The 118,697-nt window shown below is 48.7% G+C and overlaps 4 protein-coding genes, 1 long non-coding RNA gene and 1 other non-coding gene across 29 annotated transcripts; 3 read left to right on the top strand and 3 right to left on the bottom strand.

Annotated features, from left to right (window-relative positions):
• Positions 1-7,948: 7,948 nt before the first annotated feature.
• Positions 7,949-8,089, bottom strand: LOC142818534 (U4 spliceosomal RNA). Its single transcript, XR_012896041.1, has one exon. It is a non-coding gene; the product is annotated as a U4 spliceosomal RNA (small nuclear RNA).
• A 6,522-nt stretch (positions 8,090-14,611) lies between these two features.
• SIRT4 (sirtuin 4) lies at positions 14,612-27,959 on the top strand. 5 transcript variants are annotated; one of them, XM_075898112.1, is made up of 5 exons: positions 14,612-14,715; positions 18,342-18,847; positions 20,173-20,467; positions 24,585-24,781; positions 27,124-27,959. In XM_075898112.1, the coding sequence occupies exons 2-4, from the start codon at positions 18,342-18,344 to the stop codon at positions 24,735-24,737; spliced, it is 954 nt and encodes a 317-aa protein (XP_075754227.1). In that variant the 5' UTR covers positions 14,612-14,715; the 3' UTR covers positions 24,738-24,781; positions 27,124-27,959. The 5 variants fall into 5 exon arrangements, with proteins under 5 accessions (XP_075754227.1, XP_075754226.1, XP_075754225.1 ...); XM_075898111.1 differs by having other exon boundaries at positions 14,663-14,820; XM_075898110.1 differs by lacking the exon at positions 14,612-14,715 and adding an exon at positions 17,793-17,872.
• Positions 27,960-28,812: 853 nt separating this feature from the next.
• Positions 28,813-55,673, bottom strand: LOC112546813 (uncharacterized). Of its 5 annotated transcripts, none has more exons than XM_075898115.1 (7): positions 48,660-48,815; positions 46,739-46,971; positions 43,796-43,919; positions 31,611-31,777; positions 30,210-30,283; positions 29,733-29,834; positions 28,813-29,040 (listed from the first exon to the last, which is right to left on the bottom strand). In XM_075898115.1, exons 2-7 carry the CDS (start codon positions 46,958-46,960, stop codon positions 28,872-28,874), a joined length of 858 nt encoding a protein of 285 aa, XP_075754230.1. In that variant the 5' UTR covers positions 46,961-46,971; positions 48,660-48,815; the 3' UTR covers positions 28,813-28,871. The 5 variants fall into 5 exon arrangements, 4 of the variants coding, with proteins under 4 accessions (XP_075754230.1, XP_075754232.1, XP_075754231.1 ...); XM_075898117.1 differs by lacking the exon at positions 48,660-48,815 and adding an exon at positions 45,626-45,675 and having other exon boundaries at positions 46,739-46,851; XM_075898116.1 differs by lacking the exon at positions 46,739-46,971 and having other exon boundaries at positions 48,660-48,813.
• Positions 33,612-40,616, top strand: LOC102459410 (hydroxysteroid 11-beta-dehydrogenase 1-like protein B). Its single transcript, XM_006129068.4, has 6 exons — positions 33,612-33,770; positions 36,218-36,348; positions 36,747-36,858; positions 37,851-38,039; positions 39,035-39,178; positions 40,343-40,616. The coding sequence occupies exons 1-6, from the start codon at positions 33,659-33,661 to the stop codon at positions 40,555-40,557; spliced, it is 903 nt and encodes a 300-aa protein (XP_006129130.3). The 5' UTR covers positions 33,612-33,658; the 3' UTR covers positions 40,558-40,616.
• A 1,583-nt stretch (positions 55,674-57,256) lies between the features above and the next one.
• On the top strand, positions 57,257-59,203 carry LOC142818467 (uncharacterized). The gene is made up of 3 exons (XR_012895945.1): positions 57,257-57,564; positions 57,655-57,798; positions 58,346-59,203. It is a non-coding gene; the product is annotated as an uncharacterized LOC142818467 (long non-coding RNA).
• A 10,369-nt stretch (positions 59,204-69,572) lies between these two features.
• MSI1 (musashi RNA binding protein 1) lies at positions 69,573-109,749 on the bottom strand. Of its 16 annotated transcripts, none has more exons than XM_075898095.1 (15): positions 109,582-109,746; positions 108,637-108,677; positions 108,269-108,350; positions 108,057-108,141; positions 102,706-102,747; positions 100,508-100,600; positions 85,883-85,931; positions 81,191-81,273; positions 80,305-80,422; positions 79,086-79,166; positions 77,732-77,788; positions 74,240-74,308; positions 73,962-74,134; positions 72,884-72,949; positions 69,573-71,840 (listed from the first exon to the last, which is right to left on the bottom strand). In XM_075898095.1, the coding sequence occupies exons 1-14, from the start codon at positions 109,659-109,661 to the stop codon at positions 72,908-72,910; spliced, it is 1,095 nt and encodes a 364-aa protein (XP_075754210.1). In that variant the 5' UTR covers positions 109,662-109,746; the 3' UTR covers positions 69,573-71,840; positions 72,884-72,907. The 16 variants fall into 16 exon arrangements, with proteins under 16 accessions (XP_075754210.1, XP_075754217.1, XP_075754211.1 ...); XM_075898102.1 differs by lacking the exon at positions 109,582-109,746 and adding an exon at positions 109,394-109,414; XM_075898096.1 differs by lacking the exon at positions 109,582-109,746 and adding an exon at positions 109,063-109,253.
• Positions 109,750-118,697: the final 8,948 nt, after the last annotated feature.

The raw sequence follows: 118,697 nt of genomic DNA, 5'->3' as shown, positions 1-118,697 counted from the left end.
TGTGCCACAGGCTGGTTGGGGGGGGGAGGCTGTGCCACAGGCTGGTTCGGGGGGTGGGGGGGAGGCTGTGCCACAGGCTGGTTCGGGGGGGGGGGGGGAGGCTGTGCCACAGGCTGGTTCGGGGGGGGGGGGAGGCTGTGCCACAGGCTGGTTCGGGGGGGGGGGGAGGCTGTGCCACAGGCTGGTTCGGGGGGGGGGAGGCTGTGCCACAGGCTGGTTCGGGGGGGGGGGGAGGCTGTGCCACAGGCTGGTTCGGGGGGGGGGGAGGCTGTGCCACAGGCTGGTTCGGGGGGGGGGGAGGCTGTGCCACAGGCTGGTTCGGGGGGTGGGGGGGAGGCTGTGCCACAGGCTGGTTCGGGTGGGGGGGAGGCTGTGCCACAGGCTGGTTCGGGGGGGGGGGGAGGCTGTGCCACAGGCTGGTTTGGAGGGGGTGGGGGGAGGCTGTGCCACAGGCTGGTTCGGGGGGTGGGGGGGAGGCTGTGCCACAGGCTGGTTCGGGGGGTGGGGGGGAGGCTGTGCCACAGGCTGGTTCGGGGGGGGGGGGGAGGCTGTGCCACAGGCTGGTTCGGGTGGGGGGGAGGCTGTGCCACAGGCTGGTTCGGGTGGGGGGGAGGCTGTGCCACAGGCTGGTTCGGGTGGGGGGGAGGCTGTGCCACAGGCTGGTTCGGGGGGGGGGAGGCTGTGCCACAGGCTGGTTCGGGGGGTGGGGGGGAGGCTGTGCCACAGGCTGGTTCGGGGGGGGGGGGGAGGCTGTGCCACAGGCTGGTTCGGGGGGGGGGGGAGGCTGTGCCACAGGCTGGTTCGGGGGGGGGGGGGAGGCTGTGCCACAGGCTGGTTCGGGTGGGGGGGAGGCTGTGCCACAGGCTGGTTCGGGGGGGGGGGAGGCTGTGCCACAGGCTGGTTCGGGGGGTGGGGGGGAGGCTGTGCCACAGGTTGGTTCGGGGGGGGGAGGCTGTGCCACAGGCTGGTTCGGGGGGTGGGGGGGAGGCTGTGCCACAGGCTGGTTCGGGGGGGGGAGGCTGTGCCACAGGCTGGTTTGGGGGGGGGGAGGCTGTGCCACAGGCTGGTTCGGGGGGGGGGGAGGCTGTGCCACAGGCTGGATCGGGGGGTGGGGGGGAGGCTGTGCCACAGGCTGGTTCGGGGGGTGGGGGGGAGGCTGTGCCACAGGCTGGTTCGGGGGGGGGGGGGGAGGCTGTGCCACAGGCTGGTTCGGGTGGGGGGGAGGCTGTGCCACAGGCTGGTTCGGGTGGGGGGGAGGCTGTGCCACAGGCTGGTTCGGGGGGGGGGAGGCTGTGCCACAGGCTGGTTCGGGGGGTGGGGGGGAGGCTGTGCCACAGGCTGGTTCGGGGGGGGGGGGAGGCTGTGCCACAGGCTGGTTCGGGGGGGGGGGAGGCTGTGCCACAGGCTGGTTCGGGGGGGGGGGGAGGCTGTGCCACAGGCTGGTTCGGGTGGGGGGGAGGCTGTGCCACAGGCTGGTTCGGGGGGGGGGGGGGGAGGCTGTGCCACAGGCTGGTTCGGGGGGGGGGGGAGGCTGTGCCACAGGCTGGTTCGGTTGGGGGGGAGGCTGTGCCACAGGCTGGTTCGGGGGGTGGGGGGGAGGCTGTGCCACAGGCTGGTTCGGGGGGGGGGGAGGCTGTGCCACAGGCTGGTTCGGGGGGGGGGGGGAGGCTGTGCCACAGGCTGGTTCGGGGGGTGGGGAGGCTGTGCCACAGGCTGGTTCGGGGGGGGGGGGGGAGGCTGTGCCACAGGCTGGTTCGGTTGGGGGGGAGGCTGTGCCACAGGCTGGTTCGGGGGGGGGGGGAGGCTGTGCCACAGGCTGGTTCGGGGGGTGGGGGGAGGCTGTGCCACAGGCTGGTTCGGGGGGTGGGGGGGAGGCTGTGCCACAGGCTGGTTCGGGGGGGGGGGAGGCTGTGCCACAGGCTGGTTCGGGGGGGGGAGGCTGTGCCACAGGCTGGTTCGGGGGGGGGAGGCTGTGCCACAGGCTGGTTGGGGGGGGGGGAGGCTCTGCCACAGGCTGGTTCGGGGGGGGGGGAGGCTGTGCCACAGGCTGGTTCGGGGGGGGGAGGCTGTGCCACAGGCTGGTTCGGGGGGGGAGGGGGGAGGCTGTGCCACAGGCTGGTTCGGGGGGGGGGGAGGCTGTGCCACAGGCTGGTTCGGGGGGGGGGAGAGGCTGTGCCACAGGCTGGTTCGGGGGGGGAGGCTGTGCCACAGGCTGGTTCGGGGGGGGGGGAGGCTGTGCCACAGGCTGGTTTGGGGGGGGGGAGGCTGTGCCACAGGCTGGTTCGGGGGGTGGGGGGGAGGCTGTGCCACAGGCTGGTTCGGGGGGTGGGGGGGAGGCTGTGCCACAGGCTGGTTCGGGGGGGGGGGAGGCTGTGCCACAGGTTGGTTCGGGGGGGGGAGGCTGTGCCACAGGCTGGTTCGGGGGGTGGGGGGGAGGCTGTGCCACAGGCTGGTTCGGGGGGGGAGGCTGTGCCACAGGCTGGTTTGGGGGGGGGGAGGCTGTGCCACAGGCTGGTTCGGGGGGTGGGGGGGAGGCTGTGCCACAGGCTGGTTCGGGGGGTGGGGGGGAGGCTGTGCCACAGGCTGGTTCGGGGGGGGGGGAGGCTGTGCCACAGGCTGGTTGGGGGGGGGAGGCTCTGCCACAGGCTGGTTCGGGGGGGGGGAGGCTGTGCCACAGGCTGGTTCGGGGGGGGGGGAGGCTGTGCCACAGGCTGGTTCGGGGGGGGAGGCTGTGCCACAGGCTGGTTCGGGGGGGGGGGAGGCTGTGCCACAGGCTGGTTCGGGGGGGGGGGAGGCTGTGCCACAGGCTGGTTCGGAGGGGGTGGGGGGAGGCTGTGCCACAGGCTGGTTCGGAGGGGGGGGGGAGGCTGTGCCACAGGCTGGTTCGGAGGGGGTGGGGGGAGGCTGTGCCACAGGCTGGTTCGGGGGGGGGAGGCTGTGCCACAGGCTGGTTCGGGGGGGGGAGGCTGTGCCACAGGCTGGTTCGGGGGGGGGGAGGTTGTGCCACAGGCTGGTTCGGGGGGGGGGAGGCTGTGCCACAGGCTGGTTTGGAGGGGGTGGGGGGAGGCTGTGCCACAGGCTGGTTCGGGGGGTGGGGGGGAGGCTGTGCCACAGGCTGGTTCGGGGGGGGGAGGCTGTGCCACAGGCTGGTTCGGAGGGGGTGGGGGGAGGCTGTGCCACAGGCTGGTTCGGGGGGGGGGGAGGCTGTGCCACAGGCTGGTTCGGGGGGGGGGAGGCTGTGCCACAGGCTGGTTTGGAGGGGGTGGGGGGAGGCTGTGCCACAGGCTGGTTCGGGGGGGGAGGCTGTGCCACAGGCTGGTTCGGGGGGGGGAGGCTGTGCCACAGGCTGGTTCGGGGGGGGGGGGGAGGCTGTGCCACAGGCTGGTTTGGAGGGGGGGAGGCTGTGCCACAGGCTGGTTCGGGGGGGGGGGGAGGCTGTGCCACAGGCTGGTTCGGGGGGTGGGGGGGAGGCTGTGCCACAGGCTGGTTCGGGGGGAGGGGGAGGCTGTGCCACAGGCTGGTTCGGGGGGGGGGGGGAGGCTGTGCCACAGGCTGGTTCGGGGGGGGGAGGCTGTGCCACAGGCTGGTTCGGGGGGGGGGGGGAGGCTGTGCCACAGGCTGGTTTGGAGGGGGTGGGGGGAAGGCTGTGCCACAGGCTGGTTCGGGGGGGGGAGGCTGTGCCACAGGCTGGTTCGGGGGGTGGGGGGGAGGCTGTGCCACAGGTTGGTTCGGGGGGGGGAGGCTGTGCCACAGGCTGGTTCGGGGTGGGGGGAGGCTGTGCCACAGGCTGGTTCGGGGGGTGGGGGGGAGGCTGTGCCACAGGCTGGTTCGGAGGGGGTGGGGGGAGGCTGTGCCACAGGCTGGTTCGGGGGAGGAGGGGGGAGGCTGTGCCACAGGCTGGTTCGGGGGGGGGGGGGAGAGGCTGTGCCACAGGCTGGTTCGGGGGGGGAGGGGGGAGGCTGTGCCACAGGCTGGTTCGGGGGGGGGAGGGGGGAGGCTGTGCCATAGGCTGGTTCGGGGGGGTGGGAGGCTGTGCCACAGGCTGGTTTGGGGGAGGAGGGGGAGGCTGTGCCACAGGCTGGTTCGGGGGGGAGAGGGGGGAGGCTGTGCCATAGGCTGGTTCGGGGGGGTGGGAGGCTGTGCCACAGGCTGGTTTGGGGGAGGAGGGGGAGGCTGTGCCACAGGCTGGTGCTACAGTGTTTATGACATAGGATAGTGCCATCTGGCGGTGGGCCTGGGAACTCCATCTCCCATCTTGAAGAGATTATAAACACAAGTGTACATATATGTCTAGCCTACCTTTATACATCCAAGCAGTAAGCTGTGTCAGTCTGGTTTCCCCAAACAGCTCCCCAACTACTTCACTCTTGAGTGAGGAAGGGAATCTCTGATAATTCAGATACATGTGCTTTGTTCTTGTCAGTTATCAGGCCTTGGCTCTGCTTATCCAAACCAGTTCAGTAGACTCAGATGGAGTTTAAGCCATATTCTGCAGAACCATTGGCTCTGCCATTGTCCCATAAAGGTCCTTGATTATTTACTGTGGATGGCTCAGCTCTGCCATTGTTTCCTCTAATCTTATTGTGCTCCAGATGACAGGATGATTAAAAATGGTCACTAGTGCTGGTGAGTGATTTCCTGAAAATTGGCAGTGTAGAAAAGGCCAAAGTGATAGGGAACTCAGACCACATGTCCTGTGCAGCACTTTTCCTAAAGACTCACTAAATGTCCAGTAATCTAGTGGGCACATGTGTGCTTGCAAGTTTTTTGTAAAGAAAACACAGAGACATTGCAGTTGACTACTAACAATCTCCCGGGTTTTATGTTTTCTCTCTCCAAACACAGGCACACCCAGTTTCCTGGCTAACACAGTCTGGTAGACATCATTATTTCCCCTTCTAAGAAGTATCACCATTAGGTCAAGGGACACTTCACTATCCTCTCCCTGCTCCTGGCAGAGATTTTAGAATAATCAGCAGCTTCCAGAAACTTCATCCCAAGTTTATGCTGCATCCCCCATAGGCTGAGAAAGGACATAATGAGCTTAGAGAAAGTGCTCTATGGTTATCATTGTGATGCCATTATGATTAGTATATAAAGCGTATACATTTGTCCTTTGCTATGAAGTCTCATGGGTTTGAGTTAAGAAACTCCCACTATAAAACAGACATTTAAAATACCATGTGCATGTAATCTGACTATGTGACTATTTGCTCAAGTTCTACTCCATGGCTACGTCTAGACTGGCATGATTTTCTGGAAGTGCTTTTAATGGAAAAGTTTTCCATTAAAAGCATTTTTGGAACAGAGCATCTAGATTGGCACGGATGCTTTTCCGCAAAAAAGCCCCGATCGCCATTTTCGCTATTGGGGCTTTTTTGCGGAAAACAAATCTGAGCTGTCTACACTGGCCCTTTTGCGCAAAAGTTTTGCGCAAAAGGACTCTTGCTTGAACGGGAGCAGCATAGTATTTCCGGAAAAGCACTGACGATCTTACATGAGATCGTCAGTGCTTTTCCGGAAATTCAAGCAGCCAGTGTAGACAGCTGGCAAGTTTTTCCGCAAAAGCAAATGATTTTGCGGAAAAACTTGCCAGTCTAGACACAGCCCATTTGTATTGACACCTGGTCTTTTTCCTTTGTTTGTTTGTTTTATTTCTAAAGTCACCCAGGGGCATAGAATAGCCAAACAATTCATGAAAATAGCCATCTACAGTAAAGAGAGCTGCATCTTTCCTGCATTATGCACATGAAGGTAAGAATTTGTTACGTTCTTAGTTGGAAACAGTGAGAATTGACTCCATATCCAAAATAATAGTATGATAGTAATTATTGTTGTTGATAAAGATTATATCATGAATCACTTAATGAAGAATTAGGCCATGTGTGCTGGAAAGACCATAGCATGTATTTAGAGCTCCAGATAGGCAAGAAGAAGGCAACACCACAGTATAGCTTTAAAGGTCAATTCTAACTAATTTACATTCAGTGTCACTGTATTAAAATCTCTGGCTGTGTCTAGACTGGCAAGTTTTTCCGCAAAAGCAGCTGCTTTTGCGGAAAAACTTGCCAGCTGTCTACACTGGCCACTTTAATTTCTGCAAGAACACTGACTTCCTACTGTCTGAAATCAGTGCTTCTTGCAGAAATACTATGCTGCTCCCATTCGGGCAAAAGCTTTTGCGCAAAAGGGCCAGTATAGACAGCTCAGATTTGTTTTGCGCAAAATATCTCCTTTCGCGAAAATGGCGATCGGGGTTTTTTTGCACAAAAGCGCATCTAGATTGGCACGGATGCTTTTCCGCAAAAAGTGTTTTTGCGGAAAAGCATCCTGCCAATCTAAACGTGCTTTTCTAAAAATGCTTTTAACGGAAAAGATTTCCGTTAAAAGCATTTTCGGAAAAATCATGTCAGTGTAGACGTAGCCTCAGTGTTCTTGCACAAATACTCCTGGACAGTGTAGATTCCAGTGTAGATTTCATGCAAGCGCTGCTGCTTGGCTAGTATGGACAGGCATCAAGAGCTGCTGCTTTGCCAGTCTACATTTTGTGCAAAAGCTGCTGCTTTGCCAGCAGGTGCTTTTGCAGAAAAACTTGCCAGATGTCTACACTGGCCACTTGAATTTCCGCAAGAACGCTGACTTCCTACTGTCTGAAATCAGTGCTTCTTGCAGAAATACTATGCTGCTCCCTATGCTGCTCCCGTTTGGGCACAAAGCTTTTGTGCAAAAGCGCCAGTGTAGACAGCTCAGATTTGTTTTGCACAAAAAAGCCCCATTCGTGAAAATGGTGATTGGGGCTTTTTTGCGCAAAAGCGCATCTAGGTTTGCAAGTGGGGCTTTTTTACGCAAAAGCACGTCTAGAGCAAAAATGGTGATTGGGGCTTTTTTGCTTAAAAGCATGTCTAGATTGGCAATTGGGGCTTTTTTTGTGCAAAAGTGCAGCTAGATTGGCACGAACACTTTTCCGCAAAAAGTGGTTTTGTGGAAAAGCAGAACACTTTTCCGCAAAAAGTGCTTTTGCGGAAAAGCAGAAAAGCATCCATGCCAATCTAAACACTTTTTTCTGCAAATGGGAAAACTTGTGCCAATCTAGACACTCTTTTCCCTCAAATGTGAAAATTATGCCAGTCTGGAAAATTATGTAGCCCAGAGGCTGTGTCTACACTGGGCCACTTATTCTGGAAAATCAGCCGCTTTTCCAGAATAAGCTGCAAGCTGTCTACACTGGCCCTTGAATTTCCGGAAAAGCAACGATGCTCTACTGTACAAAATCGGCCGTTATTCCGGAAAAACTATTCTGCTCCCGCTCGGGCATAAGTCCTTATTCCGGAACACTGTTCCGGAAAAGGGCCAGTGTAGACAGCCCAGTAGTCTGTTCTGGAAAAAAGCCCCGATCGCGAAAATGGCGATCGGGGCTCTTTTCCGGAAAAGCGCGTCTACATTGGCCACAGACGCTTTTCCGGAAAAAGGCGATCGGGGCTCTTTTCCGGAAAAGCGCGTCTACATTGGCCACAGACGCTTTTCCGGAAAAAGGGCTTTTCCAGAAAAGCAACCTGCCAATGTAGACCTCCTTTTCCGGAAAAACTGAAAACGGAATAGTATTCCGTTTTTAGTATTCTGTTTTAAGCATTTCCGGAAATTCATGCCAGTGTAGACATAGCCCAGATGTTTGTCTTTTTTTCTTTTTACTTCCTTTAATTTTCAGGACATATAGACATTGCAATAGGCTACAGCAACAAAACAGATTTCTTTCAAAACAATATTGGATGTTAGCTTAATTTAGTTAAAATAGAAAACAACAGGTAAGAATAAAAACATCACTTGCAAATTTAACAGGGCATTTCATAACCCCACTTGGGAAAGTATAATCTACAACAAAAAATTTGTAATTTACAGCATAAGCACTCTTCCAAAAGTTTTTTTTCTATTATTATACTACAATGTTCAGTCTCCGTAGAGACTGTCAAAAATTGCCAATGCCGACTATATTTCAAGTCGTCATGGCGGGGTATTGGGAAAAGTTTTCAATTAGCAATAATCGCGCCTCGGATTAACCTCATTGGCTACGATACTGCCACTGCGCAAAGCTAACTAGAACTTCTCCGGCGCCGTAACCCTTTGCCAGGCCACGGTCTCTTCGCTTAGGGAGAAGTCCGATAGCCCGTGACGGAAAGCCGGGTACGAAGTACCCTGAGGGGCACTGCCCCGAGCACCTCGGCAGCCCAGCCAAATCGAGCAGGCTAGCGGGGTTCGCCGCTTTTCCGCCGCTCAAAACTGTCAGATCGCCGCAAAGGCCTTTGGGAGTCGATATGCAAATGTAGAACTTACGTCACCAGGCTGGAGACTTGCGAAGGCGCGTTGAGCAGCGCTGAGCCCGCTGCCGGGGGCGCAGAAAATGGCGGAGGCAGGAGCCGGGATGAGCCGCTTGGTGGCCGGACAGCTCGTGGGGCCGGGCCTCGCTCCGTCCTGCTGGGAGACACGAGGCTGGGGGGCTGTTACCCGGGCCGGGGATGCGGGACTGGGGAGGGGGCTGTTACCCGGGCCGGGGATGCGGGACTGGGGGGGGGCTGTTACCCGGGCCGGGGATGCGGGACTGGGGGGGGGCTGTTACCCGGGCCGGAGATGCGGGACTGGGGAGGGGGCTGTTACCCGGGCCGGGGATGCGGGACTGGGGGGGGGCTGTTACCCGGGCCGGGGATGCGGGACTGGGGGGGGGCTGTTACCCGGGCCGGGGATGCGGGACTGGGGGGGGCTGTTACCCGGGCCGGGGATGCGGGACTGGGGGGGGGGCTGTTACCCGGGCCGGGGATGCGGGGTTGGGGGGGGGGCTGTTACCCGGGCCGGGGATGCGGGGTTGGGGGGGGGCTGTTACCCGGGCCGGGGATGCGGGACTGGGGGGGGGGGCTGTTACCCGGGCTGGGGATGCGGGACTGGGGGGGGGCTGTTACCCGGGCCGGGGATGCGGGACTGGGGGGGGGCTGTTACCCGGGCCGGAGATGCGGGACTGGGGAGGGGGCTGTTACCCGGGCCGGGGATGCGGGACTGGGGGGGGGGCTGTTACCCGGGCCGGGGATGCGGGACTGGGGGGGGGCTGTTACCCGGGCCGGAGATGCGGGACTGGGGGGGGGGGGCTGTTACCCGGGCCGGGGATGCGGGACTGGGGGGGGGGGCTGTTACCCGGGCCGGGGATGCGGGACTGGGGGGGGGCTGTTACCCGGGCCGGAGATGCGGGACTGGGGGGGGGGCTGTTACCCGGGCCGGGGATGCGGGACTGGGGGGGGGGGCTGTTACCCGGGCCGGGGATGCGGGACTGGGGGGGGGGGCTGTTACCCGGGCCGGGGATGCGGGACTGGGGGGGGGCTGTTACCCGGGCCGGAGATGCGGGACTGGGGGGGGGCTGTTACCCGGGCCGGGGATGCGGGACTGGGGGGGGGCTGTTACCCGGGCCGGGGATGCGGGACTGGGGGGGGGGGCTGTTACCCGGGCCGGGGATGCGGGACTGGGGAGGGGCTGTTACCCGGGCCGGGGATGCGGGACTGGGGAGGGGCTGTTACCCGGGCCGGGGATGCGGGACTGGGGGGGGGCTGTTACCCGGGCCGGGGATGCGGGACTGGGGGGGGGCTGTTACCCGGGCCGGGGATGCGGGACTGGGGGGGGGCTGTTACCCGGGCCGGGGATGCGGGACTGGGGGGGGGGGCTGTTACCCGGGCCGGGGATGCGGGACTGGGGGGGGGGGCTGTTACCCGGGCCGGGGATGCGGGACTGGGGAGGGGCTGTTACCCGGGCCGGGGATGCGGGGTTGGGGGGGGGGCTGTTACCCGGGCCGGGGATGCGGGGTTGGGGGGGGGCTGTTACCCGGGCCGGGGATGCGGGACTGGGGGGGGGGGCTGTTACCCGGGCCGGGGATGCGGGACTGGGGAGGGGCTGTTACCCGGGCCGGGGATGCGGGACTGGGGGGGGGCTGTTACCCGGGCCGGGGATGCGGGACTGGGGGGGGGCTGTTACCCGGGCCGGGGATGCGGGACTGGGGGGGGGCTGTTACCCGGGCCGGGGATGCGGGACTGGGGAGGGGCTGTTACCCGGGCCGGGGATGCGGGGTTGGGGGGGGGCTGTTACCCGGGCCGGGGATGCGGGACTGGGGGGGGGCTGTTACCCGGGCCGGGGATGCGGGACTGGGGGGGGGCTGTTACCCGGGCCGGGGATGCGGGACTGGGGGGGGGCTGTTACCCGGGCCGGGGATGCGGGACTGGGGAGGGGCTGTTACCCGGGCCGGGGATGCGGGACTGGGGAGGGGCTGTTACCCGGGCCGGGGATGCGGGACTGGGGAGGGGCTGTTACCCGGGCCGGGGATGCGGGACTGGGGGGGGGCTGTTACCCGGGCCGGGGATGCGGGACTGGGGGGGGGCTGTTACCCGGGCCGGGGATGCGGGACTGGGGAGGGGCTGTTACCCGGGCCGGGGATGCGGGACTGGGGGGGGGCTGTTACCCGGGCCGGGGATGCGGGACTGGGGGGGGGATGCGGGACTGGAGGGGGGCTGTTACCCGGGCCGGGGATGCGGGACTGGGGAGGGGCTGTTACCCGGGCCGGGGATGCGGGACTGGGGAGGGGCTGTTACCCGGGCCGGGGATGCGGGACTGGGGGGGGGCTGTTACCCGGGCCAGGGATGCGGGACTGGGGGGGGGCTGTTACCCGAGCCGGGGATGCGGGGTTGGGGAGGGGCTGTTACCCGGGCCGGGGATGTGGGGTTCGGGGGGCTGTTACCCAGGCTGGGGATGCGGGGTTGGGGGGACTGTTACCCAGGCACCGATTCCCCATGCGGGGAGTGGATGGCTGCCCCGGGGGCACAGCACCAGCAGTCTGCCGGGGCCAGCCTGAGAAGAGGATCTGGAGCGAAATGCCCAGTACAGCCCCTGCGGCCGCCTCACTTGGGATGGGCAGGACTTGTCCCAAAGAGCAGCAAAAACAGCAGCGCCAAAGCTCACCAGCTACGGAGCGCGAGCGTCATCTAGTGCTGGCTGCAGGTAGAAAAGCCCATCTGCCACCTCACTGCAGTCTGGGGTTATAACAAGCAACTCTGCCTGACATGGACTGCCCAAAACTGCCTACGCCATTGCAAACCCACATGGTTGGGTATGGGGAACAGTTTCTTCCCAGCACTAATTACAGCTCAGAATTATTGCATTGATCATCATACTACCAGCCTGCGAAGCTAACCTAGGCTCCCCACATTTATCTGCCACTGAAATCTCATCTCTCTTCCAGTTTACAGGCGATTTCACTAGCACACTTCAATGCCATGAAAGCTTTTCTCCCTCATCTTAATGTAAACCCACCTTGATTACAATTAAATCACAAGATACTGCACACGCTTTCACTTTTCCTAGTTTTATTACCCATTCAAAGACAAGAAGAGATACTGAAGCATTCTGGGGTTTTGATGCTACTTAATTAATTGTATTGACACTATTACATGCTGAAGGGAAAAAAGCTTAGCCTATTAAGCTAGTCTACACTCCAGCACTATTTAAATAGTTCTGCATCTTTTGAGTGAGCCCATTAAAATCACGGGGAGCTGAAATTATTTGAGACTAATGGGCAGAAGTCACAGTCTAGAAGTGAATGGCAGTTGATGGTGACGGAGTGCCAGCAGGCAGTGGAGAGATGCCGTGATGGCACAAAGAGTGGCCAGCAGGATGGTGTTAGAGGTGTAATGAGTGGCCAGCGGGGTGGCAGCAGAGAGCAGGCAGAGGGTGAGTGACCAGCAAAGTGAGTAAGATGTTTCTTTACCGGCCCCCACTCAGGATGGGAGATGAAATCTGTGGTTGCATCTCTGAATTCTGGGTCTGCCCTGACCAAGGGCAGCAACTGTGAGTAGGGTACAGAGAAGGGCGAGTGGGGAATGTGAAGGGAATATTTACATTTCTGGAGTCAAGAACCTGAAAGGAAAAGGACACTGCCCTTCTTTTTACTAAACGTTTCTATTCTACACTCAGGCTATGTCTACATTGCAAGCTTTTTGCACAAGAAGGCTATGTCTACACTGGTGTGATCTTGCACCAGAGATATGCAAATGAGGCTACGCATGGAATATCGACGAGCCTCATTTGCATATCTAATGAGCCACCATTTTTGCAGAAGAGGCGCTTGCGCCAGAAGGAGCTGTCTACACTGTCCCTTCTTGTGCAAGAAAAACCCTCTTGCGCAACGCCACTAAGCTGATTATTTTCAGGAATAACAGCATTGCACAAGAGGGTTTTTCTTGCGCAAGAAGGAGCAGTGTAGACAGCTCCTTCTGGCACAAGAGCCTCTTCTGCAAAAATGGTGGCTCATTAGATATCCAAATGAGGCTTGGAAATATTCCACGCTTAACCTCATTTGCATATCTCTGGCACAAGATCGCGCCAGTGTAGACATAGCCAAACTGTTTTACGCAAGAGTTCTTATGCAAAAGGTCATCCACAAGAGCACATCCACGCTTCCATGTGCTTTTGCGCAAGAGATGTGCAGTGTGGATGCTCTCTTGCGCAAGAAACCCCTGTTGCCTAACTATACTGCCTTCTTGTGGAAGAGCTCTTGCACAAGAGAGCTTATTCCTCATGGGGAGAGGAATAACTCTTGTGCAAGAAACCCTGCTTTCTGATGCTGTACTGTAAATTTACTTGTGCAAGAACGTGCGTGCAGTGTAGACGCTCTGCAAGTTTTTGCGCAACAGCAGAAGCCTGCAGTGTAGACCTAGCCTCAGACTCTGTACTTGTGAGTTGGGAAGCATTGCCTCTCAGAGGTGCCAGGGGTGGTGTCTGAATTTCTCATATTACTGGGTTGAGCCTCCTGCCAGCTCTGTGATAGATGTATAGAGAGGAACCCCTAGATATTGAACCTGGCCCTGGTGGCTCCTGCTGGTTTCACCTGATTGCCCTTATGTGTTCAGGGGTCAGTCATACTCTCTGAAGCAAGTGAACACAGGATTCACTTTAGGAATTAGGCTAATCTGCACTTCCCCGCTGTGGAGAATAAGCAGCCCCAAAGTGCACAAAGCACCAGGAAAGGAACATGGTATTGGAAGAACTCAGACGACATCACCCAATTTTGAGACAAAGGCCAGTGTTCATTCCTGCCCTCTCAAACCAAAAACAACATAAAAAAACCACATGGAAAATTCAGAGAGCCCATAGAAAAAGAAAATAACACAAGGATGGTACATAAGAATTTTCCTCCTCATTTACTTTCTAACTGGAGTAAAAAAACCTCTGCAGAAACAACCAAATATTATTTAAAGTTCTTAAGGTACAGCACTGGGAAAAGTTTTTAACTAGCAATAACCACACCATTCTTGAACACACAGTGGCTACGTCTAGACTGGCATGATTTTCCGCAAATACTTTTAATGGAAAAGTTTTCCATTAAAAGCATTTGCGGAAAAGAGCGTCTAGATTGGCACAGACGCTTTTCTGCAAAAGCACTTTTTGCGGAAAAGCGTCTGTGCCAATCTAGACATGGTTTTGAGCAAGAAGGCCCCGATCGCCATTTTTGCCATCGGGCCTTTTTTGCGCAAAACAGTTTTCAGCTGTCTACACTGGACCTTTTGCGCAAAAGCATTTCCGGAAAAGGGCTTTTGCCCGAATGGGAGCAGCATAGTATTTGCGCAAGACGCTCTGATTTCAAACAGTAGAAAGTCAGTGCTTTTGCGCAAAATCAAGCGGCCAGTGTAGACAGCTGGAAAGTTTTTCCGCAAAAGCAGCCACTTTTGCGGAAAAACTTGCCAGTCTAGACACAGCAGCTGCGTCTAGACTGGCAAGTTTTTCCGCAAAAGCAGGAAACTTGCCAGCTGTCTACACTGGCCACTTGAATTTCCGCAAGAACACTGACGATCTCATGTAAGATTGTCAGTGTTCTTGCGGAAATACTATGCTGCTCCCGTTCAAGCAAAAGCCCTCTTGTGCAAATGCTTTTGCGCAAGAGGGCCAGTGTAGACAGCTGAAAACTGTTTTGAGCAAAAAAGCCCAGATCGTGAAAATGGCGATCGGGGCTTTCTTGTGTAAAAGCGCGTCTAGATTGGCACGGACGCTTTTCCACAAAAAGTGCTTTTGCGGAAAAGCGTCAGTGCCAATCTAGATGCACTTTTCCACAAATGCTTTTAATGGAAAAACTTTTCCATTAAAAGCATTTGCGGAAAATCATGCCAGTCTAGACGCAGCCAGCCAGTCTGTCTATCTGACTCTCACTCATTTGCTAACCACCCAGGTGTACAGCGTGGGGTGAACCCGACTGACTGCAGGGCATCATGGGCTTGATTAAGCTAATTAACCCATCACCCAATTTGCATTACCAACTTTCTGTCTCTTGATAGTTTCTCACATGACATGTTTCTGCAACTTTTCCCAAAGTATCTCTGCTGTCTATACAGTGCTAAATTCATTCATTGAAAAAATAATGTCAATGTTGAGGTGCTAAATTAACTGCAATAAGCTAAGTACTGCTTGACTCTGTCTTTAGTAACTTTTTTTCAGCGAGAAAGGATTATGTGACTGCAATCCCTGGTGTTTTGAAATTTTGCTCTTTCTTTCTGTGCTCACTTTCCCAACAGACATTCTTTGAATTATGGGATTTGTAGTTTTCCTTTTAGCTTTGTTTTTTTTAACTACATTTCCCAGAGGTCTCTGTTTCTGCAGCCTTTTTGTCTTCGCTGAAGGTCAGGTACTACCATACCATGAGAGGTGAAAATGCAAATAATTATAGACTTTATCTTGCTGATTTAACAAGGGATTTATTTTTTTCTTTTATTTTTCTTTTTTTTATATGCCTGTTTTATACAAACGGAGGTATGGCTAATCTGTGTGCTATACAGATCTTAGAATGGGGGGTTATCTTCAGATACTGCCCCTTTCCTGTTGTAATGTTGATCTATTTCTGTAGTGGATTAGAGACGTTTTTGTGAAATGTTAGTATTTTTTTGCAACTTTAACAGGGGGAACAAAGAACTGTACATTTAGGACTTGGCAGGAGAGTGAAATGGAAAATGATTTTTAATTATCTTGTGGACCAGAAAGCATTGAGTTTAAGAATATTTTTTCAGATGTATTTGTTTTCGTCATTAAATATTTCTCTAACTTTTGCCTTCGCCCTCCCCCTCCGGTATTTCATGTCACAAAATCTTTCTCTTTTCATCTTTCACCACATTTCTGCAAGGTATTTCCCTTCCTCTTGGTTCTTGCTACTTACTGTCATTTTCCATCTCTACCACTGCAAGCTCCCTGCCTCTCTTCTTGCTCTCGTCCAGTCTGACCAAAATGCTGCTTCGTGAACCAGTGTGGTTTCCTTATTGCTCTCCATGTCAGTCCCTCATAAAGATGATGTTAGTGGCTCGATTCTCTTCAGCTCTATTGATTTTAGGCACCTAAAATATTTGAGGATATGGGCTTGAGCACTGTGTCACTCAGGAGAGCTTCTCCTGTTGGTTTAGCTACTACTTCTTGGGGAGGTGGATTAACTACACTGAAGGGAGAGCTCTCTCCCATTGGCTTAGAGTGCAGCTGTGCAGTGATGTGCCCTTCGTCTGTTTTCAAAAGTGGTTTCTCTAGTTAGGAAGAGATTTCCAAAGGGGTATTGGGATTGCTCAGCCGAGCCCCTACATGGCCCATTGCCTTGTGGAATTTTCAGCCCTGAGCTTAGGCAGCTGTGTTGCCCACGCTCCCTAGATTAGAGGTTGGAGATTGTTAAACACTGTGACGCAGTGGCGGTTGTATTCGCTCTGCTTGCATTGTGATGCTGCATGGGATTCCTGCTGTTGTAACCTGTGTGCGTGCCTCAGTTTCCCTAGGCATTGCACTAGAACCTAGTGGGGGATGGGAATGGTGGGTGTGGCTCTCACTGAGGGGGAGGCTGCCTCATCTTAGCATGTACACAACAGTTCATGCTGGCCAGTAACCTGCACCTGGGTGCGGAGAGCATCTAGGTGACCTTTTGCTTAGGAGGGGAAGAAGGGTGGCAGAGGGGGAGAGGTAGGTGCCCAAGCCTGAGTGGGGCAATGCTTTAATACCTTGAAAAATATGGGCCAAACTCTTCAGATATGGGTGCCTAAGTGGTCAGATTTTCAGTGATGTTGGGCAGCTGCAGTTTCCATTGGCTGTCACTAGTGCTCTGCAACTAGGGTAGCCAGATGATTGAAACAAAAATACCGATACCTCCCCCCAGCAAAAAAAATAACATTGGGAAAAAGTTCTGTTGAAGGGGAAAAAAGGGGGGGGGAGAGAGACCAAAGGTGTTGAGGGAAAAAAAAAAAGGACTCCAAGACTTATTAAGCAAAATAAAATAAAATAAAACAGCATTAAATCAGCATGTCCCCTTTAAGAGTGAGTGCAGGGATAGGAACAGGGGAGTCGTTGAGCACTAAGACCCAGGGGAAATGCTTCCCCTTGGTCTGCAGCCATTTTGTGCCAGTAGCCTTGCAGAACCAGGTAAGCATGGGGGCGGGGGCAGCGGGTGTTGGAAGTGAGGGGGGGCGCTGATTGTTTGTAGGGTTGCCAGGTGCCTGGCATTTTCGCCTCCTGGCTGGGGAAAAAATCAGAAAATACTGGACATTTTAGGTGTCCGGTATTCTCTGAATTTTTTTACCAAACAGGAGGCGAAAATACCAGACTGTCTGGGTGAATACTAGACACCTGGCAACCCTATACCGCTACTACCTTTACAAATCAGGCTTTTCGTTTTCAGCTCCCAGACTGGCTCGAGCTGATATATTAGGGCTACATCTACACTGGCATGGTTTTCCGAAAATGCTTTTAACAGAAAAGTTTTCAGTTAAAAGCATTTTCGGAAAAGCACGTCTAGATTGGCAGGATGCTTTTCTGCAAAAGCACTTTTTGCGGAAAAGCGTTCATGGCCAATCTAGATGCGATTTTCTGCAAAAAAGCTCCCATCGCCATTTTCGCCATCGGGGCTTTTTTGCGGAAAACACTATTGTGCTGTCTACACTGGCCCTTTTGCGCAAAAGTCTTTTGCCCAAACGGGAGCAGCATAGTATTTCCGGAAAAGCACTGACAATCTTACATGAGATCATCAGTGCTTTTCTGGAAATTCAAGTGGCCAGTGTAGACAACTGGCAAGCTTTTCCACAAAATCATCTGCTTTTGCGGAAAAACTTGCCAGTCTAGACACAGCCTAGGTGTTTAGTGAGAATTACAAATTCTCTTCCTGTTTTCTCTCCTCTTGTCTGCAAAGATCTCCAGGTAGTTCATTCCCTCCATTGTTGTTTTTTTTAATCACTTTATACACAGGAAAATTAGAGAGTGAACAAAAAAAATCTCCTGAAAATAGGGTGAACAAATATCTCTCCTTATGCTTTCCTTCCCTTTGACTCTTTTCCAAGCCAATTGATAAAGCAATCAGTGCTTCTCCTATCCACCAATCAGTTCTCCTACCAATTTGTATTGCTCTCTCTCCAAAATCCATTCTCCCCTCCCCCTGTCATTTAATACTGCTCCCCTCTCTTTGTGGGCCACTCTGCTGCCTCCTCTTTGCTCCTCAACTGCTTTCATCTCCCAGCTACTCCTCCTTAGCTGGGTCCCTCTGTTCCTGACTCCCTCCAAACCCTGGTAAGAGAGCAGCAGCTCAGAGGCACACAAAACCCTGCTTCCCTGCCATTAGAGAAGCCACAGAGATAGTCCCCATTCCTGCCTCCTCTTCTTGCTCGTTCTGAGGGGGGTGGTGCCCAATATGGCAGCTGGCTTGGGAGGCAGCCTTGATTGCAAACTCACCCACCAATTCCAGACCCTGTAACAGCCAGAGGCCCCACCCTCTACTTCCCCAAAGGGTGGGATGCTGAAGGAATCTCTGCCAGCAGGACCTCGGTCCTGGAAGCAGGGAGACAACAGGGTGAGTCATCCGTGCCTTCCCTTCATCAAAGGCCAACACGAGGAGGGGGCGCCATCTGTGGGGAGGGGTTCTCCAAATTTGCCCACTTGCAAGGGGGAACTGCCTGTCAGCCGAGGAGTAAGTATGAGACCTGTGACTAGGGCACAGGGCTGGGAGTCAGAAATTCTGGCCTTTATTCCCATCTCTGCCACTGACTGGCTGCATGACCATGGGAAAGTCACTTCACCTCTCCATGCCTCGGTTTCCCTAGCTTGAAAAGATGGCTGATAATGCTTTTCTAACAGAAGCTATTTAATAATTTAACATGTCCAAAGTGATTTGGGATTGTTGACTAGAAGGCAGAAGAGAAGGAGGAAGTATAATTATCTGCATCATGAATTTCTCACAGTAGTCCGCAAAAACGGAGCTTTGTAGTTAAGGAATACCTCTGTGTTTTAAACTGCCATCTCTTTATCTTTTTGGATCCTAGATGAGCACATACTATGTTCTGAAGGTGCCAGAAGGTTGCAGAGTCCTCAGGCTCTATCATTACAGATCTCATTCTACGGCCATGGCCTCTCCAAACCTGGCTTTTGTGCCAGCCAGCCTGCCTCCAGCTGCTGTGGAGGTGGAAGCACTTCAGCGTTTCGTGTCTCATTCCCAGAGGCTGTTGGTAATGACTGGTGCCGGAATCTCCACGGAATCAGGGATCCCAGACTACCGCTCCGAAGGGGTAGGGCTTTACGCCAGGACAGACAGGCGACCTATCCAGCATGCTGAGTTTGTTCGCAGTGCCAGTGCCCGCCAGCGATACTGGGCAAGGAACTTTGTAGGCTGGACCCAGTTCTCCTCTCACCAGCCTAATGCAGCACACCTGGCCCTAAGAAACTGGGAAAAGCTGGGAAAGCTGCACTGGCTGGTGACCCAGAATGTGGATGCGCTGCATACGAAGGCCGGGAGTCAGCGGATGACGGAATTGCATGGCTGCACACACAGGTACTCCACGGGGTTAGGGAAAAGATGGTGCCATCACATGGGTGGGAGGGTGGCTTATGGGTGGGAAGTGGCATTATGGGGGGCACAAAGGAGGCTGTAAGGATGTCAGGTTACTACATGGGTGGGACAACACAAAGGTGCTGCTTGCCTGTGGGGGAGGTGAGGACCGAATTGCCATGCTATGGCAGGAGGGTGGCTAATCCACAGATGCCGGTAGGGGTAGAACGTCTTATGACCGGGTGCTCCCGTGTTTCACACACCTTTGGTGCGGCTCTATGTGGCTCCTTTCCCTTTCAGTTTGTTATAATTAGGGTCTTCTCCTTTTTTGCCTCATCTAGACTCCTCTGAGCAAGGGCATGAAGGGGAACAGGGACCCTAAGTATGTGGGGAAGGTTAAAAAGGCTGAAATCAGTGTCTTGTGTTGGAAGCACAAAAGGTGGGCTTGTTTAGAGAGAAAGGGCATATTCTACATATACAGCATCACTGCAGTGCAGCCACTTCAAGGGAGGGGAGTTGCATTCTGCACTGTAGATGGACATGGAGGGGGAATTTTCGCCCAGGCCATTTGCTAAATGATACCAAGGCACTTTAATGTCTGCATGGAGCAGATGGGACCACAGCATTTGAAGGCCCTGTAGGAAAGAGCTGCTCACACAGCAAACAGCATGGCAGCTAGCTTATATCTGCCTTGGAAGAATGCTGCGCTGAGCTAACTCTGCTGGAAGCTGGGTAATGGTTAACAGGGGTCCAGGAGCTGCCACCCCTATCTGTGGCCCACCGTGTGTGAGCTGGCAGCCCTGAACGGTGCCGGCAGAGCTGGCAGCCCTGCAAGGGCCTGGGAGCCAGAAGCCCCACAGGCTAGGAGGTATTTCAGCTGGATTAGAGCGGTCCCCAACCCAGGATCCCACTTAATTGTTTACTGGTTAAACCTAATCTTAAACTGGTCAATTGGTTCAGTGGGGATTTTACACTCTTAGTGCAGACCCCTTGGGATATCTTAGATATACTTTGTGGACCCCCAGGATTGCCCCAGCCACAGGTTGAAAACAGCTGCTTCAGGTCACCTAGTTTTTAGCACCCATTTGCGCTGTTTCCTTCAGGGGGATAGCTAAACACAGATCATTTAAGCACATGTTTCTATCATTCTTCTGGTCTTAGAAGGCCAAACCTGCTCCACGTGGCGTGATTAGATAACATTCTCTGACCTGTATTATGTAGAAGGGTAGATTAGATGATCACAAATGATCCCTCTGACCTTAAAATCTTTGCATCAATGAATCCCAGTGGAGAAGGGGCTCTTTGAAAGACCATGAATTGTGTTTCAGGGTTCTCTGCCTCGGCTGTGGAGAGCAAACCCCCCGCTCTGAGCTTCAGAAGCACTTTGAAGCGCTGAATCCCACCTGGAGAGCTGAAGCACATGGTATGGCACCTGATGGGGATGTCTTCCTCACAGATGAGCAGGTGCGTAATTTCCGTGTCCCAGCTTGCAGCAGATGTGGTGGGATCCTGAAGCCAGATGTGACGTTCTTTGGAGATACAGTGAGCCGAGAGAAAGTGGATTTTGTGCACCGGCGCCTGGCTGAAGCAGATTCCATGCTGGTGGCAGGATCCTCTTTGCAGGTAACTGCTCATCTTCCCTGCCTGTATTCATATATTTCAAGGCTACTGTCTCTGCAGTGGTGCCTGTGGCCGCCAGCTCTCTTATCTGAATCCAGTCTCCAGGGCTTCTTAGTATTTTGTTCAACTCTCTTTATAATCTGGCTTCACAGCCATTTAGGTGGGGTATCTATAATGTGCTTCCTTTTCTCTCCACTGCCAGTCTGCTGCGCCATTTGCCAGATACTGCACTGATGTGCTTCTGCTATCCCAGCTGTATAGCCCTATTATCTGTCTGACTTTTTGATTTGCTCTTCAAAGATCTTAGACCCACCTTTTCTTGCCCAACCCTTTTGTCTTTAGCACCGTAGTAAGCCCAATGTGAAATATCAGGAAGTTATAGGACCCTTAAGTGCTGCAAAATCCCTCTTCACCCCTTCAGGTTTTTCTTTGAGTTTTCTAACATAGTCCTCTCATAGCCTAGTGTTATGGGAATGGCAACCTGAGCTAACTTTGTTTCTAATGTGGAGAGGCTTATACCTTCCCAGACTGGCAGGAAGCAGATTCGCATTGAGCATGCTGTGAACATAAGAACATAAGAACGGCCGTACTGGGTCAGACCAAAGGTCCATCTAGCCCAGTATCCTGTCTACCGACAGTGGCCAACACCAGGTACCCCAGAGAGGGTTGACCGAAGACAATGATTAAGCGATTTGTCTCCTGCCATCCCTCTCCAGCCTCTGACAAACAGAGGCCAAGGACACCATTTTATCCCCTGGCTAATAGCCTTTTATGGACCTAACCTCCATGAATTTATCCAGCTTCTCTTTAAACTCTATTATACTCCTAGCCTTCACAGCCTCCTCTGGCAAGGAGTTCCACAGGTTGACAACACGCTGTGTGAAGAAGAACTTCCTTTTATTAGTTTTAAACCTGCTACCCATTAATTTCATTTGGTGTCCTCTAGTTCTTCTATTATGGGAACTAATAAATAACTTTTCTTTATCAGCCCTCTCCACACCACTCATGATTTTATATACCTCTATCATATCCCCCCTCAGTCTCCTCTTTTCTAAACTGAAAAGTCCCAGTCTCTTTAGCCTCTCCTCATATGGGACCCGTTCCAAACCCCTAATCATTTTAGTTGCCCTTTTCTGAACCCTTTCCAAGGCCAAAATATCTTTTTTGAGGTGAGGAGACCACATCTGTACACAGTATTCAAGATGTGGGCGTACCATAGTTTTATACAGGGGCAGTAAGATGTTCTGTGTCTTATTTTCTATCCCTTTCCTAATAATTCCGAGCATCCTATTTGCCTTTTTGACCGCCGCTGCACACTGTGTGGAAGTTTTCAGAGAACTGTCCATGATAACTCCAAGATCTCTTTCCTGATTTGTCGTAGCCAAATTAGCCCCCATCATACTGTACGTATAGTTGGGGTTATTTTTCCCGATGTGCATTACTTTACACTTATCCACATTAAATTTCATTTGCCATTTTGTTGCCCAATCACTGAGTTTGGTGAGATCTTCTTGGAGTCCCTCACAGTCTGCTTCTGTCTTGACTATCCTAAACAGTTTGGTATCATCTGCAAACTTTACTACGTCACTGCTTACCCCTTTCTCCAGATCATTTATGAATAAGTTGAAAAGGATTGGTTCCAGGACTGACCCTTGGGGGACATCACTAGTTACCCCTCTCCAATCTGAAAATTTACCATTTATTCCTACCCTTTGTTTCCTGTCTTTTAGCCAGTTCTCAATCCAAGAAAGGACCTTCCATCTTATCCCATGGCCATGTAATTTACACAAGAGCCTTTGGTGAGGGACCTTGTCAAAGGCTTTCTGAAAATCCAACTATACTATATCTACTGGATCCCCCTTGTCCGCATGTTTGTTAACCCCTTCAAAGAACTCTAATAGATTAGTAAGACAGGATTTCCCTTTACAGAAACCATGTTGACTTTTGTCCAACAAATTATGTTCTTCTACATGCTTCACAATTTTATTCTTTACTATTGTTTCGACTAATTTGCCCGGTACTGACGTTAGACTTACCGGTCTGTAATTGCCAGGATCGCCTCTAGAGCCCTTTTTAAATATTGGTGTCACGTTGGCTACCTTCCAGTCATTAGGTATGGAAGCCGATTTAAAGGATAGGTTACAAACTACAGATAATAGCTCAGCAATTTCCCCTTTAAGTTCTTTTAGAACCCTTGGATGAATGCCATCCGGTCCCGGAGATTTGTTAACATTAAGTTTTTCTATTTGTTCCAAAACCTCCTCTAATGACACTTCAATCCGGGACAGTTCCTCAGATTCATCACCCACAAAGGACGGTGCAGATTCAGGAATCTCCCCAACATCCTCAGCCGTGAAGACTGAAGCAAAGAAATCATTTAGTTTCTCCGCAATGGCTTTATCATCCTTGATTGCTCCTTTTATAGCTCGATCATCTAGGGGACCCACAGGTGTTTTAGCAGGCTTCCTGCTTCTAATGTACTTAAAAAACATTTTGTTATTTCTTTTTGAGTTTTTGGCTAGCTGTTCCTCAAAATCTTTTTTTTGCTTTTCTTATTACATTTTTACACTTGATTTGACAGTGTTTATGTTCCTTTCTATTTATCTCACTAGGACTGGACTTCCAATTCTTAAAAGATACCTTTTTGTCCCTCACTGCTTCTTTTACATGGTGGTTAAGCCACGGTGACTCTTTTTTAGGTCTCTTGCTATGTTTTTTAATTTGAGGTATACATTTAAGTTGGGCCTCTATTATGGTGTCTTTAAAAAGTTTCCATGCAGCCTTCAGGGATTTGGCTCTAGTCACTGTGCCTTTTAATTTCTGTTTAACAAACCTCCTCATTTTTGTGTAATTCCCCTTTTTGAAATTAAATGCCAGGGTGCTGGACTGCTGAGGTGTTCTTCCCACCACAGAAATGTTGAATGTTATTATATTATGGTCACTATTCCCAAGCGGTCCTGTAACGGTTATATCCTGGACCTGATCCTGCGCTCCACTCAGGACTAAATCGAGAATTGCCTCTCCCCTTGTGGGTTCCTGCACTAACTGCTCCAAGAAGCAGTCATTTAAGCCATTGAGAAATTTTATCTCTGCTTCTCTTCCTGAGGTGACATGTATCCAGTCAATATGGGGGTAATTAAAATCCTGTGCCTGAAAAGAAGAGTGTTGCAAGTTAATTCCCCTGGGAACACATCTGGGAGACAGTTAGTATAAAAGCTACTTTACAGACTAAAGAAACACTGTAAAATGCTAACATATGTCTCAAGTGAAATTAGTTCAAGGGCGGATATAAGTGGGGCTATGTCTACACTATGAGGTTTTTCCAGGATACCAAAAAACTCCACCGCATCCAGGAACATGTCTGCTCTTACATTTTTTTTTTTTTTTTTTTTTTTGCGGAAGAGCAGACGCGCTCTTTTGGAAGCCTTGTCTTCCTTCCATGAGGAAGAAAAGCTCTTCCGAAAGAGGAGGTTATTCCAAAATTTGGCCCAGTGTAAAACGGACCAAATTTCAGAAAAGCCTCTTCCGAAAAAGCTATCAGAAAAAGGTATGCAAATTGCAAAGCGCAATTTGCGTACCTTTTTCCGATAGATCAGTGTAGTCTAGCCATAGCCTGGGTAAGGCCAAGGCTGTTGAGTTCCAAAATCCTCACCTCAGTAAGAGAACACCAGGGGCCAACTATTGCTTGAGCCTGAAGTGAAGTCATAATCTTGTCTCTGGAAGCAATCAAGCTATGGGGTGTTTATCCCCATACTTTACCGGCAGGATCAAAGGGGGAGAGCAGATAGGCCATGAAGGTGGAAGCACATAAGCAAGACCCTATAACTAGCTAAGACAAGGAAAGTCACAAAAACAGTAAAGGGGAATATTTTCCACAATATTGAAAATCCCCATTTAGGAGTTAGCAGCTGCTCCTATCCTCTGCAGGTTTGAAGAAAGGCTCTAGAGCTTGAATGAAGAGCAGTTTGTACAGCATTCTTCTGTGTAGTCTGTATCTGCAAATACCCCAGAGGAAACAGTCATGTCCCACCTTTGGGCAATGGCCTCCGCAGACTGGAACTTTCTGTAGCTCTTCTTCTGGCCAGGCTCCTCAGCACTTTGTCCCTTCGAATCCCTGCAGGTGTACTCTGGTTACAGGTTTGCACTTGCTGCTCATGAAAAGAAGCTGCCAATTGTGATCATTAATATTGGGCCCACAAGATCAGATCATTTTGCATCCATGAAAGTGAATTCTCGGTGTGGGGAGCTGCTGCCTTTAATTGTCCCACGGTGACCCAACTGCTAGTGTCAGTGAGCTAGGCACTGCACCCATCCAAGGTAAGTACCCTGTTCATAGTGAGTCAACTCCCCAGCCTTACCTGTGACATGCTGAAATGTGATTGTCAGTCACACCCACTGAGCAGTAGCAGGTGTTTGTACACCATCAAATGCTGAGCACATCTGGCTGGATAGGGACTGAGATCAGCTGACCAAAAAGCCATCCCAGAAACAGGTGGTTAAACACTGGAATAAATTGCCCAGGGAGGTTGTGGATATTTAAGAGCAGTTTAGATAGAGTCTATCGGAATGATCTAGACCTTTGGTCACCAACTGGTCGATCACGATCAACCAGTCGATCACGAGGGCTCGACCAGTCAATCGCGAGGCGTTCGCCCCCCCCCCCACTCCCGAGAAGCCCCACTACTTACCTCCAGCGAAAATGGAGGTAGTGCCTGCTTCTTGCAGGGTAGATGGCTGTGTGCCACTTCCAGGGGTTCCAGAAGTGTGCTGGCTGCTCCCCTCCCTCAGGTCTGTGGCGTACCAGAACTTGCGGGGCGGGGGGCTTCCCTCCTCTGCGGGAAGGGGAGTTGGCCCCAGAGGAGGCATGCCTAGGGGCTTCCCTGCACCGCGGAAGGGGGGAGTTGGCCCTGGAGGAGGCATGCGTGGGGGCTTCCCTCCTCTGTGGGTGGAGGGAGTCCTGGGAGGAGGCTGGTGCAGGGCACTCCCTGCCCTCACTGGCACCCTGTCCCCTGCTGCAGAACCCTACCTCCACCCCAGCACTCTGTCCCCTGCCCCAGCACACACTAGCATCTTTCCCCAGTACCATGTCCCCAGTTCCCACCAGCATAGTCGGGGCCACATTAGTGAGGCTTGGGGGGGTTTTGGGAGGAGGTTTTGGGTTTTTTTGCATCTTTCTTGTGTCCCCAACTGACTTTTCTGTGGGTCAGTGACCCCCTGACTCAAAACAGGGTCCCTGCACTTCTCATAAATAAAGACAGTGCAGAAACTTTTTGTGTTTGACATAGTATTTTATTTAAAAATGAAGCCTGGCCAACAAACCCCCAATTGGGGCCAAGCCGCCATCTGGTCACAGCATCATAACACTGCTGCACACGCACACCCCAGACCCTAAATCTGAGCCTATCATACACTGGAACCCCCTGTCCTGAGCCCCTCACATACCCCAACCCAAATTCCTGCACCCTCACAGCGACAAGCCTGTGGCTTGCTTAGTACCTCAGCTCTCCATCTGACCCCAACACTCCCCAGCCTGGAGCCCCCTCCCGAGCCAGCGTCCTCTTCTCTACCTCCTCCTGCATCCAAATTCCCTCCCAGAGCTAGCAGCTCTCACCCCTTCCCACACCCAAATCCCTCTTTCCCACACCAGAGCCCACACATCCTGTCTCAACTCAGTGAGGGTACGGCTAGACTGCAGGAGTTTTTCCAGGATTCCAGAGAGATCCTGGAAAAACTCTTCTGCATCCAGGGATGCATTTTTTCTTCTGCGTTTTTTAGTGGAAGAGCAAACATGCTCTTTCGGTAACCCACAAGGAATAAGGGGGCTTCCAAAAGAAGGGGTTTTTCTAACATTTGGTCCAGTCTAGACAGGCCAAATGTTGGAAAAACCTCTTCCTACATAAAAATTGGAAAAAAAAGTATCAGTGTAGAGAGTGTAAGGGCTGGGGATAGCAAGTGATGGAGAGGAGGAGAACAGAGAGGGCAGGGCTTCAGGGAAAGGATGGGGCAGTAGATGGGGCTGTAGATCTTTGCTTGAGATTTAAAAAGTGATCTTGGATGTAAAAAGGTTGGAGACCACTGGTCTAGACAGTGCTTGGTCCTGCTTTGAGGGCAGGGGACTGGACTCGATGACCTCTCAAGGTCCTTCTCAGTTCTAATGTTCTATGAGTCTCTATAACTGGTCATGTGGTTGCAGCTCTGATCAATACAACCCTGATGGGACAGGCAACTTTAACTTAAATAAAGGTGCTGAGCACCCTTAACTCTTATGGACTTTTGTGGGTTTGAGAATGGTTCCAAAAATGTTAATCTTCCCCAGGAGTGGGATCAGGGGAATGTTCAGATTTTTACTCTTTAGTTTTTTGGTTTCTTTGGGTTGCAATCAGATTGTTACTTGACCAAGGCAGTTTGCAGCTGCTTTGTGAAGGCTTCCTGCTGGGTCAGATTGGCTGATCAGCACTTTGGTGAAATTTTGTGTCAGGACGTTAAAAAAATTGACTTTCCAATGCCAATTTTGCACTGTAATTTTTAATGCAAAGTTTAAATTATATGGATAATTCCTTGCAGGACTGGGCATTGATTTTTCAAGTATTAAGTTCTATTTAGGTGCTGTGGTAATTAATAATCAGTATAAAGCCATTGCTTTCCCCTTCCATTGCCAGGTACTTATTGACCCATCATCTCTTAAGAGCGGCTGTTTCAACCCAGGAAGGTAACAAAGATGAGATCTAAGGATGCTTCTTCTGGTGAGACCAGCAGAGGGCAGCAAGCCATCATCTGTTCCAGTTAGAGCCGCTTCCTGTACTGAGCCATGGTCTCCATTTACCTGGAAGCCAAGGGGTGGGAAGTATCTGGTATGAGATTCTCTCTGCTCTCCTTACAATGTACTGTGCCTCTGCTTTGCCTTCATTGCAAGGTGCTGGGACAGGTTGATGAGACTTTTGTACTTCCAAACCAAGGCACTTTTCTTACAGCTGGCAGCAGAAGAAAAGTTGGGGAATGGGAGCTTGGAGGAGAGGCTAGACAAATTGGAAGGGATGGGGAGGGGAAGGAACGAAAGAGGATTTTAGCATCTGGAGAGTCTAATGTCACAAGCAGGTAAGTGGGAACAGCATAGGACAGGCCAATGAAACAAGAATTCTGCTCTTCCAGACCTGGAAAGAACCTGTATTGGGGGGAAAAAGTTTTCAACAGAGAAGCTGAACAAGGGCACCTACTAAATACAGCTGTTTTCTAGAGAAAGATTTATTTGAGGGGCAGGTTATCAGCTGAAAATGTCCCCTCCTAGCAGGGAGAAGGCTGAGCAACTGGGCCACAGAGAGGTCCTGTACAGTTTGGCAGCCCATAATTGATACTTTTTCTATTTTTTTTTTTTTAATCATTGAGAAATTGACCGAGTTTCACTAAATCAGTGTGACCAGAGCTGCTTCTGACTAAACTAATGCCTTCTCTGGAATGCACAGTTGGGTGTAATTAAATTAAGAAATTGTTTACAAGATTTATGTGACTGCTTTGGAATTTCTTTCCTACCTATAAATCAGTCAAGTTCATGCCTGGGTCAGATTACTTTTTCCATTTCAGAAATTCAAGCTGAAATTATTAGCATTAGATGAAGCAAAAGAGTAATTAAATGACACCGAACTTGCTGTCTAAACAGACTACCCTAAAGTATTCCTGTCCTTCATTTTGTCCCACCATTAAGAAAAGTTCCACTTCTTTTAAGCAACCAGTTTCTGTTGGGCCTTTAAGACACTTTTCACTATTTAGAGAGTGATTGAGAGGCAGAAGTGAGTACTGGGTGAACATTGGGCCTTTGAGTCGACCTGCTCGCTATAATAAGCCCCTTCAGTGTTGTTCTGAGTCCTTACGATTCCATTCTGGAGGCAGATTCAAATGCTCCAGCCCCACTTGCAAGAGCAGAGTTTCCTACAGTGACCTTCCAAAGAGAATAAAAAGAAATGGAGAGGGCCAAGACTGGGGTGCTCACTTGCAGAAAGGGCACTGCCTCTCTAAGCAGCAAAGCCGGGAGGGTTGGTCATGTGTCTCAGAACCTTTCCCTGCTCATTCACTTGTTCATATCCAGACCAGGACAGCTGTGACTAATAAGGTAGGGGAGTCCCTGGAACCCATGCCATCAGAAGTGAGGTCACTTAATAACCTCCTGCCCACTGCTCTACCTAAAGGGGAACACCTTTGCAGTGAATCATGTAAGCAGTGATGTTTATATGTACCTTGCCTGCTCTGGCCTATTAGAATTGCCCCACCTGACAATTGTCCTTCCTAAGCAATCAATCAGCTAGTCCCTTCGTATCATCCCCAAGACTCCTACACAGCAGAGTCCTCACCCACAATCAAGGAGCTTCCATGAAACTTTTATTCGCGTAGCAGCTTTCCATACAGGAAGAGACAATTATGCCCCCTTTGGAGAGGAACTGGGGCCAGGTTTCTCATTATCCATGTCATCTTCTGAGCTGCCTTGAAACTTGGACAGCATGGGTGTGTCAAAAACAGACGGTGTGGATTTCATGTCGGAAGGGCATGCCTTTTGGAGAGAAGGTTTGAGATTGTTCCCAAGAGGCCTAAAACGAGAAATGATTTCCAGTGAGGATCACCAGGAGAAGTAATGTGATTGGTAGATAACGCCTGGAACCTATTCCTATTTGTTCGGTACAAGTAGCTGAGCATTGGTGAAAAGGGTCACAGCACTCCTCAGACATAACTGATAAATTAGGCGAAGCCACAATCCTCTAATGATTTACATGATATACATACAAAGGACAATATGGTATGAAATGAATTCCCCATGGTCAGAACCTGCCTGCCAAGTGTATTATGGTGACCAAATGCACTACAGCACTTAACATTACCTCTTCTCCCACTCCCATGTAAGGATCTGATCATTGCTGAGTCAGTCCTGTAAACAGCATTGCTTCATTTGTTAGCACTTGAATGTAATGGATTGGAACCTTTCCCTTCCTAAGGAGGTTCTTGTCCATAATAAGGCTGAAATGATGGGATTCCTTTCTGCTGAACATGATCCAACACAGCTGAAGGGGAAGCTTTACTATCATTGACTTCAGAGCAAGTCAGAGCCCTTATATGTAACCAAATTCCCCTTTCCATCCCCCAAAAGAAGACCCTACAGTGAGCCAAAAGGCCCTTCCCCAAGAGCCATATTCTCATCCCTTTGTCTATGTACTACCATGCTACATAGAAAGAGAAAAGAGATCAGAATCTGGTCCTGGTATAGCTGGTAACTAGTGAGACCTACCTTGAGAAATTGGTGTACCTCAGCTTATTGATGTGGTTACCAGCTTGAAGGGAGGTGTGAAAGCCACCAGGGTTCAGCACTATAGGATGCAGATCAACCATGCTGTTGGAAGACAAGGCAGTTAGACAGAGAACTAACACCACTGCAAAACTGCATGGTGCCCTGTTGTTCACCCTAGTCCTCTGAGGCCCAGGGGAACCTGAGAGGTGAGATGAAGCAGTCCTATAGCACCAGACAAAAGGGAAGTGTTCCCTGTATCACGCTGACCAGGCTGTAGAAGGAATAACATTACATGGGCTGGAAAGCCTCTAGGGTGTGACCACCCTACACCGGACAAGTGCTCTGCTTCCCTCCAGCTCCATCACACGTTCACTTTCCCCCACCCCATCACCTATAGGAAAGTGGGGACGTGCTTCTTCTCTTCCTTGCTTTCTCACACTTCCCTAGCCAGTACTGACCCTCCCCAATGCCTCAAACCTTTTTGGGTTCATTGTTGACACGCCAGACCAAAGGTGCTTCAGGTCAGTGTTTGAAACTGTTGTTCTGTCCATCTATTGGAAATTAAAGTACTTGTTAGGCAGCAATACAAGCAGGGTTTCTTCACAAGCAAGCTAGCTAACCAACCCCGCACTCGGTGCTGCTGCTGGGAAAGGCTAAAGCCGGGATGGAGATGCTGAAGCCTCCAAGAATGAGCATTCCTACCCCATTCTTTACAGGGCTCCTGCTGGGGGGCTGGAGTTGGAGTAGCTGTGAGCTCCCCCAGAGCCAGGGCTCCTGCCCCTAGCAGAAGCTAGGCTGGGGTAGCTACTGAGAGAGGACTTCTTCTATTGGGAGAACCTTGTTTCCTGCTCCGGTCAGAGGCTCTTGTATTAATGCCCGTGGTCAGTATTTACTCCACACTATAGAGGCCTGCAGCCTGAGACAGGTGCAGCACGTGGCTATAGTGAGGGTAGCAGTGGAGACCCCAAGCAGCCTGGAGCAGTGGTTCTCAAACTTTTTTATACTGAGGACTGGCAAACTCATTCAAAAAGTGTTAGTGGACTGGCACTGAAATATTTGCATACTCAATGTGGTGATTAATGTATTTGCATATTTGCATCTTCATTCTGGCAATTTTAAAGAGGTCACATGTTATTTTCAAGTGCATCTATACACACACAATACATGTCATTGTAACCAAGATTGTGGCTGTAAGTCACTGCCACGGGTGGCAGGAAAGCAGGTAAAACAGCAGTGTGAAGTTTCTGGGTCTAAAGCCGAAATGATGGGCACAATTAGCCACTCAGCTCTTTGTAACTCAAGATTATCCCCAATGACTATACTTTGATGAGTGACATCAAAGAGGAAGATGAGGGTTCAGGATAGTTGTGTTGTGTTTTGAGATGAGAGGCTCAAAGGGCCATGTTTTCAATCTATGCGGCCTTATTCAGTTACTTGAGGCCGCCTGTTGCCCTTCCCCTCTTATATGTGGCTACTTCAGGGGCTCAGGGCTTCCCTCACCCCCTGCCGTGTGCGGCTCCTTCTGGGGCCAGCTGGGCTGCATATCAATCACCGGTCTTGGAGCTGGGGCCACAGAGAGCTGCCCCAGTAAGGACAGCCTTACTGTAGCTCCAGCTGTAGCACACCCAGCTACCAGCCACCACACTCACCCTGTTGCGCCATGCAGTGCAGAAGGGAATTCCCTTGGAACCCTAGGGGGCGGGACTAAAATGCTGGGGACGTGGCCTGGCAACATAAGGTGATTTGTCAAGCAGGGATTCGCAGTCCACTGACCAGTGGTTGGGAACTGCTGGCTTGGAGGACTTGCATGGTTTGAGGATACATCCTAAGGACCCCAAGGTCCTTAGGAACACAGTAGTGGAAGATCCAAATACAAACCTGTTTGCTCATCAGTTCAGGAAAAGGTCCAAAGACCCTGGGCATGGTGAACATGGGAGGAACAGTGGAGCCAGAAGCTCTGGTATGGGAGGGACAGAATCCTCCCTCTGGAGCTTGCTTCTTTCCAGTCATTTGCCTTGGACATCGCATTTTCACAGCCTTTGCCGCTATGAGAAAAGAAAACAAAAGTACACCTCCAGAGTCTTTCAGACCAGCAACTTTCACTGCCCAGAAAAGCAGGCAGGATGCACTGTAGTTGTTCCGTTCTTGTGATACCATATATTTAAATATCAACCTTAGAGGGAGAATGGATGACTTGGTAATAGGCAATGGAGCCTCAGTCAGCTATTCTAATACTGCCCAGGTCAGTTATGATAGAACGTTACCAGTGCTTGCTGGCTGCTTGTGGCTCACAGGAAATAAACGCAAAGGGTCCCAGTCAAATTCCTAGAGGTTGAGCAGCCACATCACAACTGGCCACTCATGGGCCATCTCAGCAGAGAAGTCATGGAGACTGAATTTTTCCGCCCTGGGCAGTTGTCCTTCCAGGCTAGTGAGGAGAAATGTTAGTGGGACAGTGAATCTAGGGAAAGAGGACTTTGTCCTCCAGGCCTGTCAATTTAGCACCTTTCACCAGTAATAAATTCAGAGAGGACATTCTCCTTAAAGCACCTGATTGCTCCCTGCCTAAAGACATTCTCCTTCTGAAAGGGAGCAAAACCCTGGTATGCTGGACATTCCCAGTGAATACCTGTAGTAAAAACAGTTTTGATTTGTTGGATTTCAGTCTAATGCAGTGACGTTCCTGTTGGTCATTAAAATCCAAAAGGGACCCATTGATCTTGTTTATCCACCCGTCCTGCCTGCATCTTGGCTGTGGCAGGGTCCTTTCTCTTTGGCAGAAATCCCAGGCTGTGTGCATACGCACACACATGCACGTTCATATGCCCCCATACTCTGTAACCTATGGATCTTGAGTTTCTACAAATGTAGGAAATAATGACTGGTCTAGAGAAGTATTGTAGCTGTGTTGGTCTGAGGATATTAAAAGAAGAGATCTGTAAACTCAAAAGAACCTCTCTCTTACAAAAACAAGTTGATCCAACATAAGATATTGCCTCTCCCAACTTTGTGTCTGTAATATCCTGGTACCAACACTAGTGCAACTACACAAAAAACTGAAACATGGCTACAATATATTTGTGCATCATTATAGGTTGTTATAGTCTAGAGGGCAAGATTTTCATAAAGCCAGAGGCAAATATACACATCTACTATTTCTGTGATGACTAGCAAGACACACAATTAGCTCTTGGCATGTGTAGATACCCAAAATGCAAGTAAAACCTCAGTAGCTACCTGAGCATTTTTTGCTAACAACTCTGAAAATTAGACCCAATGCATTTTAAAATAGTAACACACTTTATATGAGTAGCTATGGCACCAGCTAGGGGAATATTTGTTTGATCTTGCCAACTGATTAGTTGGGAAGAGTAAACAGAAGAAATATCTATTTTTGTTTAAAAAAAAAAAGCCAGGACAGCCAGAAGACAGCTTAAAGAGGGAACCGTTTGGCTGAAACTGGACCTTCTTCTCTGTCTCGCTCTAGTCTCTCCCCAGATCCCTCAAAATTCTCATATTGACAAGGGGCTGTAAGAGGACATTCCAGTGGCTATTAGCCATCTGCAGCAGTTTTCTGGGTGTGCTCATTCCACAACAAAGGTGAGCCACTGTCCCCTCCAATAGGTGACAATTAACATCATCCATATTGTTCAAGTCAGCTGAGCTAATGCAGCTCAGAAGAGATGGCACCATTGGTGATGCACGGTGCAAGAGGGGAACAGAGTCAAACAAGTAAATCTAGTGCATACACAGCCTAGACAAACTGGTGGCAGGAGGGAGGTGAGGCAATGCTCCAATGCGAGGCTGGTGAGACATCAGACAGTGGAGCCAGAAGCTCTGGCACGGGAGACATAGGCTGAAATCAGACCATGACCCTCACTCCTTTATCATTTGAACATGATGCAACCTGCAGGGATTAATGATTGATGCCAGAATTTAGGCACAGAGGTGGTACAATGGCTGCAATCAAGCTTTTCCTCTCGCTCTTTGTTGGCCTGTGTGCTTATTATTTCTACAGCGAGGAAACCTTATCTCCAGGTAAGGAAAGCCGGAGAGCTCCCTGGGAATTCACACCCAGAGCCATCCATCCGTAGTACAAATTGAGATGGCTGTCCCAGATCCTGCACTTTTGGGGGCCCAATGGTGGCCGCCCCACCTGTCCTATGGACAGGAACCAGGAGATTATGGGGGCTAGGTGCAGGCCCAGAGCATTCTGCTTTCTGCCGCTGCAAAGAAGGGGATGCAGGAGCAGTGGGTTGAGACAGAGCAGCACAGCCTGGGACAGGGTGGAGCAGGTTGCTAGGTCACTCCAGCTTCCACCGCCCACGTAGTGAATGGCGGGAGGGAGGGGGACATGACCCCTGCTGCCAGTGCACCAGGCCCCCCGTAATACCCAGGCCAAGCTGCTTGGGGAAGAACACAAGGGAATGGGGGTTGAGGAAGAGGGGGTTGCCTTGAACTCCTTGCCAGGGCACTGGGAGAGTTGCCCCAGACCCTACACCCTCCCCATAATGGCCCAGTTCACACCTCAGGCATAGAGGAGGTCTAGGAATAAACTAACCAGATCCTTTGCTGACTGCCAAAACTCAGCTGAAATCAGGACAGAAATTAATCTCTTTTTGTGGCCCTCTCACAAAAGATTATCTTAATTTGGTGATTACTATCAGCAGCCAACGCATTTGAAAATACTTCCCAAAACTAAGCTAGATCTATGACGATGATCTATTTAAGATGCATAAGGGAAGCTGGAGCTGAAAAACAAGAGGTGAACAGAAAGAAGATCCAATGTAAAAAGGGATAGCGAAGTAGGGAGTGTTTGGCTCCATCTCCACTGCACGGGCAAAGAGTTTAGACAAGGCAAAATGATGACAGAAAATGTACCCACCAATGACCTAAAGAAGCCAGATATTTTACTAAGGACATGCTATCACAATGGAAGATTATGGCTGCACTGATGATTTCCTCCAGGGATGGACATAGGGGGAACACTGATTCTGAGTAACAAAAAGACAGACCAGGGCTTGGGATAACCTTGTTTCAAAGGCCACAGAACCCGAATATTAGGAAAAGGAGAAAATACCTCTTTCTAAAAGGAGCCATTGAGAGAACCAACTTTCTGGTGCTTGCCATAAGCTCCCTCTGGCAACTGAAAACTACCGTAGGAGCAATGTGTTTGGGGAACATGCTTTCTGTAATAGTGGGCAAGGCCACATTTGCAGAGAGCTGCACTAGCTATTGGTACACCAAGAGCAATGTTGGAATTCCCATCGCTTGGGATATTTAAAGCAAATCTAATAAATGCTCCATATCCTGTACTGGCAGGGAGAGGGACGGGGTGACTTAATGGGTCCTTTCTCCCTGACTTGTCCAATTACACATAAGTCCATATCACAAGTGGTTTTTGCTCCAAAAGGTCAGGCTGAGCAAAGATGTAATGACTCCACAAGTGTACAAACAAGATAGTGCCAGCAGTCAGACCTTCACAGACTAATAGTACTCCTGGGCTATGTCTACACTGGCGGGTTCTTGTGCAACAATGGCTGTTCTTGTGCAAGAATCTGCAGAGTGTCCACATGGCCCGCCTACTCTTGCACAAGAAGATTTACAGTACAGCGTGGTAAGAGAGGGCTCCTTGCGCAGGAGCTACACTCTTTTCTAATAGGTGTAAGCTCTCTTGCGCATGAGCTCTTGTGCAAGAGGGCAGTGTGGACATGTGGCAGGGGTTTCTTGCGCAAGAAAACTCTATGGCTACGTCTACACTGGCATGATTTTCCAGAAATGCTTATAACGGAAAAGTTTTCTGTTATAAGCATTTTCAGAAAAAGCGCGTCTAGATTGGCAGGATGCTTTTCCGGAAAAGCACTTTTTGCGTGCCAATGTAGATGTGCTTTTCCGCAAAAAAGCCCCGATCGTCATTTTCGCGATCAGGGCTTTTTTGCAGAAAAGAAATCTGTGCTGTCTACACTGGCCCTTTTCTGGAACAGTTTTCCGGAAAAGGACTTTTGCCCGAACGGGAGCAGCATAGTTTTTCTAGAAAAGCACTGATGATTTTACATTAGATTGTCAGTGCTTTTCCAGAAATTCAAGCGGCCAGTGTAGACAGCTGGCAAGTTATTCTGGAAAAGCGGCTGATTTTCCGGAATAAGTGGCCAGTGTAGACACAGCCTTCAGCTAAAATGGCCATCAGAGATTTCTTGTGCAAGAGAGCGTCCACACTGCCATGGATGCTCTTGCACAAAGCACATCTCACACATGGCAGTGTGGACATGTTCTTGCACAAAACTTCTTGCGCAAGAAGCCGCTAGTGTAGACATAGCCCTGGGGTATCACTACCTCCATTTTACAAATGAAAAGACAGGTCCTCTTCAATGGCATGTATTTCTGGGATTGAGAAAATCAGTCTTGCAATCCTTGGGCTCCCAGATGGCCAGGGTTTTAGGGAGCCAATGGAGCAATTTCCTGCTAACAACCTTTTAAACCTGCAGAAATGGTGCAAGGGAAGCGTGTGCTGGTGACTGGTTCAAGCACTGGGATTGGGGAACAAATAGCCTATGAGTTTGCACGAATGGGAGCCCACCTGCTCCTCACTGCCAGGAGGGAGAAGCAGCTCAAAGAGGTAAGACTCCTAAGGAAAGCATCCTACAGAAAGTGGAGAAGTGGGACATTTAGGCTTCTCTTATACCCCACTCTCCAATCTCACACAGAAGGATGCAAGGGTGGCCAAACCCCCTGGCCTCAAGAGAAGTCATGTTCACACCTGAGTCCAGGCCTTGACATGGCTTTGAGCATGCTGCTGCAAATCATTGCTTCTTTGCGCTTCAGCCCAATGTGATTCTTCAGCAGCATTCAGTTTCTTCTGTTTTGCATTAGCCTGAGCTCATGCCCCATCCATTAACTTGGAGAGAACTGGAGCAAATAGCTGTACACTCTACTCTGTGCTATGAAACAGCTACAATGCGGAAGCCTGCTGCAGTGTCAGGTTCTTTGCTGAAAGCTTTTCTCTTTCCTCTTCAGGTGGCACAGAAGTGTCTGGAACTGGGGGCAAGTTCTGCTAGATATGTGGTGTCCGACATGAACAACTTGATTTCAGCCCAGAATGTCATTGAAGAAGCCAGAAACAAACTGGGTAAAACTTGCATCTCTTCCCTCCTTGTATTTGTACTCCTGGGACAGGGAAGGAGCTATTCTCCTGGGCTACCCACTCCAATTGCTTGTGCTGCCATTCTCTGAAACAGGGTACTCCATTATTTTGCTAACAGGAAAAAGCCTAACCTTCCTAGGGGTTAGCCCAGCCATGTGGATTCCCAGACACTGATTCCTATACGGTTGGTGGAGATCTCTTTTTAACAGCTAGTTACTTTGCTGGGCTTCCACACAATGAGAACTTCTCCATGCACCAGTTGGGAAATCCCAACACTAAACCTCATTGGTAGCAGGGCAGCTTCACTGGGAAGTTGAACAGCCATTAATGTTATGCCATCACCAATGTTGAGGCCCTCTGTGGAAAAGGTGGCTTGCTTTAATCAACAGCTATTGTTTCATCCCAAGCTGCTTGTGCTCTGTGTCAGATGGAATAAGCCCCATCTCTCAGAATGGAGTACTTAACTAAGCTCTGAGTAGCTGCAGGCAAGTTACACAGTGAAAGATGGGTCAGACGAATGCGGCAAAGGCTGAATTGTGAGTGAGGCAGGCATCCAGCAGTTTGCATATAGGAAGAAAAAGCAGAGCCTGACAGCACATGCCTAAGATGGCTCTGCTGGCATATGCCATCACAAGCATTAGGAGGAAGTTATGGGAATAGTTAATGTGCATCCGACTCTGGGGAACAAAGGTGGGAGTTAGCTTGGGACCAAAGCTGACAATATCAGAGTCCAGTTCTCTTTTAAATCTGTGGGAGTTCAGCTATTGATTTCAGTGGCAGCAAGTCCAGCTTCAGCTAAGAAATTTTTTTGATGAAATGTGTGTGGATTCCAGGGCAGATCCCCTGATACTGGTGGGACTCTGATTCGGAACGACTAATCTTGTGAAGGGGAGAGTTCAGACAGTGTACCACATCCACCCTGATCCAAGAACAGATGCCCATACTTGACCTGAATCTGTATTCCCCTTATCTTTCAGGGGGTCTCAACTACCTGGTTTTGAACCATGTTGGGGGAAGCGGCGGGTTTCGCTTATTCCAAGGAGACATGGCAACTGTGACCAGTTCTATGACTGTCAACTTCTTGAGCTATGTCCAGCTGACAGTTTCTGCAATGACCATGCTGCAGGAGTCTCAGGGCAGCATCATTGTCATATCCTCCATGAGTGGTAAGGAAGGCTGCTCCTCTCGGTAACCAATGAACTCATCCAACCTGCCTGCTCTAAGTCAAACCAATCTCAGAAATAACAATGCTGGTGGCCCCCTCCACAGAAAACACCGCTAGTTACAACCACAGCCAATCTCTTCCTGCCAGTTACAAGGGGGTTTTGTTCCAGAGAAGTTTTGTTAATGCTTTGGTGGCCAAGGATGAGTAATTACACTTCTCCTCCAAATCTGTCTTCCAAAATGCTCTCTACAAACTGTTCACTGGGGTTACATCTACACTGCAGGAATTTGTCGGCAGAGGCAATACAAATGAAACATTCATTAGCATTTCTCGCGCTCTCATTTGCATAGTCTCTTCCGATCCTTTTTGCAGAAGAGGTTTTTGCACAAAAACAAGCAGTGTAGATGGGGCCATTTTGCGCAAGATCCCTTCTGCCTCAGAAAAACAGGTATACAGGATCTTGTGCAAAAGGGGTTTTGCCCCATCTCCGCTGCATTTTTTTTCCGCAAAAACATCTTCCGCAGATAGGATCAGAAGAGACTATGCAAATGAGAACACGAGAAATGCTAATGAGCACTTCATTTGCATTGCCTCTGCCGACAAATTCCTGCAGTGTAGACATAGCCTGGGATCATTCACCCATCACTGAAATGCAGCTTTCCTGAAGGTTTAGTCTGAGAACTGACTCCATGCAGTGAAGAGAGCCACCTACCAAATAATCAACTCTACAGGTGTCCACGGGAGGTCTCCTCCCATGTACTGACATGCCCTGACACTGTTTAGCTTGTGCAGGGTTATCCCATCTAATAGAAGATATGTTTGGTTTCCGAGGTTGTCAGTTATGCAACAGAAAAATCATCTGAACTGTATCATTGGACCTACAGGAGAAACTCCAGTTTGTCCTCTGACAGCTCCACTGACCTAAAACCATTCCCTCAGCGAATCGTTTCCTGAGGGGAATTTCTCAGCCATGTCTATTGCTTTGATTCTTTTCAGGTCGCATAGGAACCCCATTCACCCTTTCATACTCTGCTGCCAAGTTTGCTCTGGAAGGTTTCTACAGTTCGCTACGCAGGGAGCTGCATCTTCAGCAGATCAATCTCTCTGTCACAATTGCTGTGCTGGGATACATTGACACAGGTAAAACAGAGCTGCTACTCTCTCCTGGGCAGACCTAATCATTAGGCTGCAACACGCAGTGCAGAAGGGGTAAGCATAATCCAGATGCATGTTGGTTAATGTAAAGTAAAGCACATTGGAAAAAATAATCCCAACTACACAAACAATTCGATGAGAACTAATTTAACTACAACTACTCAAGAGGGAGATCTTAGAGTCATTGTGGATTGTTCTCTGAAAACATCCACTCAATGTGCAGCAGCAATCAAAAAAGCAACAGAATGTTAGGAATCATTACAAAAGGGCTAGAGAATAAGAGAGAGAACATTTTATTGCCTCTATATAAAACCATGTTATGCCCACATCTTGAATACTGCAAACAGATGTGGTCACCTCATCTCAAAAAAGTTATATTGGCATTGGAAAAGGTTCAGAAAAGAGCAACAAAAATGATTAGGGGTTTGGAACGGATCACATATGATGAGAAAAAGATTAAAAAGACTTGAACTTTTCATCTTAGAAAAGAGGAGACTAAGGGGGGATATGATAGAGGTCTATAAAAGCATGACTGGTGCAGAAAAAGTGAATAATGAAACGTTATTTACCTATTCTCACAATATAAGAACTAGGGGTCACCAAATAAATTAATAGGCAGCAGGTTTAAAACAAACAAAAGGAAGTTTTTCTTCACTCAGTGCACAACCTGTGGAACTCCTTGCCAGAGGATGTTGTGAAGATTAGGTCTTTAACAGGATTCAAAAAAAAGCTGGATAGGTTCATGGAAGTTAGGTCCGTCAATGGCTATTTTCCAGGATGGGTAGGAATGGTAGCCTCTGTTTGTCTGGAAATGGATGACAAGAGAGGAATCACATGATGATTACCTGTTGTGTTGCTATCCTCTGGGGCATCTAGTATTGGCCACTATCGGCAGACAGGATACTGGACAATATGGCCGGTCTTATGTTCCTATGTTCTTTGATGTTGAAAGAGAATATCAGGGGAATAAGGGGAAGTCGGGAGATTTATTACATGATGATGATATTATGAGCTATAGAAAAAGTTTGGGAGTTGATTCCTGCAGTTCAAACAGTTTATGCTCCCCAGTGTACCCAGATGCACCCTATTTAATCTGGGAGAAGAGAAGGAAGGAGATACTTCATGTGATAATTGTTCTGTTTATCTCAGACAATGCTGTGAAAATCGTCGGTGATAAAATCACCATGAAAGCAAATCCCAAAGAAGAGTGTGCACAGGTAGTGGTGCGGGCCGGTGTGCTGCGACATCGAGAGGTCATATATCCTTACTGGAGCCAAAAGCCTTTGCTGCTGCTGAAGGAATGGATACCAGGCCTGCTGGAAAGGCTGTTGGACAAATTCTTCATCATGGAAAATATCCGTTAAGCCCCAGGGAAGTTCAGTTTCACATGTAAGCACAATAAAACAAAAATCCTGATCAAGCAGTGGGGCCAACTCAGATGCTAGACTCATTTTTGCGCCGGACCATAATCCTTCCAAAGTGCATGGAGAGCAGTGCCTTACGTTATAGGACAGGGACAGCTAAGATGAGCTCCAATATACACTCCTCAGGGCTTCACGGGCAAGCCACTGCCCCATCCTGCTTCACTTTAGCATCTGGAGATCTTGATAACTTTCAGCCTCCTTTAGTCAGACTGTAACCCCCAGCCTGGCCTGAGGTGCATGTGCGCTACCACCGGCTATCTGCAATTCCATATGTTAGACCCCAGAGTGGGAATACAGAGAAAGCATTTCCCCATGAAGAGCTGTCTTTGCCCGGCTCATCTAAGTCGTTTCAAATTATTGGTTGAATTACCAGTTGTAAGAACCCCTGCCTCTGGGCAGGCTGCAGAGCTACTGCCTGCCAGTTAGATCAGAATGATGAGGGAACAGTCTTTCAATCTCTCTATTACAAACTAGGGATGTAATAGTGCAGTCGATTAATCCATTAACCTAGAAGCAGGTTAATGCTATAGACTACACACATTTTCCCTTGCCTCCCCACCCTTAATTTTTTTATCAGGCTGGCCAGCAACCTGGCTCAGTCCTGGCTTGTGATGGATCCAGGACCTACCCCTTGCTATGAATCTGCATATAAAGTGTATTAGGAGCTGAACAGGCAGGCAGACGGGTTCAGTCCCGACTCTCACCGGGTCTGGGAGTTCAGACCTCCCCTGGACAGAGGCAGCAGCATGGGGTGACAGGCAGCTAGCTGTCTGCGAGGGGAGCTGGTTTTTAAACTGGCTGGTTTTTAAACTGATACAGAGGTAGCAGCGCAGAGTGGTAGGGAGCTCCTCAGGAGTGGGGCCAGAGCACACGGGCTATAACTGACTATAGAATAGTCGAGTAACTGATAAAAATTCATGAGGTTAATTGACTATTCAATTAGCTGATATTTAACATCCCTATTTCAAAATACAATACACACTAGGGAACTTTTAGTGTGCATCAGCAGGATCCACAAGCATAGTTAAGTGTGCAGCATGCTCAAGTGCCATAACTTGATATCCCAGCTTACCTCACAGGGGTTGTGTACAAACACGCATGCACGCACGCATGTGCGTGCACACACACACACAGCATAGCAGTCATTAATCTAACAAGGAGGCAGAAGGAATGAAAAGGACACATCAGAGCTATGTCTTAGACTGGGGTGAAAAATGTCCATCAGAATCCAAACACGCTACTTAACAAACAATTACATCTGATATTTCTAGAGCATCTTTCATCCCAGACAACCCAAAGTAGTTTACAAACTTTTATGCATAAACCACCACTAAAACCCAGACAGCTCTGGGGTAGGAGAGTGGGTAATAGGCACACAACTGGTGCAGAGTGAAAGGGAAATTTTGGACCAGGATAATGAGGTAAACTGTGGAAGCTGTGTACTCCAGGCACTACACATGGAAACAGAAGTCTCTGAACCATTCACAGACTTGTTGCCAGGGCTGGACGGAGGCATGGGCAAGCTGGGCAGCTGCCCAGGGCGCCAACTAATGGGGGGCGCCTGATGGCAGCTGTAAGGGGTGTGCAGCGTCACTTACAGCTGCCATCAGATGCTGCATGCCTGGCTCCTGCAGCGCCGGCTCTGTGGCGCTGGCCAGCAGCGCCCTTCCCCCCATGGCCGCGGGGCCCTGCACGGCCCGGCGCGTGCCCCAGCAGCACTGACCGGGCCAGGCTGGGCAGCGCATGCACCATGCATCCTGGCGGCGGGCCTGCGCACCCTGGGTGGTGCGGGCCCGCGCATGCGCCGTGTGCCCGGGGGTGGTGCCTAGGCCCAGGGCGCCAAAAGGGCTTGGGCCAGCTCTGCTTGTCACCAACTCACTGAACTTCACAAAGTCACTTCACATCCCTGTGCCTCAGGGATGAAAGTAACTTAAATTTCTAACAGATACTGTCCTATCACAACCCACCCACCCCCTTGCGGGGGCCTTAGGACAGTGGGGATGAGGTGCGACAAAACAGTACCTGTACGAAATTTAAGTGTGGGGGTGGAGTGTGGGTGCTTAGGCCATAGGAACGGGGGCTGAGGGTGTAGGAATTAGGACAGGGGGCTGGGGACATAGGGGCTGTATCTACATTGGCACCCTTTTCCGGAAAAGGGATGCTAATGAGACCAGTTGGAATTGCAAATGCCGTGGGGGATTTAAATATCCCCCGCAGCATTTGCATGAACATGGCTGCCGCTTTTTTCCGGATCGGGGTTTTGCCGGAGAAAAGCGCCAGTCTAGACGGGATCTTGCGGAAAATAAGCCCTTTTCCGCAAGATCCCTTATTCCTACTTGAAAGTGAGTGCCCCACCATTCTCACTGCAGCCGAGTGCCCCAGCCAGCCAGCCGACTTCTTGCTTTCACTGTCTGCTGTGCCTATTTCTTCATCAGTAACTAGAGTTGCCAGATAGTTTAACCAAAAATACCAACACACGCGCCCTCAAAAAAAAAACCAAAACACAGAGGAAAAAATTCTGTTGAGGAAAAAAAAGGAGGAGACCAAAGGTGTTGAGCAAAAAAAAAAAAAAAAGGAGTTGTTAAGCAAAAATAAATAAAAAAAAACCCAGCATGGCCCCTTTAATACTTTTGAGGCTTTTTGGCCCTAACAGGCAGCCGGTGGCTACCCACCATCTTGCCTCCCTGCGCTGGGCCGGACAGCTCCCCTGTGGAATCTGATAAGCTGCCAGGATTTTCACCTTCTGGCCAGGAAAAAATCAGAAAATACCGGATATTTTAGGTGTCCAGTATTTTCTGAATGTTTTTTCCGGACAGAAAGTGAAAATACTGGATGGACTGTCTGGTTCAATACCGGACACTTGGCAACTCTATCAGTAACAAAGATAGTACGGCTTATCCCCCCGTAAACCATTCAGATCTATGAATAAAAATCAAAAGACACTAGTTTAAATTAAACTGCCTCAGAAATATGAAGGGTGGAGTCAAGCCTGGTGTTCAAAGAGCTAAACTACTTCAAGATTTTGCTTAGACTCCTGAATTATCCCTTCCCTGTAGGGAAAGGCGTTGTTATAACATTGCTATATGCAATATGCCTATGGTTGAGAGGAGAAACCAAGAAGGGAAACTTCCTAGAATTGTTCTGCAGGCTTAAATGGAGACTGAAGCACAGGGATTACCCCGAGCATAGTTGTTCACTTTCTGCATGTCTCGTTTCAGCTGCATCACCTTCTCTTGCATCTCCGCAATCCCCACATTGTTACAGTAATTCATCTCTCCCTGAAGTGTCCAGAAAAACTTGGCCTAGAAAACAACATTGGGGGGGAAAGGCAGGGTAAGGCACAGCTGTTTGCCTCTGCAGTGAATGCTGCTAATAACCAAAGTGTACTCTCCAGTATCTCACATATCAGCTATTATGACTCTGATATTGTTTGTTCTTCCCACGGCTTCCATCCCTGCCTCAAGTACAGGAACAGAGTAACTAGGCTCTGTGTGCAATGGGAGTGTTAGTGATTTGAAATCACAAGAGTGGCATTAAGCTATCTTTTTTACCCTATTCTGATGATGAGTAGGGGTGTGCCTTCCCCTGGTTCCCCTGTGTAAACTGCAGCAGTATGTGGACTACTCTAACATTCTGCTTCGCACAGCCCCATATGAACCTGGTTAAGCAGAGAACAGCTGAAGTCCTAAGCAGTCTGGTCATTCCTTCAATGCACTCCTATGCTATGAACCAGGAATGATGGGGGAAGGGGGGGGAGTCACAATACAACAGTACCTGTTAGGGGTGTAAGCAACTAATCGACTATCGGATAAGCAAAAGCTTATCGGATAGTCGACACACTGGTCTACTAGTCGCTTCCGCCATCTCCTTGCTGCCTCTATTAGAATGAAACCGGGGGAGTGGGGGAGTGGAGGGATGCTGGGGGAGCCGGTTTAAAAGCACTCCCCCCTTAAAAGCACCGGGAGAAGAGGCAGGGGTGCATTGGGTGGTGTTCCAACTTTGAAATGTACAAGAGTCCCTGCTGGGGCTGTTGTACATTTCAAAGCGGAAGCACTGCATGGAGCTTGGGGCAGCAGGGGCTCTTGTGCATTTCAAAGATTGAAATGCCATGTGGAGCCCAGGGTCTTCATGGAGCCCGAGGTTAGTGGGAGACTCCCCGCTGGCCCCAGGCTCCATCTGGTGTTTCAATCTTTGAAATGCACAAGAGCCCTTGTTGGGGCTTTTGTACATTTCAAAGGCGGAATGCTGCACTAGAACTTATTGACTAACTGAACAGTCGAAGCCCATCGACTATTCGATTAGTTAATCAAAATGTAACATCCCTAGTACCTGTAAAACCAGAGTTTTTGCACTGGTCAGGCAGCTCCCTGGACAAGGGGCAGTCTCAGGGGAGTATTTACACTCATTTTAAGGCTCGTTTACACACCAGGGCAGTGACATAAAGAGTTGTCAGGTGCCTTCAGCCTTCCATTAGACTTACATGGGTTGTAATGAAGGGAAACTTAATGTCACAGAGCAGATAGAGAGCTACAGAGTCTGAGTCAACCTAAGGATCCTTTACTATAGGGAAAAGGAGGAAATACAATAGCTTCAGTGTCACTTATTCTGTCAATTCCAAATGCTATTCCCTGCACTCTCCCCCAGCAAACAAACTAACACCCAAACCTTCAAAAACTGTATTCTTCCATGATGTCAGGGGAATTTGCTCCTATAATTTGCCACTAGTGGAAATCAGGATTCCTATTGATAGGCTAAAAATATATCACCACAACCTGTTATTTCAATAACATTTAACTCCACTTATGCCCTGGATCACTCTGAAAATTGTGATCTGAGAATAATCTGAAAACAGATAGAGACTAGAGGGCTGGTCTCAAGATAGCACTTCATTCTCTAGTCCCAGAAGAAATTGGTTCAGGTAAAGTGATGGTGCTACATCTAGGTTTTTCTATGCTGGGGACAGGGGTGAATCCTGAGAGGACTGAAGGTTTCAGGAAAGCTGATGTACCATTTGAAAAAGAGACTTTTTCCTCCTCTTGTGGCACAGACATCAGCAATCTAAGGAGAAACAGGAAAGGAGTGGTGGTGCAAAACTACAAGGTGATTTGTCTAATTACTAGAGCAGTCAGAATTCATGGCTCCAACTCGAGACACACTCTAAGGCTGTGTCTAGACTGCGTCTCTTTTCCGTAAAAGGGATGCAAATTAGACACATCGCAATTGCAAATGAAGCGGGGATTTAAATCCCCCCCGCTTCATTTGCATAAACATGGCTGCCGCTTTTTTCCGGCTCGGGGTTTTGCCGGAAAAAAGCACCAGTCTAGACGGGGTTCTTTCGGAAAATAAAGCCTTTTCCGAAAGATCCCTTATTCCAAGGCCTGTGATCCCGCCTGTGAACATGGAGCTAAGGCCTCTGCTGGGATCGATCGGCCCAAGGTAGGCTGGGCTCAGCGGGGCTCATTCCAGCCTCCCCAGCTCTGTGCCCTCCTCATGCGCTTGCAGAGATCTCCCCGTGCAGCTGGCCTTTCCTAGACCTTCGTGGTCGAGAGAACTGGACTCACGGGGCGGACTGGAGCCAGAGTGGAAGAAGTAGAACTGAGAGCTGTAGTAGGTTGTTATCCTCCCGGTGGCCCACGTATGCACCTTGCGGCCAGAGGCATGCTGGGAATCAGGGAGGTGGGCTCAGAGATGAGGAAGGCCGAGCTGCCTGGGTAGGTGCAGATAGTGCGTGGAACTCTTACAGCTACGGTCCAGGCAGGGACTGATTAAAACCCCCACGTGCCGCCTGGCTCCAGCCAGCCACCCTTCCAAGGGATAAGGGATCTTTCGGAAAAGGCTTTATTTTCTGAAAGATCCCCGTCTAGACTGGCGCTTTTTTCCGGCAAAGCTCCGAGCTGGAAAAAAAGCAGCAGCCATGTTTATGAAAATGAAGCAGGGGGGATTTAAATCCCTGCTTCATTTGCAAATGCGATGTGTCTAATTTGCATCCCTTTTACGGAAAAGGGATGCAGTCTAGACACAGCCTAACTGTAATTCCTGATAAAATCTCCCTCCACCCAATAATCTCAGATATTTTGGAAGAGGAGGGGAAAGCTGTTAGCCAGGAAGGCAATGCAGGTACCTTTAAAAATGATGCCAGGCCAGCTGCCTCTTTCTCCATCTGCTTCCGCTTTCGCATGACCCTCTCACAGATCCCTGGGTTTTGCTCCATGTTTCTATACAGTTCCTGTAGGCACTGCTCAGTGTAGGATAAAGATTGTCCTTCAAAGTCCTCGGGGGAAATCAGCTTGCAGAATGTTATACTGAGGGGATACTCATTGTCAAACTCATCCAAGGTCTCCATCCTACTCTTCCCTAAAGAAAGGCAGGCAGTAAAGCTACCCTGAATGGGAATGGGAGCCAGAAGAGTATCTTCCTTTTAAAAAGCAGAGACTTCTGGCCCTTCCCATTCTAGGCCCTGACACATGAGGATATGGATTGCTGCTGTTGCAGGAGCCTACCCTAGTGTCAGTCTCTCCTGGCGAGGATCTGTGTAGGGAATATAAGCTGCTGAAGTTCCCAGTGGCTTTGTGATAGAATACCCACCCACAGGAAAATAAGGTGAGAAGTAATCCTCTTGGGCAGAGCTTCTCTGTAAGTTCTTGTGCATACAGGACCATTTTTCCAAGGGCAGTGCTGGGATCCTGACCTGTGTCTCATTTGAAGCATGTGACTTTCAATTGATGAGAATGCTGGCTCAGTGCCAATGAGGTGCCAAGTTCCCTCTTCCAAGAGACAAAGGTATCTACAGAACAAACCCCATGAGGGTGTCCTGCCCCACAGAGTGAGGTACAACCCTCATCTCTTAGTGCCCCATGGGATACGTAGGTGTCACAGAGCGAGAGGCCATGCGTAACAGGTCCATTGAACACTAGAACTGAAAGGGAATTTGGGAGGTCAACTCCAGTCCCCTGCTATCACCAAGCTTCAGCTAGATCATCCTGGACAGATGTCTGACTAACCTGCTCTTAAATATCTCCTGCGATGGAGAGTACACAACCACCCCAGGCAATTTATTCCAGTGTTTAACCACCCTGACAGTTTTTCATAATGTCCAACCTAAACCTCCCCTGCTGCAGTGTAGGCCCATGGCTTTCTCCTGTCATCATAGGCCAAGAAGAACAATTTTTCCCCTCCTCCTTGTAAACCCCTTTTACATACTTGAAACCCACTCTCACGCCCCCTCTCAGGTGTCTCCTGTCTAAACACAACCCATAACCACTGGTAGGGCAGGACTGGCCCATGACGACCCCACACCCACTCCCCCTTTCATTAGTGATAGAGATGCAGCCCTGTTAGTCTGGTCTAGCTGAAACAAAAGAGAGGACTATGCAGCACTTTAAAGACTAACAAGGTGGTTTATTAGGTGATGAGCGTTCGTGAGCCAGACCCACTTCCTCAGATCAAATAGTGGAAGAAAATCATCACAACCATCTATACCAAAGTGATACAATCAAAAAAATGAAGGCATGTGAAATTGACAAATCAAATTTTAGGACAGAGTGGGGGTGGGGGGGGAAGGTTAGTGTCTCTGAGGTAATGACATAGGGGTGATAATAGGGGAAGTTTCTGTGAGGTAATGACATAGGGGTGATAACTGGGGAAGCTTTGGTATAGATGGTTGCGCTGATTTTCTTCCACTATTTGATCTGAGGAAGTGGGTCTGGCCCAGGAAAGCTCATCACCTATTAAACCATCTGGTTAGTCTTTAAAGTGCTACATAGTCCTGTATTTTGCCCCCCCCCCCCATTCACTGACAGGCAAGGGGGCCACCCAGTCCCTGGGGAAACTGGCACTGACAGCCCAGGGCTAGTGACAGGGGAGGGGGGGGCAGCAGATGGAGGGAAAGGAAATGGATCCGTTTCTATAACCCTGCTTACTCTGGGGGGGCAAAGTGGGGGGGGCTGCCAGGGGAAATTTCCTATGGGGGTGGGCAGTGAAGGGGGGGTCTACGTCTCCTGAGGGGGAGGGAAAATGGACACGTGACTCCTGGTCACCCCTACCCCGGAAGTGGGCGGGGCTGACGAGCTCCCTGTGCCCGTGGGGAAGCGGCAGTTCTTGCAGGCTCGGCGGCTCCCGGAACACGTGTCGCTCCGCGGCCCCATGTGGGGGGGGGGGGGGAGGTGGGGCGCGTGAGCCGCACACGTGACAATGCGGCAGTGTGACGGTTGGCAGGGCGGGAGCGCGCGTCGCCCCGCCCCGCCCTCCACCAACCGCTGACGAGAGGGGGGAGGGGCGCAGGAACAAGGCGGGAGGCGCGGTTGCGAATGAGGTTTTATTGCGCGGGGCCGGCGGCTGCTCCGTCAACCGCACAGGGCGGGGTCCAGGTCCTTGTAGGCCGGGTTGTAGGGCGCCCCCGCGAAGCAGATGGCGGCCTGGCGGTCGCACTCGCAGATGAACATCTCGCAGGCGTCGTTCTTGGCTGGGAGGGGACAGGAAGCGGCGTCAGCGGCCTGGGGGGGGGGAGCAGTGTCTGCCCCCCCCCCCCCGCACCAAATTGCCCCCCCCCTCCAAAGCTGCGTCTACGTGGGCGGGCTCCTGCACGAGCCCGGCCCTCCTTGCACAAGGGCCTGCTGAGTGTCCACACGCCCGCCGGCTCTCGTGCAAGGGACCGGTAAGAGAGGGCTTCTTGCACAAGAGCTACGCACTTTGGTGTAAGCCCTCTTGTGCAAGAGGGCAGTGTGGACGCACCGCAGGGGTTTCTTGCGCAAGAAAGTCCTGTGGTTAAAATGGCCGTCAGAGCTTTCTTGCGCAAGAGAGCGTCTACACTGGCATGGATGCTCTTGCAGAAAAGCACAGCTCGCACATGGCAGTGTGGACGTGTTCTTGCACAAGAACCCTTGTGTGAGATGTTCTTGCACAAGAAGGCGCCAGTGTAGACGTAGCCCAAAGGTCCTGTAGCACTGCACAGCAGGGGTCTCCTGCCTTGTAAGGGATAAGATCACTTTTTGACTTGGAGTGCAATCCAGGATCTGCCTCAAACCCAAATACCTTTGCCCTGCTTCCTTGGTGCCCCTTCTCTGAGGTTCTACTCCTGCTCACTCCATCCTCTCTCCCTTTCACTGGTGAGGGCAGAGGGTTGGGGTGCAGGCTCTGGTCTTAGACTAAGGGATTTGGAGTGTGGGGTGCGGGAGGGGCTCTGAGATGAGCTTGGGGCAGGACTTGGGATGTAGAAAGGGGTGTAGGGTAAGGCTCTGTAAAGGAGTTTGGGTCTAGGGGTGCTTAGGGCAGGAGCTTGGGATGCAGGGTGGGTACATGACTGTGAGAGGGATTCTGGATGCAGCCTCCAGCTGGACACTGCTTACCACAGGTGACTTCTGGACAGTGGTGTAGTAGGGCTAAGGCAGGCTCACCCCTGCCCTGGTCCTGCATCATTCACAAAAGCAGCCAACTAACTCCCTCCATCCCAAACTCTGATGTGTCCCCCTCTCTGTTCTGTGTAGCTAAAATAGAGGGCGGGAGAAGGGGGCAGCTGAAAGATCTTCATCTGAAGAGGGTTGTGCCCACGAAAGCTCAGGATACCATCTACGTGTTTTGTTAGTCTTTAAGGTCCTGCTAGACTAGTTGTTTTGTAAGTTTTTCCAGTTACAGATTAAGTCAGCTACCACTCTGAAACTATCAAAAGTATATACATAGCATCATGAGCTTTGGTAGGCACAACCCACTTCAGAAGACAAATATTATGGAGCAAGGGACACAGATTTTGAAATATAAAGCAGAAAAAGGGGAGAGGTGGAAGAGAAAAAAGAAAGGAGAAAAAAATCCCTCAAAGGCTATGTCTACACTCGGGGCTTCTTGTGTGAGTAATATGCAAATGAGACTAAGCATGGAATATCGCCGAGCCTCATTTGCATACCTAATGAGCCACCATTTTTTTCAGAAGAGGCTCTTGCGCAAGGAGCGTCTATAATGCCCCTTCTTGCGCAAGAAAAACCCTCTTGCGCAATGCTGTTATTCCTGAAAAGTAATAGGTGTAATGGCATTGCGCAAGAGGGTTTTTCTTGCGCAAGGAGGGGCAGTGTAGACGCTTCTTGCGCAAGAGCCTCTTCTGAAAAAAATGGTGGCTCATTAGGTATGCAAATGAGGCTTGGTGATATTCCACGCTTAGCATCATTTGCATATTACTCGCACAAGAAGCCGCGAGTGTAGACATAGCCAAAGTGTCCATGTGAAATGAGGCTAATAGAGAAGACTTACATTGACAGCCTACTCTATCAGCTTCATTTAGTTGGCATGGATACTTTGACAGTTTTTCTTTTTTTGTTTCTACTCCCCTTCTTGCCTCTTTTTCTGCTTTATATTTTAAAATATGTTCCCTTTGCTCCATAATATTTGTCTTCTGAAGAAGTGGGTTGTGCCCACCAAAGCTCATGATACTACTTATATATTTTTGTTGGTCTTCAAGATGCTACAGAACCATTGTTGTTTTTTTAAGTTCTTTCAGTTAAGTGTTTGAGCAATAGCTGGGTTAAGGGAGGAGTTTCAAACTAACAATGATTTAACTTTTCCTAGGTGGCAGGCAGGAAAATATGTGGCCAATGTGACTCTCTGCTGGCAAGTGAAGCCCACAAACTAAAATAGATCTACTCCAGGGGTAGGCAAGAGGCTGCCAATGGGCCAGATGCAGCCTGCCAAGCCACCAGATCCAGCCTGCAGCTGCCTCCCTAGAATCCTTAAGCACAGCCCAGAAGCAGCTGCGGGTGCTCTATTCTGGAGCAAGGAGGGAGGCTTTGTACTCTGTCCTGCCCCTCTGCAAAATATCTCAGCTTCCATTGGCTGGCGACAGGGGAAGCCAATGAAGCCTCTTTCCCTTCCTTGCCCAGAGCAGAGTCACATGAAGCAGCTTGCAACTGCAGCCTTCAGGTTCCTGCAGGGCTGCTGACTGGGAGCTGCCTTGGTAAGTGTCTCCTAGCCAGAGCCTGCCTCTGGCACTCCCATTCCCTCTCCCCACAGCTGCTTAGCCCCAAACCCTCTGCACCTGCTTCACCCAGGTCACAACTCCCTCCCAGACCCTGCACCCTTGCCTAGAGTCCCTCCCTCAGACCAGAATCCTCTCCTGCACCCAAACCACCTTCTGGACTCTGCACCCCAAGCTTCTGCCACAGATCACAATCCCCTCCTTCACCCAAACTCTCTCTCAAACTCCACACCCTCTCTTGCACCCAGTGTTCTACCCCAAGCTCCCTTCTGCACCCAACCTCTGACCCAGATCCCAACCTCCCTTGGTAGAAATGCAGCCTTTGACCACTTGCCAAAATCTTGGTGTGGGCCCCCCCATGAAAAATTATTGCCCACCCCGGTCTGCCTCTTCTCTTCCTGCTGGTACCTGCTCCCTCTCAAGGCACTTTACAGAGTACTTCAAACACACGCTACTACTGAAATGCAGCCACCTCAGGGCTATACAGTAATTGTGGATGAGATACTTGGGCAAACCACATTTCATATTAAATTGCACATCATTTCATAACTAGCAAAACACAGTCCTGATAAGTTGAGCTTCAAGCAAAGGGCTTTGTCCTTTGATGTGTATCCCATATATGGATCTGTGTGATCCTAAGGAGTTGAGGCCTTTCGAACTTGGGCTGTGTTATTACAGTGTCTCGGGGGAAGTGTACCCACTTCTAGCAAACACCAGCTCTGCTGAAGCAGGTGATGGCATGGTGTGGAGCCTGCTTTTAGGAACCACTTTCCTACCGAAGGAGATTCAGCTTAGACCAAAGACCCATACAAGTAAAACAGTGGCTGAAGTAAAATAACAGAAAAGCAGACATACTATTACAGGTAATGGTGCTGCCTGAGCAGCTGTAGGAGTACAACTCAGTGTAGGGGTTGTCCAGGAGTCCCTTACACTCTGGATGCTTCTTGGCCTGAGAATAGCAGTTATCATGCACTTGACAGCACCTGTGAAACAATGAGAAATACATTCAGAAAGGGATGTTAGAAATTGTTTAATTTAGCAATAGTGTAATCATAACAATTGGGGGGGCACTTTTTTTGTAAATGTGGACTGCAAGGGTGTGAATGCACCTCCCAGGTTTCCCCAAGCAAGTGGGAAAATCAGCCCCAGCCTTCCCATGGCTGGTCAGAGCATGGGGGAGGGAGGCTCAGGCAGTGTGCTGCTCCTGCCTTCCCCTGCCTAGCTAGAGCATGCTTACTTGGGGGAGCATAGGGGAGTGCTTTTGCACTTCTCTCTCTCGCACGCACACACACCCTCCCACCCTCTCCCCATGCCTGAGTGTGCTCCCAGCTCCACCCCTGGGGAGTCCCCTGCACTGCTGCCTCTGTATCTGTTTAATCAGGTCCCTGACTAAACCAGCTTCTGCTTGCGCCCCGCACAGAGGCAGCAATGTGGGGCAGCAGCGGCCGTCCCTGTCTGGGGAGGACCAGAGCTCCCAGCTGCTCTGGCATCCCACAGAGCCAATTTTTAAACCAGCTTCCCATAGACCAGCTCCCACTTGCCACCCTGCCTACCCTGTATCAGTGGCAGTGGCACAAGGTGGCAGGCAGTTCTCCTGCGTGCTCTTTATTTAAAACTCAGACCAATGGGCTGGGACTGAGCCAGCCTGCAGTCTGAGTTTTATATGCAGAGCACATGGGGACAGGGGGTTGTTGTGCTTAACCAGGACTGTTTACCCATGAGCAATCACTTGGTTAAATGGTTATCCAGCGAGTCGCTAACATTCCTACATTCAGAACCGTATAACCAGACTTGAGTTCAGCTGGCTTATTCTAAGTTATCTAACTAGGGTGGATTGTCTGGACAAAGTCTCAGTCTTGTAGAGCAGAGGCCAAATGGCCTGAGCCTTTCCCCTGTCAGGCTTGCAAAATATTCTGCAAAAGTTAATTAGGCTCATTAATTAGGGTGACATACTGGCTGCTTCTGCTACCATGTGAACTGCACTGTGCTGCGCTGACTCGCTTCTGCAGTCAGTGGGGCCAGTGCATTTCACTTTCAGTTACACAGGGCAGGGGATCCCAGCATGAAGATGTGGGTGTTGGCAGGGAGTGCAGGCACTATTACAGTGCAAGGGCACAGATTTTAGAAGGGAAGGGGGGACAGTCCAATGCAAAGATGTGTGGGTGTCAGGGTGAGGACTATTTTCATATCTTTTGTAAGATCCTGGTGTGTCTGGGCACCTGGACACAGGGAGAGACAGTATCAACTTGCATGTAGTATATTGCCAACTCCAAACATTCAAAACTCATTAATCAGCCGCCTCCTCCAAAAAGAGAATGGCTTATTGAAATCAGATAAAAATACACTTTGAGGATCTTCTTATTTGGTGTCTGGTGTTTGAGGTCTTTGGTGTAACTCAGGGCATGTTTTCTAGCTTTTCTCCACAAACCATGAGATCTAAAGTCTTCCTTTAAAAAAAAAATAAAAGAAAAAGGCTGGGATTTTCTTCTAACACCATGTACCAAAAAGCAAGCATAATCTACTGAGTGATCACAGTTGATAGCAGTGTATGAGGCATCAGGTAGTAAAGTTCCCAGAGCTGGATTAATTCTAATGAGGTTGAGGCTTTCCAGGAAAAAAAAAACCCTCAATTATCAGAAGGCTTGGGATCAAAACTGGAGAGTTGGCATCACTGGTATCTAGTCAGTTTCTCAAAATGAGTTAATAGTTTCACAGTTTGCACTTATGGCTCTGGAGACACATCCCCTGAGCCACAAGGCTGTGCTGGCAGTGGCATGGAACTAGCAGCAGGAAGCCATTCTAGCCCTGCTGTCCTGCCCTTAATGGTGACAAAGGCTCCTGGCAGGTTTTTAATTGCCTAAGGGGGAATGCATGGAGACCCCTGTACTTCCAGAGTCCTGCCAGAGAGGGTGCCTACTGGCCCACTAGGAGGAAGATTTAAGGACTGGTACTGGCCTTAAGGTAAACTGAGTTTGAGAGCCCTGGTTTAGACAATACTTTGAAGAAGAGGCCACCTCTGATGGGAAAATAATCTATCAGTTAAGGGGCCAAATTCTCAGTCTTGGGTCACTTGGTTACAAAATCTTATGACGTATGCTAATCTCTCTTGGCTGCTATTTAGCACCCTTGCAATATGAGTTGCTACCACACATTCACTTCAGCTCTTCAATAACAATCACCAACAGAAGAGTGAAAGAAGGGGAGCTACTCAGATGACATGTAATTCCTGAGAACAGACACAGTGAAATACCAAGCAACCCAACTTTTTGTCTCTGAATGTCATAATAGCCAGGAATATTCTCCAAACACCTACAGGAAAGGGCTGGAAGCATGAGCTGCAGATTTAGCTACACAGAGAGGGAAGAGTTTTGAGAAAGCAAATTCTCACCAACCTGTCAAGGGCATCCACTGGTGTTCCACTGCCTCCCAAGCCACAGTAGCAGCCGTAGTTGTTATAATCCATTAGTGGGTTGCTGTTCGGGATAGTGCATTTGATCATCTCGCGGAACTGCCACAAAGCCAAGGGGGAGGTAGTGGCACTGGCCGCACCCACTAGGAAGAAACACAAACACTCAGGTTGGAGTTACATCTGATATTAGCCCACAGTTGGTGTTCATGTCTCAGATGTGCCCACTCTGGTTCCCTTATAGATGAAACCAACCTGATACTAGGGACCTGATTTGTGGGTTTTTGAAGTTAAAACTCTAATGCTTCTGCCTATTAAGAATGGGGTTCTGCACAGGCAGTTTCTGAAGGTGAATCAGCATCCCACTGTCCAGCTGTCACTTTCCATGGGTTCCCATGTGTATGGCAAATTGAGCATACCCTCCATGACTCTGATGCATGTGCAAAATAGCCAGCCAACTTTAGTGTGTGAGAATGAATGAATGATGCAGACATACCTGAAATCAGCAGAATTAGCACGATGAATTTCATTCTTGCAGTAGGGTATGAAAAATACATCATTTTGTTCTGCAGTAGTCTCTTTATACTACAGCCTTACCTTGACACAGGACTGATAACAGGGCAGTGTTTACATTGCTGAATGCAGATGTCTGTCAGGGAATGTGGGATAACTGAATATAGCAAGGTTGGCTGAAGGTCAGCATTTACCTTTCCAAGAGCCAAAAGGCCAGCTGCATACTTGAGGATTTTTCCTCTCTTTTTTTTTCCTCCACACACCTAAGTTTAACTTGTTACACAACTATTATATTAAAGAACTGGAAGTCAATTCTTGATATCCATAAAACAGGTAAGTATACCATGGGCAAAAGCAGCACAACCTCACCAGCTTTGAAGAACTAGGTTGAGCTATTATAAGGTGGGTGCATAACTGGTTGAATAACCATTCTCAGAAAACAGTTATTAATGTTTTACAGTCATGCTGGAAAGGCATAAGTGTGGTTCCATAGGGGTCTGTTTTGGGACTGGTTCTGTTCAATATCTTCATAAATGATTTAGATAATGGCGAGTACACTCCTTAAGTTTGCAGATGATACCAAGCTGGGAGGGGTTGCAGGTGCTTTAGAGAATAAGGTCATAATTCAAAATTATCTGGACAAACTAGAGCAATGATCTAAGGTAAATAGGATGAAGTTTAATAAGGACAAATGCAAGAAAGAAAAATCCATTTCACACATACAGAATGGGAAGAGACTGTCTAGGAAGGAGTATTGCAGAATGAGATCTAAGGTTCATAGTGGACCATAAGCTAAATATGAGTCAACAGCATGACACTACTGCAAGAAAAGCAAACATAATTCTGGGATTCATTAACAGGAGTGTTATGAGCAAGACAAGAAGTAATTATTTCGCTTTACTCTGCGCTGATTAGGCCTCAATAGAAGTGTCTAGTTCTGGGCACCACATTTCAAGACAGGTGTGGAGAAATTGGAAAGGGTACAGAGAAGAGCGACAAGAATGATTAAAGGTCTAGAGAACATGACCTATGAAGCCAGGCTTCATGAACGGGGCTTGTTTAGTTTGGAAAAAAGAAGATTAAGGGGGGACATGATAGCGGTTTTCAAATATCTAAAAGGGTGTCACAAGGAGGAAGGAGAAAATTTGTTCCTCTTGGTTTCTGAGGACAGGACAAGGAATAATGGGCTTAAAGTGCAGCAGGGGAGGTTTAGATTGGACATTAGGAAAAAATTCCTAACTGTCAGAGTGGTCAAATATTGGAATAAATTGCCAAGGGAGGTGATGGAATCTCCCTCTCTGGAGATATTTAAGAACAGGTTAGATAGACATCTGTCAGGGATGGTGTAGACAGAGCTCGGTCCTGCCTTGAGGGCAGGGGGCTGGACTCGATGACCTCTCGAGGTCCCTTCCAGTCCTATGATTCTATGAGAGGGGACATGATAGCAGTCTTCAAATACCTTAAAGGGTGTTGCAAGGAGGAGGGAGAAGAGTTACTCACCCTGTGCAGTAACGGTAGTTCTTCGAGATGTGTCCCCGTGGGTGCTCCACTCTGGGTGCTGGTGCGTCCTCGCACCGACGACCGGAGACTTTTCTAGCTGTTGCAGGCGCTGTGGCGCCCTCTAGTGTCGTTGGAACTGAAGGGGCACCTGCGCGCGCGTGGCTTCTCCATTCCTTCTCTACCTGCTAGAGTATGCGGCTCCAAGCAGGGGAAGGAGGGAGGGTAGTGGAGCACCCACGGGGACACATCTCAAAGAACTACCGTTACTGCACAGGGTGAGTAACTCTTTCTTCTCCTTCGAGTGGTCCCCGTGGGTGCTCCACTCTGGGTGACTACACAGCAGTTATCGGCTCGTGGAGGTGGGTTTGGAGCTGTGTGGTAGTAATTGTGGATAACACTGCTTGTCCAACCACCATAGAGGATGCTATCGAGGTGGAAAGAGCATAGTGTTGCGCAAACGAGTGGTCAGAAGACCAGGTAGCAGTGTTGCAGATGTCCTGCAGTGGAACGTTATGAAGAAAGGCGGTCATGGAAGCTACCGTCCTAGTGGAATGAGCTGTGATAGCTCCAGGTAAGTCCTTGCCATATAGGGTATAACAAGTTTTAATGCAGGATGTAATCCATTTAGAGATTCTTTGAGATGAGACTGCTTGTCCCTTAGATCTTTCAGCGTAAGAGATAAAAAGTCTAGGCGAGGCTCTCCAGGGTTTCGTGTGATCTACGTAAAACGCCAAGGCTCGTCGGACGTCAGGTGTGTGCCATGCGGTCTGGATTGGGTCCGTGTTTGGTTTTGGAAAGAAGGCAGGTAAGTGTATTGGTTCGTTCATGTGGAAGGGGAAGGCTACTTTAGGGAGGAACTTAGGGTGGGGTCGAAGTAGCATCCTGTCCTTAGAAAATACGGTGTATGGAGGGTCGGCCATTAAGGCTGCGAGTTCACTCACCCTCCTACTGGAGGTAATGGTGATGAGGAAGGCTACTTTCATAGACAAGTGAGACCAGGAGCAAGAAGCTATTGGTTCGAAAGGAGGTTTTGTCAGGCTCTTCAGAACATGGTTCAAGTCCCAAATGGGAACTGGTGGCTGGACCGGAGGAAAGGTATTCTGCAGACCCTTAAAGAAACGCTTGGTCAGTGGGTTAGCGAGAAAGGAAGCGCCCTGCGGGAAATGGTGAAAAGCCGCTATGGCTGCAGCGTGGACCTTGATACTGCTAAGTGCTAGGCCGGACTGTTTCAGAGATAGTTGATAGTCCAATAAGGTATGTATAGGAGCAAGGTGTGGTGGGCTTGCGTGGGTTTGAGCTGTTGCCTGGGTAAAATACAAAATGGAGTCTGAAAGGTTCTTTTTCCCTCAAAGCAGTTTTCCCGCCAAAAACAAGTAAAGGAAGGCTGTGCACCCAGCACTAAACCTGTGCACTCAGCACCAAAGGCTGTGCACACCGCCCAATTGCCTGCGTGCGCACCCATTCTTTGCACACGGCACCTAAGTTTTATGCACCCCGCTCTCTTCATGGTTTTCCCGCCATAAGATGTTTATATACCCTTGTCAAAGAGCATTCGTGTTCTTTGGCCCCCTTGATGTCCTGTGTGTGCGTCTGTGCTGTGATCATCATTGCCCTGTGTCATCGTCTACCCGGAGGAGGCCAAGGTTCCAGCCTGCAGTCTGACAAGACTACCCATTGCGAGTGACGTTAATTGGAATAAGGGAAGCCTTTTCCGCTCCCACTAAGACTTTGGGACTTATAACTGTCTTGCTTACGGATACTCGGACAGGATCCGGTGCCCACCAAGCGTCAGCTCGCAGGAGGCGAGAAGCATCCATCGAGGGATCGCTCCGTTTGTCCTCCCTCAAGGCTTCTCACTAGCCGCGAGGTTGAAGGTCACGGACATCGAACCTCAATCGCCGCATAGAATGTAATGTATACCCTTGTGTGTGTGGGACTCTTCTATCTTCTTCTTTTCCAGGGTTAGGGTGGGACTGTTGCTGAGTTGTATGCTGTTTGCTGATGTTTAATCTTGCATTTAAAATACATGGTTTGGCCCTAAATTCTTGTTGTTTGGTAATTTCTAAGCTGTTTCCCTGGTGATTAGATACAGGATACCAGGCCGAATCTGGCTTCTGTGGGAGGGCACCTTAGGCTTTAATTAAATTGCATAGCCCATAGCACAGCAATTGTTTACCCCAGCTCTCCGGGTAACAGAGCGTACCATTGGGAGAAACGCATCCACTTATACAGGTAGGTTTTCCTGGTGGAACATCTCCTACTATTAATTAGGATATCTCTCACTTGTTCCGAGCAGGCAGTTTCGGCTTCCTGGAGCCATGAAGGAGCCAGGCATGGAGATTGAGTCTGAGGACGTTCGGATGAAGGGTCCGAGCGTGATTCTGTGAGAGGAGGTCGTGATGGGAAGGGAAGGGATACGGGTCCTTCACCATCATCTTGAGAAAGTAAGGGTACCACGTCTGTCTGGGCCACGCAGGTGCCACTAGAATGACCAGCGCTTGCTCCGTTCTGATCTTGTTGAGGCCCTTGTGTAGGAGTGGGAACGGGGGGGAAGGCGTACAGGAGGGAGGCTTCCCATGTGATGGAAAAGGCGTCTCCGAGGGAATTTTTCCCCAGGGCTCCTCTGGAGCAGTAGAGGTGGCATTTTCTATTGTTCTTTGTGGCGAAGAGGTCCACTTCCGGTTGGCCCCAGTGAAGGAAGATCGGGGTGAGGGCGCTTCTGTCGATCTCCCACTCGTGCTGGTCCATGAACGTACGGCTTAGGGTGTCTGCTGTGACATTGAGTATTCCGGGAAGATAGACAGCGGACGGGGTGACTCCATGTGCTAGGCACCAGGTCCAGAGCTTGGTGGCTTCCGAGCACAGGGAAGGGGATCGAGCGCCACCCTGACGGTTGATGTAGTACATGCAGGTGGTATTGTCCAACATAATGGTGATGGTCTTGTGGACTATATGCTGAGTGAAGTGTTGGCATGCGTATCTGACTGCCCGAAGCTCGAGGAGGTTGATGTGGGCTGTAATGTTTCCCAAGTGAGCTCCCCATCCCATGAGTGAGGCATCTGTTATAAGAGTGAGAGTGGAAGGTGGGCATTGAAAGGGAACGCCGTGCAACATATTTTGAGGAATTGTCAACCAGAGCAGGGAGTTGATGATGCATGGTGGGATGGCGACGGACTTGGAGAGGTGGTCTCTGAAGGGTCTGTAAACCGTTGCGAGCCAGGACTGAAGAGGTCTCATGTGGAGTCTGGCCAAACTGACGACATACGTCATAGAAGCCATATGTCCGAGGATTTTGAGGCAGTGGCGGACCGTGACAGTCGGTACCGCTTGTGCCGCTTGGACAAGGTCACAGATCGTCGCGAACCTGTGTTCGGGAAGAGTGGCCCTTGCTGCGACTGTGTCGAGGAGGGCACCTGTGAACTCCAGTCTTTGTGTTGGGTGTAGAGTGGATTTTGTATAATTTACGTGAAACCTGAGGCTGAGTAAAAGGGCTATTGTGGTATCTGTCATGGACTTCGTTTCGTCGAAGGACGCACCTTTTATGAGGCAATCATCCAGATACGGGAATATTATGATGCCTTGACGTCGAAGAAAGGCCATTACGACCCAAAGGGTTTTGGAGAATACCCTAAGGGCTGTGGAGAGTCCAAACGGGAGCACCCTGTATTGGTAGTGCTGGGTACCCACTGTAAATCAGAAGAAGCGTCTGTGAGCAGGATGGATTGTAATGTGGAAATATGCGTCCTGAAAGTCGAGAGCCGAAAGCCAATCGTGTTGATCGAGTGCGGGAATGATAGCTGAGAGAGTAACCATCTTGAAACGGTGGTATGCGATGTATTTGTTGAGGTGCCTGAGGTCTAGGATGGGGCTCCAACCTCCTGTCTTCCTCTGGGTTAGGAAGTACGTTGAGTAGAAGCCCCCGCCTCAAAATTGGGTTGGTACGTGTTCTACTGCGCCCAGTTGAAGAAGGTGTGAAACCTCCTGCAGGAGGACAGTTTCGTGAGAGGGGTCCCTGAAAAGGGATGGGGTAGGGAGGTGGTTGGGAGGAAGAGAGGTGAAGGGGATGATGTAGCCAGATTGGACTAAGTTCAAGACCCATCTGTCCGAGGTGATGAGGGACTGTTGATGGAAAAAAGCTCGGAGGGGGCGGTGGAACTGAAGGGTAGCAGTTGGGAATGTCAGTGGATTGGCTTCCTGGCTCTCGACCTGACCTTCAAACCTGCTGCTTGCCGGATGGTGGATGGGGTGTGGCGTGTTGTTGCTGTTGTCCGTGGCCAATCTTTTCCACAAAAAAGCCCTGATCACCATTTTCGCGATCGGGGCTTTTTTGTGGAAAACAAATCTCTGCTGTCTACACTGGCCCTTATGTGCAAAAGTTTTTCGGAAAAAGACTTTTGCCCGAAGGGGTGCTGCATAGTATTTCCGCAAAAGCACTGACAATCTTACATGAGATCGTCAGTGCTTTTGCGGAAATTCAAGCAGCCAGGGTAGACAGCTGGCAAGTTTTTCCGGAAAAGCGTCTGCTTTTCCGGAAAAAGTGGCCAGTCTAGACACAGCCCATGTGTTCTGCTGGCCTGGTCCAGATAATACGGTGAAAGCAACATGACATTCTACTCCTTGGGAGAGTATTCTGTAACTCCCATATTTATCTTATATATTTTAGAAGTTTGTTTCTGCCCATCCATTTGTTCAAGATCTCATCCTAGACAGTAAGAACTAGAATTACTGAATTTGGTATGAGCTTCCTCATATCGTAACAAAGCAAGATAAAGTTCTGGTAGTGCCAGGACAATGGATGTGCATGGAATTGGATTGTTGCTCATAAATGGAAAGATGGAGGTCTGGCAGGAGGGACAGTTATACTGCAGAATGACTATGGTGGGGGGGACAGGCAGCAGGGAACAGGGGTAGAGAAAGGGACAGCTACCTACTATGTATTTCAGAGTTTGTCTGTGTTTGTTCCCCAGCCATGCCTGCTGCAGTAACCGTGGAAGAGCGTGTCTCACCTGGCCCCAAGCAACTGCAGTGAGAGAGGGCGGGGGGTTATCCTCTTTCCCCCAGGCTGCCTGTATACTGAGTCCCTTATCCTTACCTCCACTCCAGAGCAATGATTTAAATGAAGAAAAACAAAACTTATTTGAGTTAAGGACCCAAGCAACATCAGGTAAATCTAACCTGTACAGAACTGTGCTATTGCAGATAGAGCATGCCATGTGAGGTATCAGGGGAAGGAGAAAGATCTGCTGAAAGTAATTTCTTGGTTTATTGTGGAGAGCTTCATCTCTGTCTGACGCTGTCCTGTGCTTCCAGGCAGTTGGCATTTGCATTAGAGGTTCACTGTGACCCTCAGGGTAACCTCTCTTTCTTTACTGGGAAGGGAGATCACAGACTATTGAGCCACCCTCATCATAGGTCAAACAAATAGGTTTGGGGTGAACCCCTCTAACCCTCCCTTTAGAGGTAGTTTCTGTAGCAGTATGGGGAGGGCTGGGGGAACCCAGGCCCACCTCCTGCACTGGGTTCTGGCCTCCCCTAATGGCAGTTGCAGCAGCAGCAGCAGGTAGTGTTTCCTCCTCCACCAGAGCTGCTGCCTTTCCCTGGACCACTTTCCCAACCAACTGCTCCTAGTACCTTTCTTCTGGTACCAGACCACATCTTCCATTTTTCTGCAGCACCTCTTCACTCCCAGCCTTGGCCTTCTTCCCTGCTTGAAGGGAAGCCTTTTAAACTAGCCCAGCAGGTCTTTAATGGGCAGCAAGTGTTCTGATTAGCCTGTCTCTCTCAAGTCTGGCTGGCTCTTAATTGGCTATAGGGTCCACCTGCTTTTTTTGCAGCAGCCTCCCTGGCCCTGTCACTTAGGGAAACAGAAAGCCTTGCCCAGCAGCCAGTATACCTGCCTTCTATCAAACTATCGTAGCCCACTGGTCTGGGTGTATCACACTGTGGATGCGTCTAGACTGGCATGATTTTGTGCATATACTTTTAACAGAAAAGTTTTTCCATTAAAAGTATTTGCACAAGAGAGCGTCTATACTGGCATGTGCCTTTGCGCACCATGCCAGTGTAGACATTCTTGTGCAAAAAAGCTCCCATGGCCATTTTAGCCATTGGGCTTTCTTACACAAGAAATTAACTTGGCTATCTACACTGGCCCTCTTGCACAAGAATACTTGCGCAAGAGGGCTTATCCCTGAGCGGGAGCATCGGAGTATTTGCGCAAGAACCACTGATTTTGTACAGTACAAAGTCAGTGTTCTTGTGCAAATACTCGCAGGCAGTGTAGACAGGTGGCAAGATTTTGCGCAGTTTGCGCAAAATCTTGCCAGTCTAGATGCACCCTTCATGTGTATGTCATTAATGCATATGCTGTTATGAGACCTGGGTTGTATGGTTGTCGCTAAAACATGCTGTAAAATGGGGAATCAGCCAGAGAGTAGCAGCCCAGATGCAACAACAAGGACTGTTGCCAACACTTGGAGTGCCAGGTAGCCATCCATGGCCATTGTCCAGCAGGCAGGCCCTCTCAGAGAATGACGGCGGCCCGAACCACTTTCAGTTTACAGGCCTAGGCCCCTGATGTATCTAACTTCTCAGCCACAGGGTCATACTAAAACCAAAAGAATATATGAAAAAGAAACACTCAAGACATTTATTTATTAACAATTAAGTTATTATACCAACAGCATGTATATTAAACTTGTAACTTCAATTATTAAGCATTGAGAACCCCTGCAAACACTCTTGTCCCATTGTAGAATGAGGGTAGTTCTTTACCTGTTTTAACATGTTGAATGTGCATTCACTTGAAGCTACTGATGCAGGGAGTCTGACAGAAATACGTAATGCAGCTGTGATATTAGGAAATACAGTTGACAGGTCGAGCTGGAATATTTCCTGAAGCAGTTCATTTGGCTTGCAGTCCGACTTAAAAGTCACAGCGATCTCTTGAAATTTCATTGTACCTTTGTTGAAACTGTTCAGCCGCTGAATATAGATGTAACATAGTTATCTTTATGTGATAATGAAGTTTCACGTGCAGGTATTTGGTCTTTCAACTTTCTCCAATCTCTATTGATGCTCCAAGCAGATGGATCAGAAGTAATGGTGCATTTGAAGTATTATTGTTAAAAATTAAACAGGGTACACAGTACAGAGCCTGCTTTTCCATGTTCCAGCAGAGCCAGTTTCTTGTGTAGATCTCTCCATTGGGAAGAGATTTTGTCAGCAGATGAGTGGGAAAAGCATGATTTTGAGCATTTTTCGGTTATTACTTGGAATCTGAAAACAACTAACTTTGAGAAACGACTGCATTTGAGCAACATTGTTCTTATCAAGCTGTCCAGTATCAGGTTTTGATGCCACTGTTGTTACACTGTGTCCTGTGCTAGTCATAAGTTCTTGCTCTCGTTGTGCAGCATCTCCAAGGTCCTCATCTGCCTGTAGTCACTAAATCGAGTGTAGATTCTGCATCTATTGCTCCTGTTGGCATTTGTGTCTTGATTCATGATCTCATTTTGAGAGAGTGGCATTTAAATGTCATTTGTGGGTGCAAAGTTTTCATCATCAGAACTGGAAGTGTCACTGGCAGTATGGTCACTGTGTAATGGCCGAGGTTCTTTTATACGAGAAATTATATATTGGCTTTAAACTCTTAACTGCTGCTTCACTCTGTGGCTTTTACCATCTCTTACTTGCACCACTTTCAAATCTTTGCTTCATTTTTATAAAGGGGTTCTTTTAAAACACAGTAACACAAATTAATTCACTAAAGGCTGGTTATACAGAGTTTTATTGTATATACTTCACAATGAATATTATATAATAATGGTTTGGGGTATTGTTTACAACAGCTCTTATAGCCTTATTTCAAAGGCTTGAAATTTTGTGTGCTAACAAGTTCCCATTATTAAATTCTTCTAATAACTGGTGTGTTATGAATATGAACATGCGGTGATTGCCAGATTACATATAAAGTTTATTAAACAACTAGAATTAAAAGTTTATCATCACAAAAAAGCTTTTAAAGGTGAAACTAAAACTGGACAAAGAGGTAGCTTATAGCTGAGCTTGATATGGTTATTGTATAAGAAATCAGAAAAAAAAGGAGTATAAAAATCTCCTATGCAAAGTTAAACATCTAATTTAAAGGTTAAACTCACCCTCAAACCAAGCAAAATAACTTTACAGTAACAAAATTAATTACAACTTTCAAAACCTCTAAACTATGCAAAGACTGTAACAGTGTTTCATGATGTAGAAGCACTAATCACAGAAGCTACTCCAGTCATGCAGCTGAATACTCAGATGAAACTGAAAAATTGGTGAATGCCTGAGGTCCCACAGTGATTTCAATTCGTGTTTTGCAGGTATATATAGTTTCTTTTGTTTTCTCTGTTATAACTGCAAGTTATATAATAAATAGATAAATAATAAATAATATAATAAATAGACTGACTTCATAGAAAAATGTCATTTTGAAGCCCTTTCGTCTCCTGAGGCCAGGCCAAATGGCCCTCTTGGCCCCCATTCTGGTAGGGCCTCCTAGGGGAGGAGCGTCAATTCCATGACTCACCTGCATGAACCACGCCAGAGAAACTGCTCAACTTTGCCGGAGGACTGGGCAATGCCCACCAGACATGCATATGGATTAAGAGTAAGAAATCCAATCACAGGGGCCCAAGATTTCCTTCATAAATTTTCACTGCAAGCAACCAGGACAGAGAAGACTGAAGATCCCAACAAAGAGAACTGAACCTGTTTTCAAGAGTGAAATTTGCAGTATCCAGGAGGGTAAAAAAAACCTTCTTGATCTAGTTGTGGCCTAGTCTATTAGGGTTGAGAGTTTAGAGTATATATTTGTATTTTTTTCTTTTGATAACTACTCTTTTTGTCTAATACTTATAGTCACTTATATCCTACCTTTGTAATCAAACTTTTTACTGTTTATCTTTACCAATGAGTTTGTATGAAGTATGAGACAAATCTGTTCAGGTTTATAAAAGCTGATGTACATACACTTTCCATTGATGAAGTGGTGAACCAATTAATAAATTAGAGGATATATTCCTGAGTTACAGTGCTGGGCACTATAAAGGATTAGCTGGTGCCTTTCTCTGTGATTCATGGGTGGCTCTGGGTACATTCAGGCAATCTAGCTGGGAGTGTTGGGTCCACATGCAGTTTTTTGGTATAACAACAGCATCTGGAGGGGTTGCTCTCAGTCACTGGCAAGGCATTATCAGACACTCCCCAGGCTGGAACAATTAGGGGGCCACAGCAGTACCACAGTTCCAGGCTGTACCCTGGGGATCTCATCACCAGCAGTTCAGCCCATTCTGAATGGTCTTGTTTTGTGGAGGGGCTGTGTGATGCCAAGGGATAAGCAGACTGTTCTTTTGAAAAGCTGAAGGAAGGAGAGTCATGAGTGTTTGGCAAGTAGGAATGTAACCTCATCTTCTTCAGAAACGGCCATAACATGGAAAATATTGGTGGTCGGATATAAAGAAAGGAGAAGAGGAATGTAGAAAGGAATAGTCTGAGCAAGTAACATGAGTTACTATGGCTGCAGTTCCCAATCAGAATTCAGAAAAGATCCAGCTGGGCTTTCATCACTGAGACGTAAACCATAAGCAGGCCCCAACACACAGGCAAGTTCATTCTTGTGCAGGGGTAGCCTGGGACAACAAAACTGGCTACATTAGCATCTTGCCAAATGTAGTTTACATGAAATGGAGAAGATTATAGGCAGTCAAGCTATTTTTAAATGGCATGTGTTCCCCCAGGCTCCTGGGATCAACTTTACATCTTGGGATCTGCCATCTCCACAGGCAGCATTAAAACTAACGATGTAGAGATGTCTGGCCTGAATGGGTGTGTCTAGACTACAGGGTTTTGTCGACAAAAGTGCACTTTTGTCGACAAAACTATACCTGCGTCTACATTGCCACTGAGTTCTGTTGACATAATGTCGACAGAACTCAGCAGTTTGTCAATGGCTGTAAACCTCATCTACAAGGAATAACGCCTTTTGTTAACAGAGTTCTGTCGACAGAAGGCATTATTGCATCTACACTGTCCTTGGCATCTACACTCAGGTCGACAAAGCGGCTTGCTTTGTCGACAGAACTGGATGTAGTCTAGACGCTCTTTGTCGACAGAAGCTTTGTCGACAGTATCTATCGACAAAACTTCTGTCAACAAAAGCCTGTACTCTAGTCATACCCTATTTGATCAATGGAAGCCACTCAGCAAACCTGTTTCCAGAAGGCATTGGAGAATTATCAGTGCCTTAAAATGTCCTTTCTCCTATGCCTATAAACCTTCCTGGAAATACAGATTTCACTTTAATGCACTCTAATATTTCAGTGCCCCACACTAAAAGTGATCCTAGTACTACAGACTTAACCAAGGACACCTCCAATTAGAGCTGCACCACTGGATCTTCCTCTAGCTATAATCCTGCTGACCTTTGACTGCTTTGGGAACAATTACATCCAGTTCTCTCCAGTCAGATGTCAGATTGATGACAGAGTTGCAAATGGAAAGAATTGTTGATGAATTGATTCCAGAAATAAGCAGGTGGCATGATACTCACACTCTCGGAAAGACAAACCATCTAACGCGAGAGCGCCAAATTGATCCTTAATCAACTTCAGCAGTTATTCCAGGGGTGAACTGGGCTCACTATTTCTAACTCACCCATCTGGTTACCATTTATCACAAAGATACTGATTTTCCAGTGCTGGCTTCTGAATTGGGCTGGAAGTGCCTGGTCACGTCTGTCACAGAGTTCTGGCTATTGTCCAGAGCATAAATGATACTAAAGTTGGTTTAAATACAAGCTGTTCCCCACCTCCCTACATCCCACCCAATACTTTATCTGTTATCATTCCCCTGAATCTATGTTCCTTCAAACATATTTCAATGTCTCAATTTTTACAGGCAAGTTTAATTCAAGTGCTTTACTAATATCCAGGTATTTCCAGCTACTGTTTTCTGTGGCTCCTCATTTTGTGCTTTGTGTGATCAAGTCTCTCCAGAACCATGTTTATAAATAAAAACATGCCATATTTATTACTTACTGTTCCAGTATCCTCTAGAGATGCAACTACCTTGAGACATTTAGCCAATTCTCCCACCTACCTAGTTGCTGGACCATCTCATCAAAACTAGCAAAAGTGGGCAACTGACCACTTACATTTTTACCAATCTATCTTCTAAACCTGGTCAGAGTAAGTCTAATTAATATGGTAGCAAAACCACTGGGTGACTAGTCTATACTAGTACCCCTACTATTTCAAACACTGGTGGAGTTGCACAAAGCTAGAGAAAAGTTGAAAGAACTCTCTTACATTCTCAGTGCAAACTAGGCTCTCTGCTCAGACTCTTGCTATAATTGTATTAAGGGACTGAAACTGCTATTGTTTGCAGTTACCAAGATGACTTTTTTCTCCTTGTGTTCCACATGCTGTTTGTTTTTTAAATTCTTGGTTTCCTCCCCAGTTCTTTTTTCATTGATTCAGCAAGATAGTTGAGTCCCTTTGCACCCTGAGATACAGGTTATTCAAAGTATTTGCTTTATATGTGTTCATATTCCAAGTACTCTCTTCGCTGCTTTTCATCAAGTCACAGTTCAAGACTCACAACTCTATCTAAACCTCTCCTTTATTGGAGCCAGATTTAAAACAATTTAGTTCTCTCAGCTACTTTAGAATCACCATTAATTTCACCTTTCCCCATTGACTGTTTTTTCCCTCTACTATTTTCACCTTCAGTTGTTACACCTATTTTTGTGTGTTCCATGTGCACAAGGCCCACATGGGGCAAGGGTAAATTCAAGGCTCTGAGAACTTTTGTTTGGTTGCTTGGAAATAACCTATATTAGTGCACTGGAAAGTAATCTAGTGACACCAAACAAAGGGAAACAAGATACATTTCATTCCATCACTGATGGATACTAGATTAAAGTTAGGGACTCTATGAATCAGTCTATCCTAAAGTCTCTCACCTTGACAGTTAGCTATGACAATACAGCAGCATTTGCGTTATTAAATGCAGACTTCGTCATGACTCTTGGGGTTACTTTCATCAGCTGATTTTTTAAATAATGTTTCGTGAACCTACACTAGCTGCTTATTGTTCGCATTCTTCTCTCAGCAGCATTGTGGCCTGCTGTGTATTAGAAGAGTGCTTTTTAGGAGTGCACAATTTTCTCCTACACTGGCAGATTTTAATATTTCCTCCCAGTGCTCTTTACTTGTTAGATTTCTTCATTTTCCACAACTTACTGTCTTGCAATCTCACTTGTACTACTGTGTTCAGCAAATCCAAAGAACATCTTCAGACTTTTTGATTTCCTCGTGTTTCTCTCCCTTCCTGAAATCCACAGACATCCATGCACAACTCCTGTGAAGTGGGGAAAAATTATCATCTCTGTTTTACTGATGGGGAACAGATGCTCAAGAGAGGTAAGCCATATACCAGAGCTGGGAGTTGAATGCAATATTTCCTGCACCCCCAAACCTGGGTGAAACCGTTCCCAAATTCAGAGTCACTCATATACACACCATAACAGAGAAAGACCATTTTCAAATAATTTATTAGGAATTTAAAACTGAAAATCTGGAAAAAGGGTTACAGGTGTAGAGAGAACAAACATTGGAGTGTAATAACTTACTGGCTTCAAAACATGGTTTTATTTCTTTTTTAAAAAAATGCCCACTCTCAAACCAGAGCCCCAGCCTCTGGGCAGCAGCAACACCGGCTAGAGAGTGAATCATAGCCCAGTGGCAATACAGTGGAGCTGGGAGGTGTGTGGAGCGGGCACAGAAGCAGCTCGGCGCATGTACCAAGAGGGAGGAAAGCGCTGTCTGCAGACCCAAATTTGAAGTATACAGAATAAAAATAAACCTAATAAAATGCAGCTCTTCTTTCATTAGGAAATATTAAAAAAAACACAGACATACAGACTCTTGTCTCGGTAACAAAAATTATTGCTTTGTGTTTTCAGTACTAACCCATTAAGTACCTCTTACTAAACAGAACTCTCCAAAAGTATAGCTTGGTCAGGCATGGCCCATGCTGCTGGCTTCAGGGGTAGCCACAAGGCTGCAAGGGAAGCAGAAGGGATGAAGGGGTCCATGTGGACACTACAGCCCCTCCCCCCAAACCTCTCACTTACTGGGGGTCATTTTGGAAGAAGAAAGGGGATGATTTTTAAAACTTAAGATGAAGCTGCATTATTTCCCTGGGAAAAGTGTTGGGCTGCATCTTAATGAAAGGCTTAATCACCCCACCCTTAACACGGTCTTTGGTTCACTTGAAACAAATCCAGACCCAAACATGCCCCTTAAATTCCTCCTTGAGGCAACCCCACAGCAGAGGCTACTTGTTAACAAGGGCTTGGGCAGCCTCAGGAGATGGGACCATATAATCAGTTTACAGAACTGAGGACAAACTCCCACAGATTCCAGGACACAGAGGAAAGCAAATGGGAAGCTGTGATTCTAGAATTCATACGATCCCTGAGAAGCCCTTTTCTCACCTTTCCCCCATCGATCACCACCCCTAGTGCTTTTTTCTTCCTAATTAAAAAAAAAAAAAAAGACTTTCCCCACACAATGCTGCGCCCTTCAGGGAAGGACCATCCCATCTCCCTGACAGTGAGCCCTTCCTAATGCCCTTAGCCCTAGAGGATGATCTCCTTCCCCACCATCTCAACACAAGCAATACTACTTGGAGAGTCAATCCTTTCAGAGTAATGAAGACAGACAGGCAGTAAGCCCTTTGCCTAGCCAAACTAGATGCTGGCACTTAGGAAGCTTACTGGTGCAGTCTGTACATCAAACAAGTGGAAGCAGCTTTAACCCACTCAGCAAAATAGCCGATGGCTGGTAAGTTTCATTCCCCTCTTCCCCCCACTTCACATCAGAGGTCTTAAAATCTTACAGTAAAAGGTGTACAAAAAAAGGAGTTCTGTCAAGGTTCTGCTGGAGAATATTGCTCGCACTGAGGTGCCAGGTTCAAGAACCTGGAGCTGCTCCTTGAAGTCAGGCAGCAGCCAGGTTCACCTCACAATATTTACATATTATACACGAGGAAAAAGAAAACCCCACGTAAAACTAAAATCTAGGAAAACAAAAATACTTTCAGCTGTAAGGGTAGTGTTTTTACTTAGCAAAATATACATTTGTTTTGTTCTGAAGCGGTGCCCCACCTTTTCAGATCCTTGGACTTCACGCATTTGAAAGCCTCACATTTACAAAACAATTAAAAATGTTTAAAAAAAAAAAAGAAATGCGTCAGTTCTGCTCAGGCTTCTTTTTCTCTCTCTGCGTCTCTCTTCCCTTCAGAACTGCATTCATATCACATACTGTCCTTTTAAAATGTTGACAACAGAGCTGAAAAGATTCAAAACAATTTCAAAACCAAATAAAAATACGCGTCATTAAAAACTACCTAACACGATCACAAAAAGCCAATTCATAAAATATGTCTACCAGCTCAGGAAAGAGCAAACAATGGAAAGGAGGGTCACCCCCTCTCCCAAAAAAATAGATAAAAAAATAAAATAAAAAATAAAACTACCAGCTAATAAAATAAATAAAGAAGAATCGGGCTGGGGGAGGGAGAAGCGTAAACCATCGGTGGTTAGTAAGAAAGCGAGATGATCTCCATGGGTTCAGTCCAGTGTGGTCTGTTCAATGGGAGAGATCAGGTCAGATCAGCAGGAGCCTGGCAGCCAGCCGGCAGTGTGCAGTTTTATTCAGTAAAAAGGAAACCTTGGCTCATTTCCCAAGGCTCACCAGATCCTCCAGCCTGCTGTCCTTGGTTAGGTCACTGGGGAATCTGCAGAAGACCAGCAGAGATGGAGAGTACAGAGGGGTAAAAGGAGACAAACCAACAAACACTAACAACTTTTCATTTTTTGGTCATATCTGACACAGCCACAGGTGTTACACAAACTTCCCCCAACACAGGCTTGTGCTGGCACCTGGGCATTAGCATGAAGATCACACTTGACTGGCAGTGAACTGGAGCATAGTGCAACTGCCCCTATTTTTAACCTGAGGGTGTGGGCCAAAGGGACAAGCCCCTGCATCGAGATGCAGCCTGGCTTCTTGGGTCAAGGAGAACTGTATGCTAAAGTCCATAGGCTTCCTGCATCAAACTTCTGTATTAAAAATGAGGCTTATTACATGCTGCAAACTGAACTCAAGCTATCCCTGGTTAAAGAGAGGCAGTCACACCATCCCGGCAGAAACATCTGCCCTACTCATTAGTCACATTTCCATTTTTAAGCTACCAAATTTCTGTCACTTTTGAGGCGTGCACCAGGATCCTCCAACAGCTTCTGCACTGCTGGCACTGCACGTAGGGTTTTCCCCTCTCCCACTTGGGTGTGGAAGCCTCTTTTCTCTCCACAGACCACCTCCATGGAGAGGAAACACCACTCCAGAGATGCAGCACACTCAGCAGCAGAGAGATGTGGAGAGTTAGTGGCATGCAGGGGAATGCAAAGGGTGGGAGGGACATGTCCTTCCAGAGAGTGGCATTGCGAGAGCTCACCTTCCCTTAAGATTCTGGCCAGTTGTGTATGTCTATTTCCCATCTCCATCAACTCCCTGATTTCCTATTAGGTCTCCATACTATCTCCTCCATTCCAACCTAATGCTCCCCCTTCTCCCTGCCAGCACTGAGCACAGCCTTCTGGCCTCAGAGGCCTGTCCTCCTTGCCCTCACCTTCAGATGACGTCCCTGAATATCAGCCTAACTAACAGGAAACTCAGTGTTGCTGAATAAAATCCCCTCCTTTGGAGGCTCAAGACAGGCCAATCCCATAGCTTCACTCCCCTCATGCCTCTCCCAAAACCTCCTGTTAAACATCTTACCTCCTGCCTCCTTGGTCGCTAGCTTCAGTGGTACCCATTGGTAAAAGCTGTTGCAATCAAGGGACCCTACAGAGAAAGGATTCAAATCCCCTGATTAGACAAACCAAAGGAAAAGGGTTGAGTTTGAGAGTGTGATTTATCCATCCTTCCCTCCCCACACAGGCATTGATTGGGATATTGGTCAACTCCCTGAAGGTACTATTCCTAAAGACACTGTGACCTCCTTTAGATAGCTGACTGGAATCAGGTGCTTCCCACCCCCACCCGGAGAGCTCTCAGCACAGTGAGATTTACAGAGTGATATGGCCCTCATGCTGTCTCCCACTCAGTGGAAACATGCACTCACTAGACAGTCTCTTCAGAGTTTCCTAATATCCCCTCCAGAGTCATATGGAATCCCCAGGCATCTCCCAGCTGTAGCCCCACATTCTATAGGAAAACATGTAGTTAGCAGATATTTGCTCTGCACTCTCCCCCTCCCTACCCAGCCATTTATTATTCCTGGGGATCCATGTGCATTCTACCCTGGGAAGTTTGTGGGTTTCATTCTGACAGTGAGGATGGTTGTGGTCTTTCTGAATACGTAGGGTGGTCAGTTCAGTCATGGCCAAGTGTTGGGAAAGCTGTTGCCATGACTCAGAAGTCTCATCTTTGAGGTGCCAGTTCCATCCCGGCAGAAAAACGTAGCTGTCATGATCAGGCTATGGTCAGAGTGAGATAATAGGCCCTTGGGTAGTTTGGGCCAGTTCTGTGGAGGGTTTGGAAGATTGGGACCAAGACCTAGCACTTGACTTGGTGTTCATCAGGGAAGCAGTGTTGAAAGCAGAACTGATATGCATGCAGCAGACTGCTGAGTAAGCTGAGTAGGCTGCTGCATTAGTAACCATTGTGGCCTTTTTAAAGTTAGTGTTTTTAAGCTTACGAACAGTATATTGCAGTAACCAAGCCTTGAGGTTGCCTGTAGCCATTATGGTTTGGATATTCAGAGCTGTAGAAATCACCATTCCAATTTCATGACTGATACACACCCCACCTCCTTCAACTCTCCCAACCTCAACAGCTGATGTGAAACACTCACCCCTAAGCTGTGGCCAAAGCCAGTACTCGGAGCTGGACTTGCAGCACTGATGTAACTGCTGACCCCTGAATCCTGATTGGCTGCTCCATAAAGTTCTGCCATTGGCCCAGGACTCGTTGTACCCAGAAACCCACCAGTGCGGCTTGGAGTAGAACCTAAGGGAGGAAGCAAAACTATATGGTGAAGATCCAAAAAATGCAACCCCATCCCACCCCCCTCCTGTAGCCCAATGCAAACCTCGGTCAGGTTGCTTCACCAAGTAGGAAAGTGGCAGTTACCTGTCCCTCGCACTACTGCTGCTGCAGCTGCGGCCGCCGCCATTGGTCCATACGCAGTAAGGGGAATTGCTGAAAGAGAAGGAACAGGTATCTCATAGTGGCACCAGGGCAGCTCCCTTAGCAGACATCTTCATTTCCCTCTAGGAAAGAGAGCTGCCAAAAAGGTGCATTAGCTTGGCATATGTTACCTACTGTACTCGGGGTGGAGCACACAGCCCAGCATTTACAAGGCAGTTTTCATTTAGGAAAGTCCTTAAGCAACTGAGCTGACCAATTCCAGACACAGGAAACTTTTGCTCAGGAGTCAAAAACAGCATTATCATGGGTGGCACTGTTGAACCACATACCAGCTCAGACAAGTGACGAGAATCCTACAGCAGGGTGAATGGGAATTTAGGATGGCCAATGGCATTTGGCCCCGAGCCTAATCGCTAATACCAATTCGGTGGATTTTGGATGGCCACATCCAGAAGACTACAACTTCAACGCTCACCATCCTTTAGTCATGCTGGGGCACAGCATGCTTCTCTGGCACCTTTCACCTGCAATGGTTCAATACTGACAACTTCCTCCACCTCAGTAAACACACTGCTGCAGACATGCAATCCTCTCTACTCTCCCAGCTCTAATGTCAATTGCAAACCCCCTCCCTGGCCCAGTCTAGAAGAGCATGAAACACGTGCCTGGTGGTGCAGAAGCCGGAAGAGGCCTAATTAAGACAGGGAGGCTGAACTTATTTGTAGCAAATGTAGTCTACATTTCTAGTGCCATGAGCTTCTAGACCTGAAGCCACAACTACTCTGTACTGTTTTTGCTGCCCCTAATATGACTAGGTCAGTGTTTCATGTGCTAATGCAAAATCCACTGAGCAAATCAATTGAGTTAAAGGGCTGAAATCCAGACTAGTTCAGGAGGCAACCTTTAGTAGCAGCCTTTGTCTGGGTTCAGGTGTACATCATATCAGGGTTTAGATTTGGGTTAGTAGCTTATCACAGTTCTTCAGCAAATGTAAACAGAAAGCTACCAGTATTTTCCTCCCTAAGATGCTATTTGGTGAGTAAAGGGCTGGTCATCTCCATTTCTCTATCCCATTACTGCTCTAAAAAGTTAACAAGTATCTGAGTTAATCAACATTAGCTATGCTGGGAGAGGAAGCTGGTTTTGCTCAGAAAGAATGCAGTTTCCTCGTTAGGAAAAAATATCCTCCTTTATTTATCTAGTTAGAAACCAGACTTCTGCCTTGCCTCCCCCCTTCATCAACTCTCTTCACACAGAACCTGAGACTCTCAGAGTAACACCCTTGTTTCAATGCCACTCAATACACCCTGCTAGTGTTCAACATTTATAGAGCCCTGTTCAACCAGAAAGTTCCTGAAGCACTTCACAATCTACTGGCCTGGTCCTGCATGTCCTCCGTTCTCACAGATGTCTCAGCTGGAGCTGTGGGAGCACACACCTCGTGAGAGCTGGCCCAAGACATGCACATGAATCAGAGCACCCACCACTGACAACAGGCTGCCCAGTGACTGTTTAACAGAGGCATTCCTCACTTCCCTGCTGTGCACTATCTCCAGTTGAAACTCGGGGGAATCTAGGGACAGAGGTTGTAATTACCCAACAGGGCAGTTAGCCAGGGCACCAGCATTAATAGTTCACTGCTGGGAAAGGTACCAGTGTCTCTGTAGTGAGCACCAGTGAGCAGGACTTCTGGTTTAATGCTCCTCCAGAAGCATAGAGCCTCCTTGCTGGGGCACTCGTACTATGGGGACTGAGAGGGTAGAGCAGCATTTACTGAGCTGTCACCTCTACTCATCTGTTTCATTCTAGGAAGCCCCCTATTTGAATATAGATCCAGGCCAACCCTTCTCAGTTTGAGAACTGACAGGATCACAGCCACAGGTGGAATTTCAGAGGCTCATTCAAACTATCTATGTGGCTCCAGAGGTTCCCTCCCCACGTCCCTTTGAGTACAATAATTACTCGTTTAACACGTGCCCACTTAACACGTTTTTGCAATAGCACAATTTTTTTTTTTAGGGAACATTTTTCAAATAACGTGACCATCCCCAAAATAACACGAAAATAATCAAGTAGTGGACTACTTCGCGCAGCTGTATACGTTGGTGAAAACATTGGTAATACACATGAGCGGATGAATTCACGTGGTCACAGCACTCCTCCACTCACTCACGTGTTTATCTTTGTGTTTTAACAAACTGCAGCGACTTGTGTTGCTAGAGATCTAATGTTGACGTTGACGACCCAGCACCAACAAAAAATTGACTTTGCCACCACCATCTGAAACGCAACCCCCACCTTTTCCATTATTTTTAATGGGAAAATTGACCCCGCATAACACATTTTCGCTTAGCACAAACATTTTCAGAAACACATGAATATAGTGTTAAATGAGGAATTACTGTACTTTGTTTTAACAACGTCCACGTTCTTTGACATGCAAATGCTATGAGTCAGCATTACTCTGAACCACTGGAAAATGCCCCTTCCAACCCTCCCCAAACCCAGCTAGCAATGCTCCCAGAGAATAAGTTCCTCAGAGAAGTCTGCATCCTCATTACAGACAAATCCAGCCCTTGAAGAAACAGCTGGCATCAAGGAAGTGTCAGAGTGAAAGGATGTTATGGAAGATGAGATGGTACATAGGCAATAGGCCTACCAACAGCTAGACAAAGCTACTTTTCTAAGACAAATACTGTGCATTCTACAAAGCTTGTGGTCATGGAAGGAAGATTCTATGGGAAAAGCAGCACCAAGAATACACAGTACACAAACTCAGAGGCCTGAGGAGCTGGGAGAAAAAGCAGGTGTTGATACTTTTGGAAAAGAGTCCTAACAAGTTCTTGCAGAAATCCATCCCCCCACTTCTATTACATTGTGTTCAACCACCACTACTGAGTGTAGCTGAGAGCTCCACCACACTCAGTGTTTCTATATCATTTCCATCTTAGATAACCTGAGACTTAGGCAGCTGTGAACTTCACCACTCCCAGTGGTGAAATATAATTCCCTACACTAATTCCCAGCATCAAAGTAGCTGCAAGCTCCCCCAGCTCCAGTGCTCTGTACTACAACTCCTCAGGCTGGGACTAGAGTTTGGATTTCTGAGAATTCACCTTGCTAGCAAGAAGTCTGCATAAATGATTTAGAGATTAACACTTGGCTATGGAGTGAAGACAGGGAAGGTAACAGCAGCAGCTCAGAAGCTAGAGAATCTGGGAATTCAAGCTTACTTGTCCTCATCATACATGACTTGCATCTCTCATCTGCTCCTGCGGGATATATATGGTTAGTCCCCTCTCCACCCCTCACCCCCAGACTCTGCTTTTGATGTTGCTAGTGCAGATGGAAGAGGAAATGAGGAATGTTTCCAGTCTCACTGCGCCAACCTATGAGGCAGCAACACCACTGGAATAACCCAAAACCCCTTCTCCCCTTCCAGCTTGTGAGTTTTAGGAAATCAGTGGGACTGACCTGTGAGCTCGGGGAGGACGGGGGCACTCGGGAGAGGGGTCCGCTCTACACGGAATTCTAAAAACGAAATGTAAGACAACTTAGGAACTTGTTAAAACTCCCCCGAGAGGGATCTGGCAGAGAGACAGCAGAACTGGGACTTTCTGGGCAGAGCCCAAGGCCAGACAGAGTTGGACAAAGTGACTGCAGCCTCTGGCCTTGGACTCATTTTAAATGAATTTCAAGTTGCTGCAAAGTGCTAGATTGACTGCACTGGAGACTGAAAGCCTCTGCTTACCCCAGAACAGGAACAGCACACACAGGGGCAGTGGAAGCTTTCCTTACACTGCGCCCAGCCCATATGCCTCATCTTTGCATTGGAGGGAACATCTATAGGGCTGAAAAGGGAGCTGTCTGTTTGGCATAGCCAATCCTTGATCTTTCAACTGGCACTGAGCTGGTGGTGACTGTGACAAGAACACCTGGTTCACTAGGACTGAGACCCAGTGACTGGATTCACACAGACAACCAGACAGCAACTTTCAGTCACCATCAGTGTAGGCCGGATTCAGATTATCAGCATAGAGGTGAAAGCTGCCCAGAGCCTGTTGCCAGTCTCCTAACGTGGGGCCTTTCTACACAATCCATTGGGGGCTGGGGACAGAGGGGGGCAGGGGATAGAGTTGCCACTTGTCCTGAGAACAGCAGGGCAGTCTTTTATAGGGTGGCGCTGCATTCCACTCTGCTTGTGCAGGAAGGGGAGGGAGAGCAGGTGGCCCGCAGAAAGCTCAGAGCAGCTGCAGCATTCATCAGGGTCCAGGCAGCAATGATCTTCTCTGGGCTTCAACATGAGGCATGGGGTAGGAATTTACACATAGGCAATGGTTTGAAGAGGGGTTTGCTGGGGCTCTATGAGATCTGGGATACAGCTCATGGCATTTCCGACTCTCACATTTAGGGAACGTCAAGCCCATTTCATGCCAGCAGGGTTCAAGTCCTGTACTCTGTTTTCAGAAAGGTGGCGACTCTGGGAGAGACACAGACACAGAGGCAGCAAGACAGGCAAAACTGCAAGGGCCCTTCTGTATAACAGCAGCCCCGCAGAGGAGCCTAGCAGAGAGGGGGCAGTGCATGAACCTAGGACTTTTCCTGTCATAGGAGTGAGAGGATAACAGCAGCAGGCATTCACATGGTGGCAGCCTCCTTTCTAACTAGCCAGTTCCCAGTGATTCCAGGCCTCTTTCCCCTCCCATCTTCACAGATTGAGAGAAAGACCAAACTAGGGCAAGGGTAAAACAGGCAGAGTGGGTCACATGCCACGGGTTTCCCTTAGCATCAGGAGAAACTGGAGGAATGGGCAGGAAGAGGCACTTACCAGGAAACTGATAAGTGTAGCCAGGTGCAAGGCCCGTGTAACTCCGACTAGCGTAAGTGGCAGCTTGGAAACCTGGATAACCTGCCAGCAGAGAAAAGGGGATTGTTACACAAAACCCCACAATGCCACTTGCCAGCCCCAGTTCTGGGTGTTTTCTTATAGCCTGGACCAAAGAACTAGGAAAGAATCAAGCGACAGCAGCTGAACAACGCACATTTACGCACATGCAGTGTGTACAGTGCAGGAATTGCAGGAAGAATTTTAATGGAATTTAAAAACATTGCCTTGGTGTGCTTCCAGACATTGTTACCCTGAAGGGCTCAGGTTGCAGATGACTATGTTCAAGCAAGAAAGAACCAAGACTGACTCTCAGACCCTAAAAGGAGTTAATTGGGCTGGAAATCAGAAGTGTGAGGGGAACCCACAGCTTTTCCCTTGTAACCTGAACACATCTGCTCTGAAGTCACGGAGAACAGGTCCCCACAATGCCACACACAGACGCTCCCTTGAGGAGCGTCCCACATTAAGTGGCTGGTTTGATTTGTGACCCGGAATGGTTGCATTCCCTACAGGACGGAAGTTAGTGTACAGATTGCACTGGATTCTCAGGGACATTTTTATCTCCTTTGAAAACCAGTGAGCCTGTTTATTGGGATGATATACAGAGAACACTCTGTGCCTGTGTATCTGAAGTCATTATGTTCTCCCTGCCAGCCAACCGGAGGACGATGACAAATGCTCTTTGGGGCTCTTGAAGCAAATATCCGTGGTAACAGTCTGACCTGGTATAGCAGTAATACACTTGGATGCAGAAAACTCAGCTTTTGGCTTAACTATGTTGCCTTTATTTGTGCCACACCATAGTGTACATCTTGCTCTATACATACTGTGTTAAATAAGTTACAAAGAGAAAGGAATTCCAACTACGAGTTAGAATTTCTCCCAGCTGCATTCCTGTTCTTTTTGTGACTCCAATTCTAGGACCATGCATCTAGAGTTCTAGTGTGCTGCCACCAGGTGGCGAACTGTGACCATAAATTAATCCCAACCCTCATCCCAGCATCAATGTGGCTTTTCAAAATGGGGTCTGATGTCATACTCCCATCTCTTCTTGAACAGCCTGAGCTACCTCCCCCATCAGAGCAGACCTTCCTTGCTGCTGCTGAGAGTGATGTGGGGCAAGGGGCTAGAGAGAAGGATGCTCTGTTGCAACGCTCACCCAGCATGCCAATCCCAAGCATGAAGGCATCCATCCCATAAGGCATCACTCGGGACCGCCCTCTTGCAGAGCCAGTGGGGGACATCACTTCCTTTGGCTGAGCTTTTTTACATTCCACCTGCCACAAAAGAGAAAGTATTGGGCCTCAGCCTGGACTTGCACAGCATTTGCTCTGAGCACAAAGAGTCCTGCAGGCCAAAAGGACAGTCGTATTGCATTAAAATGCTATGCTTGCTCTGTCCCATACACCATTCCCAACCCTTACTCCCACCCTGCCGCCACTAACTCTGCTCACACAGCCTCCTCTGCACAGATGCTCTGCCCCCAGCATGTTTGGAGCAATTAAGACAGGAAGTTCTTCCACTGCTTCTGTCCTTGCCTTTCTCCATGACTTTTGGCAAGGCACCCTTGGAGTCTCAGTGTCCTCAAGGCACCTGCCTCTCAGAGGTGGGAAGAGGTTTAGGTAAAACTAGCACAGTACTCAGGGGCCACAAAATTACAATTCCCAGTTATGGTTCAACTACACTTCCTTCTGGGCGTCAACAGCAGCAGCTCTCCTTTTTGAGTAACTCCTCCCTACATCTGGGACAGTGATTTCAGGGGTTCCATCTGCTTCTTAGCTGCCCTACTGCTTCTCCCTATCCCATTATTGGCTTTGCTCTTCATAGAATCAGAGAACTGGAAGGGACCTGAGAGTTCATCAAGTCCCGTCCCTGCACTCCTGGCAGGACCAAGTGCCATCTAGATCATCCCTGACAATGATGGAGATTCCACAACCTCTCCAGGCAATTTATTCCAGACCTTAACCATCCTGATAGTTAGGGAGTTTTTCCTCTAGTCCAATGTAAACTTCCCTTGCTGCAATTTAAGCCCACGGCACACTCACCATTTTGTTATTGATCTCATGGAAGTGGATTTCACACACCTTCTCCACAATATCTTCACTCTCAAATGTGACGAATCCAAACCCTGAAGAAAGGGAAACACTTCCTGTTCAGGGCAGAACTCTGAGAGATCAGTACCTGCCTCCTGCCTGTCCCACATGCCCAGGACAGGAGAAGGCAATTCAGAGGTTACCGGGGTGCGACAGTAGGGTCTTGGCAATATTTCCCCTTCTCTGACTCCAGCAAGTCCTGCACGTGTGCAGCAGTCATATGAGGAGCAGGGAAATCAATGTCCTCTCCCAGATGTTCCTCTCCTCCCAGCTCCATTTTGCTGTCTTCTCCCTTCATTAAAGCCCACACCACTTGTTGCTGATGGATTTATTCTAAGCAGCTTTGCTATTTTTGTAAGACAAACTGAATGGTTTCATGACGGATACCACAATAACGGGTTCCAAACTGGATCCAATCCAGCAGACATATATATGAACAAAACTGGTGCCTACCAATGCCTGTTCACTATCAAAATGAAGTTGGTGGGTCTCAGTCCAGTCCCCAAAAGAAAAGCACCCCCATACCAAAAGGGGATACTCAGTAAGTCATCTTCAAAGTCCTATCTGTACATTCACTAGTCTTTACAGCCCTGTGTATGACAGGCAAGTATCAGCGTCATTATTTCTGGGACGAAAATCAAGGCAAGGAAAGGTTATGTGATTCAATCAAGTTCACCAGTATCTGAGGAAGGATGAGAACTTGGAACTTCTTGACTCCTGGCTCTATGCTCAAAGAACATCCCTAACTGTGATCTGTCTTGTCAAAGGGCTGACGACTCTGGAGCTCAAACTTTCTTTTTGTGACCTGGGTGGCCCTTTTAGAGGAAGAGCTAAGGCACGGCAGCGAGGGACTTGGAGTCAGTTTGCACTGCAGCTGCCCCAGCCGTGGCTAGATGGCTTTCTGACTACAGGGCTGCTTAATCAACTTCACCAGAACCAAAAACAGTTAAACACAAACACTCATATTTCTGTATGTTCTAAGCTGGACTGAAAGAAATGTCTCTTTCTGTGAGCTTCTCCTTGCTCTCAAAGTAGGCATGTATACAGCCCCATCACAAGCTGTTTCTGGGTGCCTTCCTACACTGAAGCCAAGAGGCTGCCAATCCCAGATCAGATTATTGATCCATCTAGCCTAGTACCATGCCTTAAGCATGATGGCTTAGAAGAAGGTAGTCCTTCCTATCTCTTCTGTATGTCTCTACATAATAGCATAAGAATAGCCATGCTAGTCCATGCTAGCCATCTGGTCCAATATTCTGTCTTCCAACATGGCTGGCGCAGGTGCTGCATAGAGAACGAACAGCACATGGCAATTACTGAGTGATCCATCCTCAGTCACTAAGTCCCAGCATCTGGCAGCTGGAGATTTAGCGACACCGAGAACGTGGGTTTGTGTCCCTGACAATCTTGGCTAATAGCCATTGATGGACCTATTCTTTATGAACATATCTAATTCTTTTTTGAACCCCATTATATTTTAAGCTTTCACAGCTTCCCTTGTCAGTCAATGAGTTTCACAGGTTCATTGTGCCTGGTGTGAATTATTTCTTTATATTTATTTTAAACATTTGATGCCTATTAATTTCAGTGCATGACTCCTGCTTCTTGAACTACATGAAGGGGTAAATAACACTTCCTTATTCACTTTCTCCATACCACCCATGATTTTATAGACCTCTGTTATACTCCCCCTTATGTCTGGTTTACACTAAGACCTTGTCCAAAAAACCACCTCCCCCAAGTTCGAATTGGAAAGTGGTGCACCCATATTACCAAGGCTGTATTCCAGAATAAGGGGCTGCAGAACTGGAACTCTGTACTCCTGCTTTTCATGAGGAATAACGCTAATTCTGCACTTGTAAGTCTGAAATAACGTTCGTATGGATGCTCCAGTGCTGCTAATTCAAACAAATTGGCTTCTGGGAGGCCTCCTGCATCTCACCAGTGTGCTTCCAAGGTAATGTGTCCACGTTAACAGAGCTTGTCTTGGACTAATTTCAATACAGGCAGTCCCCGACTTACGCGGATCTGACTTATGTCGGATCCGCAGTTATGAACGGGGCTTTTCTCGCCCTGAAGGACGCGGGCGGCGGGACTGCCCAGACACGCCGCAGTCCCACCACCTGCGTCCTGCCGGGGCCCCCAGCAGACCAGGGAAACGCGGAGCAAAGCCGCGGAGGATGCGGGCGAGACCGCGGCGCATCTCGGCGGTCCGCCGCCCGCATCTTCCTGGTCTGCTGGGTCCTCCCCCCCCCCCCCAGCAGACCAGGGAGACGCGGAGCAAAGCTGCGGAGGACGTGGACAGCGGGACCGCGGCACGTCTCGGCGGTCCCGCCGCCCGCGTCTCCCTGGTCTGCTGGCGGGGGGGGCGCACAGCTAGGCTTTTCTCGCCGATGCCTGGGGTAGAGCAGCTGGGGCACTGCCGGGTTGGTCCTGCTCCTCGGCGCTACTGGACCAACCCGGCAGCACCCCAGCTGCTCTGCCCCAGGCGTCCCCAAGTCAGGCGACCCTGGAATCAGCCGCTGATCAGTTTCAGCAGCGGCTGACTTGGGGACACCTGGGGTAGAGCTTCTGGGGTGCTGTCGGGTTGGTATCCGTAGCGCTGAGGTGTGGCGCTGCGGGGACCTACCCGGCAGCGCCCCAGCTGCTCTGTCCCAGGCGTCCAGATTCAGCCACTACTGAAACTGATCAGTGGCTGATTCCAGGAAGCCCAGGGCAGAGCAACTCTGCCTTGGACTTCCTGTAGTCAGCCGCTGGTCAGTTTCAGCAGCGGCTGAATCTGGACGCCAGTTCCGACTTACATACAAATTCAACTTAAGAACAAACCTACAGTCCCTATCTTGTATGTAACTCGGGGACTGCCTGTACTCCCTCATAGTGAGGACACAGAGCTTCGAATGTGTCAAATCGGGAGCGCAGAAGTAAAATTTAGTAAATTCAAAATTATCTCCCAGTGTCGACGTGGCCTTCGACATCTCTTTTCAAAGCTGAACAGCCCCTAGCTTTTAATATTTCCTAGTCTGTTTTTGTTGCCCTTTGCTATATCTTTTTCTAATTCTAATACATCTTTTTAAGATGGGGCATACAGACTCAATGTGTCAGAATGCCATGAATTTGTATGTAGTGGCATTATGATCTTTTCTGTTTTATTATTTTATTATTTTTCCTAATAATTCCTAATCTTGTTAGCTTTTTTGACTGCTGCTGCACACTGTTTTGAAAGAACTAACTACAACGACACCAAGATCTCTATCTTGAGTGGTAATAGCTAATTTAGACTACAACATTTAGTATGTATAGTTGGGATTATGTTTTCCAATGTGTGTCATTTTGCATTTGTCATCACTGAATTTCATCTGCCATTTTGTAACCCAGTCACTCAGTTTTGTGAGATCTCTTTGTGAATCTTTGGAGTCAATTTTGGAAGTCACAACAGTGAGTAATTCCGTACCAATTGCAAACTTTGGCACCTCACTGTTTCTCTCCTTTTTAGATAATTTAATAATATGTCAAATTGCACTGGTCGCAGCACAGACCTTTGGGAGGGACTCTGCTATATACCCTTTTCCATTGTGAAAATAAATTATCCATTCCTGCCCTCTCTTTTCCCTATCTTTTAGCCGGTTATGGCTTAACATGAGGATCCTCCTCCTTTTCTTATGACTGCTTTCTTTGCTCTAGCACTAATTCCTGTAGAGGGCAGAAGAGGAGGATCTGATGACTTATTATGAGGCTAGTCATCCCCCACCCTCACTCCCCAATTTGGCTGTAGTGGTACGTCTCTAAAACCAGACAAAAGAATCACTTGAAGAGTAAGAAAATGGGATACACTGGAGGTCACCCTGGACAGCAAGAGTGAGCATGTAAGTAAAGCTGGGAGGGAGAGCCACAAGCAGAAGGAGCTTCCTGTGGGAGTCCAAGGCAGACACCACTTAAGTGCTTTATTGCTGTACATGAACATGGGATTGGCCTAGCAAAGGGAGGAGAATGAAGGAGGCTTGCAGGACCCTGTAGTGGTGTCCTCCTGATGATGCACACCATCAGAATTGGCTGCCAATTCAAGGGCATGTGTACAAGAGAATCAGGCACCTCCAGAGCTGAGAATCTAACTCCTATGTGACCTGAAGAGCTTGAATACCAGGCTCTCGCTCTGTAACAGGACTCCACATATGGGAGTTGACAAAAAGGTGACATGGGAGCACAACTGGGCCTAGGGCTGAGGAAGGGGTCAGCGGCAGGCCCTCTTCTGGGGCTTGTGTCTGCTTCCCCAGGGTTCAGATTACTCAGGGGAAGGTAAGACGCACAGGACACACACAGATGACTGGAGCCATGTAGGTAGCTGCAGAGGGGAGGAGACTGCTTCCTCTCATATATCAGCTACTCAGCAAGTTTACAGCACAGGAAACCATCTGGACAAAAGCTCTCTGTGCTGCGAGGGACTCTGCAAAAGGATGCGGATGGCTAAGGGATGGGGTGATGGGAGGGGAGATAAAAAGCAGCTAAGACCGTAATGCCCTGCTGCTGGCCCCTGGATGCTAGCTCCCCTACATCCCCATCACCACAAGCACATGTGCGGCTCCTCATTACACAATCCCCTGCCAGCTCTCCCCAGCCACCCCCATGCTTCCAGGGGCCTGTCCTCACCTCGGTGTCGGTTGGTCGTCTTGTCAAACATCAGCATCGCATCATCCACCTGCAAGGGGCACAAAGGAGGAAAGGGCTCAGATGAGGTTATTACTGAGAAAGTGCTCTCTCTCTCCTTCTGGCCAGCCCAATGCCGAAGAGAAAGAAATTGCCCGCAAAGCGGAACCAGACACAAAATTAACTATTCGCGTACCTCTGGAAGGCCTCAACCGAACAGCTGGACAGGATTTGCCCCCCACATTAAAGCTTCCCCACTGTATGGAGGGCAGGGGCTCCCAGCTCGAGCTAACAGGACCATCTCCATCCACCCGTTAGGACACTAGAACAGGTTCTCACCAGCCATGCTCCTGTGGAGGGTGGGCCTTTTCCTTCCCTCTGAGCCTGGCAGTGCCCTGGCTACAGCCCCACAGAGGGGCATAAAGAACAAAACGTATTGTTGTGAAACCAGGGTCTCAAAAAGGAGAGCGAGCGGGTCTGGGTGCTCACACCAAAGCCTGAGAGGGGAGAAGGAACACAAGGCCTCACAGAAACAGGGAAAATGGAGGCCTCAGACAAGAGAGACTCTGCCTGGGTACTCTGGGAAACCACCCCTACCCCAAAGAAGCTTTCCTCTCAGTGAGGTTTCCCACTGCAGGAGGGTGTAATTAGAGCAAATATACAGGCAGTCCCCGGGTTACGTACAAGATAGGGACTGTAGGTTTGTTCTTAAGTTGAATCCGTATGTAAGTCGGAACTGGCGTCCAGATTCAGCCGCTGCTGAAACTGACCGCCAGTTCTGACTTACATACAGATTCAACTTAAGAACCCCAGGCTTCCCCAAGTCAGCTGCTGCTGAAACTGATCAGCAGCTGATTCCAGGAAGCCTGGTGCAGAGCAACTCTGCCTCGGGCTTCCTGTAGTCAGTGCTGGTCAGTTTCAGCAGCGGCTGACTTGGGGACGCCTGGGGCAGAGCAGCTGGGGTGCTGCTGGGTTGCTCCAGTAGCACCGCTCCTCGGCGCTACTGGACCAACCCAGCAGCACCCCAGCTGCTCTGCCCCAGGCGTCCTGATTCAGCCACTGCTGAAACTGACCAGCAGCGGCTGAATCAGGACCTAGGGCAGAGCAGCTGGGGTGCTGCCGGGTTGGTCCAGTAGTGCCCAGAGCGGGCGCTGCAGGACCAATTGGCAGCGCCCCAGCTGCTCTGCTCCAGGGTCCAAAACAAAAGCCTGGTCTGCTGGGGGGGGGCACACTAGCCGCGCCCCCCCCCAGCAGACCAGGGACACGGGGAGCAGAGTCGCAGCGGCAGCGGGGTGCCGCGCCTCTGAGGCTTTGCTCTGGCAAAGCCTCAGAAGCGCGGGAACCCGCCCGGTGCCTCTGGTCTGCTGGAGACGGTCTCCAGCAGACCAGGGGCACCGGAGCAGCTTACGAACGGGGCTCTCTCGCCCCGGAGCTCGCAGGTAGCAATCCGCTACCTCAACCTCCGGGGCGAGAAAGCTCCGTTCGTAAGTGCGGATCCGACATAAGTCGGATCCGCGTAAGTCGGGGACTGCCTGTACTGCAATGACTGAGCTACTGCTGCCTACTGAATAGGGGAGGGGAGGCAAACACCAGCCACTCCCCCCCCCAAACCCTGGGGCCACTCTTCCTCATCTGCTTCCTCCCCCAGCGCAACTTTCCTTCCCCTGCTTGTACTCTGCTGGGTATTTCCTTGTAGTGAAGCAAATCCGCGCAGCTCCAAGGTAGACCAAGCAGAGCTAAAAATGCACTCCAATCCCCTGTGCATAAACCACCATGTAAACCTGTCCCACTGACCTATGCTCCCCACTAATACCACTGCTTTAATCTGATTATGAAACTGGATGTGCAAGTGCTCAAAGGAAGGGCAACTGTGTCTGTCCAGCAGTGAGCCAGGGCCTATCGCCGCCTCAGTCAATGACAGCCAGGGCCTAGGCAGCCTACATTGCTAAGGAACAACTACTTCTCCCACCCCCACTTACCATTCCCTGTTTTCCTCCCCAGCCTCGTTCAGTGAAGGAGTCTGAGATGCTGTCTGCCCAGAAAGGCTCTGCAACCCAAAGAGCAAAAGGGGCAGAGCCCATCTCTGTCAGCAAACCCCAGCATGCAAAACCCAGGCTGGATTCACAGAGCTGGAATGAGATTGGGGTGTGGCTTGGAAGGAGGCCATTGCTAAACACCCTCCACAATGTCACATGAGAAGGGGGAACCCAAGTGACCACAGGATCCCGAAGAAAAGGGGTCACCACCAACATCAGTCAGTCTCAAAGAGCAGAGTAACATACAGAGAACTCAGCTACCATCCCAAGCCACAATGAAGCAAGGAAAGTGGGGCTTGAACTTTCTCAATCAGGCTCAATCTCAGGTTAGCAGGGACAAGACCCAAGAAACTCACTAGTGATCCAAGCTGAGTGGAATGGGGCCTAGCAGTTTAGACAGGAGATCTGACGAGCAACAGTCAGATGGTCCATACTACCTGCTCCTCTCTGCTCAGGCAGAGAGATGGGAGGGAGAGGAGTTGCCCAATGGTGGAAATGTGTTCCAGCTGCTCACTTACTTTATCTTGGTAGCCACTCCACTTTTTACAATGGTCTTCATTACTTGCAGAGCATGGAAAGCTCCCACAATTGGCAGATCCCACAGGTTACATGAGCCTAAGTGGTATGGTGCACTATATCACACTCCCTTCAGCAACTTCCTAAAAATCAGCAACTGTCTCCTTTGGACCCCAATCTCAGCAGCTCCCATCCCAAACAAAGCCTCATTGCCTGAAAGAGCAAGCAGTACTCCCCAAAAAAATAGCCAATCCCCTCTTGCGAAATCTAGTTCTCCAAAATCAGATTATCCACACTGCACCCCAAAATAAGCCCCTATTTACTCTTACAATCTGAAAACAACTGTTCTCTACATGAACACTGCAGCCTTGCCTCAAAATTCAGCCAACTCCCACACACTCTCAATAGGAACCCTAGGATCAAGCAAAATCCTGTTCCAGGACCACTTTAGACACCAGCGCAAATGCCTTTTTAAATCTTCAGTAAAAGTGTACACGAATGCACAGCAGTTCAAAATACAGCAAAATGGATTCCTCAGACTTTCACCTCTAGAGACCGAGTTACATCTTTCCAATGTAAAGAGGATAAGTTTGGGGAGCCCTGAATAACGTGGAAACTGACCCACAGTTCAGGACAGTTTTAAAAGTATTTTAGGAGAGGCTTAAACTGGAAGACCTGTGGGCTAGGATGAAGGTCAATTGGCAGCCTGAGCAGGTCAGGACTAGCTCAGCTAGGGTTACAAGTCATCAGGATTGCAGTGTACAGGACTGTCCCAGAATGAGATGACCACTTGCAATTCCCCAGCCCATTAATCAAACTCCCTTGTAATCCTCCTGCTGTGTCAACAGCATCATGAAGAGTGATCAGGTGAGTATTGCCACAGTAACTCACAGGACACTTCAATAATCTGTGCTGACTCTGGTTCACGTTCTCAGCCTCACAACCCACTAACCCATCCAACAAAAGGCAAGTGGATCTCATTGCAGGATATACTTTACTCCAGTAGCTCAGAGCAGACACAGTGCAGAAAGAGACTTTGCATGTCAAACAGCACCCTGACAGGGTTTCTCAAACTGTACAGCACAGGACTCAAACAATATCACCCTGTGGAGGTAGACAGATTATGGAAGCTAGAACAAAAACTTCTACAGGCAGAAAGAGCAAGAATTCAACCACAGAACCAAAACTAAGCAATCCAGACAATATGGCAGAAATGCAGGGACACCTGGGTGGGACATGCCTATCCATGTACTCAGCTGCTACCTGCTGTCATTAAGCAGGGTCATGAGTTCAGACAGGGGTTTACAAGCTGCGAGGGAGACACTCCTAGGAATGCCATGCCCCCAGCCTGTCGATGAGGCGAGCCAAGCTTATCTGTCCCATTTCACAGAAATGGAGGCAGAGAGCAGCCAAGTGGCTTGTCCCAGATCAGTGGCGGGAATGGAATCCAGGGGATGCCTGAGCTTGTAGCTCCTGCAGAGCCAAAGGCCAGGCCGCTCCTCAGCCCTGAGCACATTCCCAGCAGCTCAGGCCTTTCCTAGCACCAGGCAGGCATTCAACTCACAAACGGCTAATGTGTGTCCTTAATAGGCTTCTGTGGCCATGGCAACACAGGGCAGGGGAGGCGGGATTAGCAGGGCCGGCTGGCCCCGGCTGCCAAGTTCATGTGGCCAAGCGCTAAGTGTGAGTGGCAGCCCCTTAGCGGGCGGCTATTGTTGTGGCTGGCTGTTGGGTGCCTCTCTGGGTAGAGCCCCCACTGGGATCCCTGCCACTCCCCGGCCCATTCTCCTGAGCCTTTCTTCTCCAGGCTGCGCTAGCTTTGCCAACGCCGAGTTAGGCCTGAACAAAAGAGGCTGCTGGGGACAGCTTCTCTTGGGACCTGATCACCATGGTAACCCTAGCCCCTCCAATCCCAGCTGCTGGATCAGATTAGTGTGAGCTCTAATGCTCTTCTGCAAAGCGCTCAGCACAGACACAAAGACACCATGCTGCGGCCAGTCGCCGGCCTCGCAGACCTGTGTGAGAGAGGGCCTGCACCCCTCCCCTAGACGCACACAAAAAGGCCTTTTAGTGCCACCTCTCTCACCTGGCGACGCCTGTGCACGCAGCGCTAGTGCAGTCTACACCTCACAGGGCAAACCCAGCACGCATCTATGCTCGTGCCCTATGCCTGACCTCCAAATGTGCCCCCCAAGATGGGGGCTGACAGAGCTGCTGCAGCAGCCCTGCCACCCATTTTTCAACACAAGCTTATCCTAAGAGGGAAGGCGCAATAAGCCACCCCAGCCTCTTTGCATCAAAGGGAAGAGGTGCACAAATCTCTCCCATCTCACAAAGAGTAAGCGGAGGAGGAAGAGGAGAACACAACTACCCCAGAATTCCCTCCCTCCAACAGGGTCATACAGAGGACAGAGCCACCTTGATTATTTTCCAGTCAGCAGGGTGCTGGGCAGTACAGGAGCAGAGTTTCCTCAGATCTTTCTTTCTTTTTTTCCTTTTTCTTTTTCTCTCTCTCACACACACCCACACACCCACCCGCCCTAAGCCAAGCTAAAACTAACCAACACAGGCCACAGAAGGCTTTGTTGCCTTATTCTCTGTAAAACAAAATCCCATTAAAATTCAAACACACAAAAGGCACTGCCATGCGCAAGTGAAGCTGAGAATATAGTCTGTCCTCTCCCCCCCCTCCCCAAAGCCATACATTATAAAATATTACAGTTAAGAATTTAGAGACTGGCAGCAAATTCTCAGCTAAGGCTCCAACACCAACATGAATCCTGTTCAAGTCCCCACTCCATACACAGGCCAGAAACCACACACCCCACTACCCTGTTGCCGTATCAGCTCCACCCGCCTTCTTGTGCATATGCATTAGGATAAGTTATTTCATTCCCTATCCCTGCCTAGGGACCACATGGCTGGGCAGAGGGATTCTGGCCCATCTTGGGGAGGGGGAGGGGTCTCAACTCCTGTTGAGGAGATATAAGAAAGGACTAGAGAGAGGAGTGTCTCTTTGTAGGCATGGGAAGTAGACAGGATCTCTACTCTGCATGCTGAGGATAGGTTGGGATGTGGAGAGAGGTTTGGGGACAGGGAGGTGCTGGGAGATCGCAGGGAATAGGAAAACTCCAAAGAAAGGGACAGAGTTAAAAAGTGGTTTGCAATTAGTGTGTGGGGATTCTTGGTCTGTGTGCTAAAAGGTGTGAACCCACAGGCACATTTCGAGCTTGTACTGAGAAAGGAATAGGGAAGCAGGGTGTGATCGATCTCCAGCCAATGTCTGGAAGATGGGCAGGGATACTAGGAAAGAATTAACATTAACTGAGATTTTTAAAAAATAAACATGGTTCCAACAATACAGTGACAATGCATTTGTAACAGGGAATGGTCATCACAGGCAACTGTAAATGGGCATTAACAAAAATTTTGCTGGGTGAATTTCCTTGTTTCTCTCTCAAATCTTTTTTTTTTTAAATTGTTGAAACACAGCAAATGTGTGTTTAGCTTAATGGTCAGGGCTGAGGTGATCCAAAATTTGATGTTAGAAATTCAAGGTTTAGGTTTCTTCTTATAGACATTAGATAATGACTTTCTTGTTCAATCACCTAAGTTCAGCTGTATTGGAGGAGATAAATTGTTAATTTACCAACTCTAAATATACTGCCTCCAGAGAGATCTGCCACAGGAGTCAGGTGGAAATGGAACTTTTTGAGCCTGTAGTTATGGGCCTCTCCATGTACTCTGAGCCCCAGGTTCTATAGACAGAGGGTATAACTATCATTAAGAGCTCTCCGGTTCCTTCCAAAACCTTCTCTGGAACTGAGAACCAAATTAGCAGGAAGGAGGGAGGAATAATGTGTCTCTGTGGAGGAAAGAAAATGCATACTCGAGCCCTCTTTAAATCCTGTATTCATGGAATTGCTACTGGTACGTGCAACAATTTTTATAGTTGGGGTGCTGACAACCATTGAACCAAACTGTCAGCCCTGTACACAATGGAAACCATGTCAAGACACAGGAGTGAGAGGGGGCCTCACTGCTGTCCAACACCAGTCGTCCCCACACCGGAAATCCCTGAGGCCACATCCCTCAGGGGACAGAGTGCAATGGGGGGGAGGGAGAGAGCGGCAGTGGCAAACAGGGGAAGGGCTTAGGGGACAGACAGACACCACCACCCCCACACACCCCTTGGGGCCAGTTTGTGAATACAATATACTACAGCTTGTAGATGGCCCATGGTCTAGGAGTCTCACCTTTGCAACAGTAATAGGACTTTTATGGGGTGGGAAAGAGGGGTCAGACTAATTAAGATGAAAATCCAGTAGAGTTTTGGAGAGAGCTTCTGCTGGTAGACATTTTGATGAAAGTTTTACACTTCCGAATAAGAACTTGCAAGGAAACAGTGGAGAAGGCTTCCCCATAAACAACAAATGAACATAGGTAAGCTAATCTGAAGTGATACTACCATATCTTTAGAAAATAATAGTTACAGCTGCCCAGAATGAGACCTTTAGGAAAAGACGGAATAGGAAAAAACAAATCATAATGAACTAGAAAGCTAGCAGCCATACTAACAGGGAAAAAAACATGAGGTCCTGATGTAGTAGTCAACCACACTGGAACAATTCAGTAAATGGTTGGCTGATCCATGCACAGGGACTGAAACTCCAAAAAGTAGATGTGCTGCGTTTGTGCCAATGCTGTCAAGACCACCTATGATCAAATGTTGGATCACAATAGACTTGACCCCTGAGCTAAACACTCATGTGTCTTCTTCTGTCCAGCTGAAACTTCTCTGCTCTGGGGATGAAAGTGAGGACAAGAACCCTTTTCCCCTAGTGTAAATGAAAGAGGTCTATTATACACGCCTATACTTATGCCTGCCTGCTCTTGAGCAGATCTTTAGACACCTGGCAAATATCAGATGAACCACCATGAGTCTGAATGACCACGTTGATCTGTGCCTCTGACTCAGGTAACTGGCCGTAGGGTCTGGCTCTGTGCTGCCAGATGCAAAGTAAAGGGAATCCCTTTGTTCCAGATGAAGCATTGCCACAAGACAAGTTGCCTGCTGACACAATGAAGGTGATCAAATTCCCCCCATCTGTTCAGGATGTAAATTGTGACCATGTTGTGAGTAAAAATTTGCATCAGTTGCCCTTTGATCTGTGGAAGAAAAAGATTTGAAAGCAAGTCTGATGAGCCTTTGCTGTAGCAAGTTTATATACTGCTTTGGTCCCTGAAGTGGACTGTGGGCAATTAAGGATCCTAATTGAGCTCCCAACCTAGAGCTCAAGAAATCATACTTATGGATGAGCGGCGGCAAAGGATATTATTTTTAAAACATTCTCCAGCAGCATCCACAAGGTTCTCGATTAGTGGAGTGGGGATTGCTCATTTCTTAGCAGTGAACTCTCTGTGTGACATAAAGGTGCAGGTGGCTATTTGGCCCATCACTGAAAGATAAAATCTCACAGGGACTGAATCTGGCTAGGTTCACTACTGGGATGAGATCTCAAAACAAGCCCTGTGAAGAGTAGGCTGCAACTTTTGCAGAATTTAAGGTGGTTGCTTAAGGGAAGAATGGCCTTGATTGGCCTTGGGGAGGGAGGAGCGCGTGAAGTTTCCTCTGCCCTACCCCCGCCCTGCTAGGAGCACACAGCACTTTTCTAAGTGCCGCATGCTCCTCACAGGGCAGGGCGAAGGAAACTTTGTGTGTTCCTCCCTCCCCCGGGCCAATCAGGGCTTGGGGACAGGGGAGTGCGTGAAGTCTCTTCCCGCCCTGCCAGGAGCATGCAGCACTTCAAAGTGCAACATGCTCCTGGCAGGGTGAAGGAAACTTTGTGTTCTTCTCCCGTCCCCAGGCCCTAATTGGCCTGGAGGTGGGGGAGCGTGCAAAACAGCAAAACCTCTTCTCGCCGTGCCAGGGACATGGGTGCTTAATGGGAAGGGGAGGGCAAAGGAGCTCCCCCACCCCCCGAGACCAATCATGGTCTGGTGGTGGGGAAGCCTGGAAGTGCCTCCTGTGTTAGGCTCCGCCCCTTTCCAGGCAGCCTGGGGACACTTCACAAATATTTGAAGTGGCCCCTGGCCAAAAATTATTGCCCACCCCTGCTCTAGGGTCTGTAACCAACCTCTTGGGTTGAGTACCTTGTACTGATTGGTAACAGTCTACCACAAACCTCTGAGGTACCTCTTGTGCTTTTTCCTTATTAAAATGTGAAAGTAATCATTGTGAAGAAAACCAGCCTTGAGAGTTAGGAGTCAGGATTAAGCTCTCCAGAGAAAACCCTGCAAAATTTAATCTTCCTTCTGTCAATGCTCAGTTGTTCCAATTTCTGGAACTGAGTGCAGAACACCATTCTTTCTTAAGGAAACAGCACTTCTGTGGTTCTAGTTTAACAGAACCAAAAATTCTTCATGAAGTTGATCATGAGAGGGCTCCCTAAAACGGAAAGGGGGCTTAAGCTTTCTCATTGTCATGAAAGGAAAGAAATACCCCCATGCTGGGAGCTCTAAGACCCAGCAGTCTAAAGAATTTGCTCAGATGCCTTACAAAAAAAAAAGAAAAAAAAATGAAAAAAAAAAGAAAGGAGGTTGTTCCCAACGGATGAGGTTAGAGAAAAAAGTTGAGGATCTGGGTCCTCCCAAAAAGGTTTGGGATCCCCTTGGTATACTTACACTTGCTGAACTAGATATAACATCAGCTATAGTTGAGGTGAAAGATATTTTCATCCTCTAATGCTTTTCTTTTAATTTTACTTTAAAAAGAGAGGGGGTTTCTAGCCCTATTGCTGTAGCCTGATTCCAGGAAGGACTACTGAAAATGGCCCTTGTGAAATTTAAACTACTTCCTACAAACGAAAGCTGATCCAAGCCCAGAGAACGCTTCATGGACTTTGTGACCTTAATCCTTTCCAGGACCTCTGTCCAAGAGCTGAGAAGTTTGGTTCTTTTAAAAGACAAGCCAAGGTCATGGACCTGCATCTCAGTATAAATGAGAGTTTTGGAGCCAAGAGTGTTTCCTAAGGGACCCAACTATGTTCAGAGTCCTAGTATGGTGGTGTGTGAGACATCAATGAAAGCTTTGGGAGCATGTTGAGATATCTGGGCGTCCTCAAACAATTCCACACAATCCTTGTCCTTAGCTGGTCAATATATATTCATATTCATATTCTCTCTCTCTCTCCTCCCCCCCCCCCCCACACACACCAAATTATGGAAAACTCTACTCGCCAGACAAAAAAGACTCACCACTCTCCCTCCCCCAATAAGTGTTTTTTTTTTTAAATGGCATAAATTCCTAATAAGAATAAGAACAGTAATTACTAATACGTTCTTAATAAATATCACCCAAGTTATGAATAAATATCTACTTTTTTCCTCTGCTGCCATGTCTCCTCCCCTTGCTCCATCAGCTCTCCTGGTACCTGCTGCCCCCCAACTCCTCACCCTCCTCTGCTGTCCTGACTCCTGCCCTTCTCGCTGCCCTCAGCCCTCCTGACACCTGCCCCCCCTCCACCAGCCCTTCTCTCCCCCCTGTGCCCGCTCCTCCAGTAGCCCCACTCTGATCAAGTGAGCTACCCCTCCTCATCCCCTCGTCTAACACCTCCCTCTACACACCTGCCCTGCCTCTCTCCTCTGGTGCTAGTCCCTCCACTGCAGGTGTCTGCCCTTCTGCTTCACCCCCAGAATCTCCTGGCACCTGCACCCTCCTGGTTCCTCCCCCTTCCCTCACTGCCCCTGCCCCCTTTTTCCCCCCGATACCCATCCCCTCAGCCCCCATTCCCCTCATGCCCCTGTGCCCTCACACATGTCTTGCTCCATCCCCACCTTCCTCATGCCCACCCCTTCTTTCAAGCCTTTTCCCAGCACCTCCCTTTTCCCCCTCTAGCCCCCAGTGCTCTTACCCTCTCCTCTCCCAGCATCACCCTGTCCCCCCTCCCACTGACACCTCCCCTCCTGCCCTTTTCCTCATTGTCTGCACTTGGCCCCCTGGGATTTCTCTCTCCTGCACCCCTGTCCCTTGGTGCCTTCCCCTTTCTCCTCCTCCTTCTCCTGACCTCCTCCCCGCCCTTCCCCTCAGCACAAGCCCCTTCCCCATATTTTTCCCCTCCCCTCCCCACAGCCCAGCCCAGCCGCTTCCCTTCCCCCAGGGCCAAGCAAAACATCCCCCCCCCGTTTTTGTTGTTGTTGTCTTTTACACGTTTGCACTTTTGCAATGGTTTTTTGTTGTTGTTTGTTTTCATTTTTGTCCCAGCATTTTAGCCCTATAAATAGCAAATAGCATTTTCATTCATTTTTTTCCATAAAGGCAAAGGCGCTTCAAGTGAACTCCCCCTTTCACTCACTGCTGGGTCACAGTAGCCTTTTCCCTGCCCTGTCCAACCCCTCCCTATGGACAAGCACCCCTCGCTCCCAACCCACTGGGGAAACAGGGTGCAGGGACAGCACAGACGGGTGCAGGGAACAGTGGGGAAGGAAGGGTGGGACAGGGGTGGCGCAGGGAAGAGGAGGCACAGAGGCAGAGGGATGCAGGGATCGGGTGGAACAGTGTGCAGGGTGTGGTGGAGGCACGGGGAATGGGACGTGGGGAATGGGAGGGGCAGAGGGGTCTAGGGGAAGTGCAGGGAACGGGCAGCACAGAGCTGGGGGGAGCAGGGATCAAGGGCAGCGCAGAGCCAGAAGGAGAGCAGGGGATCCGGGGTGCAGGGGCGGCATAGTGAATGGGCAGTGGGAGCCAGATGGGGCGCAGGGCGGGCACAGAGAGGGTCTCTCGCCGGCGAGGGGCTGGGGTTGTGGCAGGATTGGAGCCAGTGGGGCAAGGACACGTAGCCAGAGCCGAGCTGCCGCGGCCCTTTACCATAGGCGGGGACACGTCACGCCACCGTCCTGGTGTTTGCTGGCGCCCCGCCTCCTCACGCCGCAGCACTCTGCTCATCTGCCACCCATCGGGCCAGTCCACCCCTGCACTCGCCAGCTGGCAAAATCTACTCGGCAAAGGCGAGTGCATTTTGGGGGCGGGAGGGTGTGTGTGTGTGTGTGTGCGCGCGCGTGCGTGCGTGTCCTTTGAAAGGATAAGCCTATTTTTAATTTTCCCTTTTTTTGGTTAAAAAAACCCCCAACATTTGACGATTCAGGTGATTGTTTTTACCTCACCCTCCCTCTTTTGTACTTAATTCTCTTAATTCTTGAACAATGGCTAATATTTTCCCCATGTGCATTTTTTTCATTTTTACTTATGCCAAAGACAAAGAAAAATCATTCATAGTCTTGCTCTCTATGGAAAAAAGGAGAAAGGGAGGGGAGAAATAAATTTCAAAGAATTTTTTTTAAAATGTGATCAAAATGGAAAGTTACATTTCAAACCCTGCAACACAAACAAGTTTCCAAAATTTCCCATTCAATTCTTCTTCCATTTTTCTAGTCATGAATGTCCTGGGCTCAAGATGCGGCCTTTGACTAGACAGAAAACTTATATCTGGCAATAGCCACCTGGGCAGCCTTGACAGTTGGCAATTCACAGATTTTAAGACTAGAAAAAAAACAGTATGTTAATCTAGCCTGACTTCCTGCAGAACACAGGCCAAAGGATTTCACCTAGTCATTCCTGCATCAAACTCAACTTCTTGCTGAGTTAGAGTGTATCTTTTAAAAGGACAACCAATCCTGATTTAAAGATTTAAAGTGATAAATCTATCACATTCCTAGGCTTGTAATGTCAGGCTTGCCTAGTAATTAACCTTCCACCTTAACACATTCAGTTTTCTGAACCACTAGACTTCAGAAAGAGAAGGCGACTTTTCAGCTTTAAAATGTTTCACTTGCAGCTGAAAGCTCACTTGAGCTTGATGTGGGATTTTGGAAGCACAATCCAAATCTTTCCCTGGGAACAGGCAGAAGAATCTAGGAGTCTGACAAACTCTGGGAGGTACTGGTGTCCCACAGCAGAGGGAAAGGAGAAGCAGTCATGGCTGTTGTTAAGGTACAAGGGGGACCTTAAGATGACAGTCTTCATCATTTCCTGCCTCTCAAACTACCAGTGAGTTGTGGTGCTGCTAGATGGGGAGTCAGAGAAAGGCTAGGCAATCCCTAAGAAGATTGTCTTCTTTGGAGAAGTCTTTCTGGGCGGAGAAGGAGACCTCCGTTACACTAACGGTATCACAGATGTGGGAGGACCACAAAGCAAGTGATGTTAAAAAGCAGTCATTCATGTAAACGTGTAACCACTAAAAATTTCAGGGGTTTCATGTTTATAAGCAGGGGGAAGTGGCTCCCCAGAACTGATGTGTGCAGGAAGCCAGCACCCACAGGGAGCCTGCTTAAAAGCCAGTTCCCTGTGAGCATCAGCTCCTGCCTGCCCCCTGTTGCTGCCTTTGATCCAGAAGCAGCCGCACAGAGGGAGGGAAGGCAGCTCCGCAGAAGCCGGTATGCATGGGGAGCTGGCTTAAAAAGCTGGCTCCCTGCAAGCACTGGCTCCCACCAGCCCGCTCCCCCACCCCCTTCACCATTGCCTGAGATATGGAAACTACTCTGATCAACATGGTTCTCTGGCCAGTGTGCAGGCTCAAGGCTCCTGCAATGGCACTCTGGAGATATCACAGCACAGGACATACAGAAACAGCGAATTTACTTTCTGTATGAGAAACACTGTAAAGAAGTGTCTGACATGTATACTGATTCCCAGAACTCCCTTTTCTCCCAAGACTGACTGGCAGCATTAAGCAGCTACAAGTTACTGTGATGCCAATTTTGTTCATCTCAAGACGCTCATTTCCATCAGTCCACAAGATAAAGCAAAGGCACTGGACAGCACCATTCCAAGAAGAATCTAACTTTATAGGTGATAAAGAATTCCTAAAAGCAACATTGATATGACACGACCAATCGATTATGACATACATCCTTTTCCATTCCAAACCATTTTCTTCTCTCCAAAAGATAAGGTATTCACACATCATAAAGCTATCTTATACCCTCCCCTAGGATGCACCTGCTGCCATCTTTTAGAAAAGACACAAATTCTGAAGTCCTCATCTGTCATGGTCATTCAATATTTCATGGAACTTTCTGCAAAAGTTAAGGTACTAACCCCTCTGTCCTGGCAAGATTCCAATCACAATTATATTCTTCCTCTCTAAAATACCCTACAAGTTCTAACTGCCTATGGTATCCTTCATTTCCTGTCCTAAGCAATTCTGTAATGGTTTCATGCACTTTAACACATGCTGTGCTCTCTCTCAGAAGTGATGGTATAGAAGCAGGAGAGCAAAACACCCCCTATCTGTAATAACTTACATCATTTCATAAGTGCATAAAAAGCTTTAGGAGCCTTCAAGGTTTATATAGCACCTATTACACCACAAAATTCACACCCTTCCCAATGCATAACAGGCTAAGAGGGGTGATCTTAATCACTTCAAATTCAACCTCATTTGTTTTCCAGCACATGTGTTCGAGGACTAACTGAACTGGAGTTAGAGGCGCCCATCAGGATTTCAATGATCAGCTGACAAAACAGCTAAAGTAAAATGCAGATAGCCTAGAGCTTTGGGCAGTTTGCTCACCAGATTTTGTTTCCAGCTTCCCAAAAATGTCAACTGTGGCCCAAGACTCAGCAAGAGAAGTTTCACCCAAAAGGATTTCTTTCGAACAGAAAGTTACAAAAGGAGTCCACCATAAAGTTGAGAATCAGAAGTGGGCCAAAGCTTCACAATTGGATTCTGGATCAGATCATCTCCACAGTTCAGTTGTGTTCAGCTCGAGGGTGCAAAGGGAAGCCAGCTATGCTCAAACACCTTAACTATGAATCTGTAGAACTCCAAAGCCACAAAGGCACCTTCAGTGAGATTCAGGGGAGTGGGCTATGGCATCCAGTCTCCCTTCTCTCAGGTTCCAGCTACTCATGAGCAAGCAAGAGACTTTTCTGTTCATAATCAGTACAGGGCAGGTCAATCGGGCCATATCCCTATGCATGAAAGTTTCAAGCCTGGGGTTTACCTGATCACCAGGAAACACCCCTTCCTTCCCAGCACAAAGACCACCCTCATCCAACCTCACTCATCAGACTTACCTTCCCAAACTGCTCAAAATACTGCTTCACATCCTCCACCGTCGTGTTCACAGAGAGACCCCCCACAAATATCTTCTTCGTCCGCGTTACCATCTGGGAAAGGGGAGGACAGCGTTAGCAGGAAACAAGGTCTGTCTCCAAAACCTCCCCTGCTGGAAGCTGAAGAACATGCTGTACGATGATGTATTGCACAGGGAAACTGTCCTGAGGCAGAGAGTCCCCTAATGAAACACTGTATCTAATGGAGGACATGTCTCAAGCCCCAGAAACTTTGTACTTGTGTTGGAGTTTCACAGTATGATCTCAACCCAGGCCAAACATGCCCAATAATGCTGTCTCCTATCCCTTTCCTCTCTAACCTCACCAACTACCCAGGGGACTTGCCAGGCACTGTCACTCTCTCCCTGCTAGCCCCCTGGGGACAGATTTTGCATGTTAAAATCTCTCCCCTGCTAATCACTTTCACAAACCTCCTAGCAGACACACAGAGTGATGCCATCACCTTCCCAACTCTCCTGTCACTCACACAGGGTACTGCTGTCACCCTGCCAATCCCCAACTCACCCTCCCTCCCCAGAGTTTCCTTGAAACTCGGAAGCAAAGTATGGCAAAGCAAGGTGAGGGGGTGATCTCCATGGCCCACAGGGTCAGCAAATGGTGCAGTGTAAACTCCTAAGCTACGTCTAGACTGGCATGATTTTCCAGAAAAGTTTTCCGTTAAAAGCATTTTCAGAACAGAGCGTCTAGATTGGCATGGACACTTTTCTGCAAAAGCACTTTTTGCGGAAAAGCGTCTGGCCAATCTAGACGCGCTTTTGCGCAAAAAAAATCTCAGCTGTCTACACTGGCCCTTTTGCTCTGAATGGGAGCAGCATAGTATTTCCGCAAAAAGCACTCATTTCTTACAGTAAGAAGTCAGTGTTCCTGCGGAAATTCAAGCGGCCAGTGTAGACAGCTGGCAAGTTTTTCCGGAAAAGCAGCTGGTTTTCCGGAAAAACTGGCCAGTCTAGACACAGCCCTACAAGTTTTGCTCCTCTCCCATTCTCAAGCCATCAGACTTAAGGAGCCAGGACAAACTCCCAGTTAAGCCTTCCTGTCCCCTTTCTCATCCCTCAGCCACAGAAGCCAGCGGAGGAATAACCAAGGGGGGCGATGGCTGCTAGGATGAGGCACACTGCAGTTCTTTGAACTGATGCTCCAGCTGCATCCTCCACTCAGCCCCTTGGCCACACCCCTGCTCTAGCAGGAACACATGGTCTTAATTACCCCAAGGAGCAGAGAGCTAATCCGCAGCAATTCCATGGCTTGGAGAGCAGCCTGTTCTAACACTAAAGCACCTTCTGTCACCAAACTGCTTAATGGAATTAACCCAATTCCTACCATGTGCTTCTTGGCTCCAGTTATTCAGGATACCTGCTCACTAATTGTTCTCAGCTCCTGATCTCCTGTGCTTTCCCCCCTCCCCCCATCATTCTCTTCCTCCACTCTGCAGTTCTCTCCCCTCCTGCTCTTCCTCACCAGCCCTTTTTCCCACTGCAGTACTTGGGGGTGACTGTAGGCTCTTGTTCCTCAGCCCATTTAAGCCAGATCTCCAAATTGCCATTCCACTTGGAAGGCCAGGGGCCAGTTTGCTCTTCACTCCACACTTACACGTTTCCCACTGGAGCATCTGGGAGAACGCCAACAGCTGCTCACTTCCACTGAGCACCCACCCTCCTGGTGCAGGTGAGGCCCAACATCCTTCTCTCTCTCGCCTTTCCAGGGCTGACGCCTAGCCATTCACCCACACTTCTCCCCAGGTCATCCTACACGTCTTCTGCCACAGACTGAAACAGCTTGCGGGTCCTAAGGTTCCAGATGCAGGCTACCAAAGAGCAGAAGGTGCCATGTTCTTGAGCAGAGTTCTGCATTTCATCAGCTCCTTCCATAAAGCTCTAGCCTCAGTGAAGTGAAGCTTGGACTGTTCCAATCTCATCCTGGCAAACACAAAAGCTCCACAGCGATCTAGATCATGCACAACAGAATGCATATCTGGAGGTGGGGCACCAAAGCTCATCATTAAGGTCAGAAGAGATTAAGCCAGTACTAGTTGTGGCACCAAGACGTCCTTCCAACACCCTCTGGGCACAGGCACAAAGAGAATTGAAGTTCCTTGAGTTGCCCCTTTTCATTTTGTAAAAGCTTCTGATGCTACCTACCTTGGGCTGTGCTCGGCGGGGGAACGCTACTTTTGGGTCGATCTGAAAGAGACATAGGGGAAAGAGAAGGTGAACACACTTCAATTGCCTACATTTCATTTATTAATATAAGCACCCCACAAACTTTTCCCAGCTTATTGCTTGCCAGAAAGCCCAGAAAGACGCCTAATGAGCATAAAGTAGAAGAGAAAGATGTCTGCAGTTTAATAGGGGAGTGATCCCTGGAGACTACAGTTCCCAGCATGCAATGTTCTATACACATGCGAGCAACAGCAGTTCAGGACAAGATGGAACACCACAGGCTGGATTAGCTGTCTGTTAACCAGTCCTCTGTGTTAACACTGCACCTTGGCCACCCTGCACTAGCAACATCATATTAGAGTGTTCCTTATCTTCCCCTTCACTCTGTCTAAGTGTAATGCATGGCTGTACTATTCTTAAAACCACCGCAACTCACCTAGTTAGTAGGGGAGCAGGAAATGGTCAGCACATAAAAAGCCAAGAACTTGATCTCTAATAGCATGGATAATCTCCCTCCCAATTCACATGAGAAGGGAAGATGTGAATTAAACAGAAGAGTCTCAAGTTCAGAAAGTTGCAATACCAACTGATACAGATTTCTGCCATCAAATCACACACTAAACTACTGCTCCTTCTGCAGGTTATATGCTGTATAATAAACACAATCAGTTCCAATCATTCTACTGTGCTAGATATGCCTGTTTGGTTTATTAATAACCCTGCTGCCCACTAGAGTACCTGTATCTCAGCACCAATATCCAGGTGGCACGCATTCTGCTTGCCTCAGCATTGGATGAATGCATGGCTGTACTATTCTTAAAACCACCGCAACACAAACAAGGAAAAGACTAATGCACTGACAACCAAATACCCACAAAGTCGCCCCTTCTTCTGAGCCATGACCTCATTGTTTACACACATCCCCAGCAACTCCTGTAATGTCACATTTACATTAGAAATGATCCACATCTACAAATCCTCATCGAGAGACCTGTGCTAAAGGAAGGTCTGGTTCAATGCACAGTTGGAAAGACTGCAGCTGGCAGAGGAGCTGAGAAGATTGTCCCATTAACCCAGCAACTCAAACAGCCCACAAGGAAACTACATCTCTCTAGCTCCTCTCCATGCTATTTGTTCTACTTTCCAGGCTGTTTTTTCCCCCTTCCTTCATCCTTTCACCTGTCATATAGAGCCCAAAGCTCAGTACCTCTTCAAATCACTCCCCTTTGCCTTTCCATCACCACCGTGATTCACAAACTAGAAAAATAAACTCAGCATGTAAGTAAACAGAGGCAAAAGTGAAGAACATAAACCTCCTCTTATGAATGTTAAACACACAGAGCAACATTCCCTCTCGGTGCCTCATAGGGACATCTGAGCACCTTTCCTTTCTCCTCCCCCTGCCTCCCACTCCAATCCACTGGCTTCCTGGCTAGTACAGAAATCCTCAGTGAATTCTGAGGACAGAGGCCGGCAGGAGACCAAGAGGCTGATGGCAGATAATAAGCAAAAACAATAATCTACTGTCTTTTAGTTCTCAGCCAGTGTCATTCAGCTCCTGCCAAGAAGATCCTTTCATACACAGCAAAGTTAAGCCCAGGCCTCATTTTCTCATTACTCTGAGTGTGATAAACTGGGCAGAGATAACATATCCACCTGGCTGGGGGGGACGGGACAGGGAGTAATTTCACAAATTCTTCTGTACAACTAGCTATTATTGTTGGCAAACCAAGGCCTGACCAACTACAGTTAGCTCAGAGGGAAGAGAGTCCAATACAAAATTCAAGGTGCTAGAAAGGGGGTAATTCCTCAAATGCAGGAATTTTCATAACAGAAGTGGTGATAGCCTCTTCCAATTAGGGATGTACGCCTAATAGCCAAGTAGTCAACTACTTGCATTCCCTCCCCCTGCACTGTCTGTGTATCAGAGGCAGCAAGAGGGATGGGGAAAGCAAGAGCTGGTGCTATTAGAGACCACAGCACAGATGGAGGGACAGAGCAGGCTGCTGCAAAGTTGTTGGGGCTGATGGTTGGGACTGGCCGCAAATAGAGGCTTCGCTGGCAGCAGGCCCTGTCCTTGGAGGATCCCAGCCCACTTCTGGGATCCCCTATGGACAGTGGCTGCTGGACCCAGTGCAAGCCAGGACTGAGCAAGCATGGCTCTTACTACATTTAAACTGCAGAGCCACAGCAGGGGGAAAACTCCCGGAGGTGGAGGCTTGCTCCCTTCTCAACTAATTGTGTAGTCAATAGAATTTCTATCTGCTACACAATTAGCCATTTATTCACTTCGTAACATCCCTACTTCCTATATCCCTGGTATTAAAGCCAAAAGTCTGGTAGAGTTTTACTTCAGTATCACTTATGGATGTGATAAAGATTTGTACACAAGGTCTTAATTGTTTTAAGACATTGTCTGAGGAACTCTAACGCCAGTATCAGATAACGGTTAGGGGTGTTATCTAAAGGCCTGTCACTTTAATTTCAAGCTACCAAGTGTTAGGGACAAATTGTGCCTCTGGTTAAATCCATGGGCCCTTCATGATCACTCTCAAAGTCAAAGAACATTGTTTAATTCCCATGTAAGCTCATGCAACTACGTTTAGCTTGCTGACATCATTATCCATGTTCTCTGTAGCCAATAGCTGGGCTCTGAAGTGATTCAAAAAAGCGCAATTCTTATACCTCTAATGCCAGCTTTGTTAAGTTAGTTTCTAGTGTATGTAAAATGCCAACAGCATCCTCCTCACTCACTCACAAATAAAACTGGCAAAAGCAAAAAAAAAAAAAAAAAAAAAAAAAACAACCAAGCTACAAAACTTCAAACACATTACTGTTTGCAGGGCATGCAGAGAAACTGAAGGCAGCGGCCGGCTGCAGCTTCACAAAGGCACGCAAATCTTTTACCTTGAGACAGCAAAGCCAACTCTCATATCAAACATTTCCATAAATAACCCCTCTAGGCTGCTATCTAGCTTACAAACAAAGAGACATCTGAAAGGCACAAGGTTCCCTCCAGAGAATCAGGCCAACAACATTAATTACAATAGGAAGAACTGGAAAACAATGAAGCAACAAGTTGTGCAGACATTGTATACCAAGTGCTGTTTACCAGGACTCCAAAGAAAGAGAATGAGCTGTAATTTCAGCACATTGAGCTTTTTCCCCACAAAGTTTTATAAAAGATTCAGATGAATGTTGTAATTTAGCCCATGACTAATAGCAGAGATTTTCAGCTAAAGAGTAAAAATAAAATAATAATAATAATAATAAAAATAATAATAAAAGAACACATCTAAGACTCCACACAGGACAACAAAATCAGCATGTTTCTGGGGAACTGAGAGTCACTGAACTCCAAATCAGACTGAGATCCTAATCAAGCAATTACCAGGCAATATACCCCAAAATATTCAGCCAAGATTTAAACTTTAGGAAAAAAAAGAAAAGTTCCTAATAAAGAAAGGACTCCAGAGAACCTGCCACCATTCTTTCTGCTTCCTCAACATACAATCTTCAATCCAGAAGCAATACAGAATTTCAATGGCTGGCCAGTCCCACATGTTTTACACACCATGAATCCCTTCTCTTCTCCTTTGGCACCCTCACACATTCCCCCTCCACTCCCCTTACTGGACGCACACAGTACATTGCAGAATTGCTTTATGACGAGGATAGGCATTGGTTTAGACTGGTAAAAATGGAGACCATAGGTTGCATCTCACCTCTATCCCAGAAATGCTCCTGGGACTGCCGCCACCCATTGACATCCATCACTCAGCTTTTCAAGAGAGAGCTGGACCAGTCTCTAACAGTCATCAGAGCCCAGGTTTACAGAGTATGAAATAAAACAAGCCTGCTCCCACCCCAAAACATTGCATCATAATCCTCCCCCAAAGCAAAACTAACTTTGCACCACTCTCATGAGAGCATGAGGTTTTTAAGATTCCTGGCAATCTACACACTGCAAAGAAGGCTGGAATAGGTTTAACCAGAAGCTCCCATGAGGAGGAAGGTCCTGTATACATCAAAGGGAACAATCCATGCTGTTAAACAGGAACAGACATAAATCTCACGGCAGCTCATGCTGTAAGCCTCAAGAAAGGGGTCTCCCTCTCCTGCTCTCTCTGTTCAATTCAGATATAGAATTTGAAGCCTGAACTGCCTCACTAGACTTCAAGTTACACATGAACTTTTCATTAGTTTGGAACTGCCAAGGATTTACAATGCAGGAACTGATAGTCTATGTTGAGAGACCTAATGAGCCTACAAAGAACTGTTTACAAGTTCATCAAGTGACTAGAACAGCAAGTAACTGCAAGAACTGATGCACAACCCTGGGGAATGGAAGCACCCTTGATATCTCAAAGAGCAGAAGATAGCCCAAAAATGCATCTTCTGAGCACACTAGCACAATACATTTCAGGAATTCATGGTCATTGCAAACTCATATCTGGAGAAGCCACAAGAGTGCATGAGGCACTGGAGGTGGGGGGGGGGGAGGACATGGGTCCATAGCAGGGATTCTCAAACTGGGGGTCATGACCCTTCAGGGAGGTTGAAAGAGAGTCACCAGCTGTCAGCCTCCAACCACAAAACCCTGCTTCATCTCCAGCATATAACAGTATTAAATATAAAAAATGTGTTTTTAGTTTATAAAAGGGGCCACACTCTCATGCTTGCTGTGTGAAAGGGGTCACTAATGCAAAAGTTTGACAACAACTGGTCTATAGCATCAGCAGAGAGGACAGGCCTAGCTCTCTGTAAGGGGTAAGTGCCCATTATGAATGGGGTACATTTATGGCAAAATAGCAGGTTACTGGTGCATGCATCAGACAAGAAAAGCCTACCAAAGGTTCTGGGGTGCTGTCTTCCCATAAGGGACGAAAAGAGGGCACCAGCTGAGACACTGAGGCTCTGCAGGGTCTCTCCACTTAGGGACAGCTGCCTCCATAGACACTGTTAGATTCACATGGGCACATTTTTTCTGGTGCCATCCTGAACGTAGTCAGTCTTCTCAACTCTCTAAGTGCCACAATCAGTTTCCCAAACGGGGTCTTGCAATCAATAGGCAGAATGGAAAATTATATCATGGATTTCCTAATCAATACACCAACATTCACAAAGCAATCCATACTTGGTAATCCAGAGCTCAGAAGAGCATCCAGTTAACAAACCATTACTGGAATGCAGAAGGGAGGGGTAAATTCTTTATCAATAATCAATAGTTTATAAGCCCTCCTTGGGAATCAAACCACAATCAATTAGTGTGCTAAGGACTGAGGCTCAATGGACAAATGAATTCCTTGAGATGGGAGAAGAAACCTCACCGTCTTGGAGTCCAGTTCATGTCTGGATTGGGCCAGCACCTTGTCCACACCGGCCTGGTCCATGAATGTGACGAACCCGAACCCCCTGCATCCCGAATCCCAAGCGGAAGATGGCGGGGGAGGGAGGGGGAGGGAAAGAAGAGGGGAAAGTTGGTTAAAGTCAGGCCTGGCTCTGGCTAGGACCAAAGGACAAGCAGGGCCTGTCTTCTCACCTGGATCTCTTTGTCAGCGGATCCCGCATCACCAGACACTCCTTCACCTCCCCGAACTGGCTGAAGTATTCCCGCAAGCCCTCTGCAAGCAGAACACAAGGCCATGGGCCGCTGCCCAGCGCCAGCCCCGGGGCACCCTGCCCACCTCGCAGCCCAGCCCGCGGAGAAAGCGCCCGAGGCCAGGAGCAGACCCCTGGTGGCGAAAAGAGACGCGCCCACATCCACACGCGGGGCTCCCCTCGCCCTCTCCGGGAGAGGCATGGAGGGAGCCCGGCAGAGCGGGGCCCCCGGGCAGTAGCAGCCCAGCCCGGGGAGTTGGAAAAGTTTGGGAGGCAGGTGGCTGGGCCGGGCTGCCCGGCGGGCCTCACCTTGCGTGGTTTGCCAGCTCAGTCCCCCGATGAACATTTTGCTGCGAGAGACACAAAAAAGCGCCGTGAACGGGCCGGGCCGGGGGCAGCGCGGCAGGGGCGGGGGGGAGGCCGGGCCGGGCTCCGCGGCGGCGGGAGGGGCGCAATGCGGGGCGGGCTGCCCCGGTCCAGCGGGGGATGCGGGACACGCCGCCCGGCGCGGGAGGGGGGACCCGGGGGGGGGCGCTCCGGGGCCAGCGCGTGGCCCGATGCCCGCGGGGGGGGGGGGGATGCGGGGCGGGCTCGGGTCCGGGCTCGCCAGCGGCGGGGCGAGCTCGCAGGCATCGGCCATGTTGGCCGCAGCGCGGAGCCGGCGCGGGGGGCTGGGGGGGGGGGGGGGCGGCTGGGCTCCCGCACCCCCCCCCCCCGCGCCGGGCGGAGCGGTACCAGGGGTCGTGCGGGGAGTCCGGGGAGGCGAGGCCGGGCGGGCTGGCGTCCGTCTCCATTCGCAGCGCGTCTCCCTGCCAGGCGCCGCGCCGCGCTGCCGGGGCAGATGAGCGCTGCAAAAGGGGCCGGACGGACAGGCCATGCTGCCCCCTCCCCCGACCCCGCTCCGCCGGGCCCTCCCCCCGCTCCCCGCCCGGCGGGGACAACCTGCCCGGCTCCTCCCACCCGTGGCGGGCGGGCCGCCGGCGTGCGCATAAAACCCGGCCGCCTGCCCCGGGCCCGGCGGGAGAGGCGAGGGAGCTGCGGTGCGCGCTGCCCCGGGGGCGCTCACCTGGCCCCGCGCTGCGGGCTGGACACAGGGGGGCCCCGCAGCCGCAAGGACCCAGGCGCTGGCTGCAGCGGGGCGCTGGCTCACGCGGGCCTAACTCGAGGCGCCCACGTTTGGGGGGCTGGCCCGTCGGGGTGGTAGCTCGGCTCGTGCCGCCTGCGAGCTGGGCCGGGTGCTGCCCCGGCACTTACCCGGAACGGAGGCCAAACGCCTCCGTGAGCCTGAGCGCGGCAGGAATGCAAGCCGTGCCCCTCGCCCGCACCTCGGACATCACCTGGGGGCTTGCTCTGAGAGGGTGAAACCAAACCGACCTCGGGAGCAGCTACCCCTGGCCTGAAGCGCTCTGGGAGCTCAGTAGCGTGACTCGCCCACAGAGGCTGACCCAGTAAAAAATACTCCCTCGCCCACTGTGTGTCTGATGTCCTGGGACCAGCAGGGCTATAGCAACAGTAGGGACAGTAAACGTGCCACAAGTTGCCCAAGCAGGACCTGCGAGTTGCAGCCTGTACCCTATTTAACCAAGACTGCCAATTGTGATTCCAGTAGCCCTTCCTTGCTACTGACACTGCTGTAGTACTCAGCCCAGTATCTGTCACACCCGCCTTCCCTAACTGGTACCTTAACTTTTATTCCTCACAAGCCTTGGGCAGCATGTTCCTCTTTTACAGATAAGGGAATGAGGTTCAGAGGTGAAATGACTTTACCAAAGCCCCACAGTTAATTTGAGGCAGAGTTGGAGCATGAAACTAGGAATTCATCACGATGGTCTTTGCACAGTCTCTTGACACACTGTCTGTTTAGTTAAAAAAAATTACCTTCTTTTCCCACCAAAATGAAGACAGGCCAGTGTAATTTCCCCCCGTCCCCTCTCAATATATTCTCCATTTAGATCATATGGAATAGAGCCATAGACTACACCTTCAGCAGTGGTAATGGCATGCACACACAAAAATCACAGTACAATTTTACATTGGCACAGATTAATAAACTGGTTAGACCATAGGCCCCTCTGCCTGACACTTATGCTATATTCTAAACCTCTCACTACCAAGCTAGTGTGTCTCTCATGTATTGACACTTTGAAAAACCAAGCAATTTCCCCCCCAGGCCAACCCCAAAACCACACCATTAAAGTGTTAATGTCAACATTTAGTTGATAGTAACTGAACTGCTAGCTTCTCCAACATGGACCTACAATTAAAAAATTCATGCCTCTTCTCAACTATAGCTCTGTGCCTGTCACTTGCCAATGAAACATTCACTCAGGTTAATGGAATGTCACAACCTAATAAACACTGGGCCAAAACACCCACTATTTGGGCATGCAATACACAAGTTAAAGATTTACTTTACCCATTCCTCTCTCTAGTTTATCCAGTATGAGCTTCCCTTTTATTTTTTGATTCCCCATTATGCTGCACTGCCTGGTTAGGAATGGTAAGATACCAAGAAGTCCCATTCATCTTGACCTTTTATCAGTTTTGTTTCCCAGTCTCCCATCCTTTCCAGTAATCCCAATGTTGTACTTCAGCTCTAACTAAGAGAATAGACAAGCACTTTAAAAAAAACCGTTGTAATATTGCTGGGGAAGGTGCTATTTCTTCCAGCATGTTTTCTTACAGAACCCTTCACAATATGACTCAGATCCTGAGTGGGGCTTGTTGATACAACCACAGTACAAAGGAAGTATAGTTACTAATATTTCTGGTAGGCCTAGTTTAGTGCAAAGTGGCCAGGCCTATCCAATACCCTTAGATATTTTTCAACTTAGATTCTCTTAAATCTGCTGACCTGACTGCAGAATTGGGGCAAACTGTTGCCAGCAGTTTCATTGACTATTGGTTGGCCCTTACAATCATGTACAGTAAGGTTAAAAAACAAAGACTTTGTAACCATTTCTTGGGAAATCAGTTACACAGTATGGGCCCAAGCTGCAAAGTTTCCTCAGTGCTCATGGGTGTTAATGGGAGCGTCAGAGGGTGTGACTCAGTGCTGCGGCACCTCCTGCTGGCCACTTGAGACTTAGCTCATTTCAGCCCCATAACACCCCTTTTCACTGTCTTGCCCACTGTTACCTGTTATTGGCTCCTCTGTGCTCCCAGATTGCAGCATCCTACCCTTTAAGTACTGCCCTGCTGCAACACCCCCACACTCTGGGGTCCTCCCCTTCAGAGAGCCCCCAACCCCATATGCCTACCCTGCCTCAGTGACCCACTACCAGTCACCATCTAACCCCTTTCCTCAGGGGCAAACTGCAGTCTGAAATGGCCACTCATTGGCAAGGGGGTGTGGACTTGCTGCCGTGGCTGCTTCCCTGTAGCCCTAGTAGTCTCAGGCTCTGCTCCCCAGCCCTGCCCTGTGTCAGGAAGCCTCTAGCTTTCCTGGTAGCCAGGTCCCTCCAACTCCACAGCTGGAGCAAGAGTGAGTGTTTCAGTCTCTCCAGGAGCTCTTAATTATACAGCCCCAGCTGGGCCTTAATGGGCTGTATCTATCTCAGCTGTGGGCTACACCATGGATGAGTTTTAATTCTTATGTGACCAGTGTGAGGCAGCTGCCCTGTCACAAGCAGAGACCACCTCACAGAATGAGCTGTTTCTGAGCATGAACACAATGATTCCATACCGTGTTACAAACACACACACACACACACACACATACACACACAAAACAAAATCTTCTAGTTTATCCTCAATGTGTGCCTGCAATGTGCCATTCCTTCCCTCCATTGTAGTATCTTTTTATTTAAGAGATAGCTAGGTGAAGGATACCAAACTGGAAGACCCAGAGAACACTAAATATTAATCGTCATTGATATCACTACACCCATAAAGGCGATGGTCATGGGGCACCATAATTGACAAGCAATCTACCAATTGTCTCCACCCGTGAGAGACACTTGTGCACCAGTGCTGGTGCCCCTGTGAAGTCCATTCCTGTCTACTCTCTTTTATGTTGTCAGTCATCTCTTCCGTCTACCTCTTCTTCTCTTCCTCTGTACTGGCCCTTGGAGGATGATCTTAGATAGGCCAGGTGATCTAATTGCACGGCTATGCCACTTCAAGTTATGCTTCTTCACAGTTGGCAGGAGGTCTTCATAGGACTGAGCACATGTTGCAGATCTCTTCACTGGTGATGTGGTCGATATAGGTAATGCTGAGGATTTTATGGAAACAGCTTGTCTCTGCCTGTATTTTCTGTACAAGTTCTGTTGTGAGAATCCATGTCTCGCATGCAAAAAAATTGAGATGACAAGTCGTGCAGCAGTTTCAGTTTGGATTCCAGGGAGATGTTCCTGTTCCTCCAAATTAGCTTTAGCGTTGCCCTTGCTGCTGCTGTTTGCAGAGTTCTTGCCAGAATTTCTGCCTTTGATTCTTCATCAGTGATGACTACCACCCAAACACATGGCCTATGTCTACAATGGTGGCTTCTTGCACAAGAATATCTTGTGCAAGAATTCTTGTGCAAGAAAACTTCTACACTGCCACGTGCGAGCTGTGCTTTTGCGCAAGAGCTCCTATGGCAGTGTGGACGCTCTCTTGTGCAAGAAAGCTCTTGTGGCCATTTTAGCCATAGGGCTTCCTTACATAAGAAACCCCTGCCGAGCGTCCACACTGTCCTCTTGCACAAGAGCTCCTGTGCAAGAGGGCTTACATCTGATAAAAAAGAGCGTAACTCTTGCGCAAGGAGCCCTCTCTTACCAGGCCGTACTGTAAATTTCCTTGCGCAAGAGCGGGTGGGCAGTGTGGACATTCTGCAGATTTTTGCGCAAGTACGGCCGTTGTTGTGCAAGAAGCCAGGAGTGTAGACATAGCCATGAATTGTGGCACTATCTCCAGCTCCTGTCCACTGACAGGCTGTGTCTAGTCTGGCCAGTTTTTCCGGAAAATCAGCTGCTTTTCCAGAAAAACTTGCCATCTGCCTACACTGGCCGCTTGAATTTCCGCAAAAGCACTGACGATCTCATGTAAGATTGAAACAAAATACATCCTGTATTTTGTTTCAGCTACACCAGACTAACACGGCTACATCTCTATCACTCTCATGTAAGATTGTCAGTGTTCTTGCAGAAATACTATGCTGCTCCCATTCGGGCAAAAATCCTTTTGCGCAAAACTTTTGCCCAAAGGGCCAGTGTAGACAGCTCAGATTTGTTTTCCGCAAAAAAGCCCCAATCGCAAAAATGTCGATCAGGGCTTTTTTGCAGAAAAGCGCGTCTAGATTGGCACGGACGCTTTTCCGCAAAAAGTGCTTTTGCGGAAAAGCGTCCGTGCCAATCTAGACACTCTGTTCTGAAAATGCTTTTAACGGAAAACTTTTCTGTTAAAAGCATTTCCAGAAAATCATGCCAGTCTAGACACAACCACAGTGATTATGAGCTGATCCGGTCACATTTGTTTGCCATCAGCTTTATTTTCTCTGCACTGACTTCCAGGCTGTATGTTGTGGAGGTTTCATCCAATACTTTCACATGGTTGGGGAGTCCATCTCTGCTATCTGCAGTACCATCAGTGTCATCAGTAAACCAAGATTTGAGACTGTTCCTCCCTCACAGTGCTGACTGTGCAGGTGTGGGCAAGCACAGCCCCTTGCCACTCCCATTGGATGGGATTCCTGGCCAATAGGAGCAACAAGGGTGGAACCTGTACACAGAGCAGGGATGGAGTTTCTCTGTGCTGCCATTCCCCAGCTGCAGGGGTGGGGGAGAAACAACAGCAGCACACAGAGCCACTCTTTCCCCACTGCTGGTAGAGCCTGTGGGCCAAATGCTGACTGCAGATTGCCTGGATCCAGCCCATGAGACTCGGGGCTCTCCCTCCCCAGCAGCAGGGAACCAGCTCTGTGCTCTGTATTTTTTTATGCACTCTTCAATTTTAGAGTATTGTTTTTTTTATCCATATCTCCTTTCTTGATCTTTCTGACAATTGCTCTGTATTTATCTCATCCCTCAGCGCTATTTCTGTATCTCTTGGCGTTCTCTTCTACTGTCACCCATTTGCAGTGTTCCTTGAAAGCTATGCTCTTGGGAGGCCACTCAGTTAATTAGCAGAATACCCACAGCCAGCAGCATTCAATATAGAGACAAATGAGAAATATAGAATGGATTTTTTCCCCTTTATTTACTTGGCATTCAAAATGAACAATGTAAAACAATAAATATTTATTGATTTTTCTACTTTTCATTAATCCTAATACAATTATACTGTAGAGGATAAACCATCAGGAGCTGTCATTTTAAAGTTTTGGCCCTTCTGAGTTATACATAAGGTTTCTGGTTAGTGCTATAAACAGTTGCATTTCAAGTTGCACCTGTCTTCCTTCCAAAGGAACTACAGCTGCTCCCTGAGTTACGAACAAGTTACGGACCAACATTTGGTCCGTAACTCAACATGTTTGTAACTTGGATCCCATAGAGTTACATGGTGACCACGCTGTTCCTAAGCGCGGATCACTGTTCGTAACTCGGATCTGCATTTATGACCACTTTGGTCGTAAGTGCGGATGGTCGTAAGTGGAGATGGTCGTAACTCGGGGAGCGGCTGTAATTTTTGGGAAGCCATGAAAAATATTTATTCCTTGATACGGAATGAAGTCTTTTTCTGTGTTGTAACCTTTTTGCACGGGGCCATTGCTTTGTCTAAAAATGTAGAAAGTTGCTTTTCATGTTTTTGCTTTTGCAAATTGGGCAATAAGTTGAGTCAAAGTTTTTAAGCTATTTTGTGTTCTTTCAAGACAGTGTCCATCCAGCAAGTTGCTCAGCATGGAAGGACAAGTTATTAATTTTAACTTTGAAAAGCTTCTTTCCCCACCAACAAAAGAAAATGGAAGTGTCAAGAGAATTTGAAGAGTGATGAAGATGTTGAGAAAGCCGTCTGTGTTCAGAAATAAACTTCAGTACATCTGCTGCGGATTCCTAACTGGCCTTCACTAAGTGGCAAGCAACACTGATTCAGCTGTATGATTGGCCAGCCCTGGGCGACTGAGAATGACTGAACTGAACTGAGCCATGCTCCACAATGTGAAATAAATAATATAACTCAACATCCGACACGGCAAGGATGAACTGTTTCACAAATTCAATATTTGATACTTTTGTGTATAAGAGAAAAATATTAATATATATTTCTAAATAGAGAAACAAAATTCACATCTGTCTAATTTGGCACCCGTTAAAGCCTGGCACCTTATGTGACTGCCAAGTTTGCCAATGTGACTGTGCCAGTCCTGATGCCAGGTGCTTCAGAGGAAATGACCAGATCAGGCAATCATCAAGTGATCCATCTTCTGTGATCCACTCCCAACTCCAGGCAAGGACTATGGACACCTCGGGTGCATCTACACTACAAAGAAGATCGAAGCTGCTGCAGTTGATCTTCCAGAGTTCAAATTAGCAGGTCTAGTTAAGCCACATTAATTCGAACTGAGAGGGGTGCTCTGGTTGATGCCAGTAGTTCTGCTTGCATGAGGAGTAAGGATATGTCAACACTACAGGGTTTTTTTCCCCAGAAAAAACTTCAATTACATCCACATTGCAATCGCATTCTTATGAAAGATAGTAGAAAGAACAGAGGGGTTTTCCGACATTGGTAAGCCTCTATGAGGAGGAAGCCTTTTTCCAAAAGAGCACTTTCAGAAAAAGGCGTGTGTGGACAGGGAAGAGGGAGCTCTTTCGGAAGCAGAGGAAAGAGCACAGGTTCCCTGGTGGCCACTCCGTCCATAGTAATCACAGCTTACATGAGAGACAGCATCCATTCAGTGTGGATGCTATCTATTGAAAAAGCAGATCGCTTTTTCAATGCGCTTTGGTAGAGTGGATGTTCTCTTTTGGAAGAAGTTTTTTCAGAAGATCTCATACGGAAAAGCTTCTTCTGAAAGAAGCCTGCAGTCTAGATGTAGCCTAAGAGAAGTCAAAGGAAAACTGTTTTCCCTTCGACTTCCTGCAGTGTGGACAGTGCCAAAAATTGAGTTAAGCTACTTCGACTTCAGCTACATAGTTAATGTAGCTGAAGTTGTGTATCTTAATTCAGCCTTATCCTACAGTGTAGACCAGAGGTCGGCAACTTTTCTGAAGTGGTGTGCCAAGATTTAACCCTCCTGCCCTGGGCTCTCCCAGCAGGAGCGGCCCATGACTATAGGCCGACTCGGCCGTCGCCTAGGGTGCCGCCTTCAACAGCACCCGATGATGACATCACGGAGCGCCCGGGGTGCCTGATGATGACAACACCTCATTGGGCCGCTCCTGTCTCCCAGGAGCAGGGGAGGAGCTCTCTCCATTGCCTGCTCTGCTTGGTCTCCTGCCCTGGGCTTCACTCCAGCTTTTCCTGTGATGCTTTCACAGTTTCACTTTTTTTACAATAATTGATTAACATTAAACATAAAAAGAGAAACCCAAAATAAACACCCTAACTCCTTTTGTCAATAATGAAGCAACTAAAACAATAAAAATGATCATTAAAATAAAAATTTTAAAATAATTACTGGCATTCCTATAAAATACCAACAAATAATACTTCTTATTTAAAATTTTTGAAAAGCTCAAAAAAAGGTCATCACGTCACCTGGGTGGTTTAAAAACAAAAACCAACACACGCAAACATGCACAAAAATCAATAGAAAACAATAAAGCCCAATTATTAAACTCCTGTTCAAAGCAGGGATGTGAATGGTTAACGTCACCCTTACTGGGTGCTGCTTACTACTTATGGTCAGTGGCCTGCCAGCCAACATGTGGCCTCTAGCTTTGGCCCCAGCCAGGCACTCTGCCACCCGACACGTGGCCTCCGGCTCTGGCCTCAGCTGGGGCCACCTGAGCAGCTGCTGCCTGACATGTGGCCTCCGTACGCGTGGGGGAGAGGGGCTGAACTCCTGCTTCATGCCACTCTAAGTCAGCTCATGTGCCACTTATAGCACGTGTGCTCTAGGCTGCTGACCCCTGACATAGACCTAGCCCTAGAGTATGGCGCTGCGTTCCTACCCACCGTGGCTCATAGCCATTTATGGACTTTTCCTCTATGAACTCTGAAGCACAGGCAGATAGATATTCGCGTTATTCACAAAGATCCAACAATTTAAGGACAAGCGAGGAACAGAGAAGCAGATACTTTTTTCCTCCACCATTGTGGAAGGCTGAGAGAGGCAGTTTTGGAGAGCCGTCCCTTCCCAAGAGGCGGGAGGCTCTGGCAGAGGGACAAAGGGAAGAGCCTGGCTTTACATTTAATTTGGCCAGTAAATTTTTTAAAAAAGTTTGACTCAGAATCTAAATAATGTTTGCAATACTTGTTTTAAGATCGCGAACATGTAAACCTGGAAAATGGTAACCGCTGCTCTTTAGCCAGCCTGGGGGTAATGCTAGTCCTTTGACGGTGGCTTCCGATTATGCACATGCCAGCTTTGGAAAGGATGCGTGCTTTGGGGAGAGAATGATGAGAAACACTCCCCGCTGGTCAGTATCTGAGGTGTCTGTCTCAAAGGAAACTGCCTGGCCATTCTCCTACAGGATGTAAAATGACCTGAGGCAAATAGTTGAATGAAGGGCTGAAAATGAGACCTAGGCTCTCAGACAGGGGGAGTTAAGGGAGCCATATTTGGACTTGGTTCAGGTTTGGACATCCGTAACAGTAAAACAGAACAGCTGAAAAAGCATAAAACTTTCCTCTGTTGCAACACAGCCCATTAAACAGGGTTAGATTATTATCAAATAGGTGGTGTGCTGCATGGCATTTGAAGGAATAAGGATTTGGATGGAAAACTGAAAGAATAGGAGAGGAGAAATGCAATGATAAATGAGAAAGACTGGGTGACAGATCAGATATGAAAGCAGAAAGGGGCCATGACAAGTAAAGTGCTGATAAAAGAATCAGCAGCAACAGGAAAAGAGGTGCAAAGGGGGAGGATACACCAAATGATGCAAGAAAGCAAGAGTGAACAGGACTGGGACTATGACTACACATGGAAAAGAAGGTTTAGTGTGGGAGGAAAAGCAAGAGCTTTTTATGATTTGGGTACCAAGAAAGGGGAGTTTGTGCTGAGCAGACTAGTAGGGAGATCAAGATAAGAGAACAAAAAGGAGGAAATTTTGAAGGACACAAAGGGTATGTCTACATTACCGAGTTATTTAAAAAATAACTCACTTTATTTTTGAAATAACAAGGTAAGCATCTATACAGCAACTCCACTGTTTCAAAATTATTTTGAAATAACAGACTTCTTAGTCCGAAATAGTAAAACCCTCATTTCACAAGGAATGACACCTATTTAGAAATAGCTATTTTGAAATAGGGTGAGTGTGGATGGCACAGCTATGCTTATT

The sequence above is a fragment of the Pelodiscus sinensis genome, chromosome 15, assembly GCF_049634645.1.
Source record: "Pelodiscus sinensis isolate JC-2024 chromosome 15, ASM4963464v1, whole genome shotgun sequence".
Lineage (NCBI taxonomy): Eukaryota > Metazoa > Chordata > Testudines > Trionychidae > Pelodiscus > Pelodiscus sinensis.
This window is presented reverse-complemented; position numbering and strand designations above follow the sequence as displayed.

Excerpts from the sequence above, each read along its gene's own strand:
- SIRT4 (XM_075898110.1), top strand. The coding sequence starts at position 17,816 with ATGCTGAAGGAATCTCTGCCAGCAGGACCTCGGTCCTGGAAGCAGGGA. Across the intron at positions 17,873-18,341 it reads GGAAGCAGGGAGACAACAGG|ATGAGCACATACTATGTTCT; the intron begins GTGAGTCATCCG and ends TTTGGATCCTAG. Across the intron at positions 18,848-20,172 it reads TTGCATGGCTGCACACACAG|GGTTCTCTGCCTCGGCTGTG; the intron begins GTACTCCACGGG and ends ATTGTGTTTCAG.
- LOC102459410 (XM_006129068.4), top strand. The coding sequence starts at position 33,659 with ATGCCAGAATTTAGGCACAGAGGTGGTACAATGGCTGCAATCAAGCTT. Across the intron at positions 36,349-36,746 it reads GGGAGAAGCAGCTCAAAGAG|GTGGCACAGAAGTGTCTGGA; the intron begins GTAAGACTCCTA and ends TTTCCTCTTCAG. Across the intron at positions 39,179-40,342 it reads GCTGGGATACATTGACACAG|ACAATGCTGTGAAAATCGTC; the intron begins GTAAAACAGAGC and ends TGTTTATCTCAG.
- LOC112546813 (XM_075898115.1), bottom strand. The coding sequence starts at position 46,960 with ATGGAGACCTTGGATGAGTTTGACAATGAGTATCCCCTCAGTATAACA. Across the intron at positions 30,284-31,610 it reads CTGAACTGATGAGCAAACAG|ATGGACAGAACAACAGTTTC; the intron begins GTTTGTATTTGG and ends AATTTCCAATAG. Across the intron at positions 29,835-30,209 it reads TCAACAATGAACCCAAAAAG|CATGGTTGATCTGCATCCTA; the intron begins GTTTGAGGCATT and ends GTCTTCCAACAG.
- MSI1 (XM_075898092.1), bottom strand. The coding sequence starts at position 109,204 with ATGGCCTGTCCGTCCGGCCCCTTTTGCAGCGCTCATCTGCCCCGGCAG. Across the intron at positions 108,351-109,062 it reads GACTCCCCGCACGACCCCTG|AGGGCTTGCGGGAATACTTC; the intron begins GTACCGCTCCGC and ends TTCTGCTTGCAG. Across the intron at positions 80,423-81,190 it reads ATGAGATCAATAACAAAATG|GTGGAATGTAAAAAAGCTCA; the intron begins GTGAGTGTGCCG and ends CTTTTGTGGCAG.